Here is a 143,770-nt window from a genome sequence, read left to right on the forward strand (position 1 = left end):
AGTGGCCCTGGCCAGAACCCAGACAACCAAGCTGGATGACCCCGGATCTGGCAAGTGGGTGGGTCCTACAAGGAATGGTCAGTGCAGGCTGGCATCCCAGGAGCTGGCCACCATGGCTCGTGAGCCTTCGGGGAGGGCACAGGCTCTGGATGCATACTGCTTCTGGCTTATGGATGGATGCGTGATTGAAGGGCAGCCCAGGGGAGCATTTGATGTCGGGGTGCTGGGCTCCAGGTGGGGAGGGCCCGTGTGAACCGGAAGGTCTATCTCATGACATGATTTGCAAGGGGAGGGGGTTGGGGGGGCAGGTGGAGGAAGCAAGATCCCAAAGGTAAGTTCAATACGCTCATAGCTTTTCCCCAGTACATACTGCCCCTCAATGGGCAGTGTGAGGTCTCCCCATATGAAAAGGGGGCTCTGTTTTGAGAAGAAGATAAGAGGGCTTCTCCTGAATTGAGAGACCAGCAAATGTCCAGTCCTTTCCTATACAACTTGGCTTCCCAGCCTGGGCCCCGGGTGTGTCTGCACAACCTTTGGGACTTCAGTCTCTCAGCAGGTGACAGGCTCCACGTTCCTGAAGATGGTGTGAGGCCCACCACCTGCAGCTCTCCCAGCAGCCCCGACGGATGGCCCATGTGAGCCTCCGCTCCAGCCACACAGACGCAGCCAGGCCCTGGCCTCACACCTGTCTTCCTGGGTACCTGGGAGAGGATCCTCACCCTGGTCCAGCCCCGGGACACTGACGGTGTGTGGGCTTCCTTCCTTCCTGATCTCTTGGCCTCTGGATCCCTTGGTGGGGGGGGATGGGTGGCGGCCGGGGTGGGGGGTGTGTTACCGGATGCCCCGGCAAGATGTTTCCGTTCTCTGTCCCTTCTTTCTGGAATCATCAACCATCCTGAGGGGGGGGTTCAGGGCATGTGGTGTGTTCAGTCGGAAAACCAGGACGGTCCCTAGAAGCCATAACCACTTGCCTGGAACTGAGGGGTTTCCTGGGGTGCAGCACTTTGGTGCTAACACCAGAAAAGTCCTGTGCAAAAGCAGGACAAGTTGGTCCCCCTACTTCTTTCCAGCCTTCCCAGCACCTTGTACAAGTTCAGAGGGGAATAGCCGGCGGTGAGAGAGCCTCGGGCCTCAGCCCCCCAAGGACCTGTCAGAGGCATGGGAGGGAAGACCGGGGGACCAGTGTCTTCAGCTCGCTGATGGCTGCCCTGGGGGAGAGGGAGGAACTCCTTCAAGGGACCCCTGGGGTGGGAGCAAGACCTATGGGACACGTGGAGGGTGAGTCGGGCACCCGGAAGCGTCACAGGGGGGTAGAAAATGTTTGATTCAGAGTCAGCATGTGGGGTAGGGCACATGGCAGCCCTGCCGTGCGCAAGCCAACTCTGAGTGAAGACCTGGGAATGTGAGTTACTCTCCCGGGACAACAGTGCCGTCTGTGAAATGGGACCTTCCGAGGTACCCAGATGAAATTATCAAGCCCGGAGCCTAGAACAAAGCAGGCACTGAATAAATGTGAGTCAAACCTTCCCAGAGCCGAGGGGCCTCGGCCAGTCTGGCGGGTGGGGGCGGCAGAGGACCACCGGACGTGGAGAGGGCACGACGTGGGAGACCACCCGGGCCACGTCCCTTTCCGCACAGCCCGGGGGGCCAGCCCCGTGCCTGGCACCCACCTTCCGCTGGCTGGCTTTCTCCTTAGAAATTTTTTGGAGCCACCTATCAGCGCTGAGGCAGTGGGTGGGTGCTCATACGCCTGATTAAGAATGAGAGAAGAGAGAGGTTAGGACATTTTCCCCAGGGAAATATATTTCCCCTGGGGAATTAGCCATAAAGCAGAACTGACAGGGGCGGTTCGGGAAGTGCCAGAGCTGGGAGGCTCTTTGGACATCATTGTGTCCAACCCTTTTGTGAACAGACAGAAATGCAGCTGAAAGACGGTTAGCGCCCTGCTCACGGCTGTGTATTTTTACCCTTGGGCCCTTGCCTACATGTGTGCTATTTTGCACAATAAAACGTTTTTTTTTAAAAAGACAAATGTTCTCTTATTTTAATTTGCATTTCCCTGATAATTAGTAAGTTCGAGTGTATTTTTATATGTTGATTAGCCATTTGTAGCTCTATAAATTTCCTGTTTTTCTCCTTTGCACATTTTCCAATTAAGTAATAGCTTCTTTGGAGCGGGCGATGTGAACGGCTGACAGGCTTTAAGAAAATGCCATTCCCACCCCCGTCCTCCCCACAGCGAGAGCCCTTCGAGCTGAGGAGACTCCAGGCCGGTCTCCTGGCACTTGAACTTGACGGGGGAAGGGGCTTAGAGCCGGCTGCCAGCAGGGGTTGGCCCTGTTGGGGCTCAGCCAGGCATTCTGGGAAGGCGGCCTGGGAACACTGGCTGATGGGGTGTTGGGCCAAGCCTGCGTGACTCACGGGGAGTGGCTGGGTGCCCAGGCAGCAGGGCTTCATAGTAGCTCCACCTGTCACCGGGGTGGGGGTGGGGGGAGCAACGGCTCCCAGAAGCCTGGGCGCTGCTGGGGGAGGGGAGCCTCCGAGGACCTCAGCTCTCGGGGCAGTCTCAGGGTGCCAAGAATGGGGCCCGGGGGACACAGAAGTGGGGTCTGGACTTAACCCTTCAGCTATCGAAGAAGAGATAGAAGGCTTTTACACTCCGAAAACATCTCTGCATCTGCCAGTCTGTGCCAAGTAAGTCCTGCCTTGGACGGTTGCTGTGGGATCCCAGGCGGCCCTTAAGGGTGGACTTCGCAGTTTATAGTTTACAAAGTGCTTTCACCCATGTGTGGGAGTCTTGGCCATGTGCAGACTTACCCGGGTGTCACTGTCCTTCCCCACCGGACTGTCGGCACCAGGAGGCCAGGACCATCCTACCGCCATGGTATCTGGGTGCCTGGGGGAGGGCTCAGTGGACGTGGAAGCCACCAGTCAGCTGTCCCCTTGGCCATGTGGGCTGACTCGGCTTGTACCCCATTTCAGACTGCAGCGTCCTGTCCGTCCCCAGGCTTCCACCAGAACTCCAGTCAGCCCGGCATTTGATGACAAACTTGTGGAGTCACCAGTAGGGCCCAGACTTTCTGACCCCTTTCTCCTACTTCCTATATTTTCCCTCAGGTCATTTCAACTTCCTCTTTCCTGTTTTCCGAGCAATTCGGCTCAGCCGCCGTGCCTACTGTCTGTCTGGCCTACCCCCATCCCCCTCTGCGCTGCTTCGAGAAAACAAAAGGCCTTCCATTCGCAAAATGCCGCTTTCTGTCCCAGACACGTGTTGACTGAACGGTTGTTTTCTTCTCTCCCATGGGTCATCAGAATAGCTTTGTGTGGGACACAAGACGAGGAGACCGTCTCAGAGAGCGTGCCCCAAGTCCCACACACTCACAGCCCGTCAGGAGCGACGCAGGGACTAGGCCCCGGGCTGCCTTTGGCCTCCTCCACCACCTCGCCTCCAGCTTCCCTCCCACACGGAGGGATGTGCTCACTCTGCCTGAGCACACGGCCCGGAGCATTTCGCAGTGACCGCAGAGAAACCAGGCTAGTCTGGGCTCCTGGAGGGTCAGGTACGCCGGGCTGGGGAGAGACCCTTGGCAGCGAGGCTACTGTTTACCATTTACTTCTAGAGCGTCACGAATGCCGTGGGGGCCTGGTAATTCAAGTCAGCTAGGGGTGGAGGGCGTCTCTTCCCTCTTCCGTAAGGAATCTAATCCTCTTTTCCATTTACCTCCTTGTGAAGCCAAATCAGCTGCCCCCCAGAACGCCCTCCAATTCAGCAGCACTCACACATTTTAAAATTTTACCCAGAGATGTGTTTTACACATAGCCCATATGAACACAAAACACACAACTGAGTAAAAGTTGCACGAAACACACCCACCCTCACGGCATGACACATGCATACATTTTCTCTGCTATCCCTTTGTTTCAACACTAGTCATAATCCGCTGTTGCAAGTCACTACTCTAATTCAAAGTGTACTTGATCTCGGGGTCCTGCATTCCGGCCCCGCGGGCTCCACGCTGGGCATGGAGCCTACTTAAAAAAACACAGAACAAAGTACTGACAGAATGCCATCAGAGAAACCCTACTAGACCCACTTTCGCAAACAGACGAGCCACACCTGGATCGCCAACATTTGTTTGTACAGAAAGTATCCAGGCATGAAGCAAAAGCAAAGCCTTTAGAAACTTGGCTCCGGTGAAATCCACAGTTCGCTTGATTGAGCATTGACTGCAATCCCTTACCACCCCCCCCCACCCCCGCCATCTCACTCACTCTCCAGGTAACAACCAGGAAGCCTGGAGGGGGACACTTGAAGGAGCACCTGCGGCCACAGAGAGACCCTCTGTCTCCAAGGGCAAGGACAGGTTTGGGGCCTCCACTCCCAATAGTACTGATGTGACATACAGGACCAAAAGCACGAAATAAGACCAAGTACTTTATTATGTAACCTAAAAGTCTGTGTAAAAGCTACAAATAATGCACCAAATAATATTATACATTTATAGTATGTGTAACAAAAAATATATATACAATATTAAGGTAAAAATTCCAAGGTCTACAGACAAATTTAAGAAAAAGTTATAGTTGGACATTTTAATATACTTTTTAAAAAACTCGATGGATCAAGCAAACAAATAATAATCTCATAATACAGAGGATTAAGTAATACAATCAACATACTCAATTTAATAGGTATGCTAAGAATTTTTTAAGATCAGAAATAAAGAACATACATCCGTTTCCTATGTTCCTGGAAAGTTTACCAAATTAGTCATGTATTTAGCCGCAGTAGAAACTAATAAATTATTAAAAGCAGAGATTTTGCAAATAACATATGCTGATCACAGGCCAATGACTAGAAATCAGTAAGTTTGACCCCCAAATTCCCTCAACTATCTGAACATTATGAAACATTTTTCTAACATAACTTCTAGATCAATGAGAAAATTGCAATTAAAATAACAGATTTCCTAGAAAATAATGAAGTAAAGAATACATCTAAAACCCTATGCATTATAGTAAAGATATACTCAAAGGAAACATTATGACCTCAAATTCTTTTTTATGTAAAACGGGAGACTAAAAACGTGTGACTTCCTTCTAAATTTAAAAAATTAGAAAAAGGGCGCCTGGGTGGCTCAGTTGGTTAAGCGACTGCCTTCAGCTCAGGTCATGATCCTGGAGTCCCAGGATCGAGTCCCGCATCGGGCTCCCTGTCAACAGGGAGTCTGCTTCTCCCTCTGACCCTCCCCGCTCTCATGTGCTCTCTCTCTCATTCTCTCTCTCAAATAAATAAAATCTTTAAAAAAATAAAAATAAAAATAAAAAATTAGAAAAAAAGATCAAACGTATTCCCTCTCTCAAAAAAAGCAAGAGGGTGGGAGGTGCCTGGCTGGCTCAGTCGGTAGAGCATGCAACTCTTGATCTCAGGGTTGTGAGTTCGAGCCCCACATTAGGCATAGAGTTTACTTAAAAAAAAAAAAGTAAGAGTTTAATAACAAACTTACAAATCAAGAAATAGTGTTATTACGTTATTGAGACATGGACATCAATTCCAAAAAAAATAGCTCAAAGAGTTGAAATCAGTTGCCTCTGGGGGACAGGAATTGGGTTAGGGAAGTATTACAGGGAACCACTTTTTACTGTTTTTAAGTTTTATGGTATTGACTTCTTAAACTACATAAATGTATTACTTGGATAAAAATTAAATTTAAGGGGTGCCTGGGTGTCTCAGTCGGTTAAGCCTCTGACTTCGGCTCAGGTCATGATCTCAGGGTCCTGGGATCGAGCCCCGCATCAGGCTTCTTGCTCAACAGGGAGTCTGCTTCTCTCTCTCGATTTGCCCCTCCCCCTGCTCATGCTCGCATGCTCGCTCGCTCTCTCTTAAATAAAAATAAATAAATAAAATCTTTTAAAAATTAAATTCAAAAAATACTTAAAGAGTGAAGGGAAAGTGAACCTGGGAACTTTGACCCATCCTGATACAGTGGAAGGAACATGGATGGCCAGACAGGACTGAGTTTAAATTTTGCCTCTGCTGCTTATCTGTAATAGGATCCTGGGCAGTGCATTTCACCTTTAGGTCAGGATTTCTTCCTTTGTAAAATGGGCACTAACATGTACATCACTATATGAAGGGACAAGGATGAGCCCCAGCCTCGCGGACTAGATCAGGAGTCCCCTCCCATATACCCTTCCCTGGCATAGGCAGGACCCCCAGCCACAGACCCTTGCAGATGAACTCAGCCCCTCAGCTCCCTGGTTTCACTTCTTGGTTAAAATTGTTATTTAGGGGGCACCTGGGTGTCTTAGTCGGGGTTAAGCGTTTGACACTTGCTTTTGGCTCAGGTCGTGATCTCAGGGTCCTGAGACCGAGCCCCGAGTCCGGCTCTGCGCTCAACATGGCGTCTGCTTGGGTTTCTCTCTCCCTTTCTCTCTGCTCCACCCCTCCATGCTTGCGCGCTCTCTCTCTGTCTTTAAAATAAATAAATAAATATTTTTTAAAAAACATCGTTCTTCTGGTTTCAGTCTTCCATAAGCCACAGCATTTTGGATATTTTCCATAGTCTCAAGGCCCCTGGGCAGATATTAGCCACAGCTTCTATTTTCAAACAGAAAACGGGTTTAAAAAAAAAAATGGCTTTAAGGGCATTAAGAACAGATGTCTTTACATCTACATCCACTTTTGAAGAGAAAATCTATTTCTTTATGCTTCAAACACTGGCAACAGACTAACAGCAGAAATAAAAACCTGGGACAAAATTCAAAATCATCAGAATTATAAAATCTACCTCTCATGTTGGTGTAAAGATTCATCCCATTCCTGGTTCCACACCTCATGGAGCAGAAGGAGGTGTGGAAGGAGGGGAAGGCAGGCAAATGAAAAGGCAGGAACAATATAGCATGGTAAGCGTCCAGATGCAGGAGGAGCAGTTGCCTGGATCTGAATGTGTTCCGGGAAGGCTTCCAGGAGGCGGCGATGTTCAAAGGAGGCCTGCCAGACTAAGTGGAAGTGGCCCGGATGAAAGCGTGTGGAGGAAGGTCTCCATACAAGGGAAGAGTTGTTCCCAAACTTGGTGCAAACTCAAACCACCTGGGGATCTTTCAAAAGCACTGGTGCCTGGCTCCCACCCCCACATATCCTGTCTTAATTGGGCTGCGGGGTGTCGGGGCATCATCAGTTTCCATGCCCAGGTGATTCTAATGTGCAGCAAAACATGGGAACCCCTGGCTCACACCAGGGCTTGAGGCAAGAGCCCGTGAGTCTCTGTAAATTGGGGAGGAGGCCAGACAGTGGAATGGAAGGAAGCAGATGGGTTAAGATCTGGGGTGTAGAAAGCACAGGAGTAGGTGATAGTGGGGAGAGAGTGGGGATGGAAAAGCTGGGCAAGTCCAGGTTTCAGACTTGGGTAATGAGGTAGATGTGGTCCGTTTTCTGAGATGCAGGACACAGAAGGAGAAAGAGGTATGCACAGAAAGACCTGCTGCTTAGAGGTGATGCATGCTTATTATGGGGAAGTTTGTCTCAATAAATAGTAACCCTGGCCGTGGTCAAGGTCACCATCACCATCATCACCATCATCATCCTGATCTGATTCAGAGGCTGCTTAAAGCCCTCATGGCCACAGGGATTAAAGCAGTGATGTCGCCCTCTAGTGTCAATCAAGACAGACATAATTCCTGGCCTCATGGATTTCTCAGCTTGGCAGGGAAAATGCACTTTGAACAAGTGTGATGTGTCGGGATGTTAACAAGAAGGAAAGTATAGGAAAGCTATTAGAGTATAGAACAAAGATAGCTAACCTGAGTGAGCATCTAGGAAGTTCTTGAAGGCTAGTCTACATTTAGGGTTAAGGGTTCTACTAGAGCCCAAACCACAGTGCCTCAAATAAGAGAAGTTTTTTGTTTTGTTTTCTTTCTCTTTTTCATGTAACGGCCCTGGGCTCTGCCATCCACAACATGTGGCTTCCCTCTCTGGATTCAGGAGGGCAGCCCCTGCCTTTGCCATCCTCAGCCAGTAGGAAGGGGGAGTAGAAGTGAAGGGCAATCAGCTCCCTCTTTAAAGATGAGTCCTGCATCCTGCAGTTATAGGTATATACTTATATATCGCTCCTGCCCACATCCCACGGCCAGATCTGAATCGTGTGACCACCTCTAGCTTGGAAGGGAAGCTGGGAAATGTAGTCGTTAGCTGGGCAGCCAGGTGACAGCTAACGCTCAGGGAGGGTCTATTGCTAGAAGGAAGAAGGGGGAAGTGGTCCTGAAGGATGGGTGGCGGTCATACCTGGTAAAGGAGTGGGGTGATTTTCCTCTTAACCCTGAGAGCAATGGGGAACCATCAAAGGTTTTCCAACAGGAAGCGCATGGTCAGATGTGTTTTTAAAAGAACGGAGTGGAGGGGGGCAGCAGATAAGACAGTGGGTAGTGAGGAGGCTATTGCTGAAAATCTAATGATAATGATGACCTGGACCCAGTGGGGATGGACAGAGGGCATATGGATCCAGGCACATATTTGGCCAATTGAAAAAATGTTTATAACAAAGTGTGACAAAGACTACATGGGATTCCAACCTGAGTTGAAGACACATAACGTCTTTATTCATCCCTGCTTTCCGATGGTTAGGGGTCTTCAGAATCCCTCAGCCTCGTGACGTCATTTTAGTGAAAGGAAATGCGAGTAACCCCAGTTGATATCATGAGGGCCAGTCAGCAGTAATTTTTAGTAGAACCAACCCTGTAACGGGGTCAGGCTATGCTCCCCAACTCTGAGGTGAGCGGGGGAGGGGACATGTTACAGGTGACCTCAGGTGGTCCAGCCTGGGGTCAAGATTAATGGTCAAGAAGGCCATTTGGGGCCAAGGGCATGCACCTGGAAGCAGCCAGTTGGCCCCCACAGGGGCGACGCCATCACCACTCTGGAAGCTTCCACCCGCGCTCTGTGCTCGCAGAGCTGGCTTCTGGGAACTTGGCAGACACAGATTAGAGACATCCACCAGCGAGCTTCATGGTTGTCCTTCTGGGAACTCAGTCCCATGAGAGCAAAAACCTCTGCAAAAGAAGAAAAAGGCAGAACCTAACAAAGCCCAAGCAGCAAAAGGACCATTTGAAAAAGAGGATCCGACAACGGGAGGAAGCTAGCCAGGAGCTAATTCCCCCTGGAAACGCTCTTATCCCTGTGAGGTTCTGGCGTAAAGCACGACGGCAGCCTCCCGTGGAGCTTCCCTTTGAGGAGAGCGAGCGGAGAGCTCTGCTTGAAGAGGTGGTCCCTCCAAGGCCAAGGCGGGAGAGCGGGAGATGGAGAGGGAGGGAGGCCGTGGGGCCCATGCTGGGGGCCCGCAGGAAGCTGGGCAGAGCTACACACAGACGCCCCCGAGCGGGACACCAGTGTGTGCCCCTTTGACAGAGAAGGGCCAGATCACACCCCACCGTCTCCAGCTCCAGCCCCTGCAGGCCGGCACTGTGACGTTGCCAAGGTGTGCGTTTAAGACCTAGAGTGCAGGCAGCTGTGCGCGGAACACCCTGCCCTTTAGAGCCCAAACCAGCGGGGTTCAAGCCCGCCTGTCACAGAATGAGGCATGCCGTGAATAAATGTGTTTAAGAAAAGGGGTGCCTGGATGGCTCAGTCGGATGAGCATCCGACTCCTGAGTTTGAGTGGAGCCCCACATCAGGCTCTGGCTCAGCCGGGAGTCTGCTTCTCTCCCTTTCCCTCTGCCCCGCCTCCTGCTCACATGCTCGCTTGCTCTCTCTCTCTCTCTCTCCAAAACAAATAAATAAATCTTAAAACAAAACAAAACCAAAAAAAATGGCCATTTGGCCCCAAGAGCACATGCTGGTGTTTCTTTCCCCAACAAAGTGGCACTTGAGGGGTGCTTGAAGGACCAGTAGGGTGACTGCAGACAACATGTCCCAGAAAGGACATTCAAGGCTCTCTCCCCCAGTGGCCTCCACTCTTTCCAGCCTCATCTCTGGAGCGGGAGATGGATGTTCCCATCATCTTAATATGGAAACTTAGCTTTAGTGTTTCTTACCTTTCTCTGTCACACTGGAAGGATGAACTGCCAATAGGTTTTTCACTTCCAAGGAAGATCTGAAGATTAAAGTCTCCGTACCCTTGGGGAAAGCAGAATGATCTCTTTGGTGCCTGGTGTTCTAGGCTTTACCAAAGTTACCGTGAAAGAGCGAGAAGCATGGTGAGGTTTGGAAGAAGGGGCTGTGTGTTTACAGAAGCAGAACTTCCTGAAGAGGACGGGGAGGAGGGAGGACTGTGGGGCCAGGAGAAGTGAGCATTCAGTCCCTGTCCCTGGCGGGGGCCTGGGAGGGATGACCCCGGTGTGGGGGAGGCGGTGCACTCTGCAAGGAAGGGTCACTGGGACCCGATCCCCAGTAAGCCCCAAATTCTCAGGTCCCAGGCATGCCTCAGAAGGGACAGTCCCCTGGCGTCAAGGACCCTGCAGAAACAGGGAGAAGAGACCTCTCCAGAGTGACATGTGTGCATGAATGACCAACAAAGGCCCCAGCCCAGATGCCTTGACACTATAGAGAGCCCCAGGGTAGGGCGGTCAGGGGGGCCCCAGGAGAAATAAGATTGACTTTCCCTGTCAGCTCAACAAGGTTGAGGTGATTTCTAGAGAGGTTTTAGAGAATGAGAGAATAAGGAAATGGGATCCTTCTGGCACCCCTGGCTGTGTGAACTGAGATTTATGCTTAACCTATCTCCTAGTCCTTTCTGTCAGAACCCTCGGCTCCAGCCAGCCTGGTGTGGCCTTTCTGTCCAGATGGGGGTTCATTCCATGTCCCCTCCTCCATTACTTCTAAGGACCACTCAAGGGGCAGCACCCCCTCACTCCCTGCAACCCCCAAAGGCCTCTCCCTCCCTTCTCTGTAGCTTGAAGCTCACTCATGGTGTCACCCATTTGAGAGATGCGTATGGAGAGTGCTCTGGTTCTGCTGGGACTTGGCTCCCCAACTTGGCCAAGAGCTTCATGAAGGTAGAGACATGGCCCTTTCTCCTAACCCTGGGCTGATCATTGGAGCCCCTGCCCGGTCGAGAGACCCGCAGGGCCCGGGGCTTGGCCCTTTCAGCAGAGGCTCCCATCCCTTGTCAGCCTCTCTTCGCCTCATCATGCGGACTCACTTGCTGCTGTGCATGCCAGCACCCGGACTGTAAGACCCAGGCCTGCCTCTGGGGGAGCCTGCTACCCAACCCAGCAAGTGGGTGTTGTGGTGGCCCTCCCAGGACAAGCCTTGCCTACCCACTTCCTCCTCTGCCTGCCATAGATGGGCAGATTTTGCTGGAGCCTGATGTTGACAAATGGACCCGTTTTGTGTTAAGAGCCTCTGAGCTCTGTGTGCACCAGGACCCCAGCAGATGTAAACACTGGCGGCCTCTCTTCCTTGGCTAAATAAACTGCAGGCTTCCAGAACAAGCCACTGCCCCAGCACACACTCACGGTGTTTAAAAAAAGTGTCAGCTTGCTCCAGCCCATGCTCTTGGCAGAGGCCAGTTCTCCCTCTCCCAGCTGAATGTCCCAGACTCTGGGCCACCGATGTGCAGGCCAGGGAGCAACGGGGACAGAGCTCATCTCCTAAAGGGGCCAGCCTGGGCCCCTCTGCTTCATGGACAAAGGGTAGCTATGCATGAGGAGTAAATCCTAAAGCCCTGCCCGAGCTCCGAAGACATGTTCTTTTTGTTTAAAGTTTAGATCCTTTGAAAATAAGAATGTTACTCCCTTCACCCCTGACACAAGGATATTTTAAACTTTTTTTTTGGTATTCGTTATTCATTAATTCACCTGACATTTATGGGGCAGCCACTTGGTGCTGATTGCCAAGCATTATGCTGCCCCCTCCACTCCAAGTTGCCTCAAAGCCCACATGAGTGCTCATCCCATTAGTTTAAAGCTTTCATACCTATGTCTATATATGCTAGATATAGATAGATGATAGATGATAGATAGATGATAGATAGATAGATGATAGATAGATAGATGATAGATAGATGATAGATAGATAGATAGATAGATAGATAGATAGATGATAGATGATAGATAGATGATAGATAGATAGATAGATAGATAGATGATAGATAGATGATAGATAGATAGATAGATGATAGATAGATAGATAGATAGATAGATAGATAGATAGATAGATGATAGATGATAGATAGATGATAGATAGATAGATGATAGATGATAGATAGATGATAGATAGATGATAGATGATAGATAGATGATAGATAGATAGATAGATAGATAGATGATAGATGATAGATAGATGATAGATAGATAGATAGATGATAGATAGATAGATAGATAGATAGATAGATGATAGATGATAGATAGATGATAGATAGATAGATAGATAGATGATAGATGATAGATAGATGATAGATAGATGATAGATGATAGATAGATGATAGATAGATAGATAGATAGATAGATAGATGATAGATGATAGATAGATGATAGATGATAGATAGATAGATAGATAGATAGATGATAGATAGATAGATAGATAGATAGATAGATGATAGATAGATAGATGATAGATGATAGATAGATAGATAGATGATAGATGATAGATAGATGATAGATAGATAGATAGATGATAGATAGATAGATAGATAGATAGATAGATAGATAGATAGATGATAGATGATAGATAGATGATAGATAGATAGATGATAGATGATAGATAGATGATAGATAGATAGATAGATGATAGATAGATGATAGATGATAGATAGATAGATAGATAGATGATAGATAGATAGATAGATAGATAGATAGATGATAGATGATAGATAGATGATAGATAGATAGATAGATGATAGATAGATAAATAGATGATAGATAGATAGATAGATAGATAGATGATAGATGATAGATAGATGATAGATGATAGATAGATGATAGATAGATAGATAGATAGACTTCGTCAGCCCTTATCCCTGAGTCATATTTTATATTTAATCCATCGTTTTCATTCAACTAACATTTATAGGGCCCCAGGATGGGCTGGCCACTCTCCTAGACACTGGACATAAGACACACTCCAGGCCACCCATGTGACAGGGAGCTGACCATAGGCCTTGAGAGAGAGGAGGCAGAGAGGCCAGTGGAGGCTGTAGCAGACAGAGGCAATCAGAGTTGGGGACCCAGCTCCCAGGCAATGGGGTCTGGGGCAAGTCTTCCCCCTCTTGGGGCTCCCAGCCTCTTCTCCAAATGAGGAACTAGATTGGGGATCCTCTTTGAATTTCATGGACCAAGAAGAAAATCAAAAACCTAACTGCTGGAACCGTAGAGGTCACCAAGATTTTATTCCATGGTGTAAGGAATTTTGGAGAAAAAGGAAAGTCAGCCTACCACCTGCCATCTGCCATCACATTATTTCATAAAGGAAAGGACATTTTAGCCCCAAAGCAGGAAAGGTTAGTCTCAGAACAACAGCGGGGCTTGCAAACCGGATTCACTTAGCTGAATCAACAGCTCACTGCCTTGTCATTGCTGTCCTCATTCTGCCTCATTCAGGTGACCCCGGGCTGCCTAGATGCCCCGCATGACCCACTAACGTCCCGCGATGCTGCGTGTGACCTGCTGGAGCCATGACCAGGTGGCCAAAGTCCAGCCCAGTCTTCAGGCCGAAGACTTGGTCAGATGACTTCCAGTGACGTCTCTCCGACACTGAAGGGGTGTCCAGCCCACATCGCTTCCTGGAACCCCCTTTTCTGTCCCATCCACTTGCCTCATCCCCACAGCTGTCCATCTCTCCTTCTCCTCCAGACGCCCTGGAAAGTCATCCCTTTCCCACCTCTAGCCTTCAAGCCTCCAGCCTGGGGCCAGGGGGCACGAAGCATGAGGAGCACACACCAGCGCACGTCCCATGTCACGGGAGAGGCTGCTGGTCCGCCGCGGGGGACATGGTCCTGTGCTTCCCAGAACCCCTGCGAGTCCCTCTGGCCTGCTCTCTGAGACTGTCAGCTGTCACCGGCTTCAGACATTGTCTCGGCTGCAGAGAGCTGCCTTGTCCAAGGTCTTCTTGGGGCAGCCTACGGGCAGCAATGGCTGGCCGGCCACCTTTGCCCAGCACAAGGCAACGCTAAAGGGCCACTCTAGTTCCCAGCAACCGGCCCAGCAACCGGCCCAGCGGGATCGAATCTCAGCTCAGCTCCTCCTCCACCCGCTCCGGATTCCCTCCCCTCCCTTCCCCAGGTGTGGCTCCCAAAGCGCCAACACCCTCTAAACACCCTGCCTCTAAAGTCGGAATCCGACTTGCTCACCATCAGTTCCGCCGATCGGCCAGAACCCATGGGCAGCCTTTTCCCCCCACACGTCCTTCCCATACACAAACCTCCATGAGCAAACCGGGGGCTTCGTGTGTCCAGAGGAGCTAAAGGACCTTAGGGTTCTTTTCCTATTCTAACAAAGCCTAGCCTACCCCCACAGGTGTGCCCAGCTGCGCCAGGTGTGTGCGCGTCCACACGGCCCCCACACACGGGGGCTCAGAAACGGCATTGCGCGGCAGCTTCACGGGGTAACCCCCCCACGCACACAGGTAGAGTGGGTGACCAAGAGCAGGTGCCCACGGACAAACCCAGAGCAGCCCCTGGGGCCTTTCTGGGGTTCACAGAAGGGGCAGTGAGCCCCATCCTTGTCCTGAGAGACTGAGATCCCTGGAGAAGCAGCAGCATCACCCGAGAACTCGCCAGAAGCGCTCTGAGTTCCGTCCTCTCCCTCCTGCTGAGCCCTGAGCAGTCTCATCTGGGGTCGGGGGGGCCCTCTGAGACTACAACTCCCTGTTGTGCTTTTTCCGTGCCAGCCCCCGTGCTAACTAGACTCTGTGTGCATTATCTCATTTAAAACTCACAGGCACACCATGAGATGTGCCCCTGATGTGTCCTATCTTTGTTCAGATGACAAAGCCAAAGGGCAATAACCTTAAGAGGCATGCCTGGAGTCACCCAGGCAGTCACAAACCCAGCCCGGCTCCCAAGCGTGTGCTCCTGATCACTTTCTAGGTGTAGCCCCTGGCCCGTGCTGGCCGAGTGTAAACACCACCCCCACACCCCAGGACGGTGCCCCATGCCAGCCCCCCTCCCCCGCCACCTCCTCTTTCCCCTGGGTCTCTCCTGCCCTGGCACCCAGTCCGAAACCTTTTCTCGAGAGAGGCAAGGCTGGGCCGTCCAAGTAGGGGGTGGGACGAGGGGCGGGAGCTAGAGCTGAACCTCATGAGCAAGCAGCACTTCTGCCAAGGCCCTCACCACCCCGCCTGGGGGAGCAGCAGGGAAGGCCGTGGCTCCAAGGGCTGGCAGTTGGCAGAATGGTGAGCCTGTCCCAGACCACAGCCCAGCCTGCACCCCAAGCCTGGAGCGAAGCCCGCTGAGCCGTTGACCCGTGGAATCCAAAGGCTGCTGCTGTGGGTTCATCTGATCCAGAACGTTTCCAGAATGGAGGGAGGGACCTGGGTTTGAGTCCTGGCTTGTCACCCACTTACCGAGTGACCTGGGCTGGGCACGTCCCCTCTTGGAATCTGTTCTTCGTTTCTGCAGGAAAGTGGTTGACTGATGATTGGCAAGGATGTTTCCTGCTCTGAAACTGTGTCTTGGATTCTAGATTTCCATGGGACATTTGAGAAGTCTGGCCAGGACATGGGAATCTGAAGGGCGAACGGCTCTGGACCCGGCGCTCTGCACAGCCCACCTCATCTTCACTTGAGACTTCGGAGTGACCCCCTGTCTCCCCTGAGTGCCTGGCTTTGCACCCACTCCTCTGTCCCCCACATACTCCTGCCCCCAGGAGGATTTCTTTTCTATAGCACATCCGGGCAGGGCACCAGGGCTCCGGAGGAGCGAGGAGTCAGGCCACGTGTCCCAGCCCCGGAGGCGGCCATGGGGGCCCGTGCTGTTGTGACGGACGCCAACACCTCGTCCAGCCTTGAGAGCAACAGCACGGGCATCACGGCCTTCTCCATGCCCGGCTGGCAGCTGGCCCTGTGGGCCACCGCCTACCTGGCCCTGGTGTTGGTGGCCGTGATGGGCAATGCCACGGTCATCTGGATCATCCTGGCCCATCAGAGAATGCGCACAGTCACCAACTACTTCATTGTCAACCTGGCCCTGGCTGACCTCTGCATGGCCGCCTTCAACGCCGCCTTCAATTTCGTCTACGCGAGCCACAACATCTGGTACTTCGGCCGTGCCTTCTGCTACTTCCAGAACCTCTTCCCCATCACGGCCACGTTCGTCAGCATCTACTCCATGACCGCCATCGCCATTGACAGGCAAGAGGGGGGCTGTGGGGGGTCGGGGGAAACGGCTTCACTGTGTTGGGGCTCAGACAGGGCTGGCGATGTGCCTGCGATCACACAGCAAGTTAAGGGCAGATCTCAGGGAACTGCCTCCCGGCCGGATTGTAATCCAAAAGTCAGCCTCTGGAAGACCGGGGGGCTCTGGAACCAAAGCAGGCCAAGTTAAGGTTACACATAAGGAGAACTTGGCACTAGACGGTTGGTCAAGGCTGGAGGGAGAGAACGGCTGTGTTTGGAGACCTTCTGGAATGTTCTTCTCTGGAGTTGATCTTTTTCTCTTTTCTTCTTTTCTTTCTTTTATTACAAGGAAATTGCTTATATTGTTTTCCTATTCCTCGATAGATGATATGGGGGGGAGGAATTTAATACTGCATGCAGTTACCGTACAATTATAATGGGTCCAATTATCTTCCCGACGCTGTTCTCAGGGGGCTGAGGGATCAGAGTGGAGCCATCTGCTGTCCTTTTGAAGCTGGTTAGGGCAGGCAGGGCACAGTTTGGACTCAGAAGGGGACTGTGTGACCCTGGGGGAGTCTGGTTTAGACAGATAGCAAACGAAAAGGGACACAGAAAGACATCAGGTGCGTGTGGGAGATGGAACGGGCCTGGGACCCTCAGAGACACAGACCCCTTGTCAGAATGGTTTGAGGCGGCACGAGCCCTGCTGTCCCCACTGTCCCCCTCCCCCCCAGTCTCCATCCCCACTCAGTTGCCCAACAACACCTAGCAGCTGGCTTCTCTGCTCTGGGCTGTATTTCTATGGAGTTTTCCTGAAGATTTCATTTGAGAACTGTATTTCTACTGGTTAAAAATGAAAAGTTCGAAAACCATTTGTCTAGGCAACGCTTCTGATTTCATACCCGGGGCAACTGAGGCTCGAGACAAGCAGGATTTCTAGTAAGTCAGGGGCAGGGCCAGGGGCCCAGAACCTCTGTTTCAAGCACTGGGGAATATATACCAGTGGGAAAAATAGTCCTTGAAATCAGGCCTCATGGAACTTCCATTTTAAAGGGGGAGGTGGGGGGCATATGGACTTGAGAGGACAGGGTGGGAGCCAGGAGACCAGGTAGGAGGCTGCCGAGTGACAATCCACATGAGAGAGGACGGTGCTCAGAGATCAGGGCGGCAATAGTGAGAACTCATCCATTCATTTCTTCATTCCGATGCTCCACGCCCCTGTGTACAGACGCTGTTCTGGGCAAGGGGGAGAAAAACAGATAAAGACGCTTGCCCTGCTGAGAATTTAAATAATAAACACATGAAGAAATGGTATGCTGCATTTTGAGGTCATGAGTGCTGTGGGAAGATATCAGGGAGGGGCAAGGGGCCAGGCAGGTTGTAGGGCTAGACAGGGAGTGGGATCGGCCCTTCTGCCGGGTGGGTTTGCAGCAAAGATGGAAGGAGGAGGGGAGAGAGAGAGTGGACCCCATTAGCTCTGGGGAAGAACATTCCAGGGAGCGGGCACCGAGGCAGTAAAAGCCCGTGGCAGGATCATGCCCGGTGTGTGTGAAGAGCCCCAAGGAGGGCGGTCCTCACAGAGACACTGTGGAAAAACTCAGGGCGCACAGAGTCAGCACCCCCTTGTGCCCCAAGCACCGAGATGTGAACTCCCCTGTGCAGGGCAAGCTCATCCTGTTGTCCTGGCCTTGTCTCAAGGTTCGGATCAATCCCAGAGAGGAAGGCCCAGGGGTCATCCAGGACCAAAGCCACTTCCGGTGGATTTAAAGGAAATAAATACATGGGACTAACTGTGTTTCAAATCCTAATCCCCCACAGCCTGCAGGCACTTCTCAAGCATCTCACTGCCTTACCGGGCCAACCAACCATAGGGGCACAAATGACTGTCGGCCCACTTTACAGAAGAGGAAAGAGAAGCTCAAGGGGCTTAGGTTGTTTGCTCAAGACTCTGCTGTTGGAATGTAGCGAAGTCAGGATTCAAATTTAAATGTTTTTTTTTTAAGATTTTATTTATTTATTTGACAGAGAGAGACGCAGCGAGAGGGGGAACACAAACAGGGGGAGTGGGAGAGGGAGAAGCAGGCTTCCCGCTGAGCAGGGAGCCCGATGCGGGGCTCGATCCCAGGACCCTGGGACCATGACCTGAGCCGAAGGCAGACGCTTAACGACTGAGCCACCCAGGCGCCCCAGGATTCAAATTCAGATCCGTATGAATCCAAAGTCCCAGACCTGCCCCTCCGCTAATGGGGTAAGAAGAAAAGCTCTCCTCTTTCCCACCCCACCTCCTAGAATAGCAAGGGAGTCCAAGCCCCCAAGTTGACCCGCTAGTCACCTGCCTCATCTGTGGGGACGGGGCCACTGAACAAAGTGGCCTCTCCTCTTGTCCCGCTGAGACCCTCAGCCGGCGTCCAGGCTGCCGAGGGGTGGAGCTGGCCCAGGGCCCAGCCACAGTAATGGGAGAAGGTCAGTGTCTCGGGGAGATGAGGGAGGGGGTCAACAATCATCTAGCCCAGACGCACGTTACCTGTGACCACAAACTGTGCACAGAAATCCCGGGGGTCATGAGCTTCTGTGAGGGTGAAAAATCACAGTTACAAATGGAGACAGCACACCACGTTTTGCTGGGACTCCAGTGGTGCCCAGGACGACGTCACCGACAGAAATCACAGGTACCTCTGCTGTGCAGAAATCTCCAAGTATCGCCGACAGCCATCACTACTTAAAAATTACCGTGGGTTCCAGACCTGCTGCTAGATCTTATTAGCGGGTCGATAAATAAGTGTGTGTATTGCTATGCCCCAAATATAAATATATATATAAAGATTTTTAATTATTTGAAAGAGAGTGAGCGGGAGGGAGAGGGAGAGAGAATCTGGAGCTGACTCCGCCCTGAGCACAGAGCCCCCACATGAGGCTCGATCTCACGACCCTGAGATCATGACCGGAGCCGAAACCAAGAGTGAGACGCTTAACCTCCTGAGCCACCCAGGCGCCCTTATTTCATATTTTGGTAACTGTATTTCGGCATAACTGGTTGTCTTTCTAAGCTTGTGTAATTTATTCCTGTAAAAACCATATTCTGAGGAGGGCCCAGGGGCTCCACCAGATGGCCAGCAACAGGTCCATGACCCAAAGAGAGCCCCCAATCTAGTCCCAGACCCTCCTTCTTCCGAGGCGACAACCAAAGCCCCGGGTGGTACAGCACAGTAGAAGCCGTATGGGGGCCGAGGAGGGGGCCTGTGTCGCTGGTGGATGGAGCTCTTTGGATCCTTTGACCTCGGAAGGAGGCAGCTAGCCCCAGCTCTCCGTCGCCGCTCGGTCGGGGCCCTGACCCATGCGGCCTCAGCCCCACCAGGCTGCAGGACACTCCCACAGTGTCTTCGGGCGTCCTGGGGGCAGAGGGAGCTACACAGTGTTGTTCAGAGCTCGCGCTGTCTCTCCCAAGCCTCAGTCTGCTGGTGCGGGAAATGGAGAGACCAACCGTTGCCTGGGGTACGCGGCCACCAGGCACGGGGTGCCAAACAGCAGCCCAAACCCCCGCGGGTTCCCCGGAGAGAGGCGGGGGCTGAGGAGACAAGCTGCTTCTGGCCAACTTCTTGGAAGAGGTGGCCTTTCACTTGGACTCTAACGAATCCAGAATGGAGGGAGAAATTCCAGGCTGAGGGGAAAGAAATGCCCCCACAGAGGGTCGGTCGCACAGGCAGGGCTGTTCCTTGACCAGAGAGAGCCAGGGAAGGTGCGGGAAGCAGTGACACAGGGGGCTGGAAAGTGCGTTGGCCATGTGCAGAGGGCCTTGAATGCTGCGTTAAAAGGTTTAGACCTGCTCTGTCTGATAATGTAACTAGAGCCGTATGGGCCTATTTACATTTAAATTAATTAAAATTGAAAATGCAGTTCCTCAGTCGTATTAGCCATGCTTCCAGTGTTCACAGCCCTGTGTGGTTGGTGGCTCCTGGACAGGACAGGGCATATAGAAAGCGTTTCCACCACTGCAGAAAGCCGGGGGGCAGTGCTGGTTTGGGCTCTGTCCGGGAGACTGTCAGGTTCTGCTAAGGTCTCTGAGCAGAAGAGGGGCCGGCAGAGGCCCAGGGGCTCGGCTGGGCTGAGCTTCAGGCAGATGTCCTGAGTGGACTTCCAGTGTGGCCACGCCACTCCCTCGTGTCAGACGGAGGTGGTGAGGGGGGGCCTGCGCTGGGGTTTCGGGCGCTAGAGTGCTGTGCGGCCGTGGGAGAGTCACCAGCCCAGGTGGCTCTCTGCGGGTCCCCAGCAGCGGTGGAGGGGTGTGGGGGGGGTATGGGGCGACAGGGTGGGGGAGAAGGGGATGGGGGTTGCTCTGATGGGAGGGTGCCCCCGCTCACACAGCCCTCTGCTCACAGGTACGTGGCCATCGTCCACCCCTTCCGGCCGCGGCTCTCGGCCCCCCACACCAGAGCGGTGATTGTGGGCATCTGGCTGCTGGCCCTGGCCCTCGCCTTCCCCCAGTGCTTCTACGCCGCCGTCACCACGGACCAGGGCGCCACCAAGTGTGCGGTGGTCTGGCCCGAAGACAACGGCAGCAAGATGCTCCTTTTGTAAGGCCTGGGGGGTGCGGGGCATGAGTGTGTGTGCACACGTGTGTGTGCAGGTGCACACACCTGAGAATGTCCGTGCTTGTGCGTCTGCACACGGGTGTGCACGTGCATCTGCGAGGGTGTTTGGGATTACGTGAGTCCGTGTATATACCAAGGGACACTTAGCACTTCCAAAGAGGCTTTACACACATGAAGCCATTCAATTCTCCTAACGCTATGGGGCGTGCATGTCTTAGCATTCCCATTCTCAGATGAGGAAACCAGAGACTAGAAACTAAGTAATACGCCCAAGGTCCCACAGCTGGTAGGTTACGGTAACGCCAGGGCTTAAATCTGGGCAGTGCCGCTTCAGAGGGCCCCACTTCCGCGCCACCCGGGGACTCAGATCAGGATGGGTATGTCCTTAGATGAGGAGATGCAGAGGGCGCTACTGTGCGGCCAGGCTGCCCCCATTTATGTCTATGTGCGTGTGTGTGTGTGTGTGTGTGTGTGTGTGTGTGTGAGTCCCGGGCCATGTTCATGGAAGTGTGTGCACACAGGTGTGTGGAAATGTGGGGGGGGGGGCGTTTGGGGGGAGGGCATTGTACATGCTCCTGCCACAGAGGGTCAGGGTATTGAGGTGGAAAGGGCAGGTGACAGAGCCTAGGATGTTTTGCCTGCCTCAAGCTGAGTGGGCGCCGTGGGCCGGGGGACCAGGCAGAAGAACTCAGACATGGGCCAGCCACTGTGCGACCCTGGGTAAGTCCTTTTCCTTTCCGGGCCTCGGTTTGCTACGTGCTGGCTTCCGGATCCCCATGCGCGGCTTGGTCGTTTAGCAGAGGGTAAAGAATTGGTTGAGGCTTGGGAGGCAGCAGTTGGGAGGGAGTCCTGCTCTGTCTCCTGCAGCCTGGAGGACCCTTCCTAGACCCTTTGGCTCCTCTCCCGGGTGGGGATTAGTTAGAGCACTTGCCGGGGGGTTGCTGTGAGCACGCGTGAGACCCGTCTGTGAGCCGTTAGCGCCGCGCCTGGCCCAGAACGGGCACCCATATGCGGTAGTTTAAGCCGCGGACAAAGGAGAGCAAACCTGGAGGGGGCCGATTTCGTTCCGCAGACGCCCAGCGGCCCGAGGCAGGAGGAGGTGCCTGCTTTGCGCGCAGGGCTGCCAGGTCACCATGGCAACACAGCCCCCGCCCCCGGCCCGCCTCCTTAAACACCCCTCCCCCCAACGTCCACCCCCACACCGGCTCCATCTGCCCCGAGCACCGGCCAGAAGGGGGCCTCGCCGTGGCCTTCAGTGCTAGGGAAGAAGCCTGAGAAGCCCGGTCCCGGAGACTGATGAGTTTTGAGGGCGGGCCCTGCCTACGGTCTCTGCCCTCCCTCTGCACCCCACCCTGCTCCGAAGGTCTCGCGGCTCCAAGGCCAGTGTCCATGTAGGGAAGGCTCGGGGAGGGGTGGAGAGCAGACTATTTCGTGGACTGACCACTGGGGGGCAGTGTTTCTCCACCTTACTACAGGCCTTTCTCCCTGAGAGGGGGACCAGTAATAACTCTGGGGACCCCGCACCGGCTCTGTGGGGATGGTGACTTCCAACCCTGATTCAGGCACCAAGGGAAAACAGGAGGGCAGACGTGAGCTAGGAAGGCGATGCTTTGGTGTTACCTAGAATTCTACGAGGATTTGGGGAAAGCCTGGTTTATGTGTGCAAATGTGTTATTTGTTCTTGGTGGAAGAACTGAGATTTAAATTGGGGGCTGCATCCTCACAGGCTCCCATCCTGGGTGTGTAGGCATCCGATGAAATTACAGATGCCGCATCCAGGAAAATGCGCATAGACCCTCCAAAATCAAAATACATTTAAAAAGCCCAGGCTCTGAGAGGAGGCAGTCCTGATTTTTGGTGGACCCCAGATGATCCCCAGGGCTCCTTGGAGCTCCCTTCAGCATAGGAACCTAGCCCAGAGTGAACTCCTATCCTGAACCGTGTCCCAAGGAAAGAATGAGGCAAAATTGAGATGTCACTCATACTTGGGAAGGATCTTAGGGATTACCTCCTCGTTTTACAAAAGGGGAAACTGAGACCGGGGGAGAGGTCAGACTTGCCCGAGGTCACACTTTGAAGTGAGAGTCTGAACAAAAACTCAGTTCTGACTTCACAGAGCTGGCCTTCAGTGGTAGGGAAATCGTCTGAGTGTTGATTAAATCTCTAGAGCTATTTCATATGTCACAGAATTTCTGCACCTCTCTGAACCTCAGTTTCCCCCTCCAGACACTGAGGCAGGTAGCCCTGCTGACCCTCAAGGTCTATCTAGCTCAGACACTCTGTGACCTTACATGAAGGTAAAGTGAGAGGGGCCTGGCATTCGCTGTTCCCCCCTGCCCTTACCTGCACCACACAGGGGTCTAGGATGAGGATCCCGGGGTCTAGGAGCACCCGTCTCCCCCAAACCTTTTGTAATTAGCATATTTGCTCAAAGAACGAGCAAGCAGAATTCTAAACACAGGCTTTAGGGAAGACATTTGCTGGAGCCACCTGCTCCCCCCCTCTGGGTGGCAGCACCTCTCGAAAAGGAGCCCAGCAAGGCTGGCCCACAGGTCATGAGGGTGGGGGCCTTGGGAACACTTCAGCCCTCCTAGAAAAAGGTCATGTGCCAGGGCCACGGGTCTCGGGCCCATTCCCGAGGTGCCCCCACCTGGGCCCTGTCGGAGAAGAGCTGCAGCGTCACTCAGATAGTAGAATGGGCAGCACACATCTCCTTTACATCATCTTTCCAAAAGGAGAAGAAACTGCTCCACACAGCCCAGGGTGTCCTCCACAGGGATTAGATGAGTAACCATCAGTGTGTTCTGGGCCGCTTGCTCAAAGGTGGGGTGAGAGAAAGCCTGCTGACGTGAGCCGCGTTCCCAACCAAACGCTGATGGGCAGGAAGAGATGATCAGTATCTTGTACAGTGTGGTACTGTTGCCACTGGCCTGTTCCCTGATAGGGATGTCGGGGCAGGATGGAACCGTATCAGCTCCTGAAAATCTACCTCTCCAGACAGACAGACGCAGCTAGACTATATATATATGTAATCTGTCTAATGCATATGTACGTAGATATATCATATACACACATATGACTCAGGAAGAAAATATCCCAATTGTGACTATTGGTGAGAATGGAATTAGTAATTTTACTTCCTCCTTTGTGTTTAATGGCATTTTAAATGTTAAAGAAATGTATTATTTGGTTAACTTTTTCCTTTCTATTTATTTCCTTTTTTGGTAGCGTTTGTCTATCACCTGGAGGATCGCAGAGATAAAGCGGGTATCCCTTTTGCAGCAGGGAAAGCCCTCTTTGGGCATATATGCTAGCCAATGTTGTCCTTTTTTTTTTTCTTAAAGTTAAATCAAGGCCTTGGGAGGTGGCCCGGGGTGGCCGGCCGGAGCTGGCTCAGGGGCGCGCGCGGGCCAGGGGGACTGAGGGCTGGCGGATGCCGAAGTCGCTCCCGGGCCGTCCCGTGCCCAGGCCCTTGGCTTTCCCTCCAGGTACCACCTCGTGGTGATCGCCCTCATCTACGTGCTGCCTCTCGTGGTGATGCTCCTCGCCTACAGTGTCATCGGCCTCACGCTCTGGAGACGCGAGGTTCCCAGGCACCAGGTGCACTGCGCCAACCCGCGCCACCTGCGGGCCAAGAGGAAGGTGGGCGCCGGGGGCGGGGCTCTGCGGGGGCGGGGTCGGCTCGGGCCCCGCCCCGGGGCCCCGCCCTTCCGGGCTCGAAGCCCGCCCCTACGGCGGCGCCGTTGAGGACCGGATCCGCCCTAACTTGCACTTGTCCCAAGTTCCTGACCAGAGTCCGAGTTCATTCTTCCTAAGACGACAGAGTTGCCTTTGGCCCTTGGCCAAATGCGAAGTTAAAGGAACTCCCCCAGAATGTTTTGAGAATCAGAGAATCCTAAAGCCCCAAAGAATTTCAGATACCCCCAAGAATCTTAGAATGATTGACTCTCAAAATCTTAGACTTTCTGAGTAATCGTAGTGTTGAATTTAAGAAGCCCCACAGAACTACGACGGGAGGCTCCTGTTTAGAATCACAAGAGAATTCTCAAATGCTGGAACTGCAGACCTCCAATCCGAGATCACGGAGGCTGGATTGGAGTCCAGCAGCACCCAGTCTGCCTTCAATTTCCAACCCAAGTGCCAGTGTCCCCCTCCTCCCCGCCATTCAGGGCCCCCCAAGGTCCTGATACAGCATTCTATGATTCAGACCTCCTCCACCGTCCCCTAGTCAAAGCTTATCTTTGCCGTGCCCCTTCCTGTTAGGCGTCCAGGGAAGGGAATGGTTAATCCCATCATGTATCAGGTCACTGTCTTGGCTTCAGGTCTACTATTGGGCATTTTTCATAGGACAATTCAGGGAGGTAGTCAGATACGGGACACTGTCTGAGTGTCCCTCCTCGTGAAGAGCTGGTCTCCACTTGCCATCGCTGGCTTGCCCTCCATTCCTCGTGGGGTACTGGGCCAGTTTAGGAGGGCCTGCAGAGACCAGGCTTGAGGGGGGAAGATCAGGGAGCTGGCTCCTGGGCAGAGGCTGGGATGCCCGACTAGAGTCTCACTACCTGTGGATAGAAGGGCTATGGCAGACACAGATCCCAGGGAGAGGGGCACCTGAGAACCCATAGTTAGCATAGGGGATCCCCCAAGGATGGGGTCAGGAGCTCACCCGCTCTCCAGGGAGGGGAGCTGCTCTGAAGGAAGGGGTCTGGGACACCGGCTAGATGAGGTGGCCTCCGAGCGGGGCTTCAAGGAGTGAGGACTCGAAAGAGTGTGAGCAGTGTGGGCAGAGGTGCAAGGCCCAGCAGTCAAGGCTGCTTATGCTCCAAGGGACTGAGGGCTTCCATGAGGGGTGCCCTGCCACCACCCTTGGAGGATTGGGGTGTGGTGCTTCCAGGCTGAGGTGTGACCTGAGCCTCTCCCGGTCCAGTTCGTGAAGACCATGGTGCTGGTGGTGGTGACGTTTGCCATCTGCTGGCTGCCCTACCACTTCTACTTCATCCTGGGCAGCTTCCAGGAGGACATCTACTACCACAAGTTCATCCAGCAGGTGTACCTGGCGCTCTTCTGGCTGGCCATGAGCTCCACCATGTACAATCCCATCATCTACTGCTGCCTCAACCACAGGTGAGCCTTCATCCCAGCCCCCCTCTCCTCAGCCCTCAGGAACCCTTGGCTTGGCCCCTGCACAGCGTGAGCCTGTGCCTCCCACCCCCGCACGGGATTGCTGTCCTCACACTGAGCCCACAGCACAGTCCTCAAGGCAGGCCTCTGGCCGCGGCCTGGCTTGAGCCCCTCCTCCTCCCCAAACCCTTGTCCTGTTGCCCAGGCCACAGTTCTCCCCGTCCATCTGCTCCTGCTCTCTCTTCAGGGGCTACATCTGGGACCAGGAGAAGAGAGAAGGGAGGGACAGAGAGGTGGAGGGAGGAGGAGAGTCAGAGAGAGGCCGCAGGGCGGACAGAGAGGGAGAAAGGAAGGAGCCAGTAAAGGAGGGCGGGATGTCCTCTGTCGCAACATTTTTAAGAGCTTCCCGTAATGAGACGTTTCCTTGAGCCAGGTGAACCGCTCCAACCCCAGCAGTATGAAGCACTCAGCTGGGGGGCCCAGGGCCAAGACTGGAGAGGGAGCAGGCTGCTCCCTGGGGAGATCAGAGGGCATTTCCTGCCGCCAGGGGGGATTTCTGGGGCCGCTGAGGAGTGACCTTGGCAGAGACAGCCAGGGAGGAAGGAACCAAGTTCTCACTCCTCCCTCAGACACACCTGGTTGCCCCACCCCATACTTCTGGCGAATCAGAGTCCCCCAGAGGGGCTGGCGTTTGCTCTGGGGCACCTGGAGAGGTGGAAGGCCTCAGAAAACCCTGAAAGGGGGGTCAGGTAAGAGGAGACGAGAGGTGAACAGAGTCCTGGTCTCTACAAGACAGCCATGTGGGTAAGGTTGGCCGTGGGCCTCCGTGTTCATGCCTTTTATCACCTGCCTGCCCACGTGTCCAGGCCACTCATGATGCCATTAGGGTCCTTGTTGCCCAGATATCCCAGCCACCTGGGGCAGGCCAGGAGGAAGTGAGAGAACTGTGATTTTTTTTTTTTTCCGAGTGTTTAATGGGTGCCAGAACCCTCCATTGTCTCCTGAGAGGTAAGAAGTAGATGATAGGAGGAAGGGAGGTGTCATCCCCATTTTACAGATGAGGAAACTGACCCCAGAAAGGAAGACTCCTAAACTCATACAGCAAGCAGTGGAGCCAGAATACCATAGATCTCCAAGGCCTGTAACCTTGGCCCCACATCACACCTTTCTCTTGATGCAGCTTCTAGGAGAACTTGGACTCAGGAACTGTCATAATCAGGGAGGGGCCCCCAGCACTCCATGTGTGTGCAATGGTCACTCTCCCATTACCCAGTGACACAGTCCCTGAGGCTCTACTCATTTCTGAAATAACCTCAGAATCTTCAGTAGTTGGTGACTTTAGCTCTAAAGCAGGACTGATGCTCCTGGCAGGAGGCTTCATTCATTCAGAACCTGTTCACAAGTGACTCTGTGCACCCGGCGCTGTTCCAAGCCCCTGGGATACCCCAGTGAACAAAAGCAATGGTTTCTTTCCTTGGGGAGCTGACATTCTAGTGGGGAGACAGACAATAAGCAAGCGTAAGGAGTGGATGAATCACATAGTGTATTAGGTGGTAAGTTCTACAGAAAAAAGGAAAACCAGAGCTGGGGATGGGAGGACCAGAAGTGCCAGGGGGAGGAGTGGGCACAGGGGGAGCAATTTTATAGCATGGCCAGGTTTGGCCTTATTGAGGATTCTTTTGAGCAAAGATGATTGAATGGGCCCTGCAGCTGTGCGGGGAAAGGCTCCAAGCAGAGGGAACAGCCAAGGCAAGGGCCCTGCGGTCAAGGTAAGGCCTTGGGCCAGGACTCTGCCACGAGGAGTCCAGTGGAGCTCTGAGTTGGGAGACACCTACGCTGACTTCCCTTTTAAAAGAATCCATCTGGCCGTGTGTCAGCACTGGACCACAGCGGCGGGGCAAGCAGAGAAGCAGGGGGGTGGGGAGGCTGTTGCAAGGATGACGATGAGAGGTGGGGAGGGGGTTCAGACGGGGGAGAGATGTGGTCAGAGTCGGACTATTACTAAGGTAGAGCCAATAGAACCTGACGGAGAGGAGGTGGCATGTGTGAGAAGTCAAGGCTGACTCGAAGGTTCCAGGCCTGAGCAGCTGGAAGGACAGAGTTGCCAGTTGTCAGGAACTGAGATGGGGATGCTGGTGAGTGGGGGGGGGGGGGGGGGGACATGCTGAGTGTGAGCGGGAGGGGCAGAGGCCATGAAGCTCCCACAGGAGAGGCGTTTGTTGGGGGCCACACCATGGAATATTGTAGAGCTGCAAGGTGAGGAACCGAAGTCAGGCCTGCTCTTCTGGAACGTGGCACCCTGCGTCTCCTGGGAACAGACAAGCGGCTGTCACCCAGGGTCCCCTTGATCTCTGCTCCTCTCGGACAGGCCAGTGTTCTCTTTCTCGCAGCCCATTTCCTCCACTGCCGTCTGCTTCCCCTTCTAATTTACCTTTAGTCCGGCCATGGGGAGAGCTACTTTTTAAGCAAATATACCAAAATGTAGTAGTTCTCTGTGCATGACTTCTTTCAGAGCAGCCCCCCTTGGGAGAGCATCCTTACTCTGCCCAATACTGCCAAAGCCCAAACTTCTTAAGACTCCTCTAGAATATTCCTTTAGAAGCCAGTTAACAAGCCAAACAAGAAAATCTGTTATTTCTTTAGTTGTATTTGGTTTCTTTCTGTCTGTAATAACAAATGGTCTAATTAGGCTTAATCACCCACTTCAATCACTAGATTTAGCTCCAGATTCCTTCTGGGCATTTCCAAAACTCAAATCCACTCAGGAACAGTGAACAATGACAGACAGGGGTAAGAGGACGACTTTCTTTGGAGGGGAGATCAGCTCCTGGAGGTGGGGGCAGTTCCCGGACTGTCCCCCTCACCCCTCTGCTCAAGGTGACCCTCCGTCTCCTAGGTTTCGCTCTGGATTCCGGCTTGCTTTCCGTTGCTGCCCGTGGGTCACACCGACTGAGGAAGATAAGATTGAGCTGACTCACACTCCATCCCTTTCTAGGAGGGTCAACAGGTGTCACACTAAAGAGACTTCTTTCATGGCTGGGGATACTGCCCCCTCTCAGGCTACCAATGGGCAGGCCAGGAGTCCCCAAGATGGGGTACCTACTGAACCCTGAAGCCTTGTGCCTGGCACCCTTGGAGAAGTAGCCAGTTGAGAGGTCCAGATCTAGAAGTTTGACCCATGCCCCAGGCTTCAGTACATCAATGGAAAAACAAGATGGGGCCAGGAGCTCTGCAAGTGGATGCTAACTCTAAGACGGCCCAGCTGCCCCTCTGACAGGGCTTCACAGCAACAAGAGTCCAAGAAGAGAGTGTGAGCTAACACTTATCTCATCCAGGAGTCACAAGCAGGGATGGCTTCCTGGGGCATACAACCTGATGAGTGCCTTCCAGCGTTGGGGTAACAGGCAATGGGGGGAAGAGGAGGGCGTACTCATCCAAAGGGGACAGCAGCTGACCAGCTCTGGACAAATGTCATGAGGTAATGGGCGCCCACCATTGTCAGATCTTACGGATCTTTCAAGACACGCCAGAAATCCAAATTTGTGAGACTTCCAGACTTGTTCCATTTGGCTCACATTTTTATAAATATTGGTTAGACCAAACAGAACACACCCAGGGACAGCACCCAACCATGGTACTGATTTATTATCAGGCTAAAGACCCAGGGAGGGAACTTCTTATTTTGCAAAGCCCATCACCTGTGAGTCGACCCGGGGCTTCTGTGCTTCGGCATCTAACTCAGACCCAGCTCAGTGCACACCGTGGGTAAGAGTCAAAAGGAGCCGCGGCTGTGTTGCCTCGGACAAGTCCCTCTTACCCTCTGCCTCTTCTTCTCCCAGTGACAAAACTGCCTCACAGGGATGCTGGGAGGGAGACTGAAGTGAGGCCTCTAAACTAGTGTCAAGTGCTGAATAACCAGCAGGCATGATTCTTATCCCCGCCAAGCCGGCTGTGTTACGCGGACACCTCCAGGACGCGAGCAGCGGGGGTCACGCTCACTCCGGCAGCGGGCAGGGGGCGGGCAGGGAACGCCAAGCATCTCGACTCCTGGAGAGCTCTGGGCCTGGTCCGGTGCACCGCAAGGACACCCTTCTCCCTGACCGCCGCCTCACCCTGTGCGCCCCATTTGCCCCTCCAGAAGAACCACGTGACACTATAAATGCACGGCAAGAGGGGCGTCTGCCTTCGCTCAGGTCATGATCCCAGAGTCCTGGGATCGAGCCCCGCATTGGGCTCCCTGCTCTCCCTCTCCCACTCCCCCTGCTTGTGTTCCCTCTCTCGCTGTGTCTCTCTCTGTCAAATAAATAAATAAAATCTTTTAAAAATTAAAAAAAAAAAAAAAAATGCACAGCAAGAGAGTTTAATGCTAGGTGTGATCCCCCCAGAGATCATGGTGCCCGATAAAGGGGCTCCGGCCTTAACCCACCCAGGGCACGAGAGGCGGGCTGATGTGGTACCCACTGGCGGGCCATGGGGTGAATCAGCAGCCTCAGGGTTGAGGTGGGGCAGGGATGAAAGGGTCAGGTGAGGAGCGGTTTCCTACAGAAGGGATTCGTTTAAAAGGGGAGAGGAGGACCGTGCAGGCAACCTGCTCCCGGGGCTGCAGCAAGATGTCATCCGTGTTAGAGCAGGGTCTACACCCTCTGTTCCCTTGGAGTTGGCAGACGGTGATGAAGGGCGGGGTCTACTTGGGGATGGCGGTGGGGACAGCCAATGTGCACTGTCCTCTCATTAAACCCAAACAGTCTGTGGGAGCCCAGAGGCCTTCCACCGCTTTACCTTCCTAACGGTGCGGGGTTGAGACCCTGGGGCTGCGGCAGGGAGCTGGCCAGGCGGGTGCTGGAAAACAAGGACAGAGGCTAGCTCGGTGACACTGCAGAGAACAGAGAAGTGACGCTACTAAATGAAGGCTGGGGGCTGAAGCACTCTCCATCCACCCCCCAGGATCCCCAGGGCATGGCCTCCCACCTTCTCCGGCCAACAAGCATCACTCGGGGTCTTTGAATTGGTACAAAGTTTACTAGGTCATACAACGTGGCTCACAAAAGCAATGGGGAATTCCAACGAGGGCACTGTTTGTTGGTTTCGTTCCTTTTACCCAAATGGAGACAAGACATTTTCCCACAGAACTGCCCACCTCCCCCCACCCCCAAGACAGACAGAAGGCAAGACTGTCACAACGTGGCTCTGACCAGTTCCACGGACACACGATTCAGTGGCACGGACACGTCTCGATGGGAACCTCGGGACGCCAGACAGCAGTGGGGGCTGGGACGGGAGGAAGCCACTAAGATGCCCCTGGGAGGAGGAGTCCCGGCAGTGTCTGCTGGTGATAATACATTTCACACGGGGGATGGGTCCCCAAGGACGGGCTGCGGAGGCCCCTAAGGCCTGTCAGATGGCGTGACTTTTCATCTTGGGCCAATAAATAACTCTGTCGGACGAATGCAGAAACTGGAAATGGGCGCCACTACACTTCACACGTGGGGAGCGGACGACCAGGTTGAAATCGGATCATGCAGAGTGGCAGGGCAGGCGAGGAGGGGCCGGAGTGGGGAGAGATTATCAACAGCACACGCTCTATTTTGTACCCTACGTTATGCGCCGGTAGTTGGCTTGCGGCCCCTCCCGCTGCGGCGGAGGTGGGCTCTGGCGCCGGCGGCTCCCGGCCCAGCTCGCTGGGAGGGACGGGGGTGGCCGCCCGAAGAGAGACGTGCTGGAGGGGCAGCAGGCCGGGGGGCCGGTACCCTTAGCTGCTCGTCTCTTCCCGGAGCCGGACGCCCACTGCCGTGATGAGGGCAGCCCCCTTGCCGCTACCGTCTTCGGACAGGAGGAAGGACACGTTACATTTTGGGGACAGTTCCTTCACGGTTTGGTACATGATTCTGGAGAAGCTGAGAAAGAACAACACACGGAGGAGGAGGGTAAGTGGAGAAGATGAGAAGAGACTCTGGGCCCGCGCGAGGACGCCTCAGGACCAACGACAGGGGACAAGCAAGACGGGAGGGGCTTCTTGGGAAGGGTTGCGGGGACACCGGATCTGCCGCCGATTCTACGACCCTAGTTTTCAGCATGGAGAAACAGCTGAGAATCCAAACAGATGAGACTGGACGGCTTATCAGGACGAGGGCAGGAATAACGCACACACACACTCATCCCCCAAGCCCGAGGCGTCTGGGGGACCAGACACCGAGAAGGGTACCAGGGCCTGGCCCCCTGAGATCCCCAGCCCATCACCAGCCATGGCCCAACACCTGGCCTCCGAGGCCAAGAGCGGCAGGCCCCCAGTGAGAGAGAATCTCTCAGTGACAGGTGACTCTAGGTTCCCACACCGTGTGCTGACGGGGACACAGGGCCAGGCTGACGCAGCTCAGGGCAATGGAGGTGACACCACCTGCCCGCTGTCGCACCCCTGCTAGGGCCTGCCCCCCACCTTCTATGCTACCTTCCAGTCCTGCCCGTGGCCATCAGCCCCTGAGGACGAGGACACTTGGCAGCTGAGCACTTGAGCATAGCTTCCAAATGATGGTGCGGGGATTAGATAAGCGTGTATGGCTCCAAAACCTAGCTCTGAGCCACGGCAGTGTGCTGCCCCAGGTGACGAAGAGGACAGCTACGGAGGTGGGGGACAGGTGCAGATGGAACAGGGCAGTTGGCTCCCTCCACAGCCATGGCCGTGAGGTAAGCAGCGAATGGCTACGCTGATGTGGGTGAGGCTGCTTTTAAGGAAAGTGACATTATGGCCCAGTTTACCAGGGATGGTCCCAGTGTAATTATTAGTGCAGTCTCTTCACTGGCAAAACCACCCCAGTTTAGACAATAAATAATAGGGTCACTCTATTCATAAGGGCTAAGCTTTGGGATATGTGGCCGATCAAAGGGCAGGTGGGACCGAATATCCTCCTTCAGCACAGAGTGTCAGACCCTTGACCATAAGGAGCCCACTCCCCATCCCTCTTCCTACCTTGCAAGCCTCTTGAGAAACTGATTTAGCAGGTGAACAAGACAAGGTGTCCTCCTCCCTCCGTCCTTCACTCCCTCTCCCCACTTACCAGACACAGCCTCCTGGCCGGGCTGCAGCTACCCAGGTGGATGGGTAAGGCCACGGTCGCCCTTCCCTCGGACTCTGCCTGACCTAAGGGGGCCCCAGGAGGAATGGGGAGAGGGACATCTATGCCACTGGTGTGAGCTGAACCAAGTGAAGCCACTCCTCTCCAAGGATCTCAGTTAAACTTCGAAGCAGCTCATCACCTGGTCCCAGAGAAGGCCCAGGCCCTAAACGCACAGCCTTCGGGTCAGCTGGGTCCTGGTGAGGAATTCTCCTGGTGCGACTCACATCCTGCTGTCCCATAACCCATCAAGGGACCTCAGCAGCCCAGGACGCCCTGCCCACCCAAGCGGAAGCCCCACTCACTGCGGATGAAGCTTGTAGAGTGTTCCATCCACGCCCACAGTCACGTTGAGGTGGTCCAGCCCTCTGTTCTCGCGGATCTTGTCCACCACGGCGGCCATGCCCGCACCGCACAGCTGCGCAGCCCTCTTGGACACCACCCCGCACACGGTCTTGACCAGGATGCTATCGTCACAGGTGCTGTTCAGGCCCAGCTGCTGCAGGATGGCCCGCACCTGGAGCAGCGCTAACCGGTCACTGCAGTGGACAAAAGCCAGAAGGCTGGATGAAGCGGGGCCCTGCAGAGCAGCCTGGGAGCCGACGCCGGGGGACCAGCCGCAAACCACCGTACTTACCACGAGTAGGGCTGTGGGGGCTTCCTTCCTCCAAATCAACATTTATTTGTATTAATTTATTTCTTTTTAAAGACGTTATTTTTTTTCAAGTAACCTCTACACCCAGCCTGGGGCTCAAACCCACAACCCTGAGATCAGGAGCTGCGTGCTGAGCCAGCCAGGCGCCCCAGCTTTTACGACCATTCTAAAAACAAGGTGGCTTTTGCTTTGGCAGAGCACCCCGCACCTCCTCTCACAGCTCACCAAGGAAGAGCGCAAAGGCCTTTGCCCAGGGAGGAAGCGATCACCGCACACAAGAAAACGGGAGGAAGGCAAAGCCACTTGCCGTGGGGCACACTTCCTGGGTGACCAAACAGCCCGATCCCAGGCTGCCTTTCAGATGAGTGCAGGTGGGACTAGACCTGTGGCTCTTGGCTCTAGTGGACTCAGCGCCCTTCAACACAAGTATCCGTGATGCACCTTTATCCTGAAATGGAGTCCATACACCTGACTTCCAAATATACATAATGCTCCAACATAAAGCATGAAGAAAAGGAAAATCTTTTATAATAAAATTCTATGATTTCAGTATGTAGCTGCTCAGGGCCTACTACTCCAGAGGGTTAGAAACACCCTCACAGGGGCGCCTGGGTGGCTCAGTCGTTAAGCGTCTGCCTTCGGCTCAGGTCATGATCCCAGGGTCCTGGGATGGAGTCCCGCATCGGGCTCCCTGCTCCGCGGGAAGCCTGCTTCTCCCTCTCCCACTCCCCCTGCTTGTGTTCCCTCTCTCGCTGTGTCTCTCTCTGTCAAATAAATAAATAAAATCTTTAAAAAAAAAAAAAAAAGAAACACCCTCACAAATGACAACGTCCCGTGAGGTGCCTCCCCGCCCATCACGACCTCCCCTGGCCACACAGACCTCTAACAGACCTGCAGGGACGCCCCTCATCACTCACCTCTCAATCTGGGAAAGATATTTGGTCTGAAAGATGCCCCGGGTCTTCAGTGTCTCAGAGATCTGCCCTCGGAAGAGGAACCCCTTCTTGGTGAAGTCGATCAAGATGTTGCGGACGATCTCACCCAGGTACATACCGCTAATCATCTTCTCAAACCTGAACCAAGAGCAGGGGCTGGTGTCTACGTGAAGCCTTTGGTCTCCCAGTAGCCCCGCGGGGGCATCACCAGCCTGCACACCCAGCCCTGTGCTCTCAGCAGAGGCAGAGGGAGGCCAGAAGGGCTAAGGGATCCTCAACCCTCCCCAGGATCAGAACCGAAATCACCAGCACTCACATCTAACTGCTGGGCCATCTCCCTCCTGCCATTGCCCAGCAGAACCCCACTCCGGCTCTCAGCTCAAAATTCTCCTCCAAGAGGCCTGTCCTTCTCCCCCCGACTGGGTTCTATCTGCCTGTCTCAGGCTCCCATACATCCTCCCTTCCCCGTCACAAGGCCCACAGGCACGCTGCCTCTCCAGCAGAAGCCTGGAGACTGGAACCAGTGTCCTGCTCAGCTTTGAGGCCCAGGGTCTGCACAGCCCAGCGCTAGGCTCTCAGTCAAATGCTCAATAAATATATGCATAATAAGCAAACAACCGGTCTGAGTCTTAAAGGGACAAGAAGACAAGGAGGGCAAAATTCCCACTAGATTTCTGGAAGGTTTTGAAAAAGCCCAGAGTGCTGGTCAAGCCCCCAGCACGGGGAGGAAGCCACCCAGGCTGGAGGGTTCGGGCAGCTGCCGTGCTCTGGAGGGCAACCTGTTCTGGGCCTTCTGACTCCTGCCCTCGCCATGCTCAAGTCTCAGTGTCCCCAGGCTGGGAAGAGTCCACTGGACACTCCAGAGGATGTCAGGCGCGCCACAGAAAAAACCCATGAGACTGCACTATTATTATCAGTCCTCATCCAGTCCCTCTCACACCGTGAAGGACACCAGCTGAGTGCGGTGCTGAAGGGGCTCTAACCCCCTCCTCCACCTGCTACCTCCCTGCCAACCAAGGCGGTCTATGGTAGGCAATAGGAGCTAGAATTGAGTGACACTGATCTTCGCTATGTCATTTTATGATTATCATCTATTTACGATAATACTGGTTTCCCCTTTTTTCTCCCTTGTTAAATTTAAGTGAAAAATAGAAGCTGACTTAAAGAAAACCATTAAGTAAATAACAGCACAGGTGTCTCTAGAAAAGGCAAAAATCTTGAGGGCGGCTGGGAAACAAGTCTTATTTGGGAGGTGCCATCCCCCCCACTGCTTCTTCCTGCTCCTGGGGACACGGCTCGGACAAACCCATCCCGGCAACGGCAGAGGATGACCTGCGTCCTGGGAGCCCGAGACAAGGAGTCCTCGGTCTGTCTGCAGGGAGGACAGACACTGCTTCTCAGGCAGGATGTCTGGGACCCAGGCTCCCACCAGCCATGAGGCGATGCAGGAGGCTGGGGAACGACGAACAGAAGCCCCCACTGGCCACATCCTAATTCACCGTGCCCTTTGACAACTGCAGGTCAAGTGCGCTTTACTTCCACCAAACAAAACAAAAACCTGCTGACCAAAGGTTTCTATTAGTCTGATGGGGAAGAAGTACAGAGCACTGGAGACCAGAATGTTCCAGAATGAACACGGTCACTGAGGGAAGTGGTGTGGCCGCTGCCACCCTATCCTCTGGGCAGACTCCCGGCAGAGGAGGCACCTGGCCAGGACATCAACCTGGCCGACGGGTACCATCCTCCTGGCTCTCTGCTCTCCTTGAGCCAAAAGCAAAGGTCAGGAGGGAATCTGAGGGGCTAGTCTCTAAGCCTCTGTCTAGACTCCACTCCTACTAGAAACTTCTGCTTTAACAGGCAGAACACAGCCTTCCACCCTCACCGTCCTGGCTCCCGCATGTGTCCTCCTCCACTAAGCAGTTACCTTTGCTTCCCAGCGTTTAGAGAATATTCATCCACCAGTCTGTCATAGATTGTTCTGATATCATCTAGACACCCGTTGTCCCCGAAGGCACCCCACTCCATGTTGATGCACATGCGCCCGTCATTCCCCTCCAGCATCTCGACATTCTTCATTTCTTCCATGTAGCAGGCATTGCTGCCGGTCCCTGCAACACACGAGGAGGGCAATGAACGGCCGAGCCGTGGGGCCTGGGGCTGCAGGGAGGGCCTGGGGCCGGGGACTCCACAGAGAGGGGGTACATTTCTGAGATGAATAAAGCAACAGCTTTGCTTTCCTACTGTTTCCCAGGAAAACCTCGAAACAGAAAAGGAGAGTCAGAGTTAAACTACGCAGAGAGCATCTGATTCACTTACTTTATACCAGGACGTCAATATCGAGAGCCTCGAGTGTGTACCTGCCCAGGCAGGGCTCTGTTTATTTTTATAGAAGACGGTCTGACAACAAAGAGATATGTCTTCAATGGCAAAAGTTTAGGCAACATTCAGATTGGAAGGATATTTCTCTCTCTCTCTCTCTGCACACACACACGCGCGTATCTATAAAATACTACATTGGGGGGTCGTCTACCATCACACCATGGATGTCCACTTATCTTTACGGATCAAACATGGTCATGGACTATGCCGGCCCAGTCCACTCTCCCATGTGTTTCAGAATGAAGCCCACAGCTAGTTCAGGGACGGCCCGTGTCCCCAGCATGTCAGTGGCGCCTTTCCAAAGGTGATGGTGCCTCGTCATTTTGATGTCACCGCCCTCTTTGAAAACCTGATGATTCTCCTTGGACGCACACACTGCACACGCACAGTCTGACATACAGTTCCCAGAGGCTCAGGAGCCTGGGCTCTCCATCCCTGAACTGCCCAGGCTGGGGCCCCGCAGGGACTGGGGTGGAACCACCAGTGGTTTGCTGTTCTCGTCCCTGAGGAGCTGAGTACAGAAACTGAGAGGAAGCGTATAGAACGTTCACAGCAGTTTCTGTCGCCATGACATCCAAGCCCATGGTCGTCGGCCTTGTCTCAGTAAGTGGCCTAGAAAATGTAAAACCAACCAACTAACCAACCAAGGAATACTTCACCCAGATATTTTAATCTGCACCCCAGTCACCTGGGGAGCTTATTAAGATGCAGGTTCTGATTTGGAAGATCGGGGGTGGGGCCTGAGACTCTGCATTTCTAACACGCCGGTTACACTCCGCGTAACCAGGCCCCAGAGCACCACCAGCCCAGCCTCGGTGGGATGCAGGCGGACTTTCAGCCCCCTTGGGGGACACAAGGCAATCCCCACTGGCCTGACCAAAAGGGCTTGTTTTCGTTCCCTTTAAAGAAACTTCCATAGAATTCACAGGCGCTTCTCCCTGTGTCACTGGATTGCTTGGGGTTTTTGTTTTCTCAGCTCCCTTTCATCCCAAAGTGCGAAACTGAGAGAAGAGGAGCCCCAGAAACGGCCAGGGGTGCACAGAAAACCAAAACATAGAAATCATACTTTTTGCCAATGGGCGCTGGGACCAAAGAGATGGATGGATGGAAGAAGGAGAAAGTGGGTGTGAGTGCAGCCGGGGCTGGGACAATGTCCGCCCCACTCGCTCACTCTTCACCTGGTGCCAGGTGCCAGGAACGGCTAATCAGGCGGCCCTGAACTGGGCAGGAAGGCCAGACCCAGCCCCGTGGGGAATGTGCTTTGTCACTCTGGATTTGCATGTCACACCTAAGCCCATTCATAAGCAGAGGTGCAGGGGCTGGGTGGGGACAGAAAGCTTTGCAAAAGAAAGGAAGAAACAAAACAGCCCCTGAGTCAAGCCCCAAAAACCTTACACTTGCAGCTGCTCCCCAGTTTTCAGAACTTCCTCAGGAGCCAAAAATGGCTTCACAAATGAAAAGGTCTCCCGAGCACCAGGAAGGCCGCCTTCAGGGGCCTTATCCCCATCTCCCAGACACTTAGCAAAGGGTCTGCCCAGCAGGGCTACCAGCCCTCCTCATCCAGGTAGGGCCTGCAGAGGTTGGCCACGAAACAGGGCCTTCTCCCAGCATCCTGACACCAGGAGCAGGCTCAGTGGGACAAATGGTCTTCTCACAGCCCGAATTGATGTGCTTCAGGAATGACGTGCTCTCAAGTCCAGACCCCTCATGTGTCTGGACCATAAGGGAACCCGCAGAGCCAACCTCTCTGCGACCCACTGAAGTGGCTGGGATTGCTCAGAGACGGTGGCTGCCAGAGGCAAAATGGTGCCCAAGACTAGTCTCTGGCCCTTGCCCACAGTCAGGGGAGAAGGAGAGCTCTGTTGCCTTCCCAATCGCAGGCTCCCACCCCTCAACACCTGCCTGGTGGCCCTCCCTATAAGCCCAGTAGTTGCCCTGATGGCCAAGCCGGCCCCAGGTACTCCCACCCTGTCCACCCAAGCCGTGTGAGCCATCTGGGGCCTCATCCAGGACAGCTCCGTTTTGACAAGTTAGTCACGAGCCTTGGGGTGAGTGTTGGGGAGCAGAAAGTCCCCTGACAGCTCTGCAACCTCGGTCCAAACTCTGGAGGCAGTAAGGGGACAATAGGGACAGATACAGTGTCCCTCACAGAGGACTGAGCTGCCGGCTCATGGCCCCACAGAACAGGAAAACGCCAAAGAGACAGACGTTCCAGGACACCCACCTACGATGAGTCCAACCTCGCAGGTAGGCTCCTCGTAAGCACAGGTCATCATGGTGCCCACCGTGTCATTGACCACAGCCACCACGTCCAGGTCAAATTCCTTGGGGAAGAAAGGGACACAGCTTTAGGGGAGGGACAGCGCTGCCTGATGCCTCATCTGAAATAGTTTCCTTACCAGCCGTTAAAAAGGTAGTAAAATATTCCTTCACTGACTAACCACCTACTATTAATGATGCATCTGACACTGGAGATCTAAAGAAAGGAAGCATTCTACCCATTTCACAGATGATGCTGAGTACCAGAGAGGCAGCCTGGAGGGAACTGTTGAATGGAGAAAAGACGAGGGACTGTGGCCAAACAGCTCTCTCTCTGAGGAGTTCAGAGTGTTACAGTCTTCCAGAAGGCAAAACGGAACTACCAAAGCCACTCCTCAGAATCTGTCCTTCTGAAATAGCCATGCAGGTACACAAAGATACCTACTGCATGCATGGTTTGCAGGGACCAGGAAGAGAAACAACCCAAATACAGATCAAAAGGGGCGATGTAAGACACGGGTTCGTACGTGTGTTGGTCTCTGCACAGAACGTAGGTTGGAAGAATGCTAACATGAAGAGCAGGGACACGGGCAAAAGTAGGTCAGCGGGTTTCTTTCCAACGGATGTAAGTTGTCTCGCGTACTCTGCCGAGTGCAACCAATCCCTCTTTCAAAAACCCATTCACGTCAGCCTTCCCCACTGCCTGTGTATTTGGCTGCTCTTCTGAACTAGAGGCATTTGAACTTTTTTTTTTTTTAACTAATTCCCTCATTGATAAGTCAAGTAAAATCTTTCGAATTTTCCATTTTATATTTTGTCAATGTCCTCCAGCCAAAGACCACCAGAAACACACCTGTAGTCAAACAGAGCTGGTAACAGGGACTGGGTGCCACACGGGCGACATATCTTGTGGGGCATCTCGGAACGGGTTAGAAAGCACCCACTCCAGGATTTGAGCCTGGGTTGGGGGTTTCGGGGGGCGCTCAGAGTGGGGCTTGCTCTGGCCTGGAGGCTGTCCGGAAGCAGGGCAATCCTGAGCGTGTGCTGAGTGCTGACGGGAGTACAGACTGGGCTCCTTCTTGTCCAATTCCATCAGTTGCGGAGTGACACTGCATGTTCAATAGGGGGCCACCAAGGCTGACAGCGCCAGGCCGTGCCTGGCTGCCGGGGGCTGCTTTTCTCTTTTTCAAGCTGTCAGGGAGTCCTGATTTTACCTTTCTTAAACCATCCTTTAACAACACAAAACTGTTCACCTCCGTTTTACTGCTGACGGTGTAGGGAACCCTCTTACCCAGGTCACGCACGCTTCTGTATTGTTTGAATTCTTTACGACCCAGCAAGGACAATTTTTATAACCCCCCGAACAGTGAAGATTTTTAAAAACATCCTTTTAATAGTTACCTCTCTCCTTTTTATTGCTTCCCTTAGTAATGTTGCTACATCGTGCCCCACGCAGTCGGTTGCCTTAAAACCCTTTGTCCAGGTGATCAAGATTCCCTGAAAGAGCAAAGGCACCAGGAGAGTCCTGTGTAATCAACCCTTCTGGTGAGAATATAACATTTCACTCTCTCCTTCCTGAGTAAATATCTGCTGAGAATTTACAGGGAGACTAGGTTAGAGCATCTGAGGCTCAAAGCAGTAACACAGAAGGAGCCCTCCACGGGCCCGCCCCCTCATAACCGTTCCCCACGGCAGTCTGGTCCATAATGCCCATTTCACAGATGGAGAAACTGAGGCATAGGAGGATAATGGTGGGGCCCCTGGTATAACCAACTAGTTCCCCTAAAGAACAGTCTGCCAACAACATAAATGGAGAAATGCAAATTTTTAGTAACACTGTTCCTGCCTAAAGTGAACTTTTGGTTTGAATGAAGTTGAGCATTTGCTGGGTGTGTACTCAACTACGATGAATACAGGTGACGGTGTAAGTGAACTCCTTAAACAATGCAGACCTTTAAAAACTGCAAAACGCAAGTTTATATGGCTCTAACTGCTGAGATATAAAAGGGCTTAAGAGGAAAAAGCCCCGTCAGCACAGTGAGTTGATTAACTGGCTTCCAGAAGCAGGTGGCCCAACCTAGCCTCCCTAGTGCTGCCCATCATTTGCCTTAAACCCCAAGGTTCCGTGTGATCTGATGCTACTCCGGGGCCCCTCCCCGGCCACACCCCCACCTGGGACACAAGGAGGCACTCGTGACTCCTCCAGCATGACAGGCTCCATCTCGCCTCTATGACTCTGCACAATCAGCTCCCTCTGCCGGGGTACCCCCTACCCCACCTGCCACCAATAGCCCTCAGCCCAGTGCTGAGCTGTGGGTGTGAGGCTGGGATCCTCTGTTAGACTGTCGGCCTCCTGAGGACAGGAACTGTCACCTTCCGCTCTGTACCCTGCACTTAGTACTTGGCAGGTGCTTGAGCCCTGACCCTGGACCCTGTTTCATTCCACTTATCGAACATTTATTAAGTATCTCCTCTGATATAACTCTGTGCTAGGGCATGGTGGGGGGGTGGGGGAACACAGGCCCTTGCTCAAGGAGCACCTGACATAGCAGAGAAGAAAGACACAATCACTAATAATTACGAAAAAAGTGCTATAACATTTAAAGAAGAGGGAACACTGAGGAGGGTGAGATACTTTTGCCCAGGGAATGAGGAGGCTTCCAGGAAGAGGTGGGTGCGTCAAGTGATAAAAAACGAATAGAGAAGGGTCTTAAGACGAACTGGAGGGCATGACATAAAGCCTGGGTCAACCCACTGTGACGTGTGAGCCGTTTCCTACATCGAGGGGCCAAGTGAGCCTGGAGGAAGCCCCAAGGCCAGCCCTGCCCCGTGGCTAGAAGAAAGAGACTTACCGCATCCAGGCTCGTCTGCTTGCAGGGGAATGAGAACGTGAAGCCCAGAGGCATTTTGGGGCCTTTGATCCCCATGTAGTCCAGGAAGTCAGAGATGCAGGAGACGATGTGGTCAAACAGCTGTAGGAGAAAAGAAGGGATTACCCGTGCTCTCTGGCTTCCTGCTTCAGTGCACGCATACAAGTGCACGATTCCATGCATACACACACACACACACACACACGCACGCACGCACACACACGCACCAACACATGCCGGGCAAGTACCCCCCGGGAACTCTGCAGCCCCCCGAGCATCGGAAGCCCAGCATTGCTTAAGGTGCCTGATGCTTTCAGGCCACAAGGACACGACGGCAGAGCTGCGTGCACCCCGTGGCAGGTTTGGGGGGGACCATCGATGCCACTGGACATGTGACACACATGGGCCATCATGGTAGAAAAGCCAAACTGTCTCACCTCTTCCCCGGTGCCCTGCATGATTTCAATGGGAATGGCATAGATCTTGTTGTGCATTTCCACCGTTCTCTTTTTCCCACTGCGGATTTTCACCAGCAGGACACGGAAATTTGTTCCTCCAAGATCAAGCGCCAAGAAGTCACCATGCTCTATTAGAGTCAAGAACATAAAGAACATCAAAAACAGCTAAGTGCCTCTTGGCAGCCGGTAACCCCAAGACTCGAGCCCCCATATTAAATACAGGGGAGAAGCTCCAGCTTCTGCTGCCTCCAGCACACTGCTCAGGCTCGGGGAGAGTGGGCACAAACTCACTGACCACCACGACCTTCAAGCCACACTAGAAGGACAAAAGACCCATGGATGAACCACCTGTCACAATAAACAAACAAAATTCTCCAGGGTTATAAAAAGCATGGCAACAGTGACCCGATTTTAGGGGAAGCCCTCACAAAAATTAGTCATTTATGTCAATGTGTAGAGTGTGTGTAAAAATGTGCACAGTCATTCTCTTCCCTGTACTTTTCCTCTGCAAAGTGACTCTGCAGTTCTTCCCATCAAAAGATGGAGTCTATTTCTCCTCCCCTTGGCTCCAGCCCAGCCTTATGACTCGCTTTGGCCGACAGAGTGTGGCAGAAGCAGAGCTGAGCCTGTCCCAGCCTAGGCCTCCAAGAGGCTTTGAAGTCCTTCCTCTCTTTCATGGACCCTGGCGCTACCACGTGGACGAGCCCGGCGGCCTGCTGGAGGATGAGACGCACGGCCAGGCACTCTTGCACCCTTGCTGAGTGCCGACTGCTGGACGTGTGAGCGGGGCCTCCGAGCTGACCCACCAGCGACTGCAGACTCGTGAATGCGTCCAGCAGAGACCAGCTGAGCCGGGCCCAGAGGAGCATTAAGAGGTGGTTGCTGTTTTAAGCCACCAGGCTTGAGGGTGGTTTTGAATGCAAGGATATAAAACGATCATAAGTAACTGACACATGGGACCTAATTCATATCACAAATCTGATTTTAAGGGCCCAGCAGAGAAGCCCCTCGGCGTCTCCAGAGCGCTCAGCAAGGTCAGCATTAAGGGTTGGATTCTGTTCTCCAATCTGCCTGGAGCCCCAGGCCCCTGTCTGCTTGCTGCACACCATGTCAGGACTTAGGAAGGGCGCACTGGGTAACTATCCTTCTGCTGGTGAATCTGTGAGAGAACTTGCCGCAATCCCAGTGTTGTGGGACCGGCCCAGTTTCACTGTTTTAAGCACACTTTCTGATTCAGAGCAGGACTGTGGTTTTAGAGATGCTGCTTGCCTGGGAGGCCAGATCCAGGGCAAGTCAAGGGCCCTGAGTCACACATGGGGCAAGTCAGTGGTAAAAATGGAAAGCAGAGGGTTTTGAATGCATTCCTACTGCTTGCTAAAATAAACTCATCCACGGGAGATGCGATTTCCCTGCAGCCCCACTTGGTCCCTGGTGGGAGAAGCAGGAGGGGTGTGTCAGCCCCCAGCAGAGGCCCTCACCGGTCCCATCTGGAGTGCTCCGGACAAAGGAGGGCAGCATCTTGACCACGGCCTTCTCGTGCGTCTGCTTCCTCAGGCCCATATCCATCTCAGCCCGCATTCTCTTCTTCACCTCCAGCAGCATGTCCTTGGTGAGGCGGAAGTGGGCCAGGGTCTCCTCGATCTGTCGGTGCTGCTCGGCCAGGCGGTAGGCCACCGCGGTGACCATGGCAGCCCCCTTGCCGCTGCCGCTCTCCGAGAGGAGGAAACGCACATCGGAGTCGGGCACCAAGCGCCTCAGAGTCTTGTGGAAACGCCGGGAAAACCTGGGGTGGGGGGGCGGGGAGCAGGCCACAAGAGTTAGACTAGAGCCATCTGTCGGGGAGCTCTGGTTCCCCTTTCTTTTCCCACACCTGAATTCCATGTTCTAGACCTGATTTTCTCGTCACCCAGGTCATACACGAGCACTGGAGAAAAGCTGGCAGATGCAGACAAGTAAAAAGGAAAAATGCAAGTAGCCCAGGGTCACACACATTATGACATGAGTGTCAAATACAGAAAATTCAGGGTCCAAAAAGGGTTCTGTCCTCCACCATGGCACGGAGCTAACAGCACAGTGATGTCCGGAGCCCGGCGTTTGGAAGTGAGACAGATCAGGAGACAGGGACGAGCTCTGCCACCCCCATCAGGTGACCTTGGGCCTGTGACTTAACCTTGGAGTCCACGAGGATTGACAGTACCTGGCAGAGAGCGGGGCGGTGAGAACTAAACAAGTTCGTCAATTGCTTTGATTGGTTACTAGCTCCGTAAATAATCACTCTTGTTTTTTATTTTCACTTGCCCATTCCTTCCGCCCCCAAGAGTCGGGACATTCTTTATTGGCTAGAAGAGGACTTTAGGACTCAGTGAGACACAGAACCTCCTCAAAGTTTATGGTCTGTCGTAAGTATGGAAGGCTGCCTGCCAAAGGAAACAGGGAAACCAGAACCCCAAAATATCAACAGTGACCAATACCAAGGGGTAGGATGAAAAACCACTTCTGTTCTCTTTGTAATTTTTTGAACTATCTGAAGTTCCTACACCAAATACATGTGACTTCTGAACTAGAACACATTTAATCAAAGTTATTTGTTTGACATGTGATCTTGTAGATCTTGTAGGGTTCAGGAGGTGGCTGGTGGTGACTGGTCGCACAACGGCGTGAATATGCTTACCACCACTGAACTGTATACTCAAAAATGGTTAGGACAGAAAATTCTATAGTGTGTATTTTACCACAATTAAAAAAATTTTTAATGTGATGTTGCAAATCCCTTTCTTGTCTAAACATTTGCCAAGAAACCACCCATCCCTCAAAAAGATAGCCAGTTTCATTATCAAAAATTTTACAAATACTGGGGCACCTGGGTGGCTCAGTCGGTTAAGCGTCTGCCTTCGGCTCAGGTCATGATCCCAGGGGTCCTGGGATTGAGCCCCATGTCGGGCTCCTTGCTCAGCGGGAAGCCTGCTTCTCCTTCTCCCTCTGCCTCTGCCCCCTACTTGTGCTCACTCTCTCTCTCAAATAAATAAAATCTTAAAAAAAAAATTACAAATACTTTAAAAATACAAAGAGAGAAAACTATGAACCTAACAGATAACGGCATGTAATGAGCTCAAACCCTACCCGCTCAGTAACAGAACGGTTTCCACTTAAGTCAACATTCACTTAACTGTCTCTGGAACTGGCTGTGAAGGTACCACAGGACCATTTCACATGCACTTTGTACACAGAGTGGCAAAGTATCTGAGGTCTTGTGCAAAAAATCACACCACAGGCAGCTACTGTTAATAGTATATAAAGACTCAGAATTTCATCTTTAAAACTGCACAAGCCATGTTCTCGGTACCACAAAAGGCTTTTGCAGCTAGGGAGTTCGACACACAAGAAGGCAGCATGGTAAGGAGCCCCTCATCACCGACGGGGACCACTGACAACTTGTATGTCCCTCCCGCTCTCAGATGCAAAGCATCAACAAGCTGCCTTGTTTTAAAAAAAGGCACGTCTGAGGGTTGGGGGGCTCTTCACAGGAGCTTCTAAAACAAGAATGTGGGCGTCGCACCTATGACCCAAACTATAGTTAGGATGAAGGTCTCTGATGAAATATGAGTAAGCAAGAGAATTTAAGATACAGACATATTCCACCCAGTGTTCCTGGCAGCCACAGAAATCTCTAACAAGACCTAAGAAATCAGGGGGAAATGAGTACAGAAGCAACACCAGGAGAACTGGCTGAGGGTCGGGTACTTCTCAAGTGGGCAATTCTGACCTTTCTGCCCAGAGCCACGTATTGTCTCGTACGCCAGAAACCTCCACTGGGTGCAAGAGTCTGACCTTTGGGGGAAGTCCTTAGCCTAGACGGGCACTGAGTGCCAATGACAGCGAAGGGCAGACTCACTGTGGGTGCGTCTTGTAAAGAGACCCGTCGACACCAACCGTGGTCCGCAGCCTGGGTGTGCCCTTGTTATCTCGAAGGCGGTTCAAGATGGCGCCCAGCGTTGCAGCCACCAGGTTGGCAGAGCGAAATGAGACAATGGTACACACGTGCTGGACTGAAATACAGTCGTCATCGGATGGCTCCACTCCCAGGCGGGTCAGGATTTCTTTGGCATTGTGGAGGCCTTCCTTATTCCTGTGAGGTTAGAGGCCAGTAACTGTGAGTTAAGGACCACACTGGGCGGTGCAAAGCACTGAGGGTCCAGAGTCCACACCCATTCACCACGGGTGAATGACAGGGGATGAAGACAGCCAAGTGCCTGAGAAGAACACACGAAGGAGTCTCCTCCGTAAGAAATACCAGGTAATAAGAGAAAAAACTGTACCGGGCTGGGTTATGACACGCCAGGGACAGGGAGAGAAGGGAGGTGAGACGTCGCTGCCTCCACCCCAGAGCTTCGTGCTCCAGAGACGCAGACAAATCTCCTGCTCTTGAGGTCTGTGAGTTGTCCTGGGATGCTTACACACCTTTCCTTGAGGTTTTCTAGGAAAATTTCAATTTTCTGCATACCTGTTTTGTGTATCTTTTGTTAGATTCATCCCGAAGTACTTCAGGATTTTGTTACTATTACAGATGGTACAGTATAGATGGCATGTTTTCATATATATATATATATTCCTTTTTTTTCACCTTCATGTACCATAGTAACATAAGATGTTAACTAACAATGGGGAAAATGGAGTCAGCGATACACAGGGAACACTCTGCACCATCTCTGCAATTTTTCTGTAAGTCTAAAAATATTCTAAACTAAAAGGCTTATTTAAAAGCATACATATTTTAATTATTGCCAATATACATACAGAAATACAGTTGACTTTTGTATCTTATCTCCAGGCAACTCCCTAACCTCTCGTTATTCTATTCACTTCTCTAGATATTTCTGGTGTCCCACACAGACAATTAACATCTGCAAATAATGATAATTTTACTTCCTCTTTTTTTTTTCCTGCTGATTTTAAAGAGAACACTTTGAACGTCTGCCTTGGTAGGATGCTCAGGTTTCGCTGAGACAGCCCTTAAGACAATATATATGTTTTCTTGAGCTAGTTCAAGTGGGCTTTTGCTTCTTGGTAACCAAAGAGCCAACACCAGAAGAGGCCAAAAGGAAGGTAGGCATTTCTTGACTCTGTGAATGACTGTGAAGACATGTCAGGAGGCTCTTGCCCCCTCCCTCCCCAGTAGCGAGCCGGGAGGCTTGAGAAAAGAGACGGCTGGAAACTGGGTATCATGGCGCCCTGCCGACAGTCGCTCTGCCCCAATAGCTCCTGAAGGAGAGTGATCCGAGGGTAAATGCCCAGGGATGTGACAGAGGAGTGAGTCCACATAAACCCCTTCCAATTCCCACAGCCGCCTCCTCTAACTGCAGCCCGCTGACCTGCATCTGCTCCCAGGAGCCTGAGCTAGGAAGCCGCCGGCTCGTTGTGAGTCTCCAGCACACAGCAGGGCAGTGGGAACGACAGCTTCGGGCAGAGATGAAAGGACATCTCTAGCACCCAGCGAGCCCTATCTTTCGGCAGGTGGCCTCGCATGGCTGCATGTCTCCGAACCAGGAACAGAGCCTGGTGGTCCACGGAGGCCAGCCACAAGACGGGAGTCCTTCAGACTCAGAGGTGCCCAACCATGTCAAACTGCCCTGGGACCACGTTTACCCTCTTCCCTCTCAGGGTGCAGGCCCGCAAGTCACAGCTGAGCCAGAGAAGTCTGGGTTTCTCATGGTGAGGCCGGAAGGCAGCAGTCAGATGGCTGGCTGGACTGTCCTCCCCTGTCTATCTGCCCTGTCTCAGCTGTTAACCAACATTTCTCAAACTTGTGCCAGGGAACACATCTGGCTGTTAACAGGTGAGAGAATGGGGGGCAGGCAGTGGGGAGGGCATTCCAGGCACCAAAGAAGTTTGGGAAACTGGAGCATCTGGGTGGCTCAGTCAGTTAAGCGTCCAACTCTTGATTTCTGCTCAGGCCATGATGTCAGGGTCATGGGACTGAGCCTCAAGTCAGGCTACACACTGGACATGGAGCCTGCTTGGCTGCTTGGGATTCTCTCCCTCATCCCCGCCACCCCCTGCTCACATACATGCTCTCATTTGCGTGCTCTCTCTCTCTCTCTCTCTCTAGGGAAAAAAAAAAAAAAGGAGTTTGGGAAATTATAAGCTAACCAAAGTGAACTGGGTTTTCTTTAATATGGTAATGAATACTATAAATCTCTCAATGGAGAATAAATATGCACTATTTCCCAATCCTGTTAGCCACAGAACCCTTTCTTCAGGGAACACCCAAGTATCATGAGGTCACCAGGGGTCCCTGGAACAGAGTCTGGAGAAGGTCCTCATATGGCCCAGGGGGCTTCCGAGCCCAGGCCCCAGGCTCAGTGAGCTCCTCATTCACCGCTAGAATCATCGACTCCCTGGACTCTAATCTCCCCCGTGTGCGTGGGCAGGCAGGGGTGGGGGTGGAGTGAAGGAAAAGAGAAAGCCCCAAGGGACAGCACCTACTTCTCAATGGCTGACACATCGCTGGTCTTGAACTTCCCCCTGGTGAGCAGCTCCGGGGTGATCCGCCCTTCAAATAAGAGGCTCTCCTTGGCCATCTTGACCAGGATCAGTCGCACCAGCTCTCCCAAGTACATGCCACTGACCATCTTCTCAAACCTGCGGGAGAAAAGCAGGTGGCACTTGTCAGGTCCTTCCTACGTTCGTACCCCTGGGGCGGCTCATGAGGAGTAAGACAGACAGACAGGCAGAAGGGAGAAGAAGGCATCGCCTTGTCCTCCCAAGCTCATGGTCTCACCGGCAGGCAAAACCGCACACCTGTGCCACTAAATGATGAGAAGACAGCAATGGGGGAGGGGGCGTCTCCTCCAGACCCCACACCCATCGCCGGGTGGGCAAAGGAGGTAAGCACCTTAGGGCACAGGGCCAGGCAGGGAAGGCTGCCTGGAGGTGAGACTGGGGATGACGAGGAGGCCCCCAGACAGAAATGCAGAATATGATCATTTCTTACAAGACACTACACTATGCTTTTTTAAGGGGCTTTCCTATCCATCCCTCCAGCAGGGAGGTCCCCAAGTCCTGCGAGAGGAGGTGGCTGGGAAGTATTCTCTCCATTTCCCAGCTCACAAAGGGTAAATGCCTTCTTGGAGGGAAGCCTGAGTAGATGATGGGGCTGAAACACAGCCATTCCCCATGGGACCCCCGTCGCTGGCCACCTCCCAGGCATCCATGTTCTCCTTCTCTGGCCAAAAGGACCAAGAATTTGCTTTGGGGAGCCCACTCCTCCCCCACTGACTTCACCCTCAATCCCAGGGGAGGGCTCTGAGTAGCTCATGTGCAGGCGCAGGCCAATCCCCGAGCGCCTCCTCTCTCTAGCCTCCCGGGGAGGCGTGGGCTCTGGAACCGCAGCAGCCAGTTTGAGGCCAACGCTGCAGGAGAGAGACGACCACGAACCAGGGCTCCGTGCCCCCTCTGAGCCAGATTCAGGCCCCGCATGCTGGCTGAGCAGGGGCCAGGAGGGAGCCCCGAGGGGGACAGATCAAAGCAGCAGGCCCTCATCCAGGAGCCCAGCTGGAACCCCAGAGCTGCCCGTGACACAGCAGAACAACCTGTTCCATTCAGAGCCAGGCCCAGGAGCCAAGGCTGCTGCTGGGACCTGAGCACCTGGCCCCTCCCTTGCCCCAACACGGGCACAGAGAAACACGGTTCTCCTTGTTCCCGCTCCTGACAGGACCGGACACAATCGACCCAGCCACAACTGTGTCGGGGATCCCTGGCAGAAGAGTGCCTCTCTGAGTCCCAGCCACTCAGCCACCACCCCAAGGACCTGTGGGAACAGCCTCTGTGTAGCCCCGAGCTGGAATCTCGCAGCAGGTACAGAAGCCAGCCTGTCTGGGCTCCATGCCGGCTCTGCCCTTGCCGTGCTCCTTGCTCCCTGGTTTCCTCACCTGGGTAATGGGGAGAACGGCAGGGCCTGCTAATAAGGTTAATGTGCAGAGAATATGGGTTCACAGGGGTGACGCGCTACAATCTCAGCTCGTCATGAGTATGTGGCCTTGCTCTGCATCTCACGCTTTACTGAGCACTTCACGTGCTAACTTACTCCATCCTCATTGTAGCCTTATGAGGTGGACAATATCATTCTCCCCATTTCACAGAAGAGGAAACTGAGGCTCAGAGAGGTTATATCACTTGCCTGTGGTCACAGAGCTAATAGGCAGCAAATGCACACGTGGAACCAGTTAAGCCCCAGAGGCTGTGCTCCAAGCCCTGTGCCACTCTCCCTCTCTCGTGGGCACCGCCATTAAATGCGAGATGTTCCTGTCACGCTAGCAGCCACCTGGCCCCACCCCGACCCTGCCTCTGGCTGCCGTCATCAGCTCACTTCCTCCCTAGGCAGCCGGCCCCCACTGGGTGATGTGACAACAGGAAAGCTTCTTCCCCTTAGCAGGAGCTAAGATCAGCCTCCTGGCACCTTCTACCCACTGCTTCTCACTTTGCCCTCTGGAGGCACTCAAAATGATCTCCCTTTTCCACACGACATCTTTTACATGCATAGATCCCACCATCCCCTTTTCCTAGAACCCGTCAGAGCAGCAGAACGACGAAAAGTCACATCTGATGCGCCTCGCTCAGCCCAAGCCGGAGGCTCATGGACACTCCTTCTCCACCAACACACTTCCCTCTGCTCCTGGGAACCCAGCAAGTGGTGACCTGCCCGTCAGCAGTCGGATGTGCAGGTGACATCGTGGTGCCCGCCGGCAGGCACAGACAGGGCCGAGACCCACGGGGCCTGGGGACAGGCTGGGAGGGGCAGGGTGGGGTCATGTTCAGACAAGGGGAGCGAGGACTTGAATGCCAGTCGGGAGTGCCCCTGGCAGCCAGGGTGTGCTCGGACCGGCAGCCCAGGGACAGAGAGGTGGGAGAGGTCTGAGGCCATGCTAAGCGGGATTAGCAGTGGGCAGAGGTTCTGCAGAGCGGGCAGAGCGATGGGAAGAACAGATGTTTGGGGACGGACTTCACCGCCATTCAGGCCGAAGACCTCTCCAGGTCGAACCATCCTGCTGTCCTAGTCACTGCTACTGCTGTTTTGTGAGGCAAGTGTCTCCCTGCATTTTGAAGGATGTGATAAGGAATCACACATGGCAATAGGATTCAAAAGTCCAGACACGACATAGATGAAGAAGATCAAGAAGCCCAAGGAGACAGGAGGGGAGGAGAAAGAGAATTAAAAATGAAAGAAGATGGGACTAGAGTAGGATCTGGGTATGTGACCAGAATTTCAAAGGCCTAGAATACAAGGACAGTAGGGAGGAAGCTGAGTATCTGATCCCTTTTAGAGAGCGAGCTCCTAACTCTGGGCCGGGCTGGCGTTGCTGAATACTCGGAGCTGTCCCCTGCTATCCTGAAAGCGGCAGTCACCAGTGAAGGCAGGGGCCACAGAGCTACCGTGCTCATGCCCTTCCTGGCAACCGGATATAATCGGCCCGGGGTGACCGCACGCAAACTCCAGACAAAACGAATGAGTGGGTGTGTAGGGGTCGACAGCCCATCTGGGTACCAAGGGCCTTTGTGCAAATCCCACACACCTACATTTTCAACCCTGGCCACAAACTGTAATCACCTGGGGAGGTCTTAGGCTCCCAAGGACAGGTCCCAGCCCAGGCCCACTTAGAGTCAGACCTGCGAGGGAGGTGAGTAGGGCGAGGGGTGCCTGGCCAGCAGTATGTTTTTAAAAGGCCTTTATGCAATTCTGATATGCAATCAGGGATGAAAAGCCACTCCTCCAGACCCTTCTTGATAAATGTTTGTCCATAAATGATAAGAGATGACTCTTAGACATTCTAGAAGCTCATTCTAAAAACTCGAACTTTCAAGTGGGGCAGAAAACCCTAAACCTAAACCAGATCAAAGCTCAACAAAGAGTCTTGGGTCAGCTTGTCCTATCCCAGTGCCTTAATTTCCCCACCAGTCAAATGGAGCTAACACCCCTCCCTGACAAGGAGGACAAAATGGCTTTGAAGAACTTAGCATTGCACAGAAGACGACACAGGGAATCTCCAAAAGCTTAGGCAAGGAGCCTAGGAGAATAGCAAAAATTTGCTTTGACAAAAAAACTCTCTGACCAATAGCCTATTTCCAGGAATATGTGATGTAACTCAAGAATCTGTCACCTTTTCAGCATTGTTCTTAACAAGACCTGACCTCTGGTGATCAGTTCACAGGGAAACATACTAGAGAAGACGAACTTCACCTCACCCTTCACTCTTTCACCCATTCCCCTATTTATTTACCCACCCATCTGCTAGCCATCCAGCCACCTCCCATCCACCATCCATCCATCCATCCATCCCCAAGCCCCCATCCATTCATGCTCCATCCCCCCAACCTCTGTCTATCCATCCATCCCCCAACCCCCCATCCTCCATCCATTCATCCTCCATCCCCCATTCATCCATCCATCCATCTCCCCATCCCCCCCATCCTTCATCTATCCATCCCCATCCACCCATCCACCTCTCCATCACATCCCCCCTCCCTATCCACTATCTATCCATCCATCCATCTCTCTCCATGCATCCATCCAGCCACCACTCCAAAAGTGTTTAGTGCAAGGCAACTGTGAGCCTGGTTCACAGTTCAGCCTAGGGATATAGTTCAGCCCTTTAGAAAATTCAGAAATACTTCAAAATGGATGGCAGAGAAATCCAGGTTTCCATCCAAGCCACAGGGGATCCCCACACTGGGGCGAAGGATACAGACAAGGGCCTGGGTCCTATCTGCTCAGTCATCACAGGTAACTGGCCCTGCTCCACTGAGGAGGAGGCAGTTACCTGCCCTTCTCATTAAGTGACTGACAGTCACGACAGGTACCTAATCTCTTATCTGAAACCCCTGCGGTCACATATGCTTGGGAATGTGGAAATGCGAGGATTTTAGAGATGCAATATGATGCACATGCACATATTACAGAATATCCCCAGAGGTACCTGAAACAGCAGTACAATCAAGCACATCCGTAGCTCTCCAGTGAACCGTATGAGTAGGCACGGTAAATAGTTTCATGTCAGGTGGGGTCAGGTTTTAGTACTGCAAGTTAGGTGAATGGATTGGGGGAAAAAAAAAAAACCTTTGGCTGTCAGAGCTTTGGAACTGGCATCCTTTATCCCAAGCTGGTACCCCAGTCTCAGGATGCAAAGCAGATGTTCAACTCTGAGTCTAAGAACTTGACATTCTCTTACTGAGGAACCCAGTTTATTCACCACCACCATTCCCGGTGGAGGGAGGCTGGCCGTTTATGCGATTCCATTAACTCGGGTGGTGGAAAGCCCAATCATCCAGCCCGGGGTATGGAGATCTTTGGGTGATGGGTTTCAAAATGACAGATGAACTCCCATGTCTCCCTGGCACAAGATAAGGACTATTAAGCCAACAGGGTCAATGAACATCTCTCAGCACATCGACAGCATCCAACCCCAGGACGAAGCTGTTGGGAGCGCGATCAGAGAGAGCTAGCAGCCCACCGGCATCATAGAGAAATAGGAGCATGTGCTTCAGGAACTAAGTAGCTCTGAAATCAAGAAATGCCCACACTGCCCTGAATAATGTCACTCATACCTCTGCAGCCAGGAGCTCGCCAAGGCCAAAAATAACCTGCCCGGTAAGTCTGATGCTCTTTATCAACTCTGACCCATCTGCCCATACATAACATGGGAGAATTCTCTCCATTCTCTGGGCTCGAAAGGTTTACACCCACTCCTCTGCATGACAGACGTTCACACGTGGGACATCCCGCCCCAACTAGCTCTAAGTGCCGGACCGGAAGGGGCTCCTCTGTATCCTCGGAGCCCAGCACAGAGCTCTCAGGACACTCCCTCTCCCTACTCGCCAGCCACCCTGCCTCCCGCGTGGCCTCGCTCCGCACCCAGCAGCAATGCTAGTGACTACAGGGTGTACGAGGGTTTTGAAACCCTAGCTCTATACTATTGCTTCTGCACTCATCTTCAAAATTTTTTACCAGGACACAATTATAGCATAATTCGACAAAGAGAAAATCATTTAAAACCTGCTTTTAAAGCTGCAGACACCACAGCCGTGAATCTATCCAAAGGAGTGGCGGATCGTGCAAATTTGATGGGCTTCTTGCTTTGTGATCACCTGCCTTTCTGCCCCTCTCATCTCAACCCCACATCTTTGGCTAAGTATCCCCAAAGTCATGCACACGACTGGTCAGAAAAGGTGGGACTCACAGCTGCTTCCCGGGGTTGAGAGAGCCACGGTCTATCTCCCGGTCGAACTCAGTGCGGATGTCTTCCAGCGACCCGTCGTCCCCGAAGGCCCCCCACTCCGTGTTGATGCACATCCTCCCCTCATCGCCTTCCACCAGGTCGATGTGCCTCAGCTCCTCCATGTAGCAGGCATTAGTGCCGGTGCCTTGGAGAGAGAGACCAGATCAGAAGCTGCGACCGCACCAAACCCCGAGAGGAGGCTGCCTGTGTCTTCTGGAAACACTGGCTGAGGGCGGGCACGAGGAAAGGGGCGATGTTACCGATGATGAGGCCGACTTCACACTGCTGGTCATCATAGCCACAGGTCATCATGGTCCCCACCGTGTCATTCACCACGGCCACAATGTTGGCATCGTAGTCCTGGGGACACAGAATGGGGGTGTCACCGCCCGCTCTCACGTGGGAGCAGAGGTCACGGAGGGCGTGGCCAGCGAGCCCCCGTGTTCAGAGCCGGGGGTGGGGGGTGCTGCTCTCGTTACTGCTGGCCCTCAGATCAGCTGGATTAGAGAGCAGCGATTACATTATGGAAACTGCACGGTCACCTTCACTATCTGGCTCAGGATTCTCTTCCGAGTGGATTTCACGCCCGGAGCCACAGCCCTCCGCAAACCACGCACTCCAGCCCTGTGCTGACGGCCCTTGTTCCAACCACGCAGGCTGCACCTGCCCGTATCAGCTGCCCCCGCACAGCCCAGCGCTCCTGTCAGAAGGAGGCAGCCCCCGCCCCAGGCCTCGGCCCTCCGGGCAGCGCTTCTAACAACCCTGCTTTGAACCACCCTGACCTTCTGGGCTGTGGGCCCTCCCCGGTCATCGGCCTAGGTCTTCAAGACACCCCGTGTGATGCCTCCGGCCATGCACTACCGCCCCCAGGAAGGGCCTCGGTCTGGTTCAGACCCCAGCCTCCTCCCCACACCGCCCCACCTCCACGCAGCAGGGACAGGTGGCCCCGAGAAAAGTTACCCCGCGCTTTTTGATGGCTTTGTTAAGCAGCTTCACCACATCCATTCCCTCCACTCCACTCGCTTTAAATTTCTTTGTCCAGGTGATCAGGATGCCCTGCAAAGGAGAGTAGATGGGGGTTGGACGAGGGCTGGGAGGCCTGCAGAACCCCCAGGTCCCTGGGGAGGCTGCTCAAGGGCAGTGACCAAGCAGAGGCCCAGAGAGGACAGGCGGCTCCCTCCAGATGACACTGGGTAACCTCAGAGCCAGACTCCGTCCCGTCTCCTGTCTATCCGTCTGCAGGAGGGATTTCTCTGGGTGCTGCCATGGAAAAAACTGTGCGGCTCACACTAGAATCCAGCCGGTGGCTGGCCAGGACGGTGGCGTCACCCAGCGCGCAAATCTACCTGGATGTCAACTGCCCGGCCAGACTTCAAGTAAAAAGAGAACCAGAGAAATCCCGTTATTACCTGACCACCCCTCCCCACTGGAGCCAGAGCCCAGCTCCCACAGCCCCGAGGGAAGACAGGCAGAGCCAGATGGGGAAGACAGACAAAACGCCAAGGCAATTCTTGGCTACTGAACTTCTAAAGCCAGGTGCTAGAGATTTAAGGATAATACTGACTAAATATGAGTTACGCCTCTTCCCCAACTTTTAACTCCCATTTGTAAGCAGCAACTCCACTATTTATACAATAGGGCTCGTTTCTGTTTGTGGATTAATGGAGAAACACCAAAAAGGCTAGACAGCCAATGGTCACTCACTTGGGAATCGGGAAGGGTAGAAATTTTACTCTTTGCTTTACATCTTTATATTATCTATATAAATAGCTTTACATATTGCTTTTGTGGTTTTTTTTAATCAAAGATACTCAAAAAAAATAATTGTTATACTTGACTGTTTTTTCTCTGAATGGACAAGGTTGCCACACACGTGGCAGGACAGGGCAGAGCTCTCAGTCGGGCCCCGTGGGCCTCTGGGGGTGCCACAGGGATGGGGCGCTTGCCCGCACACAGCCTGCCCCCGCTCACGGCGAAAACCGCACAGCCCCGTGAGATGCACAGAAGGGGGAGTGCACGGGAGACTTTGTGGTTCTTTGCTCAGCAGCAGCCTGTTCCTAAGCCAGGCATTCCAGAAGCCCCTGGACACTGTTTTCTTCCCCTCTACCCCAACCCCCAAAAGCCTCAGAGAGTATGCTGTGGAAAGAATGTGGAGCTGGAAATCAGGAGGCCAGTCCCATTCTCACACCTCTGCCCACTTCCTTGTGGGCAGCTCCCCAGATTCCTCTGAGGGTCACTTTGCTCGTCTGTGGAATAAGGCAGCTGGTCTAGATTTGGACGATCCTGAAGGTTCCAGGCAGCCTTGAAGAGTGGGCCTAGGCAACCCCCCACCAGATGGGTAATTAGTCTATGGTCCACTGGCTTCCCAGCAGGCAGTGCGGCCCGGCCCAGGAAGCCCTCCCTGGATGGGGGGGGTCAAGGCCTGTGGGGGGGGGTGCCTCTAGCCCCTCTGCCCACAAAGCCCCTCTAGCAGACATATCTGCCCTGCCCTGGGGGCTCTCCTGCCTCTGAGGACATTCTCTCCCCCTTCCGCAATGCCTTCCTCCCTGGAAGATCACAGCTTCTGTGGGGCAGCCCCATCTGCTCCCTGTCCTCTCCCAGGGTCTAGCCCGGCTGCAAGGGGATAGCACCCGGGCAGGGGTCACTGACGACAGAGCTAGGTCGAGCAGTCACTTCACACCCAGGCCACCCCCACCTCTCTGCCCGGGGGGACATGACTGTCATGTCTCCACTCTCAGAAGCCAAGGGAAACTTAGTACCAAGAACAGGCTTTGAGAAAGGTTCGGGAAGACACCGTGGAGGCCAAAGTGATCCGAACATCTTGGAGGTGTCGCAATGCCAGACACCAGAGAGTCTGGACGGGCCACGGCAGTCCTGATGGGGACAGGGGGACCACAGTGTCTCAGAGGTCTTCAATCGGGGGAGGGGGGAGGAAGGGCGACAGGAGCATATGGGATTCTGGTCCTAGATCCGCCGTTAATAAGCCCTGTGACCTCAGGAGGCCTGGTTCTCCATCTGGGGAATGAGGGGCTTGGCCTACTGAGCTCTCAAGCCCCCACTTGCTCCAACATGATGTGATTACACAAATGACACAGATGGACGGGCTCCAGGGGCATGAAGCGGTGTCTGGGACAGGGCGCTTACCCTGCCGATAAAGAGGTACAGGGGAGCTGCCCAGAAGCGTGGAGGGGGCCATGTGCACCAACGTGACTCTCCTGTAGGAAAGCAGACTGGTTAGGAGCACAGGCTCTGGAGCCAAACTGCCCAGAGCGAATCTGGGCTCTGCTGCTTCCCGGCTGCGTGGTCCTGGGCAGGTTCCTGACTCCTGCTAGCCTCAGGGTCCTCATCTGTAACCTGGGAATCACAAGCACTTCACGCACGGGCGTGTTGGAAGATACCGTGTTCACTGCAGAGTGCGCCTTAGGACAGAGCCTGGCACCTGAGGGACCCTCGGTAACGTGAACTCTCAGGGTCCCTATTATGAGGAGTTTGTTCACAGGTTGCTTGCTGTGTGTGTATGTTTTCTGTCTCTCGTGTAGAAAAGGAACCGGCTGCACCTACTTATTCTGTCTCCCTGCAGTCTGAGGTACAATGGTGCCACGGGGTATGTCTGAGTCCCTCCCTGCTAAGCAGATGAATGAATGAACAATGAGCTACAACAGCATGGGCACAACGATCCACCCGAAGGTCAAAAAGGGCCTCTCTGGGGCTGGAGCTGCCCGCGGGCAGAAGCTCTGGAGAGGTGGCCCGGGCACCCGAGACGTGGGGTCCTGACCGGATTCCCCATTCCCAGGACAGCCTCCAGGTAAACCCCACATTGCACAACCCTGACAAAAGGCTTGCCCGCCTCTCTCCACTGTCACCAAACCTACTTGCTATGCTTTCACACACTTGTGTTTCATAAAGGTCCCCACCTACCTAAACATCATGACTCATCTCCAGAAATTTGGAAATCACTTAAGTAATTGAAAGACAAACACAACAACCTGACCTCACATTAATTCCTACAAATGTTTCTTGAGAAATACAAGATATACAAGCCATCCATCTGGTGAGCAAAAGGGACAAAGAGTCGGGAAAAGAACTCGTCGACTTTCCCACTCTGGGGCCTCTGTGGGGCCCGCCAATCCCAGCATGTGCTTACCTCGTCTATTTTGGACTGCCGACAAGGGAAAGAAAACGTGAATCCCACAGGTAATTTCTTGTCCTTGATTTTTTTTTTCTCCATGAAGTCTCCCAGGCACTCAGCCACGTGATCAAAAAGCTGGAGGAAGCACAAGAGAGCAGTCAGGAGGGAGAAAGGGGAGCCCTCTGCACACACGGAAAAGAGAGTGGCCACGCTGGCTGCCCATCCCCACGGCACCCCGCACCACCCCCGCGCCACCCCACAGCCCTGCTGGGAAAGCCACGCTGGGTGTGAATGCTAGAGAAAGAGTCCCTTAAAAAGAGACTTCCCTGCAGGGCGGCACAGCGTAGGAAGCAGTTCAAACCCTTCGATCAGAACTAGCCTATCAGTGGTCACTAATATGTCTCACTGGGTGCTCAGGAAAGTTTAAAGGAATAGAAAATCCCCTCACCTCTCCATAATACCCGGGCAGTGGGTGGAGTGGTGTCTGGCCCCTTCTCTGGATCTGGATCTCTATCTCTATCTACCTCGGTCTGTGCAAATTCCAAAAATTCTATGTGCAGTTCCAGAGCCTCTAGCCCACTTGCGTGATTTCACAATCTTCAGACTATCCTATTTTTATTTTACTGAAGTCCGATACGCACGCACAGAAAAGTGCACACATCTGAAGCACAGAGTTCACTGGATTCTCTCCAGCCCACCCGCCTGTGTCACCAGCACCCATGTCAAGGAACACAACTCTGCCAGCACCCAGACTCCTCCCTCGCGCCCCTTGCGGTCACTGCCAGCACCTAACCCCACAAGGGTGTTTGGCAGTCGCTCTGGATTCGCTCTGCCATCTGTCTACTACGGAGAAAAGCAGGGAGGGTGCACTCTTTGGTGTCCGCCTTCTTTCCCTCGACATGATGTGTGGGAGAATCATCCACACTGTCATGTGCCTTAGTAGACTATTCATTCTTGTTGCATTTAGTGGATTTTAACTTAAGTTCGCCTGCTCCATGACACATTGCCTGGGATATACATACACATCTTAGGAGCCACTAGAAAGAGCACAGACCACGGTTTCCCTAGCCTCTGCATGAATACTCCCAATGATGGAAGGCTGACCACCTCCAAGGCAACCTTTTTGGATCTCTCTAATACCTCCCCTCATCTCTAAAATGTATCCAGAATTAAATATAATGTTTCATATGTGTTCTGAACACAGAAGGGTTTAGTTGAACTAAGAACCTCCCTTTTCCTTAGCTCTATACCTCTATTAATGTAATCAAAGCATATATATGCTCTTTTGGCAACCAAGCCACAGCCTAGGTAACCCCGTCTTTTTCACATGGCTGTCATAACACTAGACCTCCCTTATGTATGGGACTGACACAGCTACGGAGCTTCTAAGAGGCCAGAAGAAGGCAGTGCTGGCAGGGCCAACCACATGGTCACAGAAAGCAATCCCACCCATGTTCCCAGACAAGGCTATCTTCCTGAAGGCTTTCCTTGCAGGGATATCCTCGAGAGGGGGCCAGAAGTCATTACTCCTATCCCCAACTTTCCCCAGAGGTTCCTGACCCAGCTCTAAGGTCTGACTTTGCTGCCGGGGTAAAGGAAAACCCGCCAATTTTGATTTAGGAGCCTCTGTCCCCCAGTCACTCTTACTCAGACTGTGCCTGCAGCCAGTGACTGTGACTGGAGAGACACATGACCACCCTCCCTGGAGGAGCCCGGCTAAGCTTCCTGCGACCTACATTTCTAAGTAATATAAACCCATTACGAAGTCCGTCAGCGAGCCCCACGTCATCCGCTCTCACAAGCCCCAGGCCCCGCTGTGGCCCTCAGCAGAGATGGCTGGCGGGGCGGAAGGAGGGTGGAAGGAAGACAGCAGGAAGTAGCAGGGAGAAGGCAGCCTGCAGAAATGCATGCCCACGGATGAGGCGCTATAACAGCTCCCAGATCCAAGCCAAACACAGCCACCTGCAGTGCTCTGTTAAGAAGGAAATGCCCACAGACCAGGAGCTCCCAGCCTGCTCAAAGCGCCCGGAAGCTCCCACCACGCTAGCCCGCGTCTGTGACCGACCAGGGAGGGAAGCTAGCCGGCCTCGCTGGGCTCAAAATTCTTGTGTCTAAAAAAGCATTATTTTTTTCTTCCCTAACAACATGATCATTATTTTAAAAATCCCCAGAGATTGTTTCTCCAATTGAAAAGGGTAAAAATGACGAAAACAAAAATTTAAACATTTATTATTCAAAATTTCCCAAACTAAATAAATAATTTTTAAGAAGGCTGCATTTATGCCTCCAAGATGAACTGAACTTTTTGGGATAGCGCGTGTGTGTGTGTGTGTGTGCGTGCGTGTGTAAGGTGGGGAGATGAAAAAGATAAAGCAAATAGTTAACAGTTGGGGAATCTGGATGAGGGTATATATGGGAGCTCTTTGTGCATATCTTAAAACTTTTCCATAAGTTTAATATTATTCCAAATAAAAGGTTTAAAAATCTATTTGAAATTCCTGCATATTACAGAAGATGAGATCACAACCCGTGAATTCAGGGCTATTCACAAACTGAGTCTGAGTTGCTTCACGGGCACAATGGGGCCCTTGGCCTCCTATCATATTCTACAGGTTGATCGGAAAAATGGTCCCCTGAAACTTATGCCTAACCTCAAACCAAACTTCTGAAGAAGAGCTTCCTGTTTCATCCCTATTTTCAACTGCCAACCCTCTTCCTCAGCCGCTGGACTCTCCTCCTTGCCCACAGCCCTCACATTTCTTCACCATCAAAAAATTTTAAAGACGATAAAGACAAGAGCCAGGCTCAGAGGGTTCCACCTTGCTGAAACTGTAACAACTGGAACCACACTACGTGGGTGCAAATCCCAGCTCTATCATTTATGAGCTGTGTGACCCAACGGGCTGGCTGCTTAACATATGAGCCTCCGTTTTCTCATCTGTAAAATGGGAATGATGACGAAATGAGTTAATCCATACAAAGTGCTGATGTCAGTGACAGGTACCTAGCGAGCACTGTGGAAGTACTGCTATAATAATACATCATCATTACCGCCATTGTCATCATCCTTGTTGCCTTTTCTTTGCGGACTGCTTGAAAGGGGAAGGAGCAGAAACAGACAGCAGGAAACAGTGACCCTGGAGCTGAGAAGATGGGGACAGAGGCTGGGACAGATGAGGTCCTGAGGGCGCAGTAAGAAGTAGTCACTGTGGAAGTGAATATATAGCCGAGTGTGCACCTGTTGGGGGGCACCCCCTTAATTTACAAACCCTGCTCCTAAAAGGTCAGGCCAAAGCACACAGGAATGTCTCAGCACGGGGGACAGTCCTGATGGTGAAGGCAGCAGAGGTGGCTCAACCCAAGGCCCGTGGAGAACAGACTGTGACGGGTCAGCACTTGCTGCCAGATGGAAAGAGCAGGACGCCAACTCGAGGCTGCTGGCTACTTGCAGGAAGGATAATGCAGCAACCACTGGGCGGGATTAGGAGACCTCGAAGCTAGCAGCCTGCATGCACAAGCATGGGCCGGTTTCTGCAGCCCGGCAGGAGGGGAAAGCAAGAGAGTCTCCAGGCAGGGCCATCCAATGAGTGATACCCTCATCCGTTCTGGAGACAGTGCCTTCTTCAATGCTCCCCGTGACAGTCGGAGAAGCTCTGAACCCAAGCCCCCAGGAGCAGATGAAAGGCTGGGATTAGCCCTTTTCTCTCAGACCAAAAAAAACCGAAACAAAACCGGTGGAGCGCTGGCCCCAGGCCCCACCCACATTAACTGCTGGCCCCAGGCCCCACCCACATTAACTGCTGGCCCCAGGCCCCACCCACATTAATTTAGAAACAAAGTAGAGTCAAGAGGAGAAGGCTCCTGGGTCTCATCTCAAAGTCCAGGTCAGGACAAATGAGTTTTCTGGTGAACTTAGTCATGAACCTTGACGTGAACACACCCTTCCTAAAGCAAGTATTTGGCAAGCTCGGAATACATATCCTGGGCAGCAACCATGACTCGGGAGGCGAGCTAAAGACTACAGGAGCCAGAGCATCTCTGACAGCGGGAGGAGCAGCTCCCATACACTGCAGGCTGACGGGACACCGAATGACCGGAACCGCGATCACAGGGTCCTCAGTGAGCGAGGGCCCCCACCACGCACCACAGCTAGAGGGATGGGGCAAGGGCAACAGGCCCTTCCGATCCTGCCCACAGCCCCTTGGCCAGCTAAGGAAGACAGCCCTTCCAAGGGGTGCCCCATCATGGGGATGGGCCTCAGGTATCAGATGTGAGGGAAGGGGATGGTGCCTTTCTGTACCAAGGACTCTCAGGAGGCTATTAATTCAGTAGCCAGGAGCCCTTCACTAGCGCTTGGGCCATGAGCTCAAATTCCTGATGCCCTACAAAGTGACCGCCAGACCCTGTGAGGCCTGGGCTCCAGGTGAGCTGGGGGGAAGGCCAATGACTTGGAAGAAGGGCTGTTTTCACCCAAGGGCTCTGGGAAACCTGCACTGAGCAGCCAACCCCAGGATCCTTAGGAAATGAATACATTTACCCACAGAGCTGCCGGGCCCCCTCCTCATACCCTCCAGCCTGTGCAAGTCCCAGCGGCCCCCCTCCCATGCACCAATTTTCCCAGACGGTGGGCTCTCTTTAGATGGTCACACACCCTTCCACCCAGCAGCCCCTCTCCACGTGACCTATGAGGGACTCCTTCCAGGGGCTCAGACACCAGAGCTTGGGGGGCTGGTTCCCAGAGGTATGAGCCCGCTGGGGCTGATCAGAAGGGAGCGGGGGGACCCACCTGGCTTCCACTGCCGTGCACGATGTTCTCCGGGGTGTCGTAAATCTCGGACTCCATGTGAACATTCTGGTTTTGGTCATGATTCACTTGTACCCTCAGAATTCGAAAGGAAGACCCGCCAAGATCCAGGGCAATGAAATCTCCCTTTTCTGTTTAGGAGACAACAGGTATCACATCAGGGTCACATGTGATGGGAAGACCCCATGCTTTGCCTGCCTCTTGACAGCATCCGGCTGGCCTGCCTCTCCCGTGCAAACCTCACCCAACCACTGCCCTGTCTGGAAAATGGACCCAACCCAGCCCGGTGTGTGGCTGGCCAGCTCCAAGCAGGGGAACGCGGGTGCCATACAGAGCCCCCCCACCCCAAGCTTTTTCTAATTCCTACCCTTTCCCCCAGACAGCACTGTTATCCATAAAATACAAATAGCATTTCAACTCCGAGAACACCCCATATGTGAGGTTCATCCCATGCCTTGAGTTCCTGCCACACCTCCACTTACTCCCCGGGGTGGGGGAGGGTTAAATTGTGGTAAAATCTACATAACAGAAAATTGTTAAGTACAATGTTGTGCAAGCATCACCACCACCAAGACTCTCCCTCAGCCCTGACAGGGTGATGAAACTCTAGAACCACTCCCCACTCTTCTTCCCCTAGTCCCTGGGTCACCGCGTCTAGCCTTGCTGTCACCACAGATTCGCCTCGTCTGGACAGTTGACAGAAGTGGAATCACAATACTTGGCCTTTTGTGTCTGGCTTCTTTCACTCTGCATAATGTCTCAAAGTTCATGTTGTAGCGTGTGTCAGAGTTTCACCGCTTTCTGCGGCTGCCTGATATAACCCACTGCATGCAGTTACCAGCCGGCCTATCCATCCACCCACCTGCCGGGGGGTACCTGTGTCGTTTCTACCCAGGGAAGGCTTTTAGCAGGAGTCCCACTTAGTCCCGTAGCAGGAACTGGCTTGATATGGTTGCATCCCTCAGGCCCAGTGTGTGCACTGACTGAGGTGGGGCTCAGTGGGACACAGATGATGGCACCGTACGCCCGGGGCCACCAGACAGCAGCAGGGGAGGAGGCCATGGGAAGGGTCCCAAACCATCAAGCCACCACCTAACATTCTTTACCCTATTTCTCATTAGTAATTCTCACACATGCTTCCAAAAACACAGTGAAAATCTGTGAATTTTACTACTGATGTGACATCCCCAACTGCCCCAACGGGTATCAATCAGGCCAGGGGTGACAGCCACCACTGCCATCCTGAGCCCCAGGAGTCCCCAAAGTCATCAGTACTACAGCAGCATAAATACCAGTCTGTCTGGGATCTCATTTTCCTACGGAAGCATCTTTAATATTCTATTTTTCAGTAATGGCATCATTGAGATATAAATCACCACACAAGTCACCCATTTAAAGTGTGCAATTCCACGGTTTTTCATAAATTCAGTGACGCCACCATTGCCACGAACCAGTCTGAGAGCGCTTTCATCACCTCAAAAAAGAAATCCTGTACCCTTTAACTATCTCCCTCTTAAGCAGGCAAGCACCCTCTTCCCCCACTGCCCTAAGCAACCATTAACCTACTCTCTGTCCCCACAGCCATGTGCATTCTGGACAGTTCGTACGAAGGCCATCACACAGCACGTGGCCGCCTGTGACCAGCATCTTGGCGTAGCAGGGGCGGGCACTTCATTTCCGTATGGCCAAGTAACAGGCCATGGTATGGCGGTACCTCATTTCATTTACCCATTGGTCTGTGGACGGAATATCTGGGTCATTTCTACCTCTGGCGGTCATGAATAACACTGCTATGGATACTTCCGCACAACTTCTTGTGCGGCCCTGTTTTTATTTCCCTTGGGTATATACCTAGAAGTAGAACGGCTGTCGAGTGGTAACTCACGTTGAACTTCCTGAGGAACTGCCACTGGTGTCTGGAGGAGTTGCCCCATTGTCCATCCCACCTGTGAATCATAAAGGTTCCAATTTCTCCACATCCTCAATTCTTATCATCCTCTTATTTTATTTTGGTTTGCATTTCTCTGGCTAATGACAATGAGCACCTCTTCACGAGCTTCTTGGCCATGTTTTGCCTTCTTTGGAGAAACGTCTATTCAGATTCCCTGGCTTGTTTTAAAAATGGGGTTGTCGTTGGAGTGTTGAGTTGTAAGAGTTCTTTCACATTCTAGACCTAAGTCCCTATCAGATATATGACTCGTAAATATGGTCTCTCATTCTGTGGACTGTCTTTTCACTTTCTTGATGGTGACTTTTGAAGCATACGAGTTTTCCATTTTGACGAAGTACACTGTATCTGTTGTTTTCCTTTGTTGTTTGTGCCTTTGGGGTCATATCTTAGAAGCCATCGCCAAAACCAGGGTCACAGAGATTCACACCTATGTTTCTTGCCAAGAGTTTTATACTTTTAGCTCTTACATGTCGGAATTTGATCCATTCTGAGTTGATTTTTCTTTATGGTGTGAGGCAGGGGTCCAACCTCGTTCTTTTACATGTGGATATCCACTTATCCCAGCAACATTTGCTGAAAAGACTGTTCTTTCCTTCATTGAACAGTCTTGGCACCTTTGTCAAAACTCAAGCGACCATACATGTATGGGTTTCTGAACTCTCAATTCTTCCCCCCACCCCAATTTTGATATATAATTGATATCCTGAACTCTCAATTCTGATCCACTGATCTATCATCCTTACACCAGTACCACAGCATCTTGATTGTCGCTTTGTAGTAAAATTTGAAACAAGGAAGTGAAAGTCCTCCAACTTTGTTCTTCTTTTTCAAGATTGCTTTGGCTATTTTGGGTCTCTTGAGCTTTCTTCTTCTTATTTTTTAAGATAATGGTTAGGAAGAAAAAAAAAGCTTCTCTTTTATAAAGCAAACACATCTTTGTATTTGATTCCACTGACTGGTCGGCTCTGACACACTGCTCTATTTCTGGAACTTAGAATGGTGTTTGATATACAGTAAGAGCTCAACAAATACTTGAACTCATGAGGTGGTAAAGGAATCAATGAACAAACCAAAGAATTCTCAGAGTGAATTTTCCCCACTCTTAACCTCTCTCTCAAGTTCCTTAAGGGAAAAAACCACACCCTGGGCTTGTGTGCATCTTACCCATGGCACCCCGGAGAGCTCAACAAATGCTCTATGGCTGCTTGATCACAGGGGCTGGTGACCCAATCACTCACTCACTCAAGGTAGCCCTGCTTATTGGTCATTAAGCACAAAACAGTCATAGTGCTGGTCGGTTGAGAAATTTATTGAGAAATTATCCCTGTATCATACAACTCATCCATTTTATTTTTTTAAGGTTCTTATTTTAATTCCAGTTTGTTACAATTCATCCATTTTAAAGTGTAGAATTCAGTGGTCCTTCAGTGTATTTACAGAGTTGCACAACCATCACTACCTACTTTTAGAACATTTTCAGCATCCCAGAAAGAAACTCCGTACCCACGAGGTGTCATCACTCCCTACTTCCTGGCAACCCCTCTTATGCACCAATGACCACAAATCTACTGTCTGTCTCTCTAGATGTTCCTACTCTGGACATTTCATACCAATGGACTCATACAAGAGGTGGTCTATTGTGGATGGCTTCTTTCACCTACTATAGCTGATGTTTCTGATGTTTTCAAGGTTCGTCTATGTTGTGGCATGTATCAGTAGCTAGTCCATTTCTATGACTGAATTATATTCCATTGTATGAATATACCACATGATGCCACTGGTTTTAAATTGTTTCTATGGTCCAAAGGAAACAGACCAAGGGAGAACGCCAGGAAGCAGATGTCACAGATTGCTAGGAAATTCTGACCCAGACTTTGTGGGTTGTTCGAATTCGTTTAGAAGGTTTTTTGGTTTGAGTTTGTTTTTGTTTTTTTTTTTAAGATTCTATTTTTAAGTAATCTCTACACCCAGCGTGGGGCTCGAACTCACAACCCCGAGATCAACAGTCGCGTGCTCTACTGACTGAGCCAGCCAGGCGCCCAGTTTAGAGTTTTCTTAGGGGTTCCCATCAGAACCTTAATCCCCATGGTGCTTACCTAGTTAAATAACTGAATTCGGTATGAGGTGGCTCCTCTCAGGAGGACGAATTACTAGAATATCAAAAGCACTTTATTTTACCATCAACTGACATTCACTAAGCCTCTGTGCACTCCAGTTGCTATGTCCTTCATACGCATCATTTTATTTTTAACTCCCTCAACCCTGTGCAGTAGGTACTACTGTGATCTCCATTTTGCAGGTGAGCAAGTAAAGGCCGGGAGGGGTTAGGTGACTAGCCCAGGCACACAAACTACGTGGCAGAGCCAGAACGTGGATCCAAAGCTCAAAGTCACCACGACTGGCTCCGTCTGCCTGCCGGACAGACCTCGTGGACACAGATCCCCAAGGCGGCAGTGGAGTGAGACTTTAGCACCACCAGAATGGCCGCCTTTCTTTCTGGGGTTCCTCAACATCCACGACTCCTTGCGGCTTTTGGTTTTGTTCCTCCCTGTTCTCCAGTGAAGACGATGCACACTCAGTACGGTAAACAATTCTACGCCACTTGTGCAGATGAACGGGCACAAAGGCAAACATCGTGCTAGTGTGAAATTATGGGTGCCTTTTGCTTTGTTTCAACGTTTTAACTTAATTTTTTACTGCTTTCATGTTTGAATAAACATGTATTTCTTTCTTTCCTGTTTTACACCGACTTTACATCATAACTTAAAAAAAAAATAGCATGACCCGTTCTTCAGTTGCTAGCGTGGTCAAAAGTCTCCTTTTCAGTTGAATCAAAGGTCTTAAGTGAAAGCAGCTTCTTGTGCTCAGGTTCCAGGTGCCTGCGCGGGAGCTGCCGGTTAGCGGTGCCGACACAGATCAGGTGAGAGCTTTCAGCCCCTGCTGCAGGACCGAGTCAGGTTTCAGGCAGCACCTCGGCAGGACCCAGGCCTGAAGTTTTTCAAGCAGGATAAGTGAAAATGACCTCAGCTGCCGATAACCGGAAGAATCTGGCCTTAGGGTACACGGGGCTGGGCCCCACTTCTGCAACTCCGCAAAGCCCCCTGCTCCACCCCAGTTGCCTGCTGTGGTCCGCCCACTCCAGCTCTCCCCTGCTCCTTTGTTCAACAAGTACGGGTCAACAGGGTCCCAAGAAGAAGTTTGAGTCAGAGATGGCAACCAGAAAAGGTGACCTTGAGATGTCAAGACAACACTAAACACTGGACACCCCCCACAGCTGCAGGTGGGAGTTGACCGATTTGAGGAGGGCCTTTCCCAGAGGGCAGTTTACAAGGGGTCATTGTCAAGCCCAGTGCAGTTCCTGATCCTTCCCTGAGCAGTGACCCTGCTTCCAGGGTGCGTGTGTGATTGCTCAAAGAAATGGCAGCTGGCACCTCCTTCTGTAAATCACATTTGCAGCTCGGGAGCCGTGGGACAAAGCTCAACCAATCCAGCTGAATGACTTGCTCGTGGGCACGCCTTTGGCACTGCCAGAACGCCTCCCTCTTCTTAGTCGCTCACATACTTGCAAATATTGTGATGCTCATTATCTTTTACGTTATGTGTCCTATCTTCCTCAGTTGGATGATAAGCGACTTGAAGGTGAGGGCAATGTAACATGCTTCCTTCCTTCCCCCGTGCTAAGTCTTGTACACAGCAGGGAATCAGTGTTTGCCACTAGTTCAAAAGAACTGGCTGGGTCAAATGCATGTGTGTCTGGTCCTATTCTCTGCCAAGGCAAACGATACCAAGGAATGACTCCTGGTAAGGGCAGCAAGATTTCCGGTAAACTTTGGGGGCTGTCTAGCATCTCTTTAGATAACTATCCTCCCTGTTTTTCATCTGAGGTTGGGGGTAGGCTGAACCCCTGCTCCAGCTCTAGGGGGACAAATGTGTGATCCAGGTGCATGATCCAGGAGCATCCAGAGTCTCCCACCCTGGCCATAATGATTGGCTCAGGATGGGCACATGACCCAAGTCAGCCAATCATCGCCCTCTCCAAGACCACCGCTGGGATCACCGGTTCTGAGGCGGCTGTCAGCTTTGGCTGCCAGAGCCATCTATCTCTGCCACCCGAAGGAAGAGGCAGCCTTTGAATGCAGCCAACACACAGACTGAAAGAATAAGGGACAGGTGAGTCCCAGGATACAGAAGCCAACTTACAACTAGATTTCCCAGTTCTATGAACCTAAAATTTTGCTCTTTTTGCTTATACACATTTGAGTTCGATTTCTTTCAGCTACAACCAGAAGGCTCCTGAGTCCGATATTCTTTATTAGGGAATGAATCCCCCAAATACCTACTTGCCCTCCATAACAAAGGGCATCTATTTCATCTCAGGTTGGTTCCCCGATTACAGCCACGGTGCCCCATCACCGCACTGCTGCCATCTGGGGGCTCCTCCACATTCTGTGGGATACCAGGGTGGGAGTGAGACAGCCTGCCTTTGCTTTCCCCTTTCTTCGGCCTCCTCCCCCTATAGCATCACAGAGATGCCAGTGATTTCTGAAAAATTCTGAATCGTTTTTTCCCAGGGCTAGACCTACATGGTTAGGCCTGAGGGTGGGGATCCTCTGACTGGCTGCATCCGCTGGGAAGGGTCCTCCCAAAGAATTCTTAGAAAATTAATTAGATGACACTAGTGTTAAGGAGGACAAGGACCCACTGGAATTCTCACAGTGGTTTGCGGTTTCCAAAGCACTTTCATTTGATCCTCTTGCAGCCCTCTGAGCCGGGGAAAGCCGGGTTTGATAACCCATTTTACAGATGAGGAAATGGAGGCACAGGCAAGTTAAGTGACGCCTCCAAGGTCGGACAGATAATAAGCAGCAGAGCCAGAGATTAATCCAGTGTTTTGGGTTTGTTTTTCCCTCCCCTTTAATTTCAAGTTCAGCCTCTTTTTATAGCACTGGGCTTCCCTCCAACTACCTCGTCAAATCTTCAGCCTCAACCTTCCTTCCTGCCCCTGCCGCCTCCTACTTGTACCTTCTTCCCACATTTCCCATTTCCACCGATGCCAGGAGAACCGCTCTTCCAGAGAAGGCTCATTACACAAAGCATCTGAAGGGCCCCTGGCAGCTCTCCACTTGACGATGACCACCATTATTCGCAGCAAATAATGGAAAACAAACACAGGGACAGATGTCTCTCTCGAGTCCTGGTCTGTACTGGATGAAATACAGAGCAAACAGAAACCCCGCCTTCAGGAAATGCCTACTTTTGCCCTGCTCAACGAGTTGATTCCGTACGTGAGATACAAAGGCTCTCCCTCCGGGTCTGCAACCCAGCTACTTGACGACAGTTCTACACCTTCATCAAAAACCCAACCAGAACCCGAGAATGCAAATTTCACAGGCGGAGAGAATTTTTGAGACAATCCAACCTTCTTCCCAGATAAGGAAACAAAGACAGAGAAAGGGAAGTGACCAGCCCAAATGCCATGGGAAAAGACAGTATTTTCTTTCCTTTGACCTAAAGAAATGCTATGTATATTTGGGGCCCCCAAAATTAACTGAACACACCGCAGATCAAATATTTTCCAACTTATCCTTTGGGGAAAGCGCATGCTCAGAACCACGAGGCAGAAACAGCGAAATATTCAACTCAATTTACCCTCAAAAACCTTGCCACCTAATTGGCATTTCCAATAACCTTACTGAGAAATGAGAGGAAGAGAGAAAAGGGGAGGTTTCGTGAATGAGACACACAGCGAGCCGTTCTAAGGGAAGCCAGACATCCCCAGAGATTCGCAGCTCTGAAAAGGGACTTTCTGTTTAGCCAAGTCACCAAAGTAAAAAGGCTTCAATATTTTCCTTCTTTTATTTATTATTCATACCTTTCCTACTCCAAAAAGGATATGCAGCAGCTAAAAGCCACTTTAGGGTTTAAAAAAAAAAAAAATTAACGTATAGATTACTGAAAAGCGATTAAAAGAAAAACCACTGCCCATAAAAAATGTCCAAAGGGGGGAATAATAATAATAAAAATGTGCTGATACATTTCCAAAAAATCAGTAGAGTTTCAAAACTCTGAGTCCAGTCCCCCCCGGTCAAGGTCAGCAGGAAAAGAAAGGTTTGTTTCTCCCTTTGACTTGGAAGTCACACCACCCTTAACAGGTGGGGGCATCTCTCCACCGAGCTGAGTCCAATTTATCCCTCAGTGGTTTGGGATTACCACTAATTCTGTCGCTGACTAATTATACAGTTAAAGCAGTGATTAACATTTAAAAAGGGAACTGCACGGTTTACTATCAAGAAGACCCTCATTCAGACTACTCCAGGGGCCCTCCTGGTTCTTGGTTGATAAAGGGGTGCAGGGGAGGTGAGGGTGGAGGCACCCCAGTCACAAAGGGGCAGGGAGTGGACTGGGGGCAGGTATGCGAGGCCTTGGCATCAGCCTGTGTGGGGCTGTAGGGTCCGTTCCAAATGGAGTGTGGGCCCCAGGGCATATGAACTGAGCCCAACCATGAATATTAGGAACAGTTATGGGGAGCAAGGCTATAAGGGTGTGTTCGGGTTGCACGGTGCTCCCCAAAAAGATACACTGAAGTCCTAACCCTTGGGACCCGGAAACAAGACCTTATTTGGAAACAAGGTCTTTGCAGATGTAATCAGGTTAAGATGAGCCCTGAATGTGGGGCCTAATCTGATTAGGATCCCCATAAGAGGGAAATGCCCTGTAATGACATAGGCAGAGACTGGAGACATGCAACTGGCAGGCCAAGCAGCACCAAGGACTGCCCGCCACCACCAGAAGCCAGAAGGCGCATGGAGGCAGGGGCAGGGCTAGGCGGGTGAGGCAGGGGAGGGCGCTGAGAGCCAACAGGCAGACCCAGGCTGCACAGGAAGGGGGTCTTCATACTGCAGGGCTTTGGTTTCACCCCTCATCCTCCTTCGGTCAACACCACTCTGTGCTCCTCAGAGGCCCTAAATATTTGGCCCCGTCCACACTGGAGAAGAGAGGCTCAAAAGGAGGCGTGGGGCCCACGCAGCTGGCTCCCATTCCAGAAACGCCAGGACGCCCAGCACGGGCATTACCACACGTCATCACACTTAAAACAGGGCTGAGTGTCAGACGCGTCGTTATTTTACATAACACGAAGAACGAACGAACACCACCCATTATAATCTTAAGATGCAGTGATAGATAATGCACTGCTGATTTCAGAGACATTCAAACTAAAAAGTGTCTCAAAATAGATGGAACGTGTAAGAAAAGATCAAAGGTTAGGGGAAAAGGCAGGTAAGCCAGGTTCAACAGATTTCTGCAGCTCAGGGCCTACAGTGTCTTGGCATCTGTTATGAATGTCTGAGAGGGGCTGCAGAGTGTTTTTCCCCAGCTGATAGGGGTAAATGGCTAGATTACTCATGTAGCTGGATCACACTTAGAGACCCTCAACTCTGCAAATGTTTCTAAAAGAGTAAAGAACACCCCTGGCTGACACACGGTCCCGGCATGACATATGGTCCTCGGGCTGTTAGCCCCGCGCCAGTCACACAGGATCGGGGCCCTGCGGGCATCAGGTATCCCTCTGCACTCTCCCAAGCCGAGCCAGAGTAGGGGCCCTCCGGGGGCTGCCCACACGCACGTTACCTCCCCCTTCCCCTTCTCTTAGCTGGAAGCAGGCACAGCCATGCCTCTCCGACAGAACTCTGCTAATCCTGGAAAGGCTCCATGCTCCTAGATGTGAGTGCCATCTGGAGCTGGGGAAAAAGCAGGAGTGAACCACAAAGCCAGAGACATCGGACAAAACCCAGGCACACCACAGCCCCACCACTCCAGTGACCAGAGTTTCTTTGCTCCGTTATTAAAAAGTTAAAACTGCTGGTAACCAGGACCTCAAGGAAAACAAAAGGAGGGACGTGGAATAGATTTCCGACAGTCGAGAACCATGAGAGATATAAACGCCAATGCGTACGTGACCACAGAGCCAACAGAGCACATGCCCCCCATCAGCATCCAGATCTCATCCGGGACTTTCTAAAGAGCACCGCAGACACGCACGACCGTCCCACCGCGGCCGCTCCGCTCCAACAAGCTGTGCGCTTGCCCATCCTTTGTGAACATCAACTGGAACGGCTGCTTTCCTGACACCCATCTCGCAGGCTGCGTACCCAATGCTCCAGACCGAGGCCTGAAGCGAAGCCTCCAGAGCAGGGAAGAAACAACAGGCGGGTGTGAGGGCTAGGCTCTCAGGGCGTAGACTCACAACCCCTGGAGAAACCTAGAGAAACCGGACCTCCCCATAATCTCTCCCCCTCCCTCTCGTGCAGCAGGTGAACCCCAGGCCGGAGCGGGATTCCTGGGAGGGAGCCAAGCCGGGGCCGGCGCAGCACCGCCCCTGCAAACAACTAGCTGCGGGTCAGCCGGGCAGAACGGCCTCCTCCGAGCGAGCCGAGCTGTGCCCTCTCAGCCTCCACTCTGCCGGGTGCAGGAGCTAAGCCCCCTCCTCTGGGGAAGGGGTACTGACGATCCACGGGGAGCCCCCAACTCCCCTTTGTGGGCCATGAGCTACACAGCTGCACACAGACAGAATTTTTTTCTCTAATTCTACCTCCCCTTGCCGTTTGTCTGCTTGAGGGGCTACCTTCATTTAACATCTATAAAACTCTTTTAGATGGGAACGTGAATCTCCCCTCTGAGTCCAATACCCAGCTGGCCACTGGATTGCTACTTATCTGAAGGGAGGTCTTGGTGCCCTGATGAAGACATTTTCCTAAAATGAACTCTTCATTTGTTCTGGAGACTCTCATGTTCTAGAGCAACGCGCGCACACACACACACACACACACACACGACCCTTCCTTATCATTAGCCACTAGACAGTCAGTCCAATGAGGGCAGATTAGCCTTGTCCAACCATGGCGTCTCCAGTGCGTGGCACACGGCAGATGTTCAGTACGCATATGACGGATGGATGGATGGATGGAGGGTGGATGGACAGAGGATGGATGGATGGAGGATGGATGGCAGAACAGATAGATGAATGAATGAAGGAATGAAGGAGGGACGAAATGAACAAATGAAAAGAAAGTAGGAAAGATGTTTTCACAGAGAGTTCAGCTCTCAGAGCCCAATCTCTGGGTGAGAGACTCACCTGAACCATCAGGGATGGACCTTACAAACGTTGGCAACATCTTGACTGTGGCTGTTGGATTAAAATCCCGGGAGAGGCCATTCTTCATCTCCTTCTTGAAACGAGTCATGATATCTATTAGAGTTTCATCGGAGAGCCGCATGGCATAGAGATACTTGTCAATCTGGGGGAAGGATAAGAAGGAAGGAAAGTGAGGCCAAGCCTGAAGAAGGTCATTTCAGCTTGAGTCGGGCTGGGGCAGGACAGGACAGGGTGAGGTGCCCGCCTGTCTAGGACAAACCAGCTCCCACAGACTCTGACACACCACATGATGAGATAGGCAGTCATGCAAATGCCATCAGCCACGTCCCTCAGAGCAGTCTTGCAAATGCTCCAAGCCCCAGTTCTTCCTGTAAAATGAACCAGGTAGCTCCAAGTCCCTTCCAGTCCTCGAATGTTACACGGAAGTTGCCCTTCGATCCCCAAGCACATGCCGGAGGCGCCCTAAGCCTGCACATGACTCCCTTCCTCTGTGAGAAGTAGCTGGCTCATCCTCAAGTGGATGGCAGTGTCACAGAGGTTAAGAACGAGGGTGCCAGAGCCAGCCACGTGGGGTTCAAATCCCAGCACCATCACTTAACAGCTGTGAGATTTTCAGTTTCCTCAACTGAGAAACTGACATGGTAAATCTCACAGATGGGAGTTTTAAAATCAGATGAGACGGAGAAGCACTCAGAACACAGAAAGTGCTCAGTAAACATTAGTGTTAACGTGACACAGTGGTGCTGGTGGGTTTCCTCGGGCACGATTTCTAGGTGGGTGGAAACAGTGGCCAAAGGGCTGGAATCATTCAGGACAAGGGGCGGCAGGCCCAGAGCAGAGAGACCTTAACTCCACCATCCCCAGAAGGTACGGAGACAGCCCCCAGGCTCCCACACCCATGGGCCAGGGCCGACGTGCCCATACTTGCAAGTCATTCCCAGTACTGCCCCAATCTACTGCTCTTCCTGGGCTCCCCATTCTCCTTGGGGTTCCAAGGCTCCCAACCACAGACCCCTTGGACTGTCGCTGGCTATTCTTCCTTCATAGTATCTTCCCATTTATTCTCTCAGAAAGTATTTATTGGGCACCTACTCTGTACCCAGCTCTAAGTCACCTTGTCTCACCATTCATTCTTTTTGCTTCCCTTTGGCTTAGGAAGCCCTGACAGCCATGTGCCTGGATTTCTCCTTCCTCACTGCTGATTCCTCCTCAGTCATTCACTGTAATGGTTTTCCATCTTCAATCTCTCTCCCTTCCAACCCATCCTGTACACCACTGCCACAGTCACCTTCTTAAAGTGCAACCCTGGTCAATTCTTTTCCGTGCTCAAAGCCTCGCAGTGTCTTCCATGTCCGAGGTGCCAACACTCTGCAGGCGTGGCTTCGTGCTCTCGGAACTCCGGCCTAAACACCTCGACCATTCCTGGGGGGATCCCTGGGCTTTCCCACCAAAAAGCCCTTCCTTCTCTTCCCAGCTATCCAAATCTCCCCTACCCTTCCAGGTTCAGATCAAATCTCACCTCCTCCTGCAGATGTCGGAGTTCCTCAGGCTGGAGATGACCCCTCCCTCAGCACTGATCTCTCTGCACGGTAGAGCCTGGATCACAGCTTTCTGCACCTGTCACCTTTACAGGGCCTGCTCCATTCACCTTGACCCCCCAGTGCCTTGCACGCAGCCTTGCACACAGAAGGCTCCCGGGGGATGGAGAGAGAGATTTATGACCCAATGAGGCTGAAAAGACCTTGATGCTTATTTGCTTCTGAGAATGGCATCTCATGCTCACTTTGCAGGGTGGCTGGAAACGTCCTGACTCAAGGACACAGAGTCCCCAGCCCTAGGTCATTTCTGCATATTTGAGCCGGGGCAGCCTTCTGCTCACTCTGGTCTCCATGCCTTGTGCTCCCCCAGGCCCTGCCTGTCCCCTGCCTCACGAACCATCAGCACATTGGCAGGAGTCCCCCAGTGTCCTCGGCGGCCAGAGACAGCCCTGCCCCCACCCCCAAGCTCTCCTACCACAGCCACCTTTTCCCTTCCCCCTTGTGATAAAGCCTTGCAGAGAAGAGCAATCAGAAACTACCAAGAGCTTAAGTAGAAACTGCCAGAATCACGGCCTTAGGAGAAGACACGCTCTGTCCTACCCCCAAGGCTGGCACCAGATTAGCAAAACTTGCTGTCGTGGTGCCCACAGTCTGGCGGGGGAGAGGCAGTCACGATACAAGGGTGTGTGAGCAGCCCCAGGAGCAGAAGTCTACTGAGAAGGCTTCCCGGAGGCGTGATGTCAGGGTGTGCATCCAGGCACGGTCAAGAGCATGTGTGAAGGCCAAAGGCGGGGGGGGGGGGGGGGGGAGGTGTGTGCAAGGAACAGAAAGAAATTCAATATGGATCAAGCACAGTGTAAAAAGTGAGGCAACTAGAAAGACTGTGAGGAGCTAAATTGTGCAGGATCTAGTAACACACGTTAACAAATTTAGACTTGATCCCAAAGCACAGCGAGCCTTGGGATGACTTTGACGAGTATTCAACAATGAGATTTGTGTTTCAGTGAGATTGAGCTGTCTGCTGGGGACAGAATGGGTGAGCAGGGGCAAGACCATGCACTAAATCAATAAATGTCACATTGCTACTCTAGCATTTGGGACATGCTTCTGCTATCACGTTCCCCACCCTCCATCATGAGGTGTTTATTGACGGGTCTATCTCTTCTGATAAAACATGTGAGTTCCCTAGGGAAAGGAACTCACCCGGTTGCCTGGTACAAAAGAGGAATTTCATTCATACTAAATGCTAGAATACTACTCTATATTTATCTTATGACTCACAGTATCTCGAGTGCTTTCATATCCAGTAGGTCATTTAACCTTCAAAACAACCCTATCAGGGACACACTCTTGATCCCCATTTTACAGATGCAGAAACTGAGGCTCCACAAAGCAAAGCGATTAGTTCAAAGACACAGCCAAGAGAGTCAGGTCTCATACCTGCAAGTCTAACGCTGCTCCCTACAATTGTTCCCATCCCTCAGGGAAGACCAGTTCCCCTATTCTGTGGAAGGCAAGCCCAAGTAAAGCTGCTGAGGCTTTCCAGCTGGACAGGAAGAAGCTTCTAGAAAAGCCAAGGCTCTCTGCAGCTCCACAGCCATCCTGCCCCTTGACTCAAGGTGCAGGTTAGCACAGGGACACTGATCCGAGAAAAAAACCTAAAAGAGCCTAGAAGCTCAAAGGAGGAAGCAGGTTGGGGACACAGAACACAAGCCAGCCCCCAAGCATCTTTGGAGGCGAGGCTTTCCTCCCCTGGTTCAAGTTCATGAATCATTATGTGGGACAACCCCTCTCAGAGGATATGTGGAAACGGGGTCCAAAAAGAAGGTATAAGTTGGGGCCGAGCTGGAACTGAGCCTGAGGCCTCCTGGATCTCATGTGAATGAGAGAGTAAGCCACGGGGAGCCCTTTCCACCGGTCTTCGGGAGCTCAGGAGGGGCCTCTGAACCAGCGCAGATGCTGGGCCGGGGTGGGCTGGCCTTCCAGGCAGCGCCCGGTGCAGGGCTCAGCGGGTCGCCGGCACACGGACTGGGGCCCGTCGAGCGGCGCAGGAAACACAGGTGCAAAGCCCACGTGGGGGACACTTGTGGAACACTCCCAAGGGCCCAGAGTGCCCAGCGCCTCACCGAGCCAGGGGCCTCGCTCCCCTCGTTCAGGCCAGCCCTGCCTGGCAGCTGGCCGCACTGCCCCTGTCCACCTGGGAAAGGCGACTGGGTCGTGGCTGGCGGGAGGGAGGGAGGGTGTCAGGCCAACCCCCCTGCTCGCGTGCTGCGCATCTCGGGGCGGCTGCGCCCTGCAAGGAGCCCAGCAGGAGAGCTGCTATCCCTTCGGTGGGGCCAGAGGCCCAGGAGCCGAGGCCGGCAGAGGGAGGCAGCCCTGAGAAAGGACAACTTCTGCTCTCCGGGGGTTTGGCCAAAGTCTGTGGTCTTCTCAACTTGTCCATTTCTATCCCCTCTCCTCAGCGTCTCAGATCGCGCCCCTCCTCCCTGCGCCCCGCCCTCCCCTGACACATGCGCAAACAGGGGCTGCTGCTCGGCCGCACGCTGGTGCCCAAGGATCCCTCCTGTGCCTCCAACCCCTTCCTCTGCAGTTTGGTGACCGGAGGCCACAGCACCTCCGGAGGCTGCAAGCCGCAAGCCTCAGCCTTCGGATGGTCTGTCACAGGCCAGAAGCTCCCAGAAATCCGTGACAGGAACCCTCAGCCCGCCCTCCCCCCCCCGCCCCCCCCCCCCGCTCCCTCTCGCACGTGGCGTCTGACACACGCACGCAGGACTCCGGGCCAACTGGGAAGGAAACGGGGAGGTGCCAGGCTCCCGGACACCACCCCGCGGGCTGGGTCCCGCAGACTCTAGGCCAAGACTGAGAAGGACCCCCGCCCCGGCTCCGGGCACCTCTCCCCAGCCCCTGAAGGGAAGGTGCCCTAATACTGTGCAAACCCTTGTCCTGGATTGGCCTTCCTGCAGACCAGGAAGGCCTGGAAGCTCTCGGCCGCGCCCGAAGCTGGACCACGGCAGAGGCCGGAGGAGACCCGGGAAGAGAGAGCACGGCCCCCCACCAAGCTCCTCTGGCTCAGAGCTGTCGGGCTAGCGAGAGAGGCCAGGGGCCCGCACTGGGCTGCACGCGAACACCGCTGGGCCCGACCTCAGCCCCCGCTCCTGCTCCCAACAGAACAGGCACAAAACACCAACTCAAGACCGGACATGCCCGAGGGAACACGCCCTTGTGGCAGGAGGCACGGTTGCCCCTGGTGACCTGGGCATTTTGACACCCCCCCCCGGTGGACGGGGACATGGCCATGGAAATTTTTCACTCCTTCTCTTCTCGGGTCCGCCGCGAGGCCCCAGAACAAGGCAGGGCACAGGGGTGACTGCAGGTGCCCGGCGCCCGCCTTCCAAGTGAACTTCCCCCGGGAGACGCTCTACTCGCAAGACAACTGAGGGGCGGGCAGTGGAGGGTTAAGAAAACTCTTGCTTCAGGACAGGGCAGAGATTTCAACATCGGATTCACTTCTCTTAGGGAGGCTGACTCAGGAGAGAACCGGGCCGATGAGTGTCACTTGGATAATAGTTCGCCATCTGCCGAGGGCTCTGCCGTTTATACTCAGGACTGTCACACACGTTGTCCCGTCTGGAGGTCACAGAAAGAGATGAAATGAGCTCATGGACGCCACGGCCGGGCATGAGGCAGGCACGAAGAACGTTAGCTTCCGCCACCACAACCCGGGGAGGGAGGCAGGAAGGACAGCCTTATCCCCGTTTTAGAGTCGAGGACACGGGGACCCGTGACTCACACCAGGTCTCATGGTTTGGAAGTGGCAGCCGGGTCTAGATCCCAGGTCTTCTAAGCCCTCATTCTGGGCTTCTCCTTACGCCTTGGAAAGAACACGGGACTGTGGATGAAGAGAACGGGGTTTGAACCTCGGATCTGCCATTTAGTAGCTGTGTGGCTTTGGACAAGTTACTTAACCTGGCTGAGTCTTGCCTTCCTCACTGTTAAAGGCGATAATAATGCTTTCACCTCAGACAGCTACTGGGAGAATTTTAAGAATGTGCCAAGAACAAGGTAAACATCAAATAACATTTCCCACCCCCCCATCGAAATGACCAAAAGGGAGGCCATCTCCCTCTGTGCCCTGGCTAACTGGTAATCACGTGTCCTTGACTTACTTAGCTAGGAGAAATGCACTGATTACCAAACATTACTGACCCATTCTGTAGAAGAGACCACTAAAGGCAGCGCAGCCATATGCCCAAAACCACGGCAAATTAAAGACTCTGGCGAAATTCCTCTGAAACACTGTTCTGTTTTATTAGGTTGTTCTTTTTTTTTTTAACTAACAGGAAGCTATAGTCACAATAAGCAATATACACTTATTATTAAAAAGTTCACACAACACAAAAATGCATAAAAGTAAAAAGTATAATTTCTCCCCCCCAGTCTTTCCAGAGAAATCCCTGCTAAGAGCTTTATGGATTAGGGGCGCCTGGGTGGCTCAGTCGGTTAAGCATCTGCCTTCAGCTCAGGTCTTGATCCCAGCGTCCTGGGATCGGACGCTGGGATCGAGCCCCGCATCGGGCTCCCCGCTCAGCGGTGAGCCTGCTTCTCCCTCTCCCTCTGCCTGCCTGTCTGCCTACTTGTGATCTCTCTCTCTCTGTCAAATAAATAAATAAAATCTTTAAAAAAAAAAAAAAAAAGAGCTTTATGGATTAGGATGGTTTTTCTACCTAAACACTCATACATACAGAGCTCGCCTTTTTTTGTTTGTTTTACAAAAATGGAATCGTACCTGGGGGGTGGGAGAAGGGGAAAAATGGAATCATAAACACTTTCTCCTTTGAAATCTTAACCCCACCTTCCTATTTTCTCCAGGACCTGCCTTTAAGACTCACACTAAGAACCATACTTAGATTTCCTCAGGACCCTGCCTGGTTCAATGATGAGGCACGGACAGGGTAACGCGGACATCCGTGTCCGCCTCTGGCTTTGATATCCCGTAGGCACCTGGGTTTTCCCATCTGTAACGTGGGGTGTGTTCACATGACCTTGAACTACAAAGGCCTCTCTCTACTATGCACAGCACTTTCACAGTGGTCCTCAAACTATCCTGTCCAGGGATGTGGTGATGGTGCCATCACTTCCAATGCCCTAAGGAAAAATCAGAGGCCAAAGAGGTTCTTCAAACGGCCAAGGTGACCACTGGTCAGCAAGAGAACTGGGGTAGACACCAAGTTCCCTGGTTCCTGGTCCTGTGCTTCTTCCTCTGCAAGCTTTCCCGCTCAGCCGGGGAGAACCCAGGCCAGGTCCCTCCTAGGCCCGGGAGATGTGGGCATGTGGGTGGCATTAAGACCACAGCTCCCACCACTCTACGGGCAGCACGGCTCCCTCGCCTTGCAGAAAGCATGCCACTCCTCTTCACTCTCCACCAGCCACAAGCTGTCTGACCTGTTCTTGTCCCCCTTCACAAAATCCCGGGAAGGAAGTTCAAAACCATACTGAGCCCAAAGGCTCTGCCCTGCTGTGGTGTGCGCTGGCCTAACCCCCCTCCTGCCCCTCCTCCCGCCTGCCCAGGCTCCTCAGTGCCCAGCCCCACCTCACTGCTATGGGCGGCGGCCCAAGGAACCTGTGTTTCTGTCCTGTTCTTGGCAACTGGGGAGCAGCTCCTGCTCAGCTCCTCGTGGCCACAGGAAGAGACATCCTTACCCTGCAGAGTTCCCCACGGGAGCCACCATCCCAGCACCAGCCTGCCTTCCCTCAGGCAGCCTGGGGCCCTAACAATGGTTCTTCACCCCCAAAGGCCTTTCCTCATGGATCCACCAACCCCTCTGCTTGCTCAGCCTGTAAAGGGCCTCTCCATGCCTCACTCCTCCTTTCTCCCAAAGTCCACCTCCAGACTCACCTCCTCCGAGGGGCATGCCATGATCCGCCCCGCCCAACAGCAGCTGCTCCTCTCCTCGACATCCCCTCCGCCATCGGTGGTCACTATGTAGGTATTAATTTGCTCCGGTGGACACATGGCAGCGGGAGAGCCTCTCCCAGCAGCGGCAGCAACACACACATGATCTGTGCCCCCAGCTAGTCTGTGAGCGCCCAGGGGACAGGGGACATGCCTTCCAGGCCTTTTGCGTCCTCTGCAAAGCCCTCCGGGTGTCTTTTCCACTGGGCTGAGTGCCTGCGCTTCTGGGCGGGAAGGCCTCTGATGCCGCCTAGGCAGGGAGGTCTCAGAAGGGTTTGCTGGCTCAGATAAGGACGCTCCTCTTCCCTGAATGGCCCAGCCCCTCACTTCAGCCTCCTGGGGACCTGCGTGGGGCCAACAGCCTCTCCCTGAGGGACAGAGTGTTCCAGGCGTTCTCTGGTCCTCTAACCACCCCCCCCCCACACACACACACAACATCTGCATCTCAAGGCTGAGGCCCATCAGGACACAGAGCCCTACAGATAACCGTGATTCTCACTCCACTCTTCAGGCCTCCCAGAGACTGCTAAATACCTAACAGCCTCCAGAGGAAATGTGTTTGGGAAGATGAATTCCACTCTAGAGGCTCCCGAGTGAAAGATGGGTGCACCAATATCACCAGAGCAAACAGGACCCCTTCCGCAAGTTAAAATATTGTAAGGGGAGGTTCCCTTTCCCCAGGCTCTTTACGGAGGTCCGTCCCCTCAGGCAGCCCAGGGACCGGAAAGGGTTCTTCACCCTTATCTACCATTATTTATGCTTCTAACTGTGAGCTCCGAGCTCCCTTTCAACGAGCATGGGCTGGGCACCACAGATTATCCATTTGACACTTTGTACTCACAACAAATCAGGAGGAAAATGGGATCCCCGCTCTTGATGAGAAACTGAGGTCTGGGGAAGGGAGATGTTAAGCAGAGACAGGGCCCATGCTGGGCGCATCCACCTGCCCTGACTTGCAGCGGGGCGCAGGGACTGCATCTTACACAGGAGGAAGCTGGGGCCATGAAATCAAGTGAGGGACCCCAAGCACCCAGCAACCGGTGTGGCTCCCGCTCAAGACTCCAAACTCGACACTCCTCCCCTAGTTCCCCAGAATCCTCTTGCTAGGAGAACCGTGTAAGGCCTTGAGGTCATGCCCAAGGTCCTCCTGGCGACCTTGGTATGCACTAATACCCCATAACAGGCGCTTCCTGGCTGGTGAGAGAGACCAAGCTGCCGCCCAGGACGAGAACAAAGCTGTACACTGAACTAGCTAAAAATAAAGGAGGTACCCAGTGGCCTCAAGGGGAACAGAACCGCCCTGGAATGTGGCAGGGCAAGAACAACAAGCTTAATTCTCAGCCTCCTGTGCTGGGGCCAGCCTCCAGACTCACAGTTCCCAGTGTCCCAGGTACCTCCAGCCAAGAGAGAAGAGAGTCTCCAAAGTGCAGTTTGGCTTTCACTATGAGACAATCAGACCCTAACGCCCTGGGGTGCAAACAGTGCAGTGGTGCGAGTAGACCTGGCGAGAAATCCAAAGCCCTCAGTCCTCCTCCAGCTACACTGACTCTGCCCCCATCACCTTGGGCAAGTCACTTCCATGAGCAAAACAGCAACAAAGAAAACTGCCCTCTGGCCCTCATACAGGGCACAGGAGCTCCAGACACCGTGGATTACTCTTCTTCCTCCCTCTCTGGATTACTCTCCCTCGCTGAGCCTCTCGCGGTGCCTAAAGGTGTGTCCCGGCATTCATACAGTTCCCTATGCTCTCCGAGTGTTTCCACATCCCTTCGCTAACTGGATAAATGAGCAGACGGCAAGGCAGGAATCATCCACCCCATCTGACAAATAAGGAAACTGAGGCCCAGACAGCTCGCTGGCCACCACCACACTGCTCAAGCTAGAAGAATCTGTTAGAGATAATGGATCCCAGCCTCCTAGTCTTACGGATGAGGACACTGAAGCCCAAGGACCCAGAAGAACCCACTGCTTTCAATGCAGAGTGCCTCTGCCCAAACTTTAGCCATAAAATTCACTGTCTAGCAGAGCTCTGTCCAACAGAAACATAATGCAAGCCACATATGTAATTTTAAACTTTCTAGTAGCCACATGTTTTTTAAAAAGAAAAACAGGTGAGGGGCACTTGGGTGGCTCAGTCGGTTAAGCGTCTGCCTTCGGCTCAGGTCATGGTCCCAGGGTCCTGGGATCAAGCCCCACATCGGGCTCCCTGCTCAGCGGGGAGTCTGCTTCTCCCTCTGACCCTCCCCCCTCTCATGCTCTCTCTCTCTCTCTCTCTCTCTCATTCTCTCTCTCTCTCTCAAATAAATAAAAATCTTTTTAAAAAAATAAATAAATAAAAAGAAAAACAGGTGAAATTAATTTTAATAACATTGTACTTAACCCAATATATCCAAAATATTATTCCCACAGGCAAACAATGCTTTTAAAATGATTAATGATAGTTTATATATCTTTTTGCTATACAAAGTCTTTGAAATCCTGTGCGTACTTGACACTTAAGAGCACATCTCAAATCAGACTCACCATATTTCAAGTGCCCAGTAGCCATGTGCGGCTAGCGGCTACTGTTCTGGACAGCATAGCTCTAGCATCCCCAGTCTGGGAGCCTTGGGTGATGGTTTCTACTGCAGGCTGCTGCCCTGTACTGTTTTGGAAGCGTGCAGCCCTGGACCACGGTCCGTTCTGCAGGGGCGGTGAGATCTGCCCACCGGTGTCAGACAGACCTGCAATTCCTCTCCTGGTCCTACCGCTTTCTGGCCACCAAGATCATGTCAATTTCATTTCCTGAGGTTCAGCTGCCCCATATGTAAGATGCAGGAAGAAATACCTACGTCCAAGTTGGCTGGAAGGACTCAACTAAATCGAGCACGTGAGAGTACGTTGTAAATAGAACTTTGCAAAGGTGACATGGTGCCTTGACGACAGTGGCCTGGGTCTCCTACTCCACTCATCCCAGCCACCGAGAGAGACATCAGAGAAGGCACCAGGAGACACCAGAGAAATGAGGGCAGATCGAGTAACAGGGCTGAAGGCAAACCCCAATCAAGGAAACTAGCCGCTTACAGTGCAGCCAGGCAGAGGCTGCGGGAGAGAACAATCTTCAGGACTAGGCATTACAAGAGCATTAGGGGTTCTTCTTGCAGGTTAGGCATTGCCCTCGGTGGGGGTCCTCTTTTAAATGCAAACAAGGACGGGGGGGGGGGGGGGAAGACAAATAGAAAGAGTACAGGGAGAAATTTGAAAAATGGGAAATCCCTAACATTTCACTGTAAATGACTATTGGGCCAATTTCCTTCCCAAGTGGAGGGAGTTCGTCAACACTGAACAAAGGTAGAGGGACATGGGGGGAGGGGGGCAAGCAAAGCCAATGTGTTGGTGTTGGGGAGGATGGGGAGGATGGGGAGGAAGGGGAAGGAGAGAAAGGTCTGGGGAACCTGGGGGCAGGGGGAGGTCCTCATCTCTCTGCCTCATCTCTCAACCTCCTTGGCTCTGTTTCCCTAAACAACAAAATGGGAGGGGTTGGGTGTGGTATGGTGGGAAGAACATGGGTTTCTGAGTCAGCGGACCAGGTAGTGTTGTCCCTATTACTAATGAACTGTGTGGTCTTCAACAAGTCACTTCACCCCTTCCTGGGGGGGGGGGGGGTCTCTGTTTCCTCGCTTCTAAATGGAGACGGTGCCTTTCTCCAGGTGGATAAAGACAGGGACTCCCAGCAATGCCACTCCTATGCATATGCCCAAGAGGAATGAAAGCATATGTCCACACAGGAAAAACATGCACACAAATGTCTCAGCAACATTATTCCAAAGTGGAAATAACCCCCATGTCCATCAACTGACATATGCATAAACATACCACGGTATCCGGATACAACTAAATATTATTCAGCAACGACAGACTGATCCAAGCTACAGCATGGACGAACCTTGAAACCATGGTGCTCAGTGAAAGACCAGACACAAAGGCCACATACTGCATGATTCCAATTATATGAAATGTCCAGAAGAGGTAAATCCATTTTTAAAAAAGAAAGTAGGTCAGTAGATGCCAGGGGCTGGGGTGAGGGTGGGATGGGGACTATCTGCTTAATGGGTACGGGGTTTCTTTTGGGGGTGATGAAAATGTTCTGGAATTAGATGGTGGTAATGGTTGCACAACCTTGTGAATGTACTTGAAGCCACTCTGTACACTTTAAAATGGTGAGTTTTACACTGTGAGTATTATACCTCCACTAAAAAAATAACGGGGCTCTTCTGTTTCCTATCTGAGCCTCGGGGTCTTTCTCCAAAAGTGGAGATCATAACAGTACCCCCCGCACAGGGGCGTTGTGGGGATGCATCGCCTTCAGCACAGTACTCAGCGGTGAATGTGACAGGCATTCCATGAAGAAATACTGATGATGAAATAAGACCTGTGTTAGGAAAGAAAGGCCCCTAGTCGGCATTCTATGTCCCTCCGAGGTGCCCTTCAGGTGTCAGCGTCTGTGGCCTGTAACCAAGCCTGGAATCAGACGAACACAAGATCCAACATTTTCCGCCCCGGAGCAGGGACCTCGGTTTGCAAATGGCTGGGCTGCACACTTCGCATTTCAGTTGTCCTGCAGTGGGGCACGGTCACCCTCTCCTTTTACGGAAGATAGTCAGGGAGGCTGCGGGCCTGAGCGTCCTCTAACAGAGGCGGGCACATTTAGGGGACTGATAAGCCAGCCGCGCCTGGCTCCACCCAGGAAGGGAAAGGGTGTGCGGGCAGAAGCCCACGTGCATGTTTTAATTCCCGGAAAAGTGCAACGGATTCCCACACTGGAGCACGGGGGGCCACAGAGAGCCCTCCCCGCCTTTCCCTGTGCCTACTCCCCCTCCTCGGGAGTGTGCACGCGTCCCAGCAGCAGTCAATGGGGCTGGCACGGCTCTCAACGAGAGCTGTCAACCTCACAAGGGCTCTGCTTGATATGGTAAATGAGGAAATGGCTAATTTTAAACTAAGCTCGAGTGCTGTAATGTGAATGGAAATGACTGGGAAGAAAGAGACTCTTTAAAATTATCTACTTGGGATGCCTGGGTGGCTCAGTCGGTGAAGCGTCTGCCTTCAGCTCAGGTCAGGATCCCAGGGTCCTGGGATCGAGTCCCACATCGGGCTCCTTGCTCAGCGGGAAGCCTGCTTCTCCCTCTCCCTCTGCCTGCTGCCCCTGCTTGTGTGTGTGCGCTCGCTCTCTCAATCTCTCTCCCTGACAAATAAATAAATAAAATCTTTATAAAAAAATTATCTACTAAAACATGTTACAGGTTTGACCGTCCCGAGGGTTAGTGTGGGACAAGAGGAACCTGTACAAACTTCTGATGGAAGTATGAAGTGGCAGGACCCCCGGGGGATGGCAATTTGACAAAATCTGGAAAATGGGAAGATGCACACACTCCTCTGCCCAGCAGTTCCATCCCAGATGGACAGCCCAGAGCCCAGAGCAACGCGCATGTCTACGTGAGAAGAATCACAGTGGCACTGTTTGTAATGTGAAACATCAGAAACCCAAATCCCCATCAAAACAATAGATAAATTATACATTGTGGTATATCCACACAATGTAAGAGCATGCAGCAGTTTAAATTGATGAAACACAGGTGTATGGATCAACATGGAAAAACCCTGAAGATAGATCGCTGAGGTAGAAAAGGCAAATTGCAGAAGGATACATAGAGTATAGCATCATTTACAAAAGCTTACAACCACATAAAGTAACACTACACACTGTTTATAGATACATGCTATGTAATAAAGGCATAAAAACATGCATGGAAATAAGAAACATCTAAAACAAGACAGAGGCGCTCTCTGGAAGGAGAAACAGAATGGGACAGAAGATGGGAATGCAGGGCTTCCAGTCTTCTCTAATGTAATTGTAACTGTAACTTCTCAGGCTTGAGTGGTGGGTACACAGGTGTTTGTTAATGTTAATCTCAAATCTCATTTTTATGCACCTCAGATATTTCGTAATAAAATTTGACTCCTACATATTGACTTGTGGGGGAGAGAATATAGATTCCAAGTTAAATCATTAAAATCAACAAAGATGGATTTTTCTTCTAGAGGAAAGAAGCAGAAGGAGTAAGAAGAGCCCATTGGACCCCATTCCAGGTTGTCTTAGACCTTGAGAAAACCATGTCTCTCTCCATGGGACCTCCAGTCCCTGTTTCTAAATGAGGAATAAAATCCCTGCCTTGGGTCTGCAGCACAAAGGGCAGGCGGGGGGATGCCCAGGGGAGGCGCTGCTCTGGGACACTCAGGAATACTACTTCCTGTCCTCACAACCTCTCAGGAGGTTTTTGAAAGCATACACACACACAAGCATGTTGTACACTTGTGTGTATTGTTAGACAGGCGCATGCGCACGTGCACACATACACACACACACACACACACACACACACTTGATATCTGATAAGACAGCCAGAAACGGTACTGGGATGCTCAGAGATAACAAGCCATTAAAGAGAGAGCAAACTACATTTTGAGAACTATCCATCTGACTCTCCCTCACAAAGTTTCTAAGTATAATATTCCCATTTGTCCACCTAGAGCCTGGCTTTAAGCCACTCCTGAGCAAGTGATTTCCCACCCATGACCTGACCCCTGGCCCCTAGCTGCGAGGGCATTCTGTGCTTTGCACTTATCATAAGACAGCAAATCATAACTTATGCTCCAGGGGAACAGGGATCATGTCTACCAAGTCTATAGTTGTCACCCCAGCCTCGCACAGCCCTGTGCACATAATAAAGGACTCAAACGTCTTCCAAAGACACTACTGAGTTCCCATGACCAGACTGGATTCTAAAGGTCCTCAAAGCAATAAGCAGGTGCCAGCAGTCTGCCCATGACTGCTTCCGGGCCTCGGAGGGGTATGGCTGCCCCGCTGTCTGCAGGGGCGTCCTCAGGCATGCTCAGAGCGGACTCAGGGGCTAATTCTACCCAGCAGGAATCCCTGACTGCAGACACACGCGGAGACAGTACCAAATCAGTCTCTTTTGGAGAAGGCTGCCCATGCCATCTCCAGAAAACAGCAGGAGCGTAGGAGGACGGCAGAGCATGGCCAGATGTGAAAGTCCCTCATACCCACCCGGTTTCCCAGTTTATTCCCTCACGAAGGTCCCAAATTATCAAACCAAATGAAGCGATCATGAAACGGGTTATCATCAGCTGGGGCTTCTCTTGGGGGGGGAGAACTCCGAAGACATCTGAAGTAGCAGGGATGAGGATTACGAGATGAAGATTCACCAAGAAGTGAGGCTCTTCCTGGACATTTGTGTAACACCACATCTAAAGGTATCTGAGGTATTTTTCATAATTTTCTAACCCTCCTCTCCCTCACCCCTGATCAATAAGGAAAGGGCAATTTTTTATGCTTGCTTTTGCAGCTGGGACACATGAGCTCTGAGAAAATAAACCGTGGGTAGCCCTTTAACTGCTAAGCATACTCTCCCCCACCTGCCTGGGCCCAGTACTCCTGAGTTCAGCTGTCGGACAAATCGCACCTGTTTGTTCACCTGCTAGTGGAGATTACTTAGGGTCACGGGGAATCCCACTCAGAGATAACCCACTAGTCACCATTCTGACAAACTTAGAGGAAAGGAAGCTAGTTCTCCCTTTTTTTTTTTTTTTTAAGATTTTATTTTTAAGTAATCTCCAAACACAGTGTGGGGCTCAAACTCACAACCCTGAGATGGAGAGTCGCATGCTCTACTGACTGAGCCAGCCAGGCGCCCCGGGAAGCTAGTCCTTCTTAAGAGGCCAAGTTCTCACCTTGCTGGACTCCTCTTTCTCTCCCAAACAAAGCACTATGCACACCGTCACCCTCCTCCAGGCTCCTAACAGCGAAGCCAAGCAGAAGAAGCAGGCAAGATGACAGGCCTGTTAAAAGTTACTTGGAGGTCAAAGGACCCAGTCTCTAGCTGCAGAACTAGTAGATGTCTGGGATTCTGATGAATGGGATCTTTCACAAACACACACATGCCTTCCCTTTCCTGCTGAAAGCACTAGGAGAGTAAAAGGAAAATATGTCTTGTACTTATTTCAGTCTAATGCCAGGACACGCTTTTCCCAGCACCCCATTACCCAATATCATGAAGGGACAGTCTGGTAAATGGGGCTCCACACCGGGTAGCCAGGCACTTGGCCTGTTTCAACCCCGGATATATTTATGAAATTGAATTAGTGACATGTCTTATAGGCAATGGAGAGAGAAATGATAACCCGTTTCATGATCGCTTCTGTATCCTGAGCAATCCCGAAGAAACCTTCCCTGGCACCATCCCATCTTCCTTCCTCCTATCCCCAGGCCAGAAGGCAAGAAAATGAATGAAGGTTAGTGGGGGGTGCCAGGGCTGTCTCCAGAGCCCCAGAGCCTGCCTAGGGCTGAAGGGCTGACTCATCATGGCTACCCACGCTGGCTGGGTAGGCAGGCGGGGGGCTAGCCTCACTGGGTCCCCACTGGGTCGCAGGGAGGGCCCAATTTCGGCAAGAAGAACAGGCCTTGCAGTCCTGCAGCCCCACCCAGGCTTTTCACAGCAAGCAGTGGGTAGAAAGGACTGCTCTCTACCAAGTCTTGAGTTCCAAGAGAGAAGATGCAGTCCCCCAGCTTCTGCAAGGTGGCGGTGGGGAAAGCTGACTAGGCCACTGGAACGCGTGTCCACTAGGCTCTCAGGAGGCCCAGGAAGCTTCCTGGTGACCACACCCATGGATGGCAATGCCACGTAGCCCATAATGCAGACCGAGGTGATCCTCTGGCGGGAATACACACACACACACCCCCCATAGAAAGCAGTTTAAGATGGTCCCCAGTGGTGTGCAAGAAAGCCATCTCGTCCTTAAAACTCTCCGTGGCCAATAATAATATGTGGTGGAAGTTCTGGCCTCAAGACCCTCCTCCAGCAATGTTCTGAGGCCAGCAGAGGGTGGGGAGGGAATGCCAGGATCCCAATCTCAGAGCAGAAGGGATTTGAGGACGACCAATTGAATCAGAAGTCACACACCCAGATGCCTCGGGGAGCCTGGTGGACAGAATTCGAGGGAGGCCACAGTCAACACTGAGTGCCTGATAAAACAATTCTTACTGAGTACAGTCCAAACCTCAACCCAACATAGGCCCTGGAGGCCACACAGGTGATGGCGAGTATGGCCAGTGGAAGCTTAGAAGGGTCATCTGGGTCCCCCATCCCAGGGATCTGCTGTCTTGAGCTACAGTGTGCGCCACATGCAGGGGAAGGACAGTGAACTCATCTGTAGCCGAAATTCCCCACTGGAAATGGGAAGAACATCAACGGCACACCCCACCACTGAGGAGAACGTGAAATGTACCTGGAGGCAGGCACAGCTCCTGAGCTCAGTGGCCAGAGGAAGCTCCACGTGCTGCCTGGCAGTGAGCAGGAGTCCCACAGTGGGACAACTCTAAAGTCACTGTTGCTCCTAGCTATGAGGGGCGGTGGCAGATTTCCAGGCCTGTCTCCTAATTGCCCTACTCAGGTCCCCACTCAGCACAGGACCCAGGATCCAAGCAGCATCCCCAGGGCCTTTGTCTCAGCACCTCCCCCTCAGCTGACTTCCAGTAGGAGCCCGGGTTCCCAGGGGAGGGAGGGAGAGACCCGCCCTAGCTCTGCCTCTAACTCACCGGGTGACCTTGATGAGGTCACTGCCCGCAGCAGGCCTACTTCCTAGTGTGCCAGAGGGGGTTGTCCTAGGTGGATAGGAAGAGAACTGAGTGAACATCCTGTGGCTTTACGCTCCTGCCTCTCACCTGTGGGTACTTCCCTCGTCTGAACTCCACAGTCAGGTTCACTGTCCACCCCAGCTTACTCCAGCAGTCCTCCCGTCACCCATGCTGGGTGTGGGTGGGTCAGGAGCCCGTGCCAGGCCTCGGACTGGTAAAATGGGCGCTCTTCCTCACCACCTAGGCTGTTCCTTAAAAACATGGTGGCAGGGCTGGCATAAGGGAGAGATACACCTTTAAGACCTACCAGTGGACAGTATTTTCTGCTAGACAGATGTCCAAGGCAGCAACCCCTTAGGGTAGGGAGATGCGTCCCTGTGCGAGTACACACATGTCACAGGCATACATGTGAAGGCCTCCATCCGACTCAAAACACCAGTCTCTTATTTAAGCTCCCTGCGCTGGCTGGAAATTACAGTTTAAGAGAGCAGTCACGTAGAGGAATAAAAAATTCCATTCAGACATGCCGCTCCGGACCTGAGGCCTATGAGCAAAGTTTCCGGTGGCCTCCGCACCCCTCCCCGTTCCGGGAAGCCGGGCGGGTCACCCTGTCCCCAGATTAAGGGGCAGCCGCAACAGAGGGTAGAGCTGGGGTGAGAGCTTCTCCGGGACACCCGGCGCCCTCCGCGGGGAACCCCAAATATGGGATGCCCGGCCTCCAGCCGGCACCCCCGCCTGCTGCGCACTCAGCTCCCCACCATCTCTGTAATCACTCCTCCGCCCACGGCGCTCAGAACCTTCGGAACAGGCCCTGCGGACCGACCCACCGGTCCCCGGGCTCAGGCGCCTCCCCGCGTGGCCCGGGGGCCCGTCTGACATCCACAGCCCGGCTCAAGGACACTGCAGCACGCAGCCCGGTCTCGGGGGTCTTCCCCCCACCACACACACAATCCCGGGCAGAATCGCAGGGCGAAGGCTTCTCCCGCCCTGCAGTCCAAGCAGTGCCGGCCTGGGGGAGGCTGGGCGCGGGATGGAGGCGGCGGCGGCGAGCGGATGCCGGAATGCGACGCTGCGGGCAGAGCGCCGGGCGGCGGCGCGCGCGGGGGCTCACCTTTTTGACTTGGTCATCCTTCAGCTCGGTGAAGTAATAGGCCAGGAGCTGCGCGGCGATCATGCTGACGGCGGCGGACGCGGGGCGGCGGGCGTGGGGCCGGCGTCGGTGCTCCGCAGCCCGGGCGAGCAGTGGTCCTCGGGCGGCTGCTCGGCGGCTCCTCCTCCTCCTCCAGCCGCGGCTCCACCCCCAAGGCCCGGGAGGCGGTGGCTCGCGCGCTCCCCGGCTCCGCGCTCCCGTCCCCGGCAGGGTGACAGCCGCCAGCCGGCCCACCTCCTCGGCGCCCATTGGCTGCCGCCCGCCTCTGCAGCGCCAGGCGGCGGCGTCCGGGCCCGGGCGGGGGGGCGCGGCAGCCGCTCCCTCCCGCGCCGGAAAGGGGGCGGCGGCGCTGCGAAATCCCCCACGGGCCGGCATCTCCCGGCACGTCCCCCACGTAGGGAGCCGGCGCGAGGGCGGGAGGCTCGCTCGGGCGCGCAGGGTCGCGCGTGGCGGCGCCCGGCCGGGCGGACGCGCGCGGAGCGCGGGAGGAGGCGCCGCCCGACTCGGGCGGGACGAGCAGCCCCCGAGGAGGGCCGGCTGCCGGCCGGAGTGGCCTGTGGGGGGGCGGCCCCCTTCGCGGGAAAATGAAGCTCGCCCTCGGGAGTTCCGCGGATGGGGAGACGCCGGAGGCGGGTGCAGAAGTGGGCGTGCAAAGCGAGCTGGGCCTGGGCCGGAGGAGGCGAGAGGCGGGAGGCTGCGCGGTCCTCGCACCCGATCCTCGCTCCGGCCGGCTCCTGCGGGTCCGCCGGGCAGAGCGCCGAGCCCCGGCTGCGTCCTCCGGACAGTGCATCACCCCTAACCCGGCTCGCCCGGCTTAATCTCCGGCAGGCGGATTTGTGTTGCTAAATCGAGAGCGACGCCCCACAGCGCAGGCCCCGGAGTCACTGGTTCCTGCCGCTCTCCCGAGGGCTCACGCCCCGGCCTGTCCGCACCCTCCACCCCCCACCCCGGGCTTCCTCTTCCTCTCTGGCACCCAGGCTCGCGGGCGTCCGGGGGATCCTTCAGGCGCCCCTCCGAGGTGCCACCTTTTTCACTTCCCCAACGGAAGTGAGCCGGGCTGGGAGGAATCCTGAGAAAAACGTTCAGCCTTAACGAGGGGGAGGGGAGGTGCGGAATCAGGCGGTTAGGCTGCTGCTTGGACCGATCGCTATCGGGGTGTTCTTAGATCCGTCGCGTCTGGGTGCGGGAGTTTTACTGCCTCACGAGGAGACATGTAATGAGCTCAAAATACAATGAAGTGGTTACTATCCTGATTCAACAGGTAATCAAGTTGAGGCTCACGGAGGCGGCGCTTCTTGCCGAACTTTATACAACCAGGAAGTTGTAGATCCCAGGGTTCGGTCTGTGTGTTTTCAAAGTCAATGCTCACCCCTGCAGTTTGTGGTCCTTCCTCTCTGCGGAAATGGGCCGTGCTCTTGGGACCAAGGCTGCACCACGTGGTGCCCTGAGAGATGGCCACAGTCCAACCCCCCAACCTCTACCCCAGACCTGGATCCGGGGGAGCCCTGACCAGCCTACATAAAGGTACAGTGGCCTCGGGGGAGAGGGCTTAGGTCCAGGACATTCCTCCTCAGGAACATCAGGGGTCTGACCGCTGCAGTCACCAACTGAAGAGGACCTCAGATGTGGCCCTTGAGGCCAGAGCCTTCAGTCAGGAGCTCAGCACTCATGGCTGGCTTTCTGGCTGTGACATTCTGAGTCACCTTCCTGAGCTTGCTTCCTCATCCATAACATGGAGATCCTAAAGCCCACCCACCCACTACATTAAAACACCTGCTTATTAGACACCATAAATGGTGGGATTATAAGATTGGGAAGCTGATGAGGGCTTCTCACTTGCATTCCTCCCCGTTCTAGGCCCTGAGAGGGCATAGTAATTTTATATTTGTAATTTGGATTATTTTCCAAAGAGGCTCCCTGAAGTTATTTAAGCTTCAAACCCCACAAAGCCTGGGTCTGCCCTCAGGATAGTACCGTTATAAACTAGGAACAGAAGTTCTCTGGCATCCATCCAACACTTACACTGTCTACATGGCCATAAAGCAAAACTGGGAGAAAGAGAACGATTTGGTTGTTCTCCACTGCCATTTGAGGCCTGCAATTGTGAGGCTGGAAGTTCCTTGAGGATCAAGAACTGTGCTTTGCAAATTGCTCTGGCTTCCACACCTAACCCTCCAAGGTGGCATGAGCCCAGTGCAGTGATCAGAAGCATTCAGAGTATACATACCCCTCAACCCGCCCCCCCATCACTGTGCCCCCATTACATCCGTGTTCTCTTGGATCATCATGAGCAGGAGCCAGGGAGCAGCTTTCCCAGTTTTCCAGGCTACCCCGAGATGTTATGTTTGCAAGCAGGGCGGCTGCCAATGCTTTCTGTTCCCTGGCAGTTGAGAGAGAAAACTGCTTCTCAAGATGACTCCTTCCTCTCCACCCCTTGAATGCACGCAGGCCCCAAGGTCCATCAGTATTTCCTGAGAAATACCTCTAGGCCTGCCCCACTGCTTCCTTCAACCCCTAGGCCTCATTGTCCCATGCCAGAAATATTACAAAAGTCTTCTAGCTGCCCTCCCTGTTTCCTGGCTTTCTACCATCCAAGTCATTCTGAAGTCCAGGCCACATTATTCCTGCTAAAAAGCAGCCTAATCCCATCATAGCTCTGCCCCAAATCCCTTGATGACCCCCTCCTTCCTGACGGAGCCAATTGAAACACTTCTGCCTGATGTCTGAGGCCTTCTGTGATCTGACTCAACTCTTCCCCACTTATCTCTTCCTCCCCCTGGAGCCACAGTAAGGCCACTTCCCGCTGTCCCCGGCCCGCCAGGTCCCTTTGAGCTCCTGCTCGTATATCCCTGCTTGCCCCATCTTCTCCACTCACCACCCCCTGACCAAGTGTCCCGGTCACCCTCTCACTGAGGCCCAGCTCTCCCACCCTCCACAGAAAGCCTTTCCTGAGCATGCTACTCACCCCGGTCTCCCAGACCTTAGCACTTCCACAAGGCCAACTCGGACTGTGCTCACAGTCCATCTAGATCTAGACCAAGACTCTTCTTTACAGACGAGGAACCTGCGATGCAGCAAGTGGGCCATCTTTGTCCAGTGTCAGGCTGTGGTGGAGGTTGGAGCTGGGACTCAAACCCAGTTCTGATGCCCAGCCAGTGCTCTGCCCATTCTCCCCCACCCCCACCACACTGCAGCCTGGGCCTCAGATAAGTGAGGCTGAGTCCTAACAGTCTGCCTGATATTGGTGACTGTCTTCTGGGGGGCTGGCCTTCTCTGCCCCAGTCACACAGCTTCCTGAGACCAGGGCCCAGGCTGCACTGCTGCATCCCCTCCTGGGCTCAGAGCTGGGCCTCTGTCCCCCGCCTCATCATGCCAGCGATCACCTCAAGCACTTCTTTATTATCCCACCTCTTTTTGCCGTCAGATAGCTCTTAGACCCCAGCTGAGCCTGATGAGGGAGCAGGAGGCCAGCTGAGGACAAAGCACAAGCTGACGCACCGCAACCTGCCCTCCACACACACTCCGGGGTGGGATATATGTGACATTCCTTTAGGAAACCTCAACTGTCTTAACATTGATGCTTTGCTAAGAGGGAAAAACAACCTTCACTTGATAATAGCCAGGCCTCCAGTATCCTGAGAGTCCTCTTTAGCATATGAGAGCCCTTTTGGACACCTCCCTTTTTCCTTACCTCCCCTAACTCCATAGTGTATAATCAGCCATTCCTCACAACCCCAGGGCAGCAGCTCTTTCTACCCACGGGTCCTGTCCCTGTGCTTTAATAAAATTACCTTTTTGCACCAAAGACATGTCAAGAATTCTTTCTTGGCCGTCAGCTCCGGACCTCACCAACGTTCCAAAACTACATCAAGCCCCTTGCTGATTACTCTCTGGACCCCAAGGAAGAACAGCAAAGACCTTGACCATTGGAAATCTAGTTCCAGAGGTCTCCCCTCACCCTCCAGATGGCCCTCCCCTCTCACCAAAATCCCCTGGATTTCCCTGTTCATTGTGCTCCCTCTTGTACCAGAGTTGGGATGGGGGCTGGGGGGGGGGGTCAGGCCATGCCAGGCTGCGACCCACAAAACACAGCTGCCAGTAAGAGAAGGCAGGCCACGGCCATGTCAGAATGTGACAACTCCCATCTGACCCCGGGCACTGGAAATGGCACTCCAGAAATGCTCTCCAGCGGATCAGAGCTGTACCCCAGCACCTGGGCGCACGCTTCTACCGGCAATGTTTGCATCATACGGACAGTTTACAGAGCATTTATTTTCTCGAATAATGCCTCATTTCTCCTGATAACAGGCTGGTGAGGTTACCAGGGCAAATATCATTATCCCCACTTAATCAGTCAATGAGAGCGTGTTTAAGGTCTCCGAGGCAGAGGCAGGGAAGAAAGAAAAAGGAAGGCTAGCGTGCGAGCCACTGCCATGTGTTGGAATCCTGAGGAGATGGGGTTGCTGGCAGGCAAAGCATGGTCTGAGAGGAAGCACCTGGAAGGGGTCCTGAAACCCACATTTCTATTAGATCTGTGGATTTCAACCTGGCTGCTTTTACAAATGCTGATGCCCGGGCCTCGGCCCCAGAGGGCGGCGGAACTGACCTGGAGCGCAGGCCAAACAGCACTTTACAAAGGTTCCCCAGGTCCGTCTCAGGTGCTGCTAGGATCATGAATCGCTGATTTAGATGCTAACTCTCCACGGGAATGGGTGGAGGAAATTTCTGAAATGAATCCACCAGCGCTGTTTTCTGCGGCCCCTCTCGGACAACGCTGAAGGCAGCCGGTTTTGCTCCCTGGAGGGGCTGGGGCTGTAAAATCACATTCTCGGGGAGGGGGGTGGGGGGATGGGGAACTGGGGGATGGACATTAAGGAGGGTCTGTGATGTCATGAGCACTGGGTATTACATAAGACTGATGACTCACTGACCTCTACCTCTGAAACCAATAATACACTATATGTCAATTAATTGAATTTAAATTTTTAAAAAACATTCTCGGCCTGTCTCCCTTCCTCTTTTATTTGCCCAAAGTTCTACCCGCTGACAACATCATCACAGAGGTTACAAATTGGCAACAGGCTACCACACGGCCTAGCACGTATCTTATTTAGCCCGCCTAACATGTTACAAGTATGATGAAAACACTGAAAAATTAGGAGATTTCACTTGAAAATCTAGGTTCCCAGCATCTCAGGTCTAGCCACGCTGGGCCCCTGTTATCCCGGGGCGATGCTCAGCTAGAACTGAGGAGCCACTGCCCCCTCCAGACAGTGCAGGGGTGCTGCAGCTTGCCCCAGGCTCCACCCAGGCGGCCCCCCCCCCGCCCCCGCCCCGCACTGATGCACACGCCTGTCTGACCCCTGTAGGCCTTAAAGCTCCCGATAGTTGGAATTTACGGGCAGAAGGCCTCAGGTGTTAGGGCCGGGATTAGGATGAGGCAAGAGAGGTGTCTAGGTGTGCAAGATTTAAATCTTAACATTCAAATCTTGCACTGTAGGCACCTCTCTTGCTTCACCCAAGTCCCACACCTTTTAGGTATCCTAAAGCTCTCCGCCAGGCTGCCCCTTGCTCAACCCTGACCTGTTTCCCCGGCTCAGAAAACCCCTGATGCCCAGAGACACCTGTCACAGCTTCTGTCCCAAGAAGGTTTCCACTTCCCTGTGGGAATGATTGTCCGTCACAGGAGTGCAGAAAGCCCTGCCTGGCCCTGTGGCTTCTTGGACATCCCATCCTCCATTCCATTGCCTCGGAACCTGATAAGCCTCCTATGCGTAAAGAATGATGGCCTGGAGGCAGGGTTAACCAGATGGCTGAGGCCTGCCTGGCTTCAGCCCTGCTCCTTATCTCAAGCCTGCTCCTTTCCCAAAGGAAGCCCCTATCTTGTTGGAACAGAGCAATCTAAAAAATCACCCTGCTGATTCGTCTGAGTTTCCTGGGATAGTTCTCTCCAACGCCCACATACAACCACCTCCCCGGGGCCAATGGAAGGTCTTCAATCCTGTCCCTTTAGAATTAGCTCCAAAATATAGAAGGAAATGTTCATGCAGATGAGTCCGTGTCAACACCCAGGCAGGGTTCCTAGGCTGTGGAGTCTCAGAGGCCAGCAAGTTAAACATGCATACACATAAAAACTAGATGCTGACTTTTCATTTTGCTAAGAAAAAGTAATTTTTAGTCACAATTTCCATCTCCTATCACCATTATTTCCTAAAGAAAAAAGATGTCTTAAGCCAGAGAAAGAAAAACAAGGGCTGCTTTTTAACTAACTACCTCTGGCTTTATAATAGCTCGTTCTCAGGTAGAACTCGCTGTGGACCGGGTATCGGTCTAAATTCTTATATTAACTTGCTTGACCCTCAGAACAACCTAACGAGGTCAATACTAGTCATAGCCTCATTTTATAGATGAGAATATTGAGTCACAGGGAGGTTAGGTGACTTCTCCAAGGTCATACAGCTACTGCAAAGAGCTGGAATATGAGCCCTGAGAGTCTGGTTCAAGACCACCCTGCTGTTCTAACAAGGTGAAATATTCATTTTACCATACTGTCCTTATTTCTCTTATTCTATGCAGGCCCAGCAACACCTCAGTCGCAGATGGGTCCAAAAACCCATGTTGGGGAGCTTCTTCCCTAGGGTACCGAGTCACGCTTGGTTAGATTTGTAAAGCATGGCACATGGATCCTGTTATAAAGGGCATTCTCAAACCACATGGTGAGGCAGATTTGCATGACCCACAGGGAGTTTATAAGGGAGATATGGAAGCAGTTGTCCTTCCCAGTGGGGTGGGGGTGGGGGACATCAGGCTTGGTAGATTCAGCTGAGCTGGCTGAGTGTGCCCTCCTCTCTGGCTGTCTTCTGGGGGTCCATCCCAATGTGCCCTACCCAAAGAATCACTCTTGTCAAGAGCTCCAGCCACCCTTCTCTCCTGAGCTCTAGACCCATATTCCAACCGCCTGTGAACATCAACTCCTAGACCCCACAGGCACCTGAAACTCGGTAGGTCTCCCATCACAGTCATTTCTTCTTAAACTCACTCTCTCTTCTCGATTCCCCACCTTGTCATTTATTCACTCGACAGATATTTGTGAAGCACCTGGTCTGCTTCTACTTCCTGGTCACTAGAAATGGGCTGGTGAACAGGACGGAGTCCCTGCCCACATTCTGGTGGGGAGAGACAGGCAGTAAACAAGTCACAAATTAAATACTCATCAGGTTAGGTGCTAGGAGGAAAAATGAAGCAGAATGTAGGCAACACAGCTACATGCTACAATTTCCATTTCCCCTTTGTTCAATGGCTCCAATTTTTAACTGAATCCAACCCCCCCCCCCATTAAAGACTATATTTCTAGCCTTCCCTGCAGCTAGATGTGGCCATGGGAGCAAGTTCTGGCCAACGAAATTAAAGTGAGAGCATCTCATACTAGTTTCCAGAAGCCTTCCTTAAGACGCCTGGGTGGCTCAGTTGTTAGGCGTCTGCCTTCGGCTCAGGTCATGATCCCAGGGTCCTGGGATCGAGCCCCGCATCGGGCTCCCTGCTCCGCGGGAAGCCTGCTTCTCCCTCTCTCTCCCCTGCTTGTGCTCTGTCAAATAAATAAAATCTTTAAAAAAAAAAAAAAAAAGACACTGCGATTATGCAGCTTTTCTTCTTTGCCATTCTTCCTTCCTGCTGGCTGAAATACAGACAGACTGGCTAGAGAACTAGGAATGTCTTGGATACTGAGATAAACTTGGGAATGGCAGCCACACAAAACAAAGCAACAAAATAATATAGAAGGAGCTTGTGCCCCTGTCACCAAGGTGTCCCATATCAGCCCCCCACTGCCTCTAGATTTCTAGAACTTCAGAGGAAAATAAAATTTCAATGTGTTAATCCAACTGCTATTCTGGAATTTTCTGTTACTATCAGACAAATCTAATCCTAACTGATACCTAGGTTGAACAGCAGAGAATAAGAGTATCATTTCAGATAGCATGAATAGGGGAGGCCTCTCTGAGGATATGACATTTGAGCAGAAACCAGCATAAAATGGAGTACACCATGCCTGTGCTTCCTCTGCCCTCTTGGGAAAAAGTGTCCCAGGTAGAACCATCTTCCCATCAGGCAAGCTGGAAACCTGAGCATTATCCTTGAGATTTTCTCCTCCCAAATGTCCTGCATCTAATCTGTCACCAAACCCTATGGAGTCAACCTATACATGTGCCTCAAGAACAAAACAAAACACATCCCACCTAGAACTCTCTTGAATCCATCCTCTCCTCCCCATTCCTTCTGCTAGAACAGGCCTGTAGTGGGTTGTGTGGTGCCCCCTAAAAGATATGCCTTAATCCCCACAACCTGTGCTTGTGACCTTATTGGAAAAAAAAGGGTCTTTGTGTATGTAACTAAGTTAGGGATCTCGAGATAAGATCTTCCGAGATGGGCTCTCCCTGATGGGCCCTAAATCCAGTGACCTTCCTGATAGGAGACAGAAGAGAAGATAGTAGGGGAAAAAGAAGAACGGCCCATGAAGGTGGAGGCAGAGATGAGAGGGGGTTCTGCAGCCACAAACCAGGGAGTGCCTGGAGCCACTGAAAGTGAAAGAGGCCAGGAAGGATCCTCCCCTAGAGCCTGAGGAGGGAGCCCCGCCCTGCTGACACCTTGATTTCGGACTTCTGGCCTACATAACTGTGAGATAAAAAATTTCTGTTATTTTAAACCACCAATTTTGTGCCAATTTGCTCTTGCAGTCCTACGAAACTGATACAAAGCCCTTAACAATATCAACTCTCTCCTAGTCCCAGGCTACAGAACTGATCTGTTCAGAATCCCCTGTAGCAAAAATGTTTTGACCATGTATCTCAACAATCTATATATTTACTTATAACTATCAATGCATACTACTGTACTACCTAAAACATAGACATGAAAACAGATGAGACAGATGGGAGTGTAAAATGACATTACTTTGGAACTGTTTTTGACTATTCCTAATAAAGTTTAATATAGGGGTGCCTGGGTGGTTCAGTGGTTTGGGCATCCAACTCTTGGTTTCGACTCAAGTCATGAGCCCCACTTAGGGCTCCACACTCAGCGTGGAGTCTGCTTGGGATTCTCTCTCTCGCTCTCCCTCTGCCCCTCCCCCTTCTCGCACGCTCCCTCCCTCTCTCTCTTTCTCTCTCTCTCTCTCAAATAAATAAATACATCTTTAAAAAAATTAATATATACCTACCCCATGACCCAGCGATTCCATTCCTGGGTATTTACCCAAGAGAAATTAAAGCACATGTCCATACAAGGATTTGTACACAAATGCAGACAGCACTTTATTAGTAATAGCCAAAACTAGAAACAACCCAAATATCCATGAGCAGACAAGCGGATTAAAAAATTGTACTATATCTATACATACTTCATACTTCTCAGCTATAAAAATGGAATTCTTTTTTTCCCCTTTGGTAACAATTTTACTGAGATATAATCCACATACCATATAATTCACCTATTTAAAGTGTACAGTTTCATGATTTTTAATAAATTGCAGAGTTGTGACATCATCACCACAATCATTTTTAGAGCATTTTCATTATCCCAAAAAGAAACATCACACCCATTAGCTGTCACCTCCCAAACTCCTGTGCTCCCCTATGGCTATAGGCAACCACTAATCTACTTTCTGTCTCTACAGATGGGCCTGTTCTGGACATTCCATGTAAATGGAATCATACAATATGTGATCTTTGGTGAATGGCTTCTTTCATTAAGCATGTAAATGTACTTCATTTATGTTCATTCACGTTGTAGTACATATCTGAACTGCAGTCCTTTTTTATTTCTGAATAAGATCCCATTGTGTGGATATACCACACTTTATCCATTCATCAGTTGATAGATAAAATATTACAGACTACGTGCCTTAAAAAACAGAAATGTATTTTCTCACAATTCTGGAGGCTAGAAGTCCAAGATCAAGGTGTTGGCAGGTTGAGCTTCTTCTAAGGACTCTCCTTAGCTCGCAGATAGCCGCCTTCCTCACATGGTCTTCTCCCTGTGTGCACACATCCCTGATGTCTCTTTGTGCGTCCAAAGTTCCTCTTCTTGAAAAGACGTCAGTCAGATTGGAATAGGGTGCACTCTAAAGACCTCATTTTAAATTAATTAACTCTTTAAAGACCCCCATCTCCAAATGTGATTATATTCTGAGGTGCTGGGGGTTAAAACTTCAACATATGAATTTGGTAGTAGAGGGACACAATTCAGCCCGTAACAGGTATCACAGTAAGAAACCACTGCCAAATCCAAGGTCACAAAGATTCATATCTGTGTTTTCTTCTAAGAGTTTTACAATTTTAGCTACTGCATATTTTGAATTAATTTTTGTATATGGTATGAGGCAGGGATTCAATTTCATTCTTTTGCATGTGGATATCCAATTGTCACAAGCATCATTTGTTGAAGAGATTATTCTTATCCCACTGAATTGTTTTCATATCCCTGTGAAAACCAAATAACTGTAAATGTAAGAGTTTACATTTACCTCTCAATTCTATTCCATTGATCTATAGGTCTATTCTTACGCCAGTACCATGCTGTCTTGATTACTGTAGCTTTATAAGTTGTAAAAACAGGAAATGCAAGTTCCTTGACTTTCTTCTTATTATTCAAGATGTTTTGGCTAATCTGAGTACCTTCCATCTCCACATGAATTTTAGAATTAACTTGTCCATTTCTGCCAAGAAGCCAGCTGGAATTTTGATAGAGATTGTGTTGAATCTGTAGGTCAATTTGGGGAGTATTGCCATCTTAATATTAAGTTTTCCAATCCATGAACATGGAATGTCTTTCCATTTTTTTAGATCTTCTTCAATTTCTTTCAACAATGTTTTATACTTTTCAGAGTATAAGGCTTGGACTTGGACTTCTTTTAAGTTTATTCCTAAGTGTTTTGTTCTTTCTGGTGCTATTATAAATAAAACTGTTTTCTTAATTTCTTATTGGATTGTTCATTGCAAATGTATAGAAGTACAATTGATTTTCACATATCACTTTTGTATCCTGCAACCTTGCTGAATGTGTTTATTCTAACAGTGTGTGGGCGTATGTATGTGTGTGTGTGTGTGTGTGTATTTTAGGATTGTCTATGTAAAAGATCACATAGGAATGAACTCAGTACATGCAGCAATATGAAAATATTAAAGCCAGGTACAAAAGAGTACACATGTATGATTCCATTTACGTGAGGTTCAAGAACAGGAAAACTAACCTATGGTGATAGAAGTCAGAACAATGATACCCTCAGGACAGGGGATGGGGAAGTATTGACTGGATAGGGACATGAGATTTTGGGAGGTGATAGAAATATTCTATATCTTGAACGGGGTTCCATAGGTATAGACATGTGTTCAAATTTCTTGACCTGACACTTAGAATGTATGCGTTTGACAGCTAATAAATTATACTTCAATAAAAAAAGGCATAAAAATGAGATAAACCAATTTTAAATGTGGTGGCCTAACAGTATCATTAGCTAATTATCTCAAGGCCCTCTGTAAACATAAGGATTAGCTTATCATTAGTGATGTACAGAATAAAGCCAGAATTCAAAGAGCCTTGTCTGTTTTTTTCTCTGACTACTTATTATATCTGATCAGATCTTTTATTTCTTTTAACCCCAAGATGTGGCTAATGAGTAGCTGGTACCAGGGATAAGAAACAAGTCAGTTGCTCTTATTTTCTCATTGTTCATTAGGTTTTTTTAAGTTCATTTTTTTTAGTAATCTCTACACCCAACATAGGACTCAAACCCAAGACCCCGAGATCAAGAGTCACTCTCTCTTCCGACTCAACTGACCAGGTGCCCCATTATTCATTCGCTTTAATCCATAGTTTCTATGCAGAAATCTTTCTTTTTTATATTTTTTTTAAGATTTTATTTATTTATTTGACAGAGAGAGACACAGCCAGAGAGGGAACACAAGCAGGGAGAGTGGGAGAGGGAGAAGCAGGCTTCCTGCAGATCAGGGAGCCCGATGCGGGCTCGATCCCAGGACCCTGGGATCATGACCTGAGCTGAAGGCAGACGCTTAACGACTGAGCCACCCAGGCACCCCTGCAGACATCTTTCTAAGCCACTTGCTTATTTTGTGAGGGTCAGCCTAGTTAAAGCCAGATAATATGATGTATAAAACTACCTCAACCAGGCAGTCAGAAGACGGTAATGCCTCATAACATGCTAAAAATGGCCCTGGAAACGAAAGAAGGGACCACGATCTGTCCCTTCTTATTGAGAGAGACCCTGAGTACAAAATTATACAAGTAACCTTCTGGAAGGCTCACCAAGCAAGGCTACCAGTGCCAATTAAGCTTTAAAAAATTGTTAGCAATGGAACTTGTAAAACTTTCTTCCCATTCCGAGGTGGATCATCTTGCACACATACCGCCTCTGGAGAGCTCTCTACACTCATCCCCACTACCTCCTGGCTGATTCCCTGGAGGCTCAAGGCTCATGCTCCTTGTTGCTGTCAGACAGAACACAATTTAATCACATGACTCTTCGGCCTAAAGATCTTTTGGGCCCCCTCCATGGAGTTCCTTAACTGGACATCCAGGGCCAGCCCAATCCAACTTCATCAGCCTCCCTTCCCGCCTTCCCCACCAGCACCACACCAGACAGCCTCCCAGGCTCTTTCCACCCTTCACAGGCTCCATGTTTGCCCTAGCTGCTGGCTCTGCCTGGAATGTCCTTCCTGGCCTGCAGATTCCTTCTTCTGCTTCAAGACCTTCTGCTAATCTCACGTCCACTGTCCAACCTTCCTTCTCTCCCCAAGACAGGGTGGATCCCTCCCTCGTCTGGCTCTTAAGGCACATGTCACCCTCTGTTGTAACTTTTTCCTTTTTTGCATGTTGAGTTTCACTTCTCAGCCATAAATCCTCAAATGCTGGAGTCTCTGATTCATTTTTGAAAGAACAAGAATATGGCTGTTCCATCAGTGGAATAAGCAGCAGGGCAGAGGTGGCTATGAATCTGGACCCAGCCTTGGACCTCACCTGGGACTAGATAAGGGAGCCAGATATGGGAGAAATCACGAGTTGCTGTACTTTTCTCCCAGCAAGCTGGCCCTCCAAAGCCTCCACCTCACCACCTTCCCATGAAGCAATCCACCTCAGATTCACTCTACTGCAATTTGATAGGCACAGTAAAGTGCCCGCTTGGGGAATGAGAGGGAAGGTGAGGGGCCATCACAGGTAGCACAGAAAATTCTCTGATTTGGAACCATATGGGATATGTCAATAGGAAAGATCTGAAACTTTTTTTGGCCCATGTTCCAGTGCAGAGGGGATGGGTACCAAGTTCCTGGCATGCCGGATTCCGCACAGTGGAAAAGACAAGAGGGGAGAGACCCTTCCATTCCCTCTCCCAGAACCTCTCCCAGTCAGGAAGCCATACAGCTCCAAGGTAGGAAGGTCCTGTGTTTAGCTCGGACACTTAGCATTTTGCTCCCAAGAAAGGGCTAAGAGAGGAACCTAGTAACAAAGGCCCCCTCATAAAGCTCCTGCCCTGTGGGGTGGGCTGGGCCCAGGTAGGAACAGGTTAGAAGTAAATGTTCTTCCTCCCCTGGGAATCCACAGTAGGGCTGCATGGCTTACTGAAACCATGATCAGAATTCCCAAAGGGAATTGCCACCCACTTTCACTCCTGTATAGAAAATGTTACAGAGGGATACGGAAAGAGCATTTAGGTTTCTTACCTTAGCTTCAGTAAGCGGGGGCTTGATGGGTTTTTCAGATGCTTCACTCTTAAAGAAAGACAGGACAAAATAAGGTGTGACAAAGGCATCTTAGCAACTGGTATTCACAACATATTGATGCTCATAACTAATCAATCATGTTCAGAAAGCAACCGTAACCCCGAATCGCTGACGACATACTGACTGGATGAAGTACAGCAGAGCTCAGAAACGTCCTGTTCGTGAATGTATTCCCATCAACATTGATTAGGTGCTTCCAAACCTACAGGGCCTGTGCTGGGAAGCGGGGCTCAAAGAGGACAGACGACAGTGGCCCCCGCCTGCAGGGAGCCCGTCATCCACTAGAGCAGACAGGTGTGCCGACCGGTAACGAGAGCATGGCGCTGGCTGAGCCGCTGGAGAGGCGTGCAGGGGGCTAGGGGAACACAGGGGTCTGTCCCTGCCGAGCCACTGGCCACAGTGTGTCCCCAAGATTGCAGGATGCAATACTGCCCAGAGGAACATGGACGGAACACAGCCATCAAGCAGCAACCTGCTGGATGAGTTAGTATCCTTGACGAATTAGCATCCTGTCCTTCCGTAACCCTCTTAGGACTTGCCATGCCTCACAGATTTTGGAAGATGCTGCCAGTCAAGAGAGGGGCCCATGGAGACCTCTCCATGATGGCAGCTGAAGGGATAAGGAGGATGTAGTACATTGTTTGCGGAAAGCAGCCATAATGGTTCTCCTCCTTGTACCCATACTCTCTGTTGTCTCCTCCCACAGTGACTCTGGGTTTGGCTGTGTGACTGGGCTTTAGCCAGTAGGACAATAACACCTTCAAAAACTCCTGTGCTGGGGCCCGCCCTCTCTTGCTGCTATTGGGACTCTTGCAACCACCACTCTTGGCGGGTGAGGAGAGAGGAAGCCCGGAGTGAGAGAGCACCAGAAGCAATCCCACTTCCTAGAAGGGCTGCATAGCAGCCCACAGACATGTAGCCAGGCCATATAAGAATCAGGGGTAGGGGCGCCTGGGTGGCTCAGTCGTTAAGCGTCTGCCTTCGGCTCAGGTCATGATCCCAGGGTCCTGGGATCGAGCCCCGCATCGGGCTCCCTGCTCTGCGGGAAGCCTGCTTCTCCCTCTCCCACTCTCCCTGCTTGTGTTCCTTCTCTCACTGTTTCTCTCTCTGTTAAAAATAAAAATTAAAAAAAAAATCTTAAAAAAAAAAAAAAAAAAAGAATCAGGGGTAACCCATGCATCCTCCCCGAAGGGCAGAGACCATCTTTTCAGTCCTTCTTGCCCTGCCTCACATAGGGTAGGTGCTCAGTAAATGTTTGTTGTTCGTGAACAGAGAAACCACACCCTCTTCTGCATAGGCTGCTATTCAAAGAAGCTCTACAGAAAATCATGGTCCTACGGAAGCAAGAAAAGGCATTTTCCATAGACAACGCAAGTGACCAGGACCATCTCGGCAAGTTTTTCACGTGGCCAAAAACCAAACAGTCTAGACTTTACGCCGATACCCCATGAGAGCAAACTTACTACTGAAAGTCACTCTCATGAAGCCTTACAGATGCTTATCAGTCTTCAGGAGAATTAAGAGTAAGGAAACAATGAAAAATACTGTCTGGGGCTTGGAACTGCCAAGGAGCCGAGGAGAAAGAAATGGAACAGACCATATAATTTGGGGCCATTCCTTAGATTAACAGTGGGAATTCAATATCCAGAGCACAACATTTCTAAGCTTGGAACAACTCAAAATATGAATGTCCCTAGGCAGTTACGGGTGGAGTCCCATGCCTCACCCCCAGCCCTGAGTTTGTCCTGGAGGTGGAAAGAGCACAAAGGCTCGGAGTCACAGGGACCTGAGTTTATGTCCTAGATTTGTCACTGATGAACTATGTAAAATTAGGCAAGTACCTTAACTTCCCTACGCCTCAGTTTTCCCATCTGTAAGATGAGAACGATACCTACGTTGTTGGGACTTTGTGAAAATGTGGGAGACCGTGTGAAGTGGCAGGCACAGAGTAGTTGCTGGTTGAACAACAGCAGATACAGTAAAGATCATGGGCTCATGGAGACCCAGGGCAATAATCAGAACCCACCCGGGGCCCCGTGAGAGGACGAAACTCATTTCCAACTCCTGGGTTTCCTGCTTGCGTCTGAGATCCCGGAGCCTGGCTTCCTGTCTCCGGAGCCCCCAGGACCACAGAGGACCAGCCCGAGATGCACAGGCTGACGCTGAACTCCCAGTACCAGCGCCCGAGCCTGCTGATGGCCGCGTGGCGCCTGGGACACGGGCCGCTTTGTGTCACCTCTCCAAAGCTGACCTGGCCCGCTGGAAGCTCTCAGTGGCATTCTGCCTGAGGCTTGCAAGACTGGGTAGGGGCACGGAAGGGTACGGTGGGGACCGTGAGAGGTGGCAAAGACATCCCAAACAGACCTCCTGGTTTGGAAGTGCTCCTCCTTTCCCAGAGCAGGCAAAACTTTTTTCACCCCGAGCGTGGCGTAAAGGAGAAGGAAGAGGCGTTGCGGGTCCCAAGGAGTTTGCAGGTTTATGTGTTCAGTAGCCTCCTGCTCACTGTAACCCAGACAGGTGCCTCAGGGTGCAGAGATGAGACTGAGACAGAGAGCCTGAGCCTCCACGTGGGTGTCAGAAGCAGGGTCGAATTCGGATCTCTCAAAGGACATATGTGGGCTGGACAATGCATCTCCTCAGAGATGATGAAGGGGGTATTTTCAAGCCAGGCCTGTAACAGGACTGGGGAAAGTTGCCCGCCCCCCTCACGTGGAGGCCAAAGCAGCTCCTGAAGCTTGCGTTCTCTCCTCCCCTCTCCCACATGCGATTGGGAACTATTTTTCACCCACAGATGACCAGGGAAGTCTTCACAAAGCGGGCAGGCTAGGCCACAGCAGGGACCGACAGGCTTGCTCCGAGAGAATCCTGTCCCCAGGGCACTACTGAAGTCCCAGCCCCGTGTGTGTCACTGGGCTGACACCCCCATGGTGCCTCCATTTCCCAAACTGTAACAGGGGGCCTCCATAGTCCTTGCCCCAGGGGGACCATCTGCAGCATAGGCTACTCAGAAGAACATCATCTGCCCCATAAACACTTTCCCAGGGTTATATCCACATCCGGGGGAGAAGTAAAGCTCTCTGCAGGAGGCAAGAATGGGTTTCTGCTCTTACACGGCCATATACAATCTGGCCAAGGAAGGCTTCTCTGAGAAAAGGCCACACTCCTGTTTTCAATACCCATTCCTGACTTTGCAGTATAATGACCTAAGAAGTGATTAACCAAGGGGTGATGTGAATGACCCCCTGGGCACCCCCTGCTCAGGACCTATCTGACCCGGTAAAAATTAAACTGCACAGAGAGAGCTAGAGGCCGGGTGTGAAGGCCTCCTGCCTCACCCCGTAACACTTCTCCGCCGGGCTCCGGGTCTGGGTTTACCTCCTAGAAAATGGACTGCAAGTAACACCCCGTGGGAGAGTGCGCTGGGCAGGCAGTGGTGTATGTGACCCCATGAAGTTAGAGGAAAGCAAGGGGAGAACTCACCCATCCTCGCTGGCAGGTCTGCCCCATGGTGGGGAGGACACCTGCGGTGCCCGGCTTCTTTCTCCTCTTCTGGTTCTCTCTTCTCTTCTGCTCTCAGCAGTCGGGGCTGGGAGGCCTGGAGAAAAGCAAAGCCCAAAGGAGGAAGAGTGAGGGGCTCATCAACCTCATTCCTCTCCTCACCAGCTGGGAAGCTAAACACCCCAATACTGAGGACCAGGGGCAGAGAACTGGCCCCTGTGTCCAAAAGGATCCGTAATCCCAAGTAAAATGTCATAAGGTTTCTAGCAGGATATTATTCTAGAAGAAATTCCCTGACAGCTGGTCCTCAAGTGGTGCCTCATCACCAACTACAGCCTCCTCTGCTTACAGAAAGGTCCAAAAAGAGGATCTTGCTTTAGGGAAGAAATCCAGTGGAAATTAGCCAAGGCGACTTCAAAAAGCCCCAATTTCAGCAGTGTGATCTTCACCACACTGTCATTCTTTTCCCCTAATTTAAACAGGGCAGGGTGTAACTCGGGGTAAAAATCACTTCTCTAATCATAAAAGCAATGCACAATCATCACACACACACAAAAAAGTCAGAACACACAGGCAAGTAGTTTAAAAATTAAAATCACCTTTACTCTTTATAGAAATAAGTTCTTTTAACATTTTGGTCTATATCCTCCCTCATATTTTTCTCCAGATAACTACACACCAGTAACAACACAAAAATGGAACCATGCTCTTATACTCTTTTTAAATCTATTTTTTTCCATGGAATAATAAATTATGAAAATCTTTTCATGTCAATTAATAAAGATCTCACCATTTTTTTATTGGTTACACTGGGTAGAGATCTTATAGTTCATATTCAGAAAGGCTTACTCAAGAATGACATAATAATAATTCAATAAGTGTCAGATATCCTAAGTCAAAATTCATAGCAATTTTATTAAGTCTCTACCATATCCTGAGCAGCTTAGAAGTATTATGTGATTTGCCTGCTAATTAGTGTGCTGCAGCAAATCCAAAAACTTCCTACTATTTAAGGCCTTTTCAGTTTGAAGAGAGTAAGCCAAGAGTCCAGGCTTCTAAATAGTGATGTAACACTGGGCCTCCGGCCATCGAACCCCAATGGCTCAGGGTTGGTGAATTCTGCCAGACCTGGTCTTGCTGGGATACCTGGTACCCCTGACATCCCAAACCCTCCCTGGCCCAGCTCAGAGGCATGAACAAAATTTGTGGGGTTTCTTTGTTATTTATTTACATAAACACAATTTGGTTTAAAGCTCATACTTCATTCCTTCATCCTGAGCATTTCTGGGAGAGAAGACACACAGAACTTGGCTGTGGTATGTTCTTCAGAGAACTTGGAAATATCAGTACTTGTCTTATATTTACTTGATATTTGCCCCCCTCTCCCATTAAAGGATAAACTCCCAGGGTGCAGGGATTTTGTGCGTCCCCCAGTGCTTGACACATAGTAAGTGTGGAACACAGTGTTGAGGTCAGGCTGCTTGGTTTGGAGCCCTACACAGCCATGTAATAGCTTTGACTCTGGAAAAGTTACTTAATCTACCTGAACCTCAGTTTGCTCAACTGTGAAATGGGGACATTAACAGTAGTAATAGAGCCACATGGGAACATGAGGTCTGTGTATGTAAATAGAGCACTTAGAATCGTGCTTTGCATCTAGCAAATACTCGATATATATCTATTAACTATTATTGTTGCTGAATGATTAACAATGTTACTGAAATTCACAACAGTTGTGAAAGCAAAAAGGGCCATAAATGGCTTATAATTTAGACATAGACTATTCAGGGGGTTGGTTTAAAGCGGTGAGTTCATAGGGAGAGCAAAAGACAATTTGTTGGAGTGACAGAAGATGATATCAGAACTTTTATTTATGACTTTTTAAATTTCACCCTGTAACTTTTCTTTTTTTTTTTTAATGTTTTATTTATTTATTCATGAGAGTCAGAGAGAGAGAGAGAGAGATGCAGAGGCAGAGGGAGAAGCGGGCTCCCCGCCTAGCAGGGAGCCCGACACGGGACTCGATCCCAGGACCCCGGGATCATGACCTGAGCCGAAGGCAGACGCCCAACCATCTGAGCCACCCAGGCGTCCCACCCTGTAACTTTTTTAGGCTATTCTTTATAACATACACATTATTTTATTTTATTTTATTTTATTTATTTTATTTTTTTTAAAGATTTTATTTATTTATTTGAGAGAGAGAGAATGAGAGACAGAGAGCATGAGAGGGAGGAGGGTCAGAGGGAGAAGCAGACTCCCTGCCGAGCAGGGAGCCCGATGCGGGACTCGATCCTGGGACTCCAGGATCATGACCTGAGCCGAAGGCAGTCGCTTAACCAACTGAGCCACCCAGGCGCCCAACGTACACATTATTTTAGTACATTACTAAATGTATACAATTTTTTAAAAATTGAGATATAATTCATATACCAAAATAGTCACCTTTTAGGATATATATAGATGTGTATACACATCTATATATGTGTATATATATATACATATATATATATTTCAATGGTTTTTAGTATATTCATAAGGTTGTGCAATCATCACCACTATCTAATTCCAGAATATTTCCATCACCCCAAAAAGAAACCCTGTCCCCATCAGCAGTCACTTCCCACTCTCTCCTCCCCCCAGGAACAGCTAATCTACTTTCTTTCTCTATGGATTTGCCTATTCTGGACATTTCACTATGTAAGATCATAAATGTATAAATCCAAAAAAAATTAAGATACATGTATTGGGGAATGTGTCTGCAGAAATATTTTATTGATAGAGTACATGACCAAAAAGGTTTGGAGAGCCCTGGCTGAGAGTGTGGAACCTTCTGGGTTTTGTCCCCAGCTCTTCTGAGTTTCCCATACAGATAGTGACAGGAGGTCACAGGCTCCATTGATCTGTGCTAATTAAAACCCAGTAGCTAACACAGGCCAAAGCAGAATGTGATCTAAAGATAATATGCATTTTGCTTTGCAATTTATGATTTAACTTTGTTTTTATAAAAAGATGTTCCCCTAATTGTGCTTATGATAGGCTAACAGTTAAAACAGCAATGCAGGGCGCCTGGGTGGCTCAGTCGGTTAAGCATCTGCCTTCGACTCAGGTCATGATCCCAGGGTCCTAGGATTGAGCCCCGCGTCGGGCTCCTTGTTCAGTGGGGAGCCTGCTTCTCCTTCTCCCTCTGCCTCTCTCCCTGCTTGTGCTCTCTCTCTCTGACAAATAAATAAATAAAATCTTTAAAAATAATAAAAAATAAAACAGCAGTGGAGCCTGGGACCAGGGTTCTAATCCTATTCTGCCACTTACTAAACTTCTCTGAGTCTAAGTTTCCTTGTTGCAAAACGAGGGAGGTAAGAGGTGAGAATTAATAACATTTTCGCCTTTTGCATTAGAACTGGGCCTTAGGTTAACGCTCTGGTTCCATTCCCCCCGTTACTTGGTAATGTCACCAGCTAGACCCCAAGGTCTGACCTTTACTGCTCACCTGCTTGTACTCACGAAACTTGTCCCACATTTTTCCTTAAAGCTCTTCTTTCCAGCTTATCTTTTAACTCAGACAAAAGACTCCCCAGGCATAGCATCCCCATTGGAAACTGAAACTACCCTTCAAACAATAATGAACACCCTGACAGAGAACTCAGGCCAGTGTGGACTCATGCCTACACAGGTGGGCCATGGGGCAACCCATATGGTGACCAACAGTCAACTCTACCTCGTTGAAATGCTAAAATCTCTGCCCACAGAGGGGCACAAGCCTTATTTACATAACTTATCATGTATGTATAGGCATGTTTCCTTAAGGCACATGTGTGACCTTATGCCTGCCCCTACATAGATGACAAGGCTCCCTTTCTAAATATTTATCCCAACGGTAAATTAAAAAAAAAAAAACAAAACCCATTCATCCTTGCTCAGAGAGTCACAGCTTTGGACGTTATTCCCTGTGGTTTCCTTCTTTGCCACAAATAAAGTTCCTTTTGTGTGACAACACCCGGTGTAGTTCCTATCTGACTCACCAAGGAGGGAACTCATGTTAGTTCCCTTCCAGTAAGGGTGGAATATCAAATATGTTAGGAGTAACATTTCTTTTTGTTTTATGATTTATTTATTTAGTTGAGGGGGGTGGTGGCAGAAGGAGAGGAAGAGAGAATCCTCAGGCAGACTGCACCGAGCCTGGAGCCGGATGCGGGGCTCAATCCCATGACCCTGAGATCATGACCTGAGTTGAAATCAAGAGTCAGACCCTCAACCGACTGAGCCACCCAGGCGCCCCTGTTACTGAGTAACATTTCTTATGATAAAGCTGACCCCTTGTTGGTAGATTGCTCCTGGGTTGGAAGCATTATAAATACTAGGTGGGATACCATAGCTCTAGGTTTCCTTAACCGAGATGAGTCTTGTTTTTGTCCCCTACAGAGACCCTGGAAAATGTCCCTATGGAGCTGTTACAGGAGAATTTGGCTCCTGCTGGGCAGGAGGCTTTTCAAGCCGGGAGGAATCCTGCACCCACCCAGTGAGAGCTTCTCCCCCTGTGGACTGCTACACAGATTCGCTCAGAAAAGAAACAGTTGGCCTTGTCCTGCCAGCAAGCTGTGGCCGCTGTCTTACAGCCCTGCAGGCAGAATGGGGCCAAGTGTGGCTGGCAGCAGTCCTTGAATCTGAAGGTTTGGTAGAGTCTAGAACCCTCCTGATGGGGCTTACAGATTGAGTTGTGCAGAGAGCCCGGCATACAGTAAGTACTTAATCGGTAACTGTGAGTACTAAATAAATGGCTATTATTATTGTTTTTGGTATTTTGTTTTATCTACATTCACCAACTCATAGTGGGCAAGGGATTATTCTAACCCCGAGAAGAGCAGGTGGGGTATCAGACTGCCAGATAGAGCCCCATTATGAAACAGGAGAAAACAGCATTCTGTAATTCCGAAAGGAGGAAATATACAAATGTCCCTTCCATGCAAGTATTTATTGAGCACCAACTGCAAGCCAGTCTCAGTGCTAGATGAGAAGATGGAAGAGATGGACACGGTCCTGGCTTGGCAGAGCTTGTAACAAAGAGCAATTACAGTGCATGTGATGGGGGCAGGGAGAGTGGGGTAGTTTATTTGGAATTACATAGATTTGGGAATCCAAGAAGGCATTTCAGAGCACCAGCCTTTGGCCATGGCACAGAATCCTAGGTTGGATGAAGACTGGAGTCCTGGCGCTCGCCTTCTTCCCCTGCCCACTGTACACGAGGTAGCTTGTTGCAACCATGGGAATGCCTCTCTCCATCCGTGCCCCCGGGTAGTTCTCATCCACAAAGCCTGACCTTGGCCAATGACTTGCTTTGGCCACTGGACAATGCGTCACAAGAAAAGATCTGAAAAATGCTTATACATGAGGGGCTTACTCTCTCGTTGCTCTTGGGAACACTGCCACTGCTGCCGTGGGAATAAGCCCCAGCCAGCCTACTGGATGACGAGTGGCCACATGAGGGAGAAACAGCCGTCCCAGCTGAGTGTCTTAGGCCAGCCGGCCCCCAGCCAACCAGGGGACTAAGATGCAGGAGTAAGCCGAACCCAAACCAGCCACGCCTGGCTCAGCTCTGCAGAACCACTGTGATATTGTGATTTATTGTAAGAAATATTTTTTGGTCTTTGTCCCCATTCCTGGCACATAGCTCCTAAAATCCTTGTAATTTCCTAAGTTTTAAGAGCAATGGGAGAATCTTGTATTATAATAGTTGGTCTTTTGTCCTCAAGTAGCTCCAGTTCCTGAAATAGCTCTGGTGATAAAAGTGATAGGCATGTCTTGTTACTCATAACAAGCCCCTTTCAATGACCCTGAGTTTATGTTAAGGAGGATGGGGCTGGTTGCCTGGGGAACCAAACTGGTAATTTAAAGGTGGGAACTTTCAGCCTGCCCCCCTCCAAGGTAGGGGTAGGGGCTGGAGAAGACATCAGTCACCAAGGGGCAGTGATTCAATCACTTGTGCCTATGTATTGGAGCCTCCCTCCATAAAAACGTAAAAGAACAAAGTTCAGAGAGCTTCCAGGTTGGGGAACACGTGGAGGTGGGGGAGGGTGACCCCCCAGTGAGGGCATGGCAGCTATGCACCCTTTCCCATATACCTTGCCGTATGCATCTTTTCCATCTGGCTGTTCTTGAGTTACATCCTTTTATGATAAACGAGTAATCTAGCCACTAAACTGCTCCCCTGAACTCTGAGCTGCTCTAGCAAATTAAGCGAACCTGAGGAGGGGGCACTGAGACTCTACAGCCGATTGATTGGTCAGAAGCCCAGGTGACAACCTGGCCTTGTGATTGGCATCGGGGGGGCGGGGAGGGGGAGGCCTGTGGGACTGAGCCCTTAACCTGTGGGGTCTAACACCATCTCTGTAACCAGGCGCAGGGGTGTAAGAGGACCCGCTCCAGGGTCCCAAATAGATCAGGTTTGGCCACTCGCCACTGACAAAATCCAAAGGCAGAGACCGGGTGGTGGTGAAACAAGAAAGGAATTTATTTCAGCGAGGCCATCACCCAGAAGACAACGGACTAATGTCCCAAAGGCTGAATACTTGTAGGTTTATGTAAGGAAAACGTGGGACAAAAGTTGGTGGGTACATGCAGGTGGGCAGTGAAGGTCAGGTCAATCATCGTCTTGGGGTCAATCCCACGGGGTCTTGCTGGCTCAGGGCAATCCCTATTGCTTGAAGGGATAGTTTTGGTTCCCATCACGGGATGCTTTGCCCACTCAGTCTTTTGTATGAGTTAAGAGATAAGCTAGGAAGAACTTAATCAATTAGCAAGTACAGACTGAGGTCAAAATGGAGATCGCTGGGGTCCTCTTTCATCTCCAAGTCGAATTGAGTTAAATCTAAGACATTCTGTAATTCTGGTGATACAGATTGTTTGGTGTGGGAAGAAACCCCACATGTTGGTAACCAGAATGGTTCAGTGTGGGGAGTGAGAAGGAGACACACAAGTGGAGTGTTTCTTCCTTTACAACCACCCAGCTGAGCTCAACCCAAATGGCTGACACATAGAACCATGGGCTTATTCTTTGAAGCCACTAAGTTTGGGGGTGGTTTTTTATGTAGTAGCAGATAACTGAGCCCCAAGAAGCTGGTCCCTGCCCTTCAGGAGCAGGCTCTAGTGGAGGAGCCCTGAACCAGGAGACAGGGAACCATCTCTGGTCTGCGGTCCACGACCTGCTCCCCAAATGGTCTCCGGGAAGGTGATTAACCTTTCCAAGCCTCAGTGTGTCACCTGATTACAGACGCTCTCCTGTCTACCTCACTGGGTTGTGGTGAGGATCACATACAGCTACCTGGATCCCTCAAGGGAGCCATTAGCATGGCCTGAATGGAAGCTGGAAGAAACCTTGTTGCCCAATAACCGTTAATAATGCCACAAGAAGGAAGAGTTGCATTCACCATTACAAGGGGGATAATAAGATCCTAACTTAGGGATGAGGATGCTGACATTTAGAGGGGTGCCGTAATTTCTCAAAATCACACGGCAGGACCTGGGGAGACGAGCAGGGTGCAGATCTTACAGACTCCAGAGCCCTCTTTCTTCCCACCGCATACACTGCCTCTCCTCCAGAGTCTGTGTCACGTCATCCGCCCCTGCTCACACCTCAGCCTCCTGAATGCTGGGCTGGGGGGAATTGTACGCTTCCCAGCCCCAGGCCCTCTGCAAGGAGAGCCTGCAGGAGCCGAGCTGCCCACCAGCATTCAAAGCAGTTCGTCAACAGATTTCACATGCACTCTTGCCTTTCACTCTGATACCCGGGTAACTTCCCAAATCTAGTTCACACATTGCTCTGGATCACCAAAGCAACCTTACCAAGAATAAATGTTACATCTTCCCTATCGGCATTAATGTCTTAAGTTCCCATGGGTCTGTCGAAAGACAGAGAAGATTATGCTACCATCCCCTTCTTCCATGGCTTCCTATCTGCTGTTACCCAGGAGACGGGAGTGGAAGGAGAAAAAGGAGCCCTGGTGACTGGCCCAGGGCACTCGGTTTGAAGGTCATCCAAAGCAGCATCGCTTTTTGTCAAGAGACTGCTTGGTCTAGAGCTCACATAGAAATTCATGGCATTTCCACGGGCCCACCATGGTTCCACTCTGCATACGCAGCCTACTCCCTGCTGGGAGTTGGCATTCCCCTATCACTCCATTACTCTTGGAGCCCATCACTCTTCTCCCTGGGACTTGCACAGATCTCTCTAGGACTCCCTCCTCAGATTCTAAAGCATCTGTGTAAACCAAGTGTTGCCTTCCCCAAAACAGTCAGCACAGGCACCATCATAACATACTTTCAAAGTAGATGCTTCATTTCTTGAATCATTTACCTGAATTTAGGGATCCGGATATCCCAGCATTTTAATAACAGAAAAATCCGTAACTCATTTGTGTCTCCTAATGGCTGGATTCCTTGCTCGTTTCCAGCTATACTTTCTTTTTATCCTTTGAGCCTTGTTTTCAGACACCACGAACCCGCTCATCAATTGACTTCCCATCTTTCCCTTAAGCAGCTCACTTGGAGGTAATTATAACTAGCATTTTTGAGTGTTCATTATCCATCAGGCGCTGCTACAAATGACTCGGGCATTAAATCACAAGAACCCCTCATAAGTGACATTATCCTATTTTATAGACGAAGAAACTGAGGCTCAACAAGATGAAGGAACTTCCCGACCTCGGACAGCGGGTGAGGAACAGAGCCAAGCTTTGAAGTCAGGCTGGCCCCAGGTCCTGGGCACTCTGTCATTCTGCTACACCCTCCCTCCACTATGCCTATAGCATCAGTTCAGACACAGAGGTTAGTAGAGAAGAGCAAGTGAGTACTCAGGAGAGAGAGGCCTTTTAACAGTTTATCAAGCTATGATGAACACAGCTTTTGCCTTTTAAAAAAAATCACACTCTAGGGGCGCCTGGGTGGCTCAGTTGGTTAAGCGACTGCCTTCGGCTCAGGTCATGGTCCTGGAGTCCCGGGATCGAGTCCCGCATCGGGCTCCCTGCTCGGCGGGGAGTCTGCTTCTCCCTCTGACCCTCCTCCCTCTCATGCTCTCTGTCTCTCATTCTCTCTCTCGCAAATAAATAAAATCTTAAAAAAAAAAAAAAAAAAATCACACTCTAGATGGCATTAGCCCCAATACTTCAGACAAAAAGACCTAGCTATAGTAAGTTCTGGTCCAGTTACAAATCACTGTGTAACCTTGGGAAAGTGTTTGTCCCTCTCCAGGTCTCATCAGTAACATAAGTGGGTTTAAACCCCAGCAGCTAGCCTTTGAGATCCTGAGACTTGAGCATTTATTTACAGAGGACAGGAAGCTACGAACTGCAAAAGGCCAGGGCAGGGCTAGCCCAAGGAGGAAGGAGACCCCCACGGTTTGGCCACTTGCCTTGGGATGGCTTGAGACACCTCTGCTGCCTCTTCACTTGGTCTCACTCTCATTTTTCCAAAAGGACAACATACGCGGCCTTGCAACCCCACTGTAGATTCTTGGCACAAAGCAGTTGTGGGTGGGTGTTTAGCTCTTTTCTTCCTCGGGAACAATGCTCTGGGTAACAGTTCTTTAGTTGGTTAGTTGAGAGTCCTGAGAACAGAAAGAGACAAAAGATGCATTTGTCATAATATCAAGAGTCACCAAAGGACTGGCAGGGGGAGAGCACGCACCGGTGTCCTGTGGAAAGAAGAGCACAGGCCTTGTTTCCAGTGAAGAGGATGGTACGGCGGCCTCGTGGGCAGGGGCTGGGGCACTTGGTGTCCTAGACATTCAGAAGGTGCTTTATGGTTATGAAGTTCTTTATCCTACTCATAGAAACCTCATGAAAACCTTGGGTGAGGGGCAGGAATCATGGCGATGGTGAAGAGGACAATGGGGACGATGATGAACGGTGGCTCACGTGCACTGAGCCCTCGTGATAGTTACCAGACACTGTGCATTGACTCTGGAAGCTCCCCCCAAATGCCAGGAAGCAGAAACTGCTTCCTCGTGCCCAGGGAAGCCGAAGCTTACAGAAGGGAAGTCAGGTACTCATGGAAATGCAGCAGTAATGTACATGAAATGTAGCTGGACCGGGGTTTGAACTTAGACCTCTCCCACCCTGGGGCTTAACTCTCTATTTTATAGGTGCAGTAGCTGAGGCTTAGAGCAAGCAAAACCAACTGAGGTTTTACAATCAGGAGAGAGAGGAAATACTCTGGCTGATGGGAAAAGTAGAGAAGACAAATGTCTGATTGGTGCCAGCCAGAGCTGGGGTGGACCTCAGCCAAAAATCCTAGAGAATGCCACCTCCTTCCTTCCTCTTCCCGTCATGAGGCACTTCTTTGGGGGACAAAAGCCCCTCTTCTTCCACTCTCTTCCATAAGCCTGGGCATGACCCACCACTGTTCCCCCACCCCACCACCTTCCCTTTTTCCTACTGTGTTTTCCTACCTTCAGAGAGCTTTCCTCATAGTCTCTTGGGGAGAGAGATGTTAATTAAGAAATCACATGAATTACCATTACAAATTGTGACTTGTGTCTGGTAACTGTCATGAGGAAGTATAGGAAGCCACAGCATCGAATCCTGGGGATTCATGGAAGGCTTCCCAGAGGAAGTGACTTTGGATCTGGGACACATTGGTCTGGGTCAGAGTTTTGTTTTTTTTTTTTTTTAAAGATTTATTTATTTATTTGAGAGAGCGAGAATGAGAGAGAGAGAGAGTACATGAGAGGGGGGAGGGTTAGAGGGAGAAGCAGGCTCCTCGCCGAGCAGGGACCCCGATGCGGGACTCGATCCAGGGACTCCAGGATCATGACCTGAGCCGAAGGCAGCCGCTTAACCAACTGAGCCACCCAGGCGCCCTGGGTCAGAGTTTTCTTTGAAGCCCCTGAGGCAGGGACAAGTGAGCCTTAATAAAAGAGGAGGAGAAAGTGGTAGAGGAGGAGAATGTGCCCTAAAATTTATTAATTCACCCCCTGCACGTTTGGGGCTTGCTGAGAGTAGTCTGGCCTGGGTCCCTGCCCTCTAGGGCAGTGGTTCTTAAGGTGTGGTCCCTGGACCAGGGGCAGCAACATTACCTGGGAACTTGTTAAAAATTCACATTCTCAGTCCCTTCCACAGACCTATCCAATTGAAAACTTTGGGGAAGAAGCCAACGATCTGTGTTTTTTTTTTTTTTTTTAAGATTTTATTTATTTATTTATTTGAGAGAAAGAGAGAGAGACAGAGAAACAGCATGAGAGGGGAGAGGGTCAGAGGGAGAAGCAGGCTCCCCGCTGAGCTGGGAGCCCGATGTGGGACTCGATCCCAGGACTCCGGGATCATGACCTGAGCCGAAGGCAGTTGTTTAACCAACTGAGCCACCCAGGCGCCCCAACAATCTGTGTTTAAGAAGCCCTCTTGGCCATTCTGCCACCGGCTCAAGTTCAGAGCCACGTTCTCTATGTCTACAGTCAAATGCATTACTCATCAAAAGTATAATAGATCTAGTCCTCTCCCCCTCTCTCATGTTCTCCACATGAAAGATGAATTCACAGATGATATTTTGAGAGAATACCCAATAAGGAATCGTAGCCATAGAGAGAAATGGGACCAGTTGTTTGATGGGATTGGAGGTGGGGATAAAATACAAGGATTTTAGCAATTCAGAGGTTAATTTCCCAGGAGATGAGACTCCAGGAGGTGAAAGCGTATTCTTTGAGAGCTGGAAAGAACCTAGCACGTCATGTGCCACTCCTACCGCGATCCAAGACAAGACCCCGTAGGCAGTATCTCACCCTTAAAAGCAGCTTTTTCTACTGTTGGCCAGTTGTGTCTGAGATGAAACATGCCTCCCTCTGACTTCCTTCCATTGGCCTTAGTTCTCTGGACTCTTGCAGAAAACCCTTTCCCCCTTCCCCACAACCTCCCAAGGATGACAATCATGCTTATCTGTGATTCTTAGCAAAGACACAATCACTGACCAACCGAATATGAACAAAGACCCCGGACTTATAAATGCTTTTATTAAAGCAAGAGTGAACATGATAGCAACTTCAAGTACACGTGCCCTTCAGCTGGGCAGGACGACTCGAGGGTGGCTGTGCAGACTGGCCCACATTCTGAAGAATGTTAAATAAAGGTCACAAGGAGCTGATTCCTAACTCTGGCCCGAGCCTTCGACGCTCCCCAACTCACTGAGCCCCTCCCATTTGCTTTCTTTTAAGTCCTGCATTCATGACTTGGACTATATATTTAAACCGCCAATGCTTATATGTATTAACTACTTCACAGCCAGGATCTACTTATAGTTTCTGGAGTAAACAGTCCCCAGAACATGTTTCTTCTGTCACTCTGAGGTCTCTCATCTCAGCCAACCAATTGCATGGTCATTCACACATTCATTTAACCATTCTGCACATCCAGTCCCAGTCCACCTGGGGGTGGGCACTACCCAATTTCTCCAAATTGAGAAACCCAAGCTTAGACAAGTTCTGCTCTAAAGAATATGCTAACAAAAGACTCAACTTCGAGAAAACAAAATTTGGCAGAGTATAAAAAAGCAACTTAAATTCTCTTTCAAACTTCTCTCCCCACAGCCTGGGAAGAGGGCAGGGTATGATTAGCACATTTCAGAGAGAGCCAGACTGAGGTCCAGGAAGAACTACATCACAGGGCCCTGCCTCTCAGCCTGGTCATCCCACCACCAGTCAGTACCTCCCAGGCCTGGGAAGGCTCTCAGGGACACCACTATCTGGAGATGACATCAGCCCTTGAGTGATGATAGGGAACTTACCATCCACCAAAACAAAACCTTGAAAGAAACTTACTATGAAATGGGTCTCTGACACTTCTTGTGCATAAAGATGGTCTTTGGAGAGTCACCTCGAGATAAAAGCTGACTCCTCTGGGGCTGGAATCACAGCTTCTCTATGCTGTCTAGATGTCGGACAACAATGTGACCACAAGCTCTTAAACTGGCTTTCCACCAAATGCTGGCGGGAGAGCTCATTTGCCCACCACCTCGTAACAACCGGAGCCAAATCTCTGTTTCATTTTTACCACAAAAACGACTCCATCCTACCACAACAGTCCTTTGCATTCAAGCCTCTTCGCAGAGGAAGCCAAAGACTTCCTATCTTGAGCAAAAAATGCCAGCTATGTGCTCCCACAGGGTTCCAGAGCCCGGGAGGCACAGGGCCCCGGGGCTATCACAATAACCTCCCAGCTGATCTACAATTCAATTCTCTGTTGTATAAAACTCCAGACACTGTCCCACAGTGCAGATTCCAAGCTTCAAACCCAGGACAGTCCACCCTGTCCTCCCTGCCAGAAGCATCTCTTGACCTCACAAGCAGACTCAGAAATCTAGACAGACTAGGATCTGGGGCCCAGGGACTGGCCACATACACAGCTCTAACTCTCTCAGGGGAGAGATGAATTCCCAGTTTGACCCAGTATGTACTGCCTTCTGTGTACCAGGCACAGGAGGAAAAGGAGATCGGTGAGTGGTGGGACCTGGGAGCAGAATCAAACTATGAAGTCCTCAAATAGCTAATAGACAAAACACAGATGCAGCCCACATACACCCAAGAAAAATGAGCCAGGCAGCCGTCATGTCAGCAGTAAGTCCTTTATAGTAAGTGCTTTACTTATCAGAGGAAACGCCAGGTGGTTCCAAGAAGATGGATTTGACCTGGGACATTGGCTAACCTGTCCATTTCCCTAGGAAATGACAGTCTCCTTTCCTCTGGCCCCTCAGGCCTAGTCCCACCATCAGATTTACTTTTGCACCCAGCCCTCCCCCTGTCCCTCCACAGTTGACTGCAAAACATACTGTTTTTTGTTCATTTGTTTAAAGATTTTATTTATTTGACAGAGAGAGCAAGAGAGAGAGAGAGCACAAGCAGGGGGAGTGGCAGGCAGAGGGAGAAGCAGGCTCCCTGATGAGCAGGGAGCTCAACGCAGGGCTTGATTCCAGGACCCCAGGATCAGGACCTGAGCCGAAGGCTGATGCTCAACTGACGGAGCCACCCAGTAGCCTCAAAACATACAGTGTTTTTATCAGCACCAGGGTGCCTGGTAAATAGTATTTCATTTAGGCCTATAAGAAGTTATTAAAAAAGGAAAAAGATGGGACACCTGGGTGGCTCAGTCGGTTGGGCATCTGCCTTTGCCCTGGGTCCCACATCAATCTCTCTGCTCGGCAGGGAGTCTGCTTCTCCCTCTCCCCTGCTTGTGCTCTCTCTGTCTCTCTCTCTAATAAATAAATAAAATCTTAAAAAAAAAAGGAAAAAGATGACATAAATCATAATGGTTATCCATGATATATTGTTAAGCCAAAAAAGTTAGATACAGAGTAATGTGTAGAGTAAAATCCCATTTTTATTACCACTGCCACAAACAAAACCAATCATATCCACGTATATCAACTGCACCATAGGAAATGTCTGATTGTGTAGATGAAAGATGGTGAAGGTTAGAGAAAAGTGATGTAAAATCTCTCCTGCCTCTCCCTACATATAAACTGAGATAGTCACTTCCTGCTCCTTCAAGAGGGGCAGGAATATCTCAGACCCCAGGACAGGGGCCCATGGAGTAAGATCAGGGCAGAAGGCTTGCTTGAGCAGAGCCAGAAAAGCATGTGAGGCTTGAATAGCCTCAGGTATTACTCACCTATCTCCAAGGGCTGGGAGATAATAACCCAGTGAGATACTCCCTCCCAGTACTGCTTCTCCCTAAGAGACTAAAGGTTAATCCCGGGGCACCTGGGTGGCTCAGTCAGTTGAGCTCGGCCTTTGGCTCAGGTCATGATCCCAGGGTCTTGGGATCCAACCCAGCATCGGGCTCCTTGCTCAGCAGGGAGCCTTCTTCTCCCTCTCCCTCTGCCTGCCATTCTTCCTGCTTGTGCTCGCTCTCTCTCTCTCTCTCTGTGTCAAAAAAATAAATAAAATCTTTATAAAAAAATTTTAAAAATAAAGGTCAATCCCTAAAGCCCTGACCAAAGGAAATACTTGGGGCTAACAGGAATGTTTAATGAGGTTTGGGGGCCCAGGAATCTATATCCTAGAGCTCTGCCTCTCCCATCTCCATGAATTCACTGGGACTGACTCAGACTAGGCTCTAGCCTTAGGCTCTAACCCAGTACATATTCCAAGACAGAATAGTGGATAACCCTTAGTGAAGAAGGTCACCAGGCAACTAATGAGATATCTGAGGAACAAAACTACCTGAAAAGAGCATCAACAAACCAGGCAATATAAACCATTTGAAGCAGAATATTAGAACAGGCAGACCAAGAATGTAAAATAAAGATGATAGATATACTGAATTATTTAAATAAAAAATCTTTTAAAGAATAGATACACTTAATGAGGTAAAGAAGAAGAGCATGAAATAAGACATGAAAAACATAGAGTTGAAAAACAACATAATAGAAAATTAGGCATATATACATACATACATGTGTGTCTGTGTGTGTGTGTGGCACCAAAAGCATAAGCCATGAATTAACTAAACTTCATTAGAATTAAAAACTTTTGCTCTTTGGGAGATCCTGTTAAGAAAATAAAAGGCAATGGCAAGATTTCATTCCTTTTGATGGCTACATAATATTCCATTGTATATATATATACCACATCTTCTTTATCCATTCATCTGTCAATGGACATCTTGGCTTGAACCATGAGAGACTATGGACTCTGAGAAACAAACTGAGGGTTCTAGAGGGGAGGAGGGTGGGGGATGGGTTAGCCTGGTGATGGGTATTAAAGAGGGCACGTATTGAATGGAGCACTGGGTGTTATACACAAACAATGAATCATGGAACACTACATCAAAAACTAATGATGTAATGTATGGTGATTAACATAACATAATAAAATAAAAAATGCAAAAAAAAAAAGAAAAGAAAAGGCAAAACATAATAGATGGATACATCTATTAGAATGGATACAGATGAAGAATGAATTGCTGAGTTGGAAGATTAGATTGAGGAACTCTCCTAGTAAGTAATAGGGAAAGAAAAAGAAATAGAAAAGTTAAACAATATGAAGGATAGAAGTAGAAGTGTCAACATTTGGATAATAAGAGTTCCAGAAAAAGAGAAAAATAAAAATAGAAATATTTGAAGAAAAAACAGATACATTTCCTACAATTAAGGAAAAAAAATGAAGGACCTCAGATTGAAAAGGCCATAAAGTGGTGCCTGAGCGGTGCGGTCCGTTAAGCATCTGACTCTTGGTTTCAGCTCAGGTCATGATCTCAGGGACATGAGATCAAGCCCTGCCTCAGGCTCCATGCTCAGCTCGGAGTCTGCTTGAGATTCTCTCTTCCTCTCCCTCTGCCCCTCTCGCTTGTTCTCTCTCTGTCTCAAATAAATAATAAATAAATCTTAAAAAAAAAAAAAAAGAAAAAAGAAAAGGCCATAGAGTGCTAAACAAAAGATAGAAGGGAAAATCCACCCCATATTACAGAATATCATAGACAAACCAAAGAGCAAATTCTAAAAGCTTCTAGAGAGACACCAAAACACCCAAAAGGGAACAAAAACTAGATTGACATTAGGCTTCTCAACAGCAACAATGAAATAAGAAAACAACAAATTTCATGAATTTAAGGAAAGGATTCTTGAATCTAGAATTTTACATCCAAATTATCACTTAAATATGAGGGCATAATAAAAATATAAAAATATTTTTAGGTATATAAATCTTCTACTTGCCACATAAAGTCTCTCCTTGAAAATACTTTTGAAGAAAGTAGTCAAATAAGTGAAAGTTTATCAATAACAACACAGAACTAAGATTCTAGACCCTTTTCTACAGGAGTAGGGGAGACCAAAGCACATGAAAGCATGCTAAAATACCTGTCTTCTTTGGAAAAAGATTTATCTATCAATCTCTCAATTCTACATCCCCAAAAAAGAGACAAAAAGAGAAAAATGAAATATATGTAAAAGGAAACATAGATAAAAATAGATTAAAATCGACATAAAAACAAAGATAGTAGAAAAAAATTCAAATATATTAATAATTATAGAAATGTTAATGTACTAAACAACAAAAATACTGCCAAATGCTATTTTGAAGAAGTATGTCTGAAGTGTGACAGAAGAATTGATGGCAAAAGAATGAAAAAAGATATATGAGGTGACTTACTTACCAAAAGAAAGCTGGTGAGTTAATATCAGACAATATAGACTATAAAATGAAAGGTATCATTAGACAAAGAAGGTCACTACAAGAATGTTAAATTTTTAACTTATGAAGAAGATACTAAAATTTTAATAAATTGGCCTCTAGGGGCATCTGGGTGGCTCAGTGGGTTAAGCGTCTGCCTTCGGTGCAGTTCATGATCCCAGGGTCCTGGGATGGAACCCCACATTGCCAGGCTCCCAGGTCAGTGGGGAGCCTGCTTCTCCCTCTGCCTGCCACTTCCCCTGCTTGTGTGTTCTCTCTCTCTGACAAATAAATAAATAAAATCTTAAAAAAAAAAAAGAGAGAGACTTAAATATATTTCTCTCTGTTGTTAGGTCAAGCAAACAAGCCAAGTCAACAAAGACATAGAAGAGCTGAACAACAAAATTACAAGTTTAATCTAATAGACATATATAGAATTCTTTATTTAACAGAGAATATATATTGTTTTCAAGCACACATAAAATATTTGCAAAGCAAGCCTTAATAGATTTCTAAATAATAAATATAATATAGAGCAGGGGTTAGCAAACTATGGCCTGCAGGCCAAATCCAGTCTGCCACCTGGTTTTATAAATAAAGTTTTATTTGAACACAGCCATACCCATTCATTTATATAGTGTCTATAGTGACTTTTGTGCTACAATGGTACAGACCATATGGTTCACAAATCCTAAAATATTTATTATCTGGCCTTTTACAGAATAAATTTGCCAACCCCATATTCTATGATCAACACACAATTAAGTCAGAAGTTAACAACAAAATGATAAATTTTAAAACTTCATATTTTTGGAAATTATGAAAGTAAAAACTTAGAAGCTCTTTTAAATAATGAGTAAAATAAGAAATCATAATGAGAATTCAAAATATTTGAAACTGGTGGTTAGGACAGAGAAGGTAGCAGCAGATCACTGTATTCACTTAACAACTGGGAAAAAATGGGCAGCTGAAAAAAAATCATATTTATTTTTAGAGACACTGGAAAGCTATAGATACAAAGAAGTCTAATGGAACTAAATTCCAAGGCAGAAAGAACTCTTCTAAGGTGAATGGAGATTAGCTACTGCTTTCCTCTCTGAGGGCATTTGCTGAGTCTGGACATGAACTGACAGAAACTGGACTTGTCAGAGCAAAGGCAAACCTGCTGAGAGAGAGAATGAGAGAAAAAGCCAGCTTTTAATGGCCATGTAGGTTGGCTTGACAAAGTAGAATCTCAAGAAGCCTCAAGTGCACAGATGGTTTCCCCACCTACCAGTGCTCCCCCACAGGATTTTTACATGTTCAGGGCAATAGAGGAGTCTAGGGGTTAGAATGGAAATTCAGGGAAAGATTTCCTGAAATATTATGTTTGAGAAAGAGAAGTCTGCTTGAAAAGCAGGCCTGCAATAAACACAAGTTAAGCATCAATCTTAAGATATTAGAAGATAAAGTAGACTGATCCAACTGGATATCAAACCGGATTGAAGTAATGAGTCCATCATTTCAGCTGTCTCAGAGAAGAAAGGGCTGTTCTCTCTCTGGGAAAAAAGTAACATCTACTTCAGATTCTATGGCTATTATTATACAAGACAGAGATTGAGAGAGAAATAATGCAAAGTAGGAAAATGTGACCTATAAGCAAGAGAAAAAATAGACAATAAAAACAGTCTTACAGGTCACCCAGAATTGGAATTAGAGTTAGAATTAGCAAACAAGGACTTTAAAATAACTATTATAAATATGTTAAAGAAAATAAAAGAGAAGATGGGCAAAATGGATGAAAAGATAAAGAATGCCAACAAAGGAATTGAATTGCTTAAAAAAAAAAACTCATGGATATTCTATAATTTATAAAACACAATATTTTAAATTAAGAATTAATTAATCCATCTTTACACTTTGCCTATGCCTCACTCCAGCTTGCCAGTGTCTCCCAGAAAGAAGCTTGTGCACACATCTTGTGCCCCAGGTTTTGCAACTGCCACCCAGAGGATACCCCTTGATTATGTGGCTCTGGTGGTCAGTGGGCCTTACATTCCAGAGTCTCACAGAACTGTAACAAACAAACAAACAACAACAACAACAGTTTTTAACTGCCTATCCCCTCAGGGCACAGCACAGAGGCAGTAGATTGAAATATCCAGTTTTTCCACATAAGGCCTATTTAAAGATCTTAAAACTGCAGCCTGAGGGTCACTAATTTAACACATATCTAGGTACCAACTGCAATCCCCTTCAGAGAAAGAGAGGCTGGCAGGTGCCATATTAACACTCTCCCTTTACCCTGCCCAGGTCTCTTGTGTCTCCATAAAAGGAGCTTGTGAGTAAGTCTGGCGCCCTGGCTTTTGTAGCTGTGGCCCAGAAGATACAACTCTTGGTAGCCTGGCTCTGGTGGCCAGTATGGCTTGTGTTCATGGGCTCAAAAGGACTCTAGCAAGTCTAGTTAAGAACTGGCTATCTTCCCAAGGATCAGTGCAGAGGAAACAAAAAGAAATGCCCATCTCCCAGAATTCCCCTGAACGAGGTGTAGTTGCAAACCTTAAAAGCTGCTGCCTGAGACTAGAGCTTCCAATCAGCCTACATCTAGGTGCTGAATGAGATTCTTTCTCCTGGGACACTGACACACCTTAGCACACCCTCAACTACTGGGAGCCACTAAGAACAAAGAAGCCTGCTTGAACAATTACAAAGACTTGAGAGACAACCAAAACCAAAAGCTAGGGTAGGATTGAATGATAAATTTCATCTCCTACATGAGGCCACTCTTTCAAGACTGGGAGAGGTGGCTGTATTATCTAATGCATAGAAACCAACTTAGAGAGTCAAGAAAAATGAAGAAACAGAAGAATATATTCCAAATGAAATAACAAGATAAAACCCCAGAAAAAGACCTTAATGAAACAGAGATAAGGGATTTACCAGATAAAGAGTTCAAAATAATGGTCAAAAAGATGCTCACCAAGGTCAGGAGAACAATGCAGAAACAAAATGAGAATTTCAACTAGGAGATTTAAAATATAAGAAAATACCAAACAGAAATCATACAGCTGAAGAATACAACTAAACTGAAAAATTCAATAAAAGGGCTCAACATCAGACTAGATGAAAGAGAAGAAAGGATCAGCAAACTGAAAGACAGGGCAGTGGAATGCATTCAATCAGAGGAGCAAAAAAGAAAAAAGAATGAAAAAGAATGACTTAACAGTCATATAGAGAACACTCCATCCAAAAGCAACAGAATACATATTCTTTTCTAGTGCACATGGAACATCTTCCAGGATAGATCATATGTTAGGCCACAAAACAAGTCTTAATAAATTTAAGAAGACCCGAAATCATATCAAGCATCTTTTCTGACCACAATAGTATAAAACTAGAAATCAATTACAAGAAGAAAACTAGAAAATTCACAAATACATGGAGAATAAACAACATGCTACTGAATGATATGTCAAAGAAGAAACCAAAAGAGAAGTCAAAAAAATATCTTGAGACAAAATAAAATGGAAATACAATATATCAAAACTAATGGGATGCAGCAAAAGCAGTTCTAAGAGGAAAGTTTATAGTGATAAACACCTACATTAAGAAACAAGAAAGATCTCACATAAACAACCTAACTTTACACCTAAAGGAAGTAGAAAAAGAGCCCAAAGTTAATAGAAGGAAGGAAATAACAAAGATCAGAGTGGAGATAAATGAAATAAAGACTTTAAAAGACAATAGAAAAGATCAATGAAACTAAAAGCTGGGGTTTTTTTATTTTTCTTTTTTTCCTTTTTTTAAAAATTTTATTTTATTATGTTATGTTAGTCACTATACAATACCTCATTAGTTTTTGATGTAATGATCCATGATTCATTGTTTTCGTATAACACCCAGTGCTCCATGAAGTATGTGCCCTCCCATACAAATACCCATCACCGGGCTAACCCATCCTCCCACCCCCCTCCCCTCTAAAACCCTCAGATTGTTTCTCAGAGTCCATAGTCTCTCATGGTTCATCTTTCCCTCCATTTCCGCCCCCCCCTTCATTTTTCTCTTCCTTCTCCTAATGTCCTCCATGCTATTTCTTATGTTCCACAAATAAGTGAAATCATATGATAATTGACTTTCTCTGCTTATTTCACTTAGCATAATCTCCTCCAGTCCCATCCATGTTGATGTAAAAGTTGGGTATTCATCCTTTCTGATGGCTGAGTAATATTCCATTGTATATATGGACCACATCTTCTTTATCCATTCATCTGTTGAAGGGCATCTCGGCTCTTTCCATAGTTTGGCTATTGCAGACATTGCTGCTATGAACATTGGGGTGCATATGGCCCTTCTTTTCACTACATCTGTGTCTTGAAATCAGTTGCTTTCTTATACACTAACAATGCAACTGTAGAAAGAGAAATTAGAGAAACAATTCCATTTACAATAGCACCAAAAACCATAAGATACCTCGGAATAAACCTAACCAAAGAGGTAAAAGATCTAGACTCTAGGAACTACAGAACACTCATGAAGGAAATTGAAGAAGACACAAAAAGATGGAAAAACATTCCATGCTCATGGATTGAAGAATAAACATTGTTAAAATGTCTATGCTACCCAGAGCGATCTATACCTTCAATGCCATCCCAATCAAAATTCCAATGACATTTTTCAAAGTGTTGGAACAAACAATCCTAAAATTTGTATGGAATCAGAAAAGACCCCAAATCGCCAAGGAAATGTTGAAAAAGAAAAACAAAACTGGGGGCATCACGTTGCCCGATTTCAAGCTATATTACAAAGCAGTGATCACCAAGACAGCATGGTAATGGCTTAAAGGATAAACTAAACAAACCTTCAGCTAGATTCTCCCAAGAAAAAAGTAGAGGACTCAAATAAAATCATAAATGAAAGAGGAGATGTTACAACTGATACTACAGAAATACAAAAGTTGATAAGATTCTACTATGAACAGTTATATGCCAACAAATTGGAAAACTTAGAAGACATAAATTCCTAGAAAATAAAACTATTAAGACTAAACCATGAAAAACTACAAAATCTGAACACACTAATAAGCCCACACATTTATGGTCAATTAATTTTCAACAAAGGAACCAACACTATACAATGGAAAAAGGATAGTATCTTTAATAAATGGTGTTGGGAAAACTGGACAGCCGTGTGCAAAAAAATGAAACTGGACCACTATCTTACACCATACACAGAAATGAACCCAAATGGATTAAAGACTTGAATATAAGGCCTGAAACCATAAAACTCCTAGAAGAAAACAAAGGGTAAGCTCTTTGACATTATCAGTCTTGGCAATGATTTTTTTTAGACTAAAAGCAAAGGCAACAAAAGCAAAAATAAACAAGTGTGACTATATCAAACTGAAATGCTTCTGTAGAGCAAAGGGAACCATCAACAAAATGAAAAGGCAACCTAAAGAATGAAAGAATATATTTTTAAATCATATATCTGATAGGGGCTTAACATCCAAAATATTTTTTTAAAGGAGAGAGAGAAAGAGAGTACACATGACTGGGGGGAGGAGCAGAGGGAGAGGGAGAGAAGCAGACCACTGAGTGTGGAGCCTGACGCAGGGCTCATTGTGGGGCTCGATCCCATGACCCTGAGATCATGACCTGAGCTGAAACCAAGAGTCAGATGCCCAACCAACTGAATGCCCTTAATATCCAAATATTTTAAAAATACATATTACTCGGGGCGCCTGGGTGGCTCAGTCATTAAGCAGCTGCCTTCGGCTCAGGTCATGATCCCAGAGTCCTGGGATCGAGCCCCGCATCAGGTCCCTGCTCGGCGGGAAGCCTGCTTCTCCCTCTCCCACTCCCCCTGCTTGTGTTCCCTCTCTCGCTGTGTCTCTTTCTGTCAAATAAATAAATAAAATCTTTAAAAATAAATAAATAAATAAAAACACATATAACTCAACAGAAAAAAAGAATCTAATCAAAAAATGGGCGAGTAGTTGAATAGACATTTTTCCAGCGAAGACATACAAATGGTCAACAGGTACATGAAAAGGTGCTCAACATCACTAATCATCAGGGAAATGCAAATCAAAACCACAGTGAGATATCATGTCATACCTATTAGACTGTTGTTATCAAAAAGACAAGAAATAACAAGTGTTGGAGAGGATATGGAGAAAAGGGAACCTTGTACACTGTTGGTGGGACTATAAATTGGTTTAGCTACTGTGGAATAAATATGGAGTTTCCACAAAAAACTAAAACTAAAACTACCATATGACCCAGCAATTCTACTTCTGGGTATTAGTCCAAAGGAAATGGAATTACTATCTCAAAGAGATTTCTGTACCTCCATGTCCATTGCAGCATTATTTACAATAGCCAAGATATAAAAACAACCTGTGACTATCAGTGAATGAGTGGATAAAGTAAATTTGGTTTCTATATACAATGGAATATTATTCAGCCATAAAAAAGGAAATCCTGCCATTTGCAACAACATGGATGGAGAGTGAGGGTATTATGTTAAGCTAAGTAAATCAGACAGAGAAAGACAAATGCTATATGATCTCAATTATATGTGGAATCTAAAAAAAAAACCTGAACTCATAGATACAGAAAACAGATAAGTGTTACTAAAGGTAGAGGGTGAAGGAGGGTGGGCAAAATGGGTGAAGGTGATCAAAAGGTACAAACTTCCAGTTATAAGATAAATAAGTGCTGGGGCTGTAATGTACAACATGGTGACTATAGTTAACAATTACTATATTGTATATTTGAAAGGTGCTAAGAGAGTACACTTTAAAAGTTTTCATCATAAGAAAAAAATTGTTAACTATGTGTGGTGATGGATTTTCAACTAAACTTATAGTGCCAATCAGTTGTAATATATACATATATCAGATCATTATATACTTTTTAAAGATTTATTTATTTATTTTTAGAGAGAGAGAAAGGGAGAGAGAGTGTGGGGTGAGGAAGGGCAGAGGGAGAAGGAGGGAGACAATCTCCAGCAGACTCCCTGCTGAGCGTGGAGCCCGATGTGGGGCTCGATCTCACGACCCTGAGATCATGACCTGAGCTGAAATCAAGAATCAGATGCTTAACCAATTGAGCCACCCAGGGGCCCCAATCAGATCACTGTATTTTATACCTAAAACTAATATAATTTTATATGTCAATTATATCTCAATAAAAAATTTAAATACTACTTTGTTTTATTTTGTCCTACTCTATGAGACATTTTCTTATCATTACCCAATAAAACTGGATATCAATATAAAATACAGCAAAAAACATTTTTTTATTAATCCAATGCTGATGATAATCATTTATTGTGTGCACTCCCTAGTCATGTCCTCTGCTAAGTATTTCTCATGCAGTATTTTTGTTAAAAGGGAGAGAGAGAATTCATTGGCTAGGCTTAATGGCAAATTGCATACAACAGAAAAAAAAATCAGTGAACTTAAAAGATTGGTTAGTGGAAATTATGCAAACTGAAGCACAGAGGGAAAAAAATTAATAAAAACAAAACAGAACATGAAAGATGTGTGAGACATGATAAAATAATCTAACATAGGTATATTAGAGTCCTGGGAGGAGAGAGGAGCAATACTGGGTCACAAGCCAAGAATTTTCAAAATCCAACAAAGACAGCAACCCGCAGATTAAAGAAGCTCTCAGCAAATCTCAAGCAGAACAAATAAAAAGAAAGCCACACCCACATACATTATAGTTAAACTGCTAAAAACTAAGGTTAAAAGGAAACCCTTAAAAACAGCCACAATAAAAAGACACATTACTTGCAAGAGAACAACACTAAGAATGATGATTGACTTCTCAACAAAAACTATGGAAACCAGAGGCACCTGGGTGGCTCAGTCAGTTAAGCGTCCAACTCTTGATTTCAGCTCAGGTCACAATCTCAGGGTCATTGGGTGGAGCCCCATGTAGGGCTCTGCACTGAGTGGGGAGTCTGCTTAAGATTCTCTCTCTCTCCCTCTCCCTCTGCCCCTCCCCCCTCGTGTGTGTGTGTGTGTGTGTGTGTGTGTGTGTCTGTGTGTCTGTGTGTTCACACACACACAAAAAACTATGGAAGCCAAAAAAATATGAAATAACATCCTTAAAATATTGGAAGAAAAGAATCTGCCAAATTAGAAATCTATATCCTTCCAAAATGAGTCAAAAAAAAAAAAAAAAGACATTTTCAGACAAATAAATGTTGAGCGAATTTAGCTCCAGTAGTACTGTATTACAAGAAATGCCAATTGAAGTTTTCCAGATTGAAGGAGAATGATCCCAGATGGAATCATGGAACTGCACAATGAAAGAAAAAGCAGCCAAGTGGATTAATATAACACAGTTTTTAATATAAAAAGACTATCAACTGTTTAAAACAACAATAACTATGTATTGTAGGTATTATAACAAATATATATGTAAACTATATGTCAACAATAGCATAAAGGGCAGGAGGAAGGTAAATAGGTTTATACAATAAGGTTCTTACATTGCCCATGAAATGGCAAAACACTAAGTCAAGGTAGGCTGTGATACATTAAAAATCCATATTGTAATTCCTAGAGTACCACCTCAAACAATGTAAACTTTTCCAGGGTGAAGATAATATTGTCTATTTAAGTTGTATGAGGGCATGCATTTGTTGAAACTCACCACATGGAAAATTTTAGGTTTACTCATTTCATTGTATGCAGAGTTTATCTCAAAAGAAAGTAAAAGCATTTAACAATCAGAATAATTTAAAAGCCAATAGATGAAATAAGATGGAATAATAAAACTACTTTGATTAATCCAAAAGAAGTCAGGAAAACAGAAATAAAGAAACAACAAATAGGACAAATAAAAAACAAAGCATTCAGGGGATAGGATTAAACCCACCTGTAATAGTAGTTACACTAAATGTAAATAGAATAAATACTCCATTTAGAAAACAGAAATTATCAGACAACATAAAGACAAGACAAAATAAGATCCAACTAAATGCTATTTACAAAAGACACACTTTAAATAAAAGGGTACACATTGTTGAAAATAAAAGGACAGAAAATAATATAGCATGCAAACATTAACCATAAAACAGCTGATGCAAATACCTTAGTATCAAACAAAGTAGACATAAATAAACAACAACAAAAAGTCTCTGGCAAAATTGATCAACAAAAAGAGAAAAGGCTTAGAATAATGTAATGAATGAAAATGGGGACATAACTAGAGATACACTAGATATTTTTTTTAAATAATGAGAGAACATTAGTTAAAACTTCATGTCACAGTGATAGATATATAGATCAATAGAATAGAATTGAGAGTCCAGAAATGCACCCATACATTTATGGTCAATTGATTATTGACAAGAGTGCCAGGAACCTTCAATGAGGAAAGAATAGTCTTTTCAAGAAATGGTGCTGGGATTCAACAATGGATAGCCAAATGCAAAAGAATGAAGTTGGTCCTCTCCCTCACACCATATACAAAAATTAACTCAAAATGTGTAAAAGACCTAAATGTAAAAACTAAAACTATAAAATACAGAGAAGAAAACATAGGGGTAAATCTTTACCTTGTGTTGGGCAAAAGTTTTCTAAATATAACACCAACAGCACAAACAAAAGAAAAAATAAATTGGACTTTATCAAAAGTATAATTGTAAGCTTCAAAGGATATTTTCAAGAAAATGAAAAGACAAGCTACCAAAATGGAAGAAATTGTTTGTAAATCATACATCTGAAAAGGGTCTAGTATCCAGAATATATAAAGAACACTTAAAACTCAACAATAAAAAGAGAAATAGTCAACTTTTAATATGGGCTAAGGATTTTAGCAGACATGTCTCCAAAGAGGAAATACAAATGACCGATAAGCATATAAAAAGATGCTGAATATCAATAGTCACTAGGGAAATGCATATCTACACCTAGTGAGATATTACTTCATAAAAACTAGGATGGCTGTAATTAAAAAGACTGCCAATAGCAAGTGTTGATGAGGATGTGGTGGAACAATGTTCCACTACACACGCGCGCGCGTGCGCGCGCACACACACACACACACACACACACACTCTGCTGTGGTGGGAATGTAAATGATGCAGCCACTTTGGGAAACAATTTGGCAGTTCCTCAAAAAGTTAAAACATAGAATTACCATATGGTCCAGCAATCCTATTACTAGATGTATATCTAAGAGAATTAAAATCATACGTTCACACAAAATCTTGTTGGCAAATGTTCACAGCGGCACTATTCATAATAACCAAATGTGGAAACCACCAAATATCCATCAACTTGTAAGTGAATAAACAAAATGCAGTATATCCATACAATGGAATATCATTTGGCATTTAACAGAAGTAAGTTTTGACACATGCTATAACACAAAGGAAGCTTGAAAACGTTAAGTGAGAGATGCCAGACACAAAAGGGGACGATATGGTATGATTCCATCATATGAAATGTTCAGAACAGGCGCCTCCATAGAGACAGAAAGCTGATTAGTGTTTGCCTGGGCTAGGGTTCAGGAGGAATAGTGGCTACTAATGGGTATGGAGCTTCTTTTGGGACACTGAAAATGTTCTGGGATTAGATGGTAGTGATGGTTGCACAACTTGTTGATATTTTAAAGAACGCTGAATTGTACACACTTTAAAAGAGGTGAATTTTATGTTGTTTGAGTTATAACTAAATTTTAAAAAATTGTGTCATTATATTTTTAAAATATGACAATGTGGATAAATTCTTGGAAAAATATAACCTAACCAACCTGATTGAAGAAAAAATGGAAAACCTGGATAGTCTGATTATTCAAAAAAATTGAAGCAGTAGTTAAAATCTTAACCCAAAGAAAATACAAGTCCCAAATGACTTTTGAAGTAGATTCTACAAAACTTTCAATGAACTCTTTCAGAGAATAAAAATTCCTTCTATGAGGCTAGTATACACATACAAAAGCAATGACGGTATGAAAAAGAAAAATGATAAGCTTATTTCACTCATAAATATAGATGCAGAAATTCTAAATAAAATATCAACAAATCAAATCCAACAGTTATAAAAATGATAATAATATCATTTTAATATTTATTTCATAAATAATGAAAATAAAAATGACCAAGATGGGTTTACCCAGCATTGCAGTGATGCTTTAATATTATTAAATAGATGTCACTTACTTTTGTTAAGTAAATGAGAAAAAAAATTTTATACTACATCAATAGTGTAGTAAAATAATTTGATAAAATTCAATACCTGTTCGTGGGAAAACAAAAAGTCTTAGTAAACTATGACTAAAAGAGAACCTATGTAAGCTGATAAAATGTACTCCTAAAAACACATAAAAATCATCCTAGGAGGATGGAGCAGAGGCATTGCCTCACGGAGGGCCTGCATGGGCTCAGCCTTCAAGATCCACAGGTGGGGGGTGCCGCTGAGTGTGGGAGGGAACCCCCACTTTTCCTAGTGGCTCTGTTTCAGCCTCAGTCCAGCAGCTAATAGGACCCGTGAAAATCAACAAGAACTTGCCATCAGGAAAACATGAAGAAATCCCAGGAAATTAGCAAGGGAAAAAGAAAGTTTACCTTGACTACCTCTCAGAGGAAGCAGAGGGACTCTGAGATCACACAGCACAAGCAGAAGGCAGCTGATGAGAAGTCTGTGCAGATAAGAGAAAAATGCTGAGTGACTGTCTGGAAAGCCCAGTGCTGCTTCCAACTAGATGTATCATAAGTTCTGTGAGCGAGATTTTGTAGAGTGAACAGTCATTACATATGTTATAACAGATCCTTATAAAACTATTTTAAACTTTACTGTACAGCTTGTGTTGGTGTGATGTTTCAGACCCATTCTTCAAAAATAAAACACTAACCATGCATATGAAAAAAAATGATTCTAAATGAAGAAATGTGTAGGAATAAGACAAAGATCCTCACCACCGTCATTTCATGTCAACATTGTACTGTGTGATTTAGGTGATATAGACAAGAAACAAAATTAAAAGTGGAGAAATAGAAAGAAAAACTGATAATGTTGGTGGATTATATAATGGTCTATACATAAAATCCAAACTAATTTAAATAACTAGAGGAGATTCCTAAATTTGATCATTTCACTGTGGTTGTCTAAGAGATTGTCCTTGTTCTCAATAAATACACAATGCGTTATTTAGAGGTGAAGGGTCACGATCTTTGCAATTCACTCTTGAATGATTTTGCAAAACTAGAATATGAGTAGTAAATAATCCCTATTATATTACATTATGTATCTACACAGGGAGATAAAACAAATCTGGCAAATATTATCTATCAATGAATTTAGGTGAAGGATAATGGGAGTTCATTGTAACATTCTTGCCAGTTTTCTATAGATTTTGGATTTTTTCAAACTAACAAGGTTAATAAAAGTAATAGAAAAGTCTAGTAAGGTAATTGGATATAAGATTAGTAATAAAAGTCAATTGCATTTCTTTGCATTAGCAACCAGACAATTAGGAACTAAAACTTTTTCTAAAGGACTGAATTTTTAATCACAAAACTGTATCACAAAACTATCGCAAAACTATATACTACTTAGGAATAAATCTAAGAACAAAAGTGTGGAAGATCTATGTAGGAAATTACAAAGCTTTTTGGAAAACATTAGGAAAGGCCTAAATTAATGGAGAGACAAGCCATGTTAATGGCTAGGAAGAATTAATATCTTAAAGAGATCACTCTCCCCAAATTAATCTACAGATGCAATGCAAGATCAATACAATTATCAAAAGGCTTTTTTGAATTTTGTTTTTTGTGGAATTTAAGAAGCTTGCATGTTATGTCAATGGTGAAGGAGAAACTATTTAAGAAACAGAACTTGTAAAACTAGTTACCTAAAGGGGGAAAAATAAAATTGGCTTGTAAATTATCCATATGTAAAAATCATCTCCACTTGGATTAAGAACAAATGTCAAAAGCAAAACTTTATCATTTTATTTTTTTTAAGTAATATCTACACCCAACATGGGGTTTGAACCCACAACCCTGAGATCAAGAGTCACATGCTCCACCAACTGAGCCAGCCAGGCACCCCTCAAAAGTAAAACTTTTTTTTTTTTTAAGATTTTATTTATTTATTTTTTTGAGAGACAGAGACAGAGCATAAGCAAGGGTAGGGGCAGAGGGAGAGAGAGAAGCAGACTCCCCAGTGATCAGGGAGCTGACTCGGTGCTTGATCCCAGGACCCCTGAGATTATGACCTGAGCCGAAGGCAGCTGCTTAACTGACTGAGCCACCCAGGTGCTCCTCAAAAGCAAAACTTTAAATGTTTTTAGAGGACAATATTGTTGAAAATCCTTCTGACCTTGAGGGTAAAGAAAGATTGGTTAAGAAACAAAAAATGCAAACGTTTTTAAAGATTTTATTTCTTTAAGAGAGAGAGTGAACGAGCGAGGGCAGGAGCAGAGGGAGAGGGACAAGCAAACTCCGGGCTGAGCACAGAGCCCGACATAGGGCTTGATCCCATGACCCTGAGATCATGACCTGAGATAAAATCAAGAGTTAAATGTTTGACCAACTGAGCCACCCAGGTGCCCCCCCAAAAAATGCTAACTTTTAAAAAAAGATTAAGAATTTTGACAATATTAAGAACTATGTTCATCAAAACCTTAAAGAAAATGAAAAAATGAGAAGATATTTGTAATGCCTAAAACTGACAAAGGACTAGATCCATAATATATAAAGAACTCCTACAAATCAATAAAAAGGAACAAAGAGCTCAACTTAAAAATAGGCAAAAGCCATGACTAAAACATTTCTTAGAAGAAGGAAAACATTTGTTCCATAAATATATGAAGAAATGTTAAATATCAGGGAAATACAAATTAAAACCACAATTATATACCACTATATACCTATTAGAATGTCTAAAATTAAAAAGACCAACCAATCCAAGTGTTGACAAAGATGTGGAAAAACTCAAAGTCTCATATACTACTGATGGGAGTATAAAATGGTTCAACTACTTCGGAAAATAGTTTGGCTTTTGCCTAAAAATTTAATTCAATGACCTAGCTATTCCACTCCTAGGTATTTACCCAAGAGAAATGAAAGTATATATCCAAACGAAGACTTGTATACAATGCTCATAGCTGTCTTATTTGTAATAACCCAAAACTGGAAACAACCCAAATATCCATGAATAGATGAATGGATAAACAAACTGTGGTATATCGATATAATGGAATAGTCAGCAATAAAAGGAATGAAATCGATACTTGCATCAACATGAATGAGTCTCAAAGTAAGTATACTGAGTGAAGAAAGCCAGATTTAAAAAGTATACCAACTATATGCTTCCATTTATATAAAATTCTAAAAAATGCAAACTAAATTATATCAAAACAGAAAGCAACTCAGTAGTTAACTGAGTAAAAGGAAAGAGAAACAGGGCAGAAAGGAGGTATTACAAAGGGTCACAAGGAAACTTTTGGCAGTGATATGTTTATTATCTTGATTGTGTTAACGATATCATAGCTTGAAATATTGGCAGTTTGCTGCATGTCAAGGAAAAAAGTTCGCTGTAGCTTGACTGTAAGAGAACAGAATAATTCCTTTTAGAGAGAAAATCCCTCTTTTTATTCAAATACCTCAATGGGAACTTTTTGGCTGGGAAAGGTGAGGTCCCCTGGGCTGGCGTAGGGTTAGAGACTGTAGAAGAGTCATCAGCTCTATGAAACAGAACATTAGGAATTTTTCATTTTATGGAAAGAGTCCAGAATTCATAGAAGAGAAGGATATGAGAAAGAAGCTTGCAGAGGAATTGGGGAGAATCCATAATCCATGTAACCAGCAGAGCCTATGGAGAATGACGGCCAGTGAAAAATTCTCTGGGGTGGAGACAGTCATAGAAATTTGATATCTAATATTCATATTTAAGTTGTTTCCTATTCTGTGAAGTAGTCCCTGTTCCACAGTCTCCAAGCCTTTAGTTCAGTCTGTTCCAAACACTAGCCTTGAGTTAATGGTGTTTGGGGAATCCAAGAGGAAGGGACAGTTCTGTACATCAGACGAAACAGAGAGAGAGAGAATGGCAACCCCTGCAGGAATTGTGACATCGACTGAGATGAGTGGAAGCAGTTTACTGGAGGCAGGAATAAGAGGAGTAACTGGAAGATGTAAGCCTTTCATTCAGGAGTGTTGAAATGTGAGTGCAGGAGACAGTCCTCTCTGCAGCATGTGGGATATGAACCATTTTATTTGAGTATTAGAGGAAAGAATGACTCCAGACTGGCTGACTTTGTGAAAGGCCACTCTAGACTGTCACAGAGGTGACTCGGCAGGAACTGGGTCACATACAGACAGTGATGTAAATGCCCCCCCTGGAATTGTCCCTGTGCTGTTAATGCATCCCTGCTTTTTAGGTCAATCCCCCAAACCATTCTGATTCCCTAAATTATCAATAACCTACCTTTCTTGCTATCTCTCTTTCTTTCTTATATATTAAAACAAAACAAAACTGGAAGATTTCATTTTCTCACCAGCATCATTCTTTCCCTGGCTGGAACAGAAAGGAATTCAACTCTTCTACTCTAATTGACCCTCTTAGTTCACCCCAAATATGAGCTACCAGATCCCTCTATCATCCCTGACTTGGCCCAAGTCCCATCCTTCCTCTAACAAAATATGGTTCACGAGGAGTTTCAACTGTGAAATAGTACAAGAGGGAATATATCAAGACAGTGGAGGTGGAAGGAAGGGGTTGTGAGAAACGCATTTCTCTCAATTGCCATTCTTTACCCATCTGCATATCTGGGCAATCAGCTTGGAAGGACTTTTAGGTTGATGTTCAAGGTGATCACACCAATAAGACAGGCCCCCTAACAATATAGCAACCACCATAACACAACTACCTCACATGTGTACAAGTGGCTCATAGCTTATCCCCGTGTCCACGTATTTAGCTTGTGTAGTTGGCATAACCTTGTTAGCTGTTATATGTGAGGAAATTGCAGCTCAGAAAGGTTGAATAGCATGCCTGATTCTTTCTGAGTCCAAACCACACTGCCTCTCTGCCATCTAAGATGCTT

The 143,770-nt window shown here is 49.5% G+C and overlaps 2 protein-coding genes and 1 non-coding gene across 3 annotated transcripts; 1 reads left to right on the top strand and 2 right to left on the bottom strand.

Moving 5' to 3' along the window:
• The first annotated feature begins 15,278 nt into the window (after positions 1-15,278).
• On the top strand, positions 15,279-30,396 carry TACR2 (tachykinin receptor 2). The gene is made up of 5 exons (XM_036113803.2): positions 15,279-16,282; positions 20,644-20,838; positions 24,345-24,498; positions 25,781-25,977; positions 28,871-30,396. The coding sequence occupies exons 1-5, from the start codon at positions 15,891-15,893 to the stop codon at positions 29,085-29,087; spliced, it is 1,155 nt and encodes a 384-aa protein (XP_035969696.2). The 5' UTR covers positions 15,279-15,890; the 3' UTR covers positions 29,088-30,396.
• Positions 30,397-30,973: 577 nt separating this feature from the next.
• Positions 30,974-93,433, bottom strand: HK1 (hexokinase 1). The gene is made up of 18 exons (XM_036113802.2): positions 93,243-93,433; positions 74,926-75,088; positions 63,824-63,972; positions 59,053-59,172; positions 55,869-55,964; positions 55,169-55,268; positions 54,870-55,053; positions 49,123-49,278; positions 46,532-46,765; positions 44,118-44,422; positions 42,619-42,767; positions 42,164-42,283; positions 40,713-40,808; positions 39,277-39,376; positions 36,598-36,781; positions 34,656-34,811; positions 33,389-33,622; positions 30,974-31,868 (listed from the first exon to the last, which is right to left on the bottom strand). Exons 1-18 carry the CDS (start codon positions 93,303-93,305, stop codon positions 31,724-31,726), a joined length of 2,754 nt encoding a protein of 917 aa, XP_035969695.1. The 5' UTR covers positions 93,306-93,433; the 3' UTR covers positions 30,974-31,723.
• TRNAN-GUU (transfer RNA asparagine (anticodon GUU)) lies at positions 67,757-67,829 on the bottom strand. The gene has a single exon. It is a non-coding gene; the product is annotated as a tRNA-Asn (tRNA).
• Positions 93,434-143,770: the final 50,337 nt, after the last annotated feature.

This window comes from Halichoerus grypus, chromosome 7, assembly GCF_964656455.1.
Source record: "Halichoerus grypus chromosome 7, mHalGry1.hap1.1, whole genome shotgun sequence".
Taxonomy (NCBI): domain Eukaryota; kingdom Metazoa; phylum Chordata; class Mammalia; order Carnivora; family Phocidae; genus Halichoerus; species Halichoerus grypus.

Excerpts from the sequence above, each read along its gene's own strand:
- TACR2 (XM_036113803.2), top strand. The coding sequence starts at position 15,891 with ATGGGGGCCCGTGCTGTTGTGACGGACGCCAACACCTCGTCCAGCCTT. Across the intron at positions 20,839-24,344 it reads GGCAGCAAGATGCTCCTTTT|GTACCACCTCGTGGTGATCG; the intron begins GTAAGGCCTGGG and ends CTTTCCCTCCAG. Across the intron at positions 24,499-25,780 it reads ACCTGCGGGCCAAGAGGAAG|TTCGTGAAGACCATGGTGCT; the intron begins GTGGGCGCCGGG and ends CTCCCGGTCCAG.
- HK1 (XM_036113802.2), bottom strand. The coding sequence starts at position 93,305 with ATGATCGCCGCGCAGCTCCTGGCCTATTACTTCACCGAGCTGAAGGAT. Across the intron at positions 55,965-59,052 it reads GGCAGTCCAAAATAGACGAG|GGCATCCTGATCACCTGGAC; the intron begins GTAAGCACATGC and ends TCTCCTTTGCAG. Across the intron at positions 49,279-54,869 it reads CTCAACCCCGGGAAGCAGCT|GTTTGAGAAGATGGTCAGTG; the intron begins GTGAGTCCCACC and ends TTTCTCCCGCAG.